Below are 137,570 nucleotides of genomic sequence, written 5' to 3'. Positions count from 1 at the left end.
AATGATGACTCGTTGGTTGTTGCTCATGCTTTAAACTTGTTATTAATTTGTATAAAAAGCAAAGCTAAATTTGAAATAGATTAAAATTTGTATGCATATAACTCTAATGAGATTTCGTTTTTAATTAACATGCAGCTAAAAATGTTCCCGTTTATATCTATAGAAATTAAATCTGAACATCTCAAAAAAAACATGACCTAAAAAGTTTAGTAACTTTTGTTCATTTTTTCACGAAAAACTGTATACCCCGTTACAGTTAAAAAATTATGAGCTTTCTATTTACTAAGATCTGATAATAATTATTCAGTATAATAACATGGAGGTCCTTGTTTTTAAAAAATTCTATTACTTATTACCTAAAATTTTCCTATAGTTTGAAAGTAAACTAAATCACTTGAATGAAAAGAAAAAAAGTTTAGACAACAAAATATAAAAACTTTTTGTTACCTCGACCAAAAAAGTAATTCTAATTTCCCATTCATCCAGTCTTATTATACGCCTTAAAGAAATAAATAAAGAAAGCACTCTACAGATTTTCACCAATGATTCATGGTACGAATAGACTGAAAAAAACATGACAAATCTATAACGATATCTGCGTGGAATCGACTCGAAAACGTCCGTTCCGTGCATAAATGGATAAAGAAAACAATGTATGGTGGAATTGATTCGCTGAAAAAGTTTATAAAAGTATGCAATACTTTATCCGACGCCATCTACTGTTGTAACTAACTTTTGTTTTTTATAGGATAAATGTTTTGTTTCGTTTGGTGAACTTTTTATTTCTTAACAGTTTATAAAGTGTCACTTATAATAGTGGCTACTATTATGTATTCTGTGATAGTGGTATAAAAAGATCGCGCCATTATATAATATGTTGATCTGTCAAAATGACATTAATTTTATGAAAAGTTCGATATTTTTTTTATAATAAATATGTATTTATAGTTATACACAATTGGGTACATAGGTGTATTTTATAAGTGGAATTGATTTAAATTATTTATGCAAGTATACGATTGTTAACAATATTATTCACTAACTTTCTCAATAGCAAATTATTTGCTTTAATTTTTCATATTAAATAATCCAAATTATTTGCTTTTATTTTTCATATACCTAAGGTTATTCATAGAACTGCTTTCTGCTTTGAAATAGTATTAAATAATATATCACAGTTTCCTTATCAGTATTTATGAAGATAACAAAAATAATAGAGCTAAATCAAAATTTAAGCTATAATTAATAATTCCCAAAGCTTCAAAAGATATTATCGTTAGGAATGGTAAGGCAAGAAATGTATGCAGCTTACTTGCATCCGAGCTTATCGCATCTATCAACGTCCGAAGGCTTTCACGGAAGGCTTTGTTCGCACCGTGGGCGGCTACCCCCTCAGTTTACAACTTTACCCGCTCCGGCATCCGCCCAACTTCTTTGTACGTTTCAATACCGATACGTAGTCATTATATTATAATTAAACAGTCAATCACTGGGATATTCTAGGAATTAGCTATCGGGATTGTTGCGAATGCTTTGTACTGGTAAATACAAACAGGCAGTCGTTATTAAAAGTAATAAAAATTTAATTTTGTTTATTAAAATAGAACTTAATCGTTGTGTTTTGTTGTGATTGAGGTACTGTATATTGTCTATACTATCTCTATATTATATTATGTAGTATCATTAGTATTTTTTTTGTAAATACGCAGTAAAACAAAAATTATTACCAAAAGCACAGTTACAAAACTTGCCACGTTAATTGAATGTTCACACAAGAAATATAAAACTCCTCGTGAAGTTGGCAAGTTATCAGATATTTTTTATTGGCGTAGGGTGCATCAGGCATCTGTGTGGAGCGGTTGCATCGATCAACGTCGTATAGCGGCTATACTAATGGAGGTTGCGACCAAACTTGCACGTACACACTTGTCTTGTACCTGCAGTGTTCCAGCTAACGAGGCCGCGTTCATTGTGACGTTTATAACTTTGTTAGGTAGTAGGGAAAGATCGAACTATCAGTGTTTTGGGTAATACACACGTAATAGCAAAAATAGGGAAGAATATAGTACATAATCTAGTAGCTTTTTTCAGCTGACGAGGCCGCGTTCATTGTAACGTTTATAAATTTGCTATACGAATATGTAGAGTATACTATAATACACAAAGCAAAGAGTGTGGTTGGAAATACAAGATATTACAAGAGTAAGGGTGCATTCTGCCTTGAATATGTTAAAGCTCAGCCTACAATCACGCTGCTGATTTTCAGCAAAAACTTCAGTGAAAATGCAGCACGATTATTATACATTTAAAACAATTATTTAAATAGACAATTGTGTAAATAGACGATTATTGTAAGTAGACAATAACAATGTGTGTCCACTTACTGTCCTTACAGCCTTATTTTTCTGTTCTTTTACATTTTTCGATTTAATTTAGCGCGATTTAAAAAAAAAACAATCTGTTATATAAACCGACGTAAGATCTTGTTTTCCAGGAAGATGGGTGATGAGAATCATACAATTTTCTTAGAATAAATAATACCTACGGTAAGTAAATAGATGAGAAAATAATACAAGACACGATAGTTGTCAACTTAACACGTTCACTGCGTAAAAAATAACAATGACTTTCAGCCGGTGCGGTGGCAGTCCAAAAAAGCACCCACTTGACTTTCTTAATGTGCGTGGCAGGCCCTTTCGACACGACAGCTCTGAGAAGTATTAAAGCTCTATTATCTTAGCCAAACCATAGGGTATCTATGATTTTTTTACAGTTTTGAAATCTTGATGAATCACTTGTCTTTACATTGATCCCGCCCCTGGATTATCTAAACAGAAATTGAGAAATTAGCAATCGAAATTGTCAGGCCGACAAGGCCTGATCCCGCACCAAAGTGTAATTTTTATAGTGATGGGATAGTGAAAGAAAATAAAATATCGATTCATTAATTATATTTAAATCTTATAAGCACTAAGCCAAACATAGTAGGTAATTAAAAACAAAATTAAATAAAATTCTTTTTATTTAATTAACTTTAACTATTTAATGATTCTTACCACGATATTATTCGTAATCGAGTTATCATGGTCCTGACATAACATGAAGTTTTGTTCCACTCGGACTGATGTAAATATCATTTCTAGAATCAGGGTAGTCATATTTTTTCTTTTAGGGAAAATTTCTTCGTCACTTATGTCGTCGCCGAGAATACTTTGGCGTTTATAATTTGCTGGGCGGATTATTTTATTTTCTAAAATTGTGATTTTGCGGTTGGATGGCTTTAGTTCTTGCTTTTGAAATATTTTCCTGTATTTAATTCGTTTAGTCTCTTCGTAATAGTCTTCAGAATCACTATTACTTACATTTTCTAGCGTTATTTTTTTTACGATGCGCCATTTTGAAGTCGATGAGCGCGCGTCCTTCTTTTGACTGCACAACACTACTGGCGACTCAACGCGTACGCATCTGCACAGTGCGGCAGCAGGTCGCTACCGGTCACCCACCGAAACAGGCCCGCTCCCGCACTGAGGTAACATTTTTAAAGTCCTGTGCGGCGGAGGTCGAAAACGACCTGTCGCGTAAGTAAACTGCCTATATTACTACATTTCTTGTCACAATTCGAAAACTATATTTGTCTCTATCATGCTCGTAAAAATGCCCAGAAAACCTGTTCCGCACAAGCGAGAAAGACCTGTTTTTGCCGCGCGCACAGTGATTTGGCACAGCACCAGGCCGATTGTGGGTGACCCGCAGTGAACGTGTTAATAAACTTGACCTATATAAAATAAGTAAAGATTGTCTTAATGTATTTTATTTACTATCTATTAAAGTTTACAGCATTCAGGCTGTATTAAGAAGTACACAGCCACTGTTATTTTACTGTACTGTGTGCATCAATATGCAATAGAGCCATCTTGCCTGTGTTATTGTTAGAACGTTAGATATTTATCTACAGGAATTTCTTAACTACAGTTACCAATGAATTTTCTATATGCCACTAGAATCTATACTAATATTATAGAGATTAGTGCGTCCAACCAAACAAACATATTTTGTTTGGTTGGACGCGCTAATATCAGGAACTAGGGGTGGATAAGAAAAATTCAGTGTTAGATAGCCCATTTGTTAAGGAAGGCAATTAGGTTTTAAATCATCACGCCAATACCGATAGCAGTGGGTAAAACGGCAGGAAGCAGCTTGTAACTTATAACAAAAAAAAAATCAATGCTGATTCCATCACCAACTCTACAATTCATTAGGTCCACTTATTTCTCCTCTCTCAAAATTAAAACTAACTATACAAAATCTAGAAATGTATTAGCAGCTAAAAGCGTTTCTCCGATAAGGACATAGACGGATGGCTGGCGTTCGTCAAAGGGATCTGGCGCCCGGGCGTTCCATCCTTCCACGTCGAGCCACCGTTTATATCCCGAGTTGCAGTCTTTTTACCGCCGAGTGAAAATAATTGATCAGCACTGGACTTAATGACAATAACGTGAACATGGTGAAAGAAGTTTACGTGCGAGTTAAGCCTTTAAAAGCTTACGTTAATAATACTTGATTGATGAAGTACAACTTCGTTTTTGTTGTTTTGCTTTGTGAATTAGCATTTAAGTAAAAGTTTAGTTTCCTTTTATCTGGAACTGATTTCATGATTTTTATTAAATTATGATTATATTAAAAAGGGCATTTTCAATAAAATCACTCAATTTTCAACAGTATATACTTAAATGGTAAAGGAAATATTGGAATGAGATGAAAAATAAAAATGCAATGCAACACGTTTAAGCAAAAATATGCAGAATTTTTTCCAAATTCGAATGAGTCCACTACAACCATAAATAAAGTCAAATCTCACGTTCAATACGTTCATTAACGGCACATCACTAGTACTAAAAAACGAAATTTCGGCCTTCCAGGCTGGTGCACTAGCTAAAATCCAATTAGCTACGTATATCAGCGTGTACCGTATAGATCGGAACGCATCCGAATTATTCGTCTGGCTCCTCGTTTACACTTATCCAATTAGTCTGAGATCCTCAGCGTAAACAGCAAACACAAATAGTACAACTAATAATACAGACCCAAGCCAAATTGCATTGCGATTTCGATCCGATAAGTCAATACGTAGATGATACAATAGATTTAAGAGTAAAATGTACTCCGTATAACAAAGACGTTGTTTATGAAGTATAATCGATTTAAGATACATTTTATAAATCAATCAGAGATAAGAATTAAGATAAATGATTTGTGTTATGTAAGTGTTATATAAATGCCGAGGCTTTGCTTTTGTTATTTGTAACAGGATCGTAATTACAGTCATAAAAAAGTGCAGTACCAATTCAAAATTTCACAACAAAACTAATTGATATAAACATTGTGTTATTGGTATCATCTAAGTCATGATGCATTTACTTTTTACACAGAGAATATAATAAATGCTATCGAAACTATTGTTCACGACGCAAAATACAGTTACCGCTATATTATGTAAGTAACAAACAGAACGATTTCTTGGCATCGATTTTATGCTTACAGAGCCCCGATACTCTGGGCAGACACTAGATCAGAGCTAGGTCGGAGGCTAGGCCTTTTGAGATACGCGGCTATTGTAGTCATTGTCTTTAGAACAATGGGTGTTTCAACACCTCACAATAGCTCCAGTTAGCTTTGTGAAAAATTAACGCGCAATCTGCGTACGATGAAACCTTCAAAGGATCCCGTGAAACATGCTTTTAGTGCATTTTAAATGGTGGACGTAATTACCAAATGAGTATTTGATATAAAGTTTGTGTATTGTGAATTTATTTGCAAAGGTATAGGATTAAAATAATATGGTTAGATATTTTTCATTTCAATATCACGAAAGCAACAAAGATTCGTAGCAATAGACTTCCATCAACAAAGAAGATGGCGGGTAATGCGGTTTCAGTAGTTACCTAATTATTTCAGCGGAAAATCGAACATTTTTTTTATAGTAAATGTGCTTTCTTATTTCTATTGCAGTCTGACTCTCGAAGAAATATAATAAAGTTCAATACTATATGTACTATGAAAATGTATAAATACTATTATATTATATTTTACTCTATGGTATGAATTACCTACCTTATAAGTTGCTATAGTAATTTCAAAAGCTTCATTATTTATCAAATGAAACTTGAAATTTTAAAATGTTATTAAATAATAATAATATAATAATATAAAATAAAGCTTAATCCTAATAAATAAACAATTAAAAGCATAAAATTCAAATAGATTAATATCCCTACAAGATTCGGGTCGTGGGAACTCTAAGAACTTCGAGCATCATAACGCGGATCCATTTCACTTAGCTGTAGTGCACGCATTTAGCCAGTATCCTTGAAATATGCAAAGCACACTCACGACTAAGGCTACAGCGGACTGTAGGTAATAGTGCATAAAATGTTTCTAGAAAAATCTAGACTCTCATATATTACAGATGAAGCACTTTGCCTCTTATACAGAATGAATGATGGCTGTGTTGTCGGTAAATTTAATTTATTATGTACTATGTAGATAGATCGTGAAGGTAATGTTTAAAAGCATTTTTTATGTGGTTATCAACATCTGGACATTAGGTGTAAACTGTAATGAGATTTTAAAATAATTCAAGTATAACACACAAGACAAGAAGTTATAATCGCTAATTTTACTTGTATTGTAATATTAAATACGTAGTAAGTCTATCGAAATAAAAAGCTTTTTTTAATTGTAACTAAAACGGGCACATCTTGGACTGTAGTTAAACTGGCATTAGAATTTAGACTCATAACTATAAATAACGATATACTTAAACTAAAACTTTAACTAAACATAATATACATATTTATAAACTCTCACGTTATTACTCCCTTGAAAAACAGTTATTCAGCAACACTAATAATGTAACTGACACAAGTTTTGTTACGTGAATAGAAAATTCAAGTAAATAAAATAGATTAGTCTAATAAATTGCTAATGTTTTTATTAAACACTTTGATGATTTATTACTCATATTTCATTTAAGATTTTGAGCATTCTCATGCTTAACGAAACTAGTTAATGATGATTTATTTTTATTACAAATGCATACAGTTTATTAATATTTTTTCTTGAAAATTATTAATGACAACACATTAGTAAGAAATTATCATTGGAATAATCCTACTAATATTATAAAGGCTGGTTTGTAAGTATAGATGTATGGATGTATGGATGTTTGTTACTCTTTCACGTAAAAACTACTGAATGGATTTGAATGAAACTTTACCACAATATAGCTTATACATCAGAATAACACATAGGATAGGTTCTATCCCAGAAATCCCACGGGAACGGAAACTATGCGGGTTTTCCTTTGAAAACGCGGGCGAAGGCGCGGGCGGAAATCTAGTAAACAATATTATGTCCGTTCGTTATCCTCAGGTATGGAAAATCAATTTCAGATCTATTAAACTAACAGATATTAATCTAATAAGATCTATTAATTTAACAGTACTTTATCAGTGAAAGTATTTTTATAAACTTCAATCTTTCAAGGAAGCGTAAAAGTTATCTTAAAAGTTACACTTCTTCTTTCTGACAGGAAATTTATCGTAGTATAACAATATCTAGCAACCTGATATTTAGCACGATTATCTAAGCTGCATTGTACCTACCAACGCGAACGTTTACATCTCTCGAAATAAAAACAAAATTAATTGCGATAGTTCTTTAAAAATTTGGATGAGATTTGATATTAAATATTGATAAAATATTTTTAATTAATCTAATACATATATACGTATATACAGCATGAAAGCTAAGAATATAACTTCTTGAAGCTATATGTCTGTTTTCATGACAAAAGCACTCGTGACTTGTGATAATTTAGCGACATTGATTGGTGGAGTATTCGAGAAGGTCACAGGCCGCTTAAAACTTGTTACAGGGATGTTTATCCAATCATATAGATTAGATAAACATCCCTGTAACAATCTTTTGACTTGACGAATGAATAAAAATTAATTAGGTTCTATAAAGGCACATGATTTAAAACAAAAAAGAAGAGAAGAATGAAGATGATTTAGAACAACTACTTGTTCTGCGATGATTTAGTGCATATTTTACAGTTTTTGATATATGGCTATCCCATGTAATGTTCCCTGTGAATGTTCCCCTATTGTCCCTTAAGTTTATATCATGATAGTATTTAATCTGTGTATTTAATTACCGTCAGTCCATGACATGAAAGGACTCAAGACGTTCATTGTGATGTCGTGAAAACATGCGTCAGATATTCACTTCATAATGTATTTCACTTAAGATACTTTGTATTACCAACAAACAATGTGTAATGGATGTAAGAGTTTAGTAGTTCTAAATTTAAAACTTATATAAAAAATGTACTAATACAGAGAGCCTATTACAGTATTAAGGAACATATGGACGATAAAAACCCATGGAGGGTTGTTGCGTAAAAACCACAGGAGAGTTCTTTGGCATATTATGATAATATTGTATATATTATTATGTATTTTGTAAAATTAAATTGGAAAACTGACATGATTAAAAAGAGCAACTATGGAGTTTCTTGCCGGTTTTTCTCGGTAGATACTGCTTTCCGAATCGGTGGTAAATGTTAAAATATGTATAATGACGTTTCAAAAGTGCTTCTAAAAGTAATTGAATAAATAAATATTTGAGTTTGAGTTTGAGTTTAACCTTTGTTAATCATAGATCCAATGTACTTACATCGATTATATTTAGTTTGAATAGATTTTTACGGCTTTTTAGCGCGATTTACTCACAAAAAATGCGATACAGATTGCAAATTTTGGATTTAGATATGACAGAGTAATGTATAATATTTACATTGCCCTGCAATTATTGTATAATGGAATAGGCTAGTCTCACAAAGCAATTAAAATAAAGAAACTTGCTCAGTGTGGACGTTGCTCGTCCAAGGGAAATGACAGCACATATTATATGTCCTTGCTTCGCGAGACTGCTCGCTCTGTGGGGACCAGCCTCTTCAATTATAATTTAATATTTAATTACAAAACACTTTTTCTATGAGATTATATAGAAAATATTTATTTGGTAGAGCAAACAAAATTATTATCTTGCAGAGACTTTCCTTTTTTAAGGATATATTTTTGAACTTAGTATATCAATTGACCAGATTTTATAGATCTATCCGCGAATGTCTCTCCAAAAATATCGATTTTCCAATACGAATCTGAGATAGTATATTAGAACTTGTATTTTCTTCTATTGTAATATCCCTTGGCACCCCTATTGACATCTAAATAGTTAGGAAGCTATTATAATATACAATCAACTAATTATTATATTCTTCTATTAATTTTAAAATATGTATTGATTTATGATTAGGTACGTTCATACGTTCGTTTAGAATGAAAAATAATTTTATGCAAATCCATACTTAATATTATAAATGCGAAAGTAACTCTGTCTGTCTGTCTGTCTGTTACTCAATCACGCCTAAACTACTGAACCAATTTTCATGAAATTTGGTATGGAGATATTTTGATACCCGAGAAAGGACATAGGCTACTTTTTATCCCGGGAAAATGACGCAATCCCGGAAATCCCACGGGAACCGGAACTATGCGGGTTTTTCTTTAACTGCGCGGGCGAAGCCGCGGGCGGAAACCTAGTTAATTATAAATCTTACGTTACAATATATATTAGAGCAACAGCATTGTTATTATAATATTATGTTACTTGATAAACCAAGTAATTACCATTAAAATGTAAGCAAAAAATATAATTATCGTTCGAAAACAAATTGAAATCTAATAAATGAAGGGATTTCAATCACGCATAGGCGCTTAATTACTGCACCATACGAGCTGAAAAAAATTAAAGCACGGCATACAACCATCAATAAAGACCTAACAGCAAGTTAAATTAAATTTTTCTTTACAGTTTTTTAAGTGTGCTCGACTGCGAATTTCGTACAATGGTGCTTGATATCAAACCATAATATGGAACGTTTCAATTTTTGATTGTGCCTTTTTGTATACTTAAAATTTATTTAGTGAAATGCTTTATGTAATTAATAAATTTGTAGTTATATATGCTTCCTCCAAACCCACACGAAGCCAGCTTACTGGATTAGGATCTATAGGAATCTTTTCGCTAGGTTGTTGTGTTCCTGTAGTGAGTACAATAGTACAAAACTATACCTAACTACGAACATTTTATCAGTATGTTTTTTTAAATTCTTCGCATACCAACATCAAGAACTCAACACCTACGTAGAATACAACCTTTATAATCTATATTATGAAGCAAGTACCTACCTGATTTTTAATAAATTAACCGTTAATCATATTTACTTGATCTAAATAGATGATTATTTACATTCCTGAAATATTAGCCCTCAATTAATTTACCATGTGCACGTGAACATTTTAGTTCTCTCCCAAAGTCTAGGCTATAGAGTATAGACTAGATCGCTCGTGGCATGCGTGGTGAGGCGTGGGTCGTCTCCACGATACGTCTCAGATATAAAACAAATAGCGAGCGCCTGCACGGCATCGTGACGCGCCCGCACACAACACGGGAATCCTATAATAGGCCCTTAACGACCCTATTTTTCACTTAATTATATTGTGATTCTCACATAAATCGCTGACAATTATTGCCAGTACGCCTAATTAGAGGAAGATTTGTTGTGTGTGTAAGGAAATATGTGGTAGTAAAATTGTTATGCACAATCAAAGATTAAAGTTTAATTTTATTAACCCGTTTAGCTAATTATGTTTAGAATTATATAATTTATCTTATGTTGATGATGATGTTTAGAACTGAAAGAAGGGATTCCACATAACATGGTAGAGACGAACATCAATGTCGGTGCATGACTAATTCATAAAGATCACGCGGGAAAACTATTTTTTTATTTTATTTTTGGTATTTCTATATGAATATTTTTCAGTTTTTCACATACGCACACACATACACACACAACCTGTAAATTTTGGTGTTTAGTTTAGTCCAATGATACGTTCAAAGTCCAATCTACTGTGGTATAAAGATAAACAAAACAACAATGATTATCTATAACCAGTACTCAGAGTTGACCTCTTATAAGCGACTCCGAAGCAAATCTCTGTGATGAAGCTTCGTGTAAATATTAGAATATTCTCTCTGCAAACAACAGAGGCTAATAAAATGATCGGGATACACAAAGGCATTCAGGATTGCACTCAAAAACTCGCATGTTTTACGCGGTTTGTAAAAAGCCACAAAATTGTATTATAACTTGAAAGCATAGAAAGCCTACAAAGGGTTCGCTAGAAAGATCACAATCAGTTTTATAAGGCTCGATACTCGGTTATTTAAATGCATTTATTGTGTGTCTGTGTTTGTATAATATTTATAAGGCTTTGGTAAGATTATCTATAATTGGAAGATAAACAATTATAACCTTTCACCGCTGTTAGAATTGTTTTCCGGTTTGCCTCCACACAAACTTTTTTCTGATGAACTAAAACTTATAACAGTGAGTGTTCTTATCAGCAAAAAAAAATGTTTTTTTTCAACTAAGGGAGAAGTTTTGCTTTATAACTACCCTCACAACTCTACCTCATTAACCATGTATTAAAACAACTCCGCCTACTTTTTTTAAATAAGTAGGTAACAATTATTACGCTGAAAGAATACACTAACGCCATCTAGTTCCAAAAATTGAAATTTCTTAACAACTAATTACCTATTCTTATTATTGTTGTAGGTAGATGTAGAGTCACAGATTGGAACAATATAAGTTTCTAAAAATCACCTCTTAATAAAAGAAGGATGGTATAGACCAAAGTATACCTAATAATACCCCATATTACACTTTATTTAACAAACAACTCTCTCATCACTATCGCACATTCTTCAGACATTGTGTAGACCTTATGTATAAAATTATGAATGCGCACGCGACGCACAAGTAAGGAAAGGAGGGCGGGGCGATCGCCCGCGGCCGGCGTGATCCACCCACGCGAACGAAGCGACAACTTACGACCGCAGCAAAAATAACAGAATAATGTTAATATCCAATAAAATGCAACGAGTCATTGTTCCATTTTAATTGCAACCACAGCACTTGTATCTATTGGCTGTTTTACCCACCATTGCATTAAGTGAATTGAGCATTATTTGTGAAATTGATAACAAAATATTGGCTGAAATTTTTGTGCGATAAACCGTCACAGATTTTGGTTATACCACCACGTATGTACCACTACCAAAACAACAAACAGCTCATAAAAATAAAATAATTTAATAAACATAAGCAATTCCGAGATTCTCATTAAACCTCTCCATTGTGTAAAACACAAGAGTAACACGATTAGCACAAGTGTACACGGCCGCAATAACTTCGTAGAGAAAATAGTGAAAGAAAAACGCAAAGCAAGTGGATAAACAAACACAACTAAAACAAGCCAGTTACAAGTCTATACAAATATTCCGCGGCCAAAGGTCGTTTGTGTTTAATCGCCCCGCATCCGCGCCAACGGCGGACCCATTACTAGCTTTTAAGTCGTTTTGTAAAAATTATCCTAACTTACGACGCCATATTTTTGGTGATACGCGTGGAATAAAGACCAGAAAATTCCATGTTTGATTTACGCGATATGGGCGAGAATGCTTTGCATTGACTATTGTAATTTGCATCATTGATTATTGTATCTTTTTTAGTCGGCCAGTTTTCAGGTCCATTTGTTTTGTTTTAAAAATACAGACTATATTACGACATGGATTGCATTAAGTGAAAGCCTTATTAACGAAATTCATTATAAAAATAGTCAAAAGTATAATATTAATACCAATCTATATACTGAACTGAACAGAATGAAAAAGGTTTCGAAAGCTCACTTCACAGGTTCAACAAATTGTGAAAAACTTTACACTATGCAATATCTTAATAATAACAATACAAAGAACAACAAAATCATCATCAAACGTGATAAATATTATAGTTAATAAATTGTTTGCGATGTAAATTGCATCCTATCCTACTAATATTATAAATGCGAAAGTTTGTGAGGATATATGTTTGCTTGTTACTCTTTCACGCAAATACTACTGAACAGATTACAATGAAATTTAGCACACATATAGACGGTAACTTGGATACAATAACAAAAACACATAGGATAGGTTTTATCCCGGAGATCCCACGGGAACAAGAACTATGCGGGTTTTTCTTTGAAAACGCGGGGTAAGCCGCGGGCGGAAAGCTAGTTTTCACTATAATGCAGACTTCAATAAAATTGGTTCGGAGTTCCGTTAAAGGTTATCTTTTTCTATGATGGGTTTAAGAACACAGTGCGTTGAAAATGAGAACTTCGATACCGTTATGTCGGATGTTGGAAACAATTCAGATGGTATTTTGTGGTTAATATAAATTATTAAGTTACTTTCTCATGACGATGAAGATGTTGAGAAAAAGCTTTTACGACAAATTCAAGTTTTCATTAAATACCTACTTACATTAATTTAGCAGAATAGGAAATGATACATATATCCCCTATAAATCTTTTGATCTAATTACAATACTATAAAGTTATATGAGAGCTATTAAACTTACATAAGACTTTGCTTCTAGATACATCGAACAAAAACCAAAATGAATGCAAACTGTAACGTAAGTCTAAGAAATAATTTTTTTCTCTGTTTGTCTGTGGTCCGGCTTCCAGGCATAAGCCTGACTATTTTGATGACTTTTTTTTCATAATATAGCTATTCTCAGCAACATAAAGGCTAAAATATCTTTTAAAGAATTCAATTTGAATCTACGCACGTTCGAAAAAAGTCACGGGTATATGCAGTTTGATTTAGCAGGTTTAAACCATCACCTCTATACGAGCAAACACAATGAGGACAAGAGCTCGACTCTCAGAAGCAAAAAATTTCAAACTTCTCGAGATTCGTAATATCTGACTTTTCACATTGAAGTTCTTGTTTTTGAAAAATGGCGGTTCGAAAATTATTAATAACTGAGAAATACTAGATTATTGTATTTAATTTGTGTAATAATTATAACTAGATACCTAGTACCTAGATAGGATTTAAATAAAACTGCCCTATACAATCATAATCATAATCACTTAATTTTCTTTTATTTAGGATTCATTTATTGAGATAAGTCGAAAATCTAGTCTATTATCTTCTAATTTATAAAAAAAACAGTTAACAACAACGAATTTAAGATATCTATTTAGAAAATTATATGTATTTCACCCAAAAGAAGTTAATCCACAACCTCTTCAAAATGAAATTCTACTATCAACAAACATGTTAACGCATAAACCAAAAGCATCGAAAAGCGCACGATGGTCGTGCAAAACAAACTCAGCCTGAAGCCCTGGGCGTGGTCATGCGCTGGTACGGCACGCGCGTACCCGAGGATTACAGCATTAGAGCATTACTACATTATTGTATAACTATAATAGTATAAGGGTGCTTTTCGACCAGAGATGTGCGAGGATGCATTGCGAGGAATGTTTGTAAAAAACCAATAGTATTTGTTCCACCAAGCGGTGCATACCGCTGCCAGGTAAATAAAACCACAGGATTGGTTCTTTAAAAACACATCGCTCGCTACGCAGCCTCGCATATCTCTGGTGGAAACGCAGTCTACGGGTGCTTTTCCACTGCACTGAAATGTGTCGTGCGTCTAGCTGTGCTGTGAAATTTGTGTGAGGGTTTCCACCAAAGCTGTGATAGAACAATATGTGGTGCAAGGATTCCTTACAAGCTCAATATCTTCTAGTATAATATCTTCTATTGTACAAAATTATAGAACTAATAAAGCGATACTATTGGTTCTTTACAAACACATCCGTCGTTACATCCTTTTCATCCACATCCTCGCATCCTCGCACATCTCTGGTGGAAACGCAGCCTTAGAGCATTGCTGCATCTTTGTATAACTATAATAGCAAGGAACATTGAACAACGGTATTGTGATCGAAGTAATCAAACGTTATCACAAAATAACAGCTCGGTGTAACATCTTGTGCGTTTGCGCTGGCTTTGTATCTTAGTGCTATGTCCATAATGTGTTTAACTTGTGATTTACTCTTAATTTCGTTCAATTGCTCCATATTTAAATTTTTATTTATTTAATTATTTAATTTAGCAGTAATTTACTTATTTTGGAGAATATTGAAATGGAAATGGACATTGCACCTACAGTATCTACTATATTGTCACAGTATATATACAGTATATTAGATTTTAAAGACCTGTATCATTTATACATATATTAATGAATATCTTACAATATAACTTTAGATATTTTTAAAACTCAAAATAAGTGAAAAACCTGCACATGGTAGATCTTTTATATGATTATATTTTTATAATAACGACAGCTGCACAAATAACGTAAGTCATTTGTATTTGTCATAATTGATTTCTATAAATGTTATTTTCCAATTAAAATAAGTTAAATGCGTTTTCAAATAACATTAAAAATGATTACTCCTTGTCTATGTTGATAAAACTGGCTGTCAATTCTAACTAATTATTCAATTCACACAAACGCGTTGCGTGCTCTGCCACAAGTAATGATAATAAGATCGATTTATTTGCGTTAATAAAATTAAAGCTCATTATAATTGTAGGCGCATATTAGTCCCGTTCGGGAATTAAGTGCAATCACTAATCTAGATGCAGGTGCCACCCACCTGCGTCTCTGCCTCCCGTTTAGTTAATGCGTCTAGTTAAAATAGCATCACTACACATGCAAAATTAACTTAACACCGGCACCGCTTATTGTAACATTACATTGCATGTTTGACAGCTTTATCACATTGTTTAATCGTAGGAAAATATTGCAACACCTAGATAATTCGTAATAAATTGTTGTTTACGGTTTACTGTCATAATGGAAACGCTAGTTACAATTTGGATTAGTTTTTTTGTTTAAATGCGGCGAGACACGGTTGTTACACTGTTACGTAGTAATTGAATTGTTAACGTCATTTTAAAATGAGTGGTAATATATGTTTCGGTTTCTTGGAAAATATTTGGCGAATAAACTGTTTCGTTTTATGTGACACAAGAATTGTAGAAAGTTCTATGATTGCAACAAAGTTTTCTAGCTAAATAAAAAATGCAAAATTGAAAAGAATGTGCATTCATTATATTTAAAATATCGATGAAGACGTTACCACCCGAGTCATGCGCAGAACGAATTAAATCACTCACCAGCTGAAAAGAATCGTTTCTTAGCACGAATCGACAACAATGCCTGTTATTATAAAAGAGCGGTGATAAAGAACATGTAATTTGTTCAGTAATTAATGCGAAACTGTGTGACGGGGCGTGAGTAAGCTTTTCATTCGCATGTAGAGTGCCGTGTTTACAGATATTACCCGTTCTGAAGTACATCGATGGCGCGATAACGATGTAAAAGTTCTTAGTGTAATTAATTGTGACTAATTTTATGCCGTAAACACGGTCGGAAGCAAACGTTAAATTTGCTTCGATAAGCAGAATATAGGGGGGAGTCGTAACCAAATAACCGGCCACCAAAATCCCATCTGGAGTGCGGCCGCAAGCTGACAAGGGAATAAATTGCATTGTCAGCTATCACGCGCTCTTTTACTGAACATACGAAAACATGTGTCAAAATTTCTCCATCAACCCATTTTTAGTCTGTGTTTTTAATTACTTGCATATGGCAAGTTGACGCTTGACTTTACAAGAGCTTGTAATTTTTTTGTTGAACTATGAATTAATAATGAAGATAAGGTTAACAGTTGTAGCGTGGTGTCAATTGCCGAATCGCCGTGGGCATGGTACATTATCATTTCGCTTCAGTTCAACTTATCGATATCCCTTATATCTTTGAATAACATCGATATAATAATCGATACGGGTCCCAGCAATTTCTTTTCTTTTTATTTTCATAGAAGGTCAATGCCAGAACCTTTCAATTGTACGCTCAGTCGCTCACGCGCTATCCACCATTTCAAATCATGGCCTTATTGTTATTTTAAGTAGGTATTTGAACAAGAAACCTGAAGTATTAAACGTCATCATAACAAAGAATACTCAGGTACCTTCAGGTGCTATTAATAATAATTATAATTCTCTATCCTTAGATAACGTCATTAAAACATGTACGATAATATCGAACTTACGAACGAACAACTTAAATTGGCTCTTGTTTTTGCTATTACTTCAAGCTAGCTGTTTGTCCATGTAGATGACATTTCATATGAGAGTTTATTAACCGGGCTCGAATATAATTGAAGAAACATAACTCAAACATTATCATTGAGATCAAAACGTCAACAAGTTAAGGCCCTGTACTCAATAAAGCGACGCACGCACCATCAGTTAGGGTGGTAACAGACAACTGGCGGCATTAGTTACTGCGACTGACGTTCCAATAGTCCTATTTGAGGTCTACTGCAAGCGTGTAACTGCCTTTACACCGTCGCGTGGCGGCCCTATCAGATCCTTCATATACGTGAATACGCAAGCAATTAATTACGCCACTGCATTGGTTTAAGAAGTAAATAATCTTACTGCCAACAACACTACTTATAACTAATTAAAATGCACTAGCATATTATTAGGGTAGTGGTTAAACGATTTTCGCTGACAAAGCTTAACGTCTCTCGGAGTTTTGAGTAAAATTGCATAGTGCTTGATACCAAGTCAAATCAAAAATAACTTAGCATAGAATCACAAAAAGGTTGCACGTACTGAATGCGCGGGCAGGGCAGCGTCCTGATTTAATAAAATAGAAGCGAATAGACGATGGGATGCGATGCTTCTCGGAGTATGCTTAACGGATATTGGTGCATATTTGATGTACATTGAACGCTCAAAAGTATCCGCTAAAGGAAATCTCTGTCATTACTTTCTCTATAATTTGCAATCTTTTTCTTTATCTTATCTTCATATTCCGTGCAAATCGCTGTATATCGAGGATTGATGTCGAGAAAGTTTAGTGTTGATAAACATCTAACGTATGGTATGTTGGAGATCCGATGACATTTTAATGTGTTATTATAATTACAATTCAAGGTCGAGATTATCATCTAAATTAGTGCAATATTTATATGTATTAATTTCCTTTTTTTAGTAACACATGTTTTTTTATTCCGGTCTTGGTTGGATACTACATAATATAAACTATATATTTACTACACAAAATATAATTATATAATATATATTAAAATTGTGTAAGGTAAGTGTGGCATTAAGATAATATCTATTTGTTTTTCTGTTAAAGACAAATATTTAAATAAATTAATAGTGAATAAAACTATAAATTGAAATGCATGTTAAACATTACATGTCCACAATTTTTATCTATCTAAATAGTGAATAAAAAATATCACAGAATTTAATTAACATGTATAAATTAGAAAGGATCTCCGTAAAAATGTTTTTATTTATAATCTGTATTTAAGATCTAAGAATTTGATACTATTGGCGTCGTATTTTACTTTTTATGAATTGAATATTTATAAAGATCAAACAAATACTTATTCAATATCTATTGAAATCAATAGAAACGGAAGCAATGCAGTTTGTTTTATAGCAACTAAATACTGATATAACCGACACATAACCGGACAGATTTAATCAGCAATATGCTTTTCGAGTAATCCTCAATGTAAACTGCCTTAGTCAATATAAAAAATAGCGCAAACGAGGAATCATTGTATTTATATAATAACACTCGAATATGTATAACTTTACTCTAAACATTATTTAATGTATTTTTATTATAAATTCGAACGCTATTAGTACCAACCCGAATTATGGCCGTTGATGGGTTTTAACTTTTAATACATAATTGCATATAAATCCTACTAATATTATAAATGCGAAAGTTTGTAAGGATGTATGGATGTTTGTTACTCTTTCACGTAAAAACTACAGAACCGATTACAATGAAATTTAGCACATATATAGAGGGTCACTTGGATTAACACATAGGATAGTTTTTATCCCGGAAATCCCACGGGAACTGGAACTATGCGGGTTTTCCTTTGCAAACGCGGGCGAAGCCGCGGGCGGAAATCTAGTATTTTCATAATATCCAATTCTAATATTTGAATTTCACTTAAAACAACGAATTAAAAGTGAAATCATTAATTTTCAAAATGACTCTACATTCTTACTACCCCAATTCTTTCTTACATTAACCACATACGCTAACAATAAACAAATTAAGCAAATTACGCCTTCAATACTAAAAAAAATAATACGCAAATAAACCAGAAATGTATGCATTCAACGCAATAGCCCCACGCTAGTACTGGCTAGGCGCAGGGGTCGCGCGTGTGCCCGCACTGCTCGTTTTGCGATGCGTCGTGACCGCAAGCGCGCGCTCGTCACGCGCCCGCCTGCGCAACCGCACTATTTTATCGCATTAATTATTTGGAAAAGGATCCCCGTAGCCAACATTCCTGAACCGCCTTGTCAGTTATGGGAACGTCGTGGCGGGTTAAAGATTATGAGTAAACGGCCGGCATTATCTTCCTAGTGCATGCATGGATTCAATAGTTTAGCGTTTAATTAGAATTGTGTGCTTTGACGTAATTACGTAGAGTGTTTTGAAAACTGAAGTTAATTTTCTAAATACTTGATGACAATGTTGGCATTCATATTTTCATACATACAGTTATTTATATTCTTCACTACATAGTATAAAACAAAGTCGCTTTCTCTTTATGTCCCTTTGTATGCTTAAATCTTTAAAACTATGCAATGGATTTTGATGCGGTTTTTTTTTAATAGATAGAGTGATTCAAAAGGAAGGTATCGTCGTCGTCGTCGTGTCAGCCGTGAGACGTCCACTGCTGGACAAAGGCCTCCCTCATGGTTTTCCACAAGGTATATAGGAGGAAGGTATATAGGTAATTTATTAGGTTTTAGATAAATCGGTAAGCTAGTGTCAAATAAAAAGTAGATAGTCATAGAGCTTCCGACGAAAGAATCTGATAAAATACCGGTAATGTATATGGGTATAATATAATTCCCATAAAACAGATAAAGTAATGTTAACACAATAAAAGGATAACAATCAGCGTTTAAATTAATAAAACGATGATATCACAGAGAATCTTAATGCGTATTTTGCGTGAAATGTGCGTGTAATTGAAGATACGTGAAATAAATTATCACTTGTAAACACGATTCATTTAATAACTTTTAAACATCATTTTAATTTATAAAGATACAAACATAAGGTTTATTTTTGGTTAGTAATAAAACTAATGTGTATTTAACATGTAAAACTAGCCTCATCAAATTATGGGGTTCAATAGGTCATTAGTTGTTTGCTTTGTGAAAATAATTATATTATTCAAATTAAAAAAGTTATATTTTGGAATAAACATTGTTCTGTTCCTGACAATTTTGTACCAGTTCCCTTCGAAATATAGATTTTTCCAATTCTTGTAAACGCACGTTCCTTATTTATTAATGTTTTCTAATTTTCGACTGCCAGTTTATATACTCGACAGTCATTTTTAATTATTTAGAAAATATAAATAATTATAACAGAAGCTATAAGAAAGATAGCAAACGGAAGATAAAAAACAGGCTTACGAGTGACGATGCAATTTGACAAAATTACTAAAAAATATTCATTAATTTTTATAAATTGAATTTATCTAAGCTTGTTTTATTTTCTGTAGAGCGTTTTAAAATATAAATATAATTTAAGAATACAAAATTAAGTAAATACATACTGGCTTAAAAAAGATATAGCTAGTTAACTTTCAACGCACAAAAAATGATCAAGGAAACCTGGCATTTGCAATATGTAGCATTATAAATAAATACAATTATTATTTATTAATTACCCATGCACTAAGAATAAATATTGCTAACTGATATTGTTCGTACGGAATACACTGTACAACAACGCTCACAATGTTAGTGCAAATAATTTATTGTATACGCATCATTAGCGATATTGTTACAAAAGAGAAAAAATAATCATGTCTTTGACGTAACGTTCACGAATTAATTGTACCTTGAAATGTAGATATAGAATCTAGTTTCCGTATTTTCTAAGAAAATAAAAATAAATGAGTTTAACAATTATTTTTTTCTTTGCACTGATACTATTTCGAAATAAATATGATTTTCATACCTATACTTATCTATCCAACAATGAAAAAGGAGCTATTTCAAATTTCAATGTAAACACAACTTAGAAAGTATCATCCAACCCACGGTTTTGTAACCAAAACGACAAAGGTCCTTAATTCGTAGCGGATTGAAACGCATCATTTGAAATTAATGTGAATTAATATTATAATAAATTGAACTACGGCGTAGTTGCGTAGCACGTAGGTCTACGTCCGGCCATTGAACCTTGCCCGCCGCCAAATTTGTAAGCATTTGAACTAAGTTCATCGTACTTATCAACGCACTTCAAGGCGCGTCTAGTCTACCGTGTTACATCAGGCTTTACATTGTTAACTTCTACTATTTAACCATTTTTTGCAAAAACCATAAAAGGTTTGTTTATTGTTTTTAAGTATCAAAACAAAGAAAGGTTCTTGAGAAGTCCTAGTTAATTCAGAAAGAAAATTGAATTATTTCCTGAGAACTCAAGTTTCGAACAACCTTCAAGTTAGTTATGTTAGCTATGTTTTTCTCATTTAATGAAAGGTTACACGTGAATAGTAAACTTAAATTAATAGAACAAGTTCTTTGTTTAGATACGAATATGATCATAAATTAGAATTTAGAACGTAAAGTATATGGTTTATAGAATAATAACTTGAATTATAATAATTTAAGATAATCTAATGTTTACAAAAACAAAAATAGCCATCTTTACGGAAAACGAAGTGAAAAAAATGCAACAGTTACTTAAATAACTACAATAGCACGAGTGAAATGTGAGTTGTGACTTACACAGCTCAGAGGAATGTCCGACAAGCGTTTGTTATTAACAGCCATAACTCGTTAACCATCATATCCATTTTAGCATAATATTTCCATGAGACATCCAGAATTTCGAAATTATCGATTATTCGGCTTCGTTCGTCCATTTTTATCAGGCCGGGCCCTGAGCGTGATAGATTATTCTGCGGCTTCCTTTTTTCGCTTTAGAGAGCGTCGACCGTCGGCCAGGGTGGGGGTGGCAGACGAGCCGTTGCACCAACCAGCGTCATTGCCCTGTCAACTGAACAATACTAAGCAGACGACGTTACACCGACAGCATAGGTGCTTTTCAAACGAAGTCAACGAACTATTTCGTACAATATTTCGGTGCAACTTTTTCAAGTTGTCACGTGAACGATAATGGGTTTATACGCCTGCAGGTCAGCTTGATAAATTAAAAAATATAAAAGTATTGTGAGTACCTTTAAAAAAAGTAGATACTCGGAGCAAATGGGTATCGTAACAAGCTGATGTCAATTTCTCTTTACATACAATCAATATTAAAGCTACTTTTTACCAAAACATTAAATTACAACAACTGGAATATAACTATCCTAAAAAGTTTTGGCGCATTCAAGAACGAGTGATATCACATTAAAGATTCTTCACCCACCACAAAAGAAAATCCTCTTTGATACAATGTCGGCATCTAATTAATTAGCCTCTCTACTCCACATCACTGGACTGTGTATAGGTGTGAATATCAAAATCTAACGCCAAGTCAACACGTACACATATAAACGGCGAGTAAAGTTTAACTCGAGCGAGTAAGTACGAACTTCTAAATTCGAGCGTATTGACGAGAGTTCCGCAAAGTCAAGCAAAACTGGGATCGATAAAACTTCCTTCACGAACCTTTTACTCCGTAAAACTATTATTTTTTTAAATGCTCGATTATATAATTATTCATTACAATTTATTCAACATAATCGATAGACGATAACTCACATGGTAAACTTATTACTGTCCTACGTAGAAGCATATTGCGTATTAAGTGTTTATTTCTCGCTTCTTCATGCTCTTGGCAATAAATGGCATTTCACGAATATCAAGTTTCTGTTTACATGTTGTTTTATTGCGCTCGTACGTTACGATAATATCTAAGATCCTTAAAAGTATGTAAAACAATTAAGGTGAACTACAATAATTATAAACCGAAGTCACTAAATTGATGAATGAATAATGTGCAAAACCGCGGTGAGCACTTGTCTGAAAGATCTCTCAATTACCATAAATTACCTATGGTAATAACTAAATAGATAATTTTATAAGTATTATTACAATTTATTACATTCTCGTATAAATTGCTGAAAAGAAAACGCATTCTTCATGTTTTTGCGGCGCATTTCGTTTAGAATCCATTTAAGAATGGTATGATTGATAAATTACATACAAATGCTTTACGAGCCCATATAGAGATAAATACAAACCGACAAACTATTAAATACATTGTGACGAGCAATTAATTAAGGCTTTATGTTAATGTATTTAACGAGTCACAGCTGCGGGAAGCAATGAGGCACGACAGCACTCATAATAATATAGTCTAGACTAGTGCATGCGTCACCCTAGGTTCTCACGCAACCAGCTTTGAAAATAACCGCCTTTTTGCATTATTTATGCACTGCCTCCGAGTTTTCATATAAGCGAACGCTATATCGGAATCAATAATCTTAATTGTATTATTCTCATTTTGGAATAATGAAGCAATTATACAAACTAACGCAAAACAACTTTTTTTGCATTGGGAACAAAAAGATATGGTAGTTAGTTTTCTAATTAATCATCGCTATAAAATACAAATTAAAAACGTATGTTTTTTTGATTTCATTAGTGGGTATAAAAGTATTTTTTCAATACTAGTAGCTGTAGTAAATAAAATTTGCATATTATATATACCTACCTGTTACCTACCTGTATAGATAGGTACATTTTAATTATACATACATGTCACATTATTAAAACTTTTTTCATAATTTAGAATAAAATGTGTTAACATTACATTAATATAATATAAAAAATCATTATCTTCTCTGGCAAAGAAATATATTGAACTACACATACCTATTTATCCACAATGACTCTAAACAAACTTCGAATCCTCAATTAAGTTTAAATCTAATTCCTGCTATACCTGCCATACTTGCAGCAAACTATAGACAAAACGAGTGCGTCATAACAAATTTCTCGGGCTCTAGCTTACTTCAAACCCACGGGAAAAGGAGGAGGGAGGCGCCCCCCCTCGTTCCCACGCAACGACCTTTGTGACTCGCCAATGCACTTTGACAGACTTTACTAATTCAATAGATGGACGCTGCGCTGCTTGCCCCGATCCTTTGTATCATGTTCTAATTAGAATCCCTGTTTTATTAAAATAATTCATACTTCGTTATAATTACCTGGGATTATCGCTGGTGGAAACGTTCCGTAATTGAATAAACATTTATAAAGTATCGCGTTCAAATTTACGATGTAGATATATGTATTTAATTAATCTTATTTTTTAGTTTTTTTAAACATAGTCTCAATATTTTGTATATCTTCGGACCAATAGACGTTCAACAATATAACAAAGGATTTTAAATACAATCATATTTCTACTGGCAGGTTTTGTTCACCAAAAAAAAATGATTGATGTACCTGTATACCATTCTTGTATATAAAATTGAAAGTATTGTCTTTTACATCGCAAAGCAAGCGTGGCAATTAAATAATAAACAGAACGGCAAAAAGAGACCGTAATTCCTGGAAAACAAATCAAAACGTCGCAGCACAAACCAGCAGCTTAGTCACGTTTCCCAACACATGTACATAGTAGGTGGGTAGACGTACACGATTTTCGTCACCGCAGTGCGAAATTTAAAAGCATCGAGGCACTAAACCATAAATGAAGGCTTGAACGACAGGCGGCAGGAGTGGGCCGGGGGTGGCTGACTTGTTTTGGTCTGTTTGGCCCTACGACGGCTGCACAAAGACGTCGACCGATCCGCACACTAATTCAACGGAGATCGATAGTGCACCCGGCCAGAACGCCCTTTTACGCCCATCTTGTTAACGATCATTTCATTAATCATGTGTAATTAATAACCTTAATATTCGGCCGATGCATTTTGTACGTAATAAATTAACACCAAGACTAGTTTTGCATATACTTACATATTCATTTATATATGCTATCTACCTAGATAAAGAACTTTACTCTTTTAGTTTTTTGGAATCGTTGCACATTTACGAAACATAATCCAAACAAAGCAAATGAAAGTGTTCCACTGCAGCAGATTCATTTGAGTAGAGAACTTTTGAACGACCTTCGAGGGTGATGTTACAAGTTTCAGTTACAGTTATGGATGGCGCCACCCCACCCCGACCCACCCGCCTTAGGAAATTTGCATGATTAGACGCGCCGCGAAATGCATACTCGAGAAAAGTGAAGAATACTTATCGTATTATCAAAGTAAGTTGAAAAAGATAAAGCGGATAGATTTTAATGAGTAATCCTATAAAAATCCCCCGTGCCGCCTTTCTCCTCTAGGTTTTAACTTAATGAAACCTTTAGTGGTAATTACTTATTAATTATTAAACTACTTAGTTACTTTTTTTAAACTCAAAATGTGTACAATAATAGAAAACAGTTAGTTACATTACAAACATTTTATCATCTAGAACGTTAATTCACGTCAGTAATATATCTATCTTAGATATAATTTTATGTACTACTGGAAGTAGAACAAAGGTTTAATCATATAAAGTCGCAACTAAAGCCAAGTGAAATCAATACTGCTTAAGGTAAGCCAATAGTCTTGGCAGCAAAGTAATCTGGAATCCAATCACGATACGTTCCAAAATTGGAATCCACAACAAAGGGACGTCAAAGAAACTAGCAAGTGCACGCGTGCAAGCCGACATAAAGAGCGACGGTGCAGGGCCGAGGAGCCTCGTGCGTCCATTACACCCCCTCCCCACCCGGGGGGTGCCAAAAGTGAGTGGGGGGTCTCACCCACCCCAAAGATGCATCGAGTTTCTGGACGAAACCACACAGCCCGCTATAATGAGTTAGTGCCTTTATAAATTCGAACACCGTTAGATTTTGCTTAGACGTTAGACCGTTAAATTATATACAGTTTGTCATGTACCACTGAGCTTTCATACTCAATAATACATTCGGTTGAACTAGCTACCTGCACAATGTAGTCACGATGTACCCGTGCACTGATAAATCGCATTATGGCCCACGTGCGGGGAATACATTTTTAATCTTGTTTCCTTTATATTATCCGGCTTAGAAAAGCTGCAGAGTAACCTCAAAAAGCGTTAGCAAACGAACGGCGGCATCTTTTACACAGCTCGGATATAAAAAGATTGCAAGGCAAATGTTTTAAGTTGTATATGAGTGCTGCGACTTTGAAACGGCTATGATGTTGATAAGACCGTTCGTAAAAATATTCATGATGAAGGTATGTTCGTACCTGTTGGCGGCTGTTGGACTATTTCTAAAGCATTTTAGAAAATGTTGGAATCGGCGTTGATAAGTTAATTAATTTTATATTTTAATTGCATCGAATGTTGTTTGTTATAGGTATATAGTTGTTCAGAATTGTACTTCTTTTCAGGTAAGTATAAACAAATCTTGGACAATGTACCTATAACATAACGTACCTATACTGTAAGTAATAGATATAAATATACATAATGGACATATAATTAAAAAGATAGGTACCTAACTTTGCAGATGTAATTAAAGTGTGAAATTAAATACAGGTTATTTTTATCTTGATACCAGCCCAACACGACTGAAGCTTCTCTAATAACCAACCCAAATTAATTACGTAGATCTTTTGTAACGGAGAAACTGCAGCGCCCTTTATCTTGTGGACTTTGAACTTTTAGAAATATATTGAAAGTTTCTTTGAAGTCGACAGAAACGTGGGCGCTGAATTTATAATAAACTGCTTTCTCAAATAAGAAATGCGTATACTTACTTCCTTTTACCTGCCTAATCGGTTATCTTGTAAATTTATGAAAGAATTTTACACAATAGCTAAGATAGCTTATAAAATACAGTGTTGGTAACAAATTAAAGCCAAAAAGGGTCATTTCCTTGTATGTTTATACACAAAATTGAAAAAATGGAAGGAAATGTTACCTACGTTTCCTTTTATTTGCTGCGCTGTCAAATCCTACTAATATTATTATTTTATAATTGCTAACCATACTAATTGCTTAGTGACGTTACATTTACAGACCGAAAATACTACACCTACATATTTTAAATTAAAATTTTGTTCGTGCAGTTCCAAAAAACGTGCACATTTTTGTCAACCAGCGCTACCCAAAACAAAAAAGGAACAGTGAGGTAACGTTAATAACGCCAACGCTGGCATCCATACCTCTTTTCATTCGGTATGAGCCATGCACGCTGTGTCAAAGCACGTAATTAGTATTTAGGAAGGTGGTAAGAAAGGCGAGGTCGTGGGCCAGACGTCGGGTATCGATCCAGCGACCTGCCCCACGCTCACCACCCCGGGCGGGAGTAGGGAGCCACGCACATCGAGCCATCAATTGACACACTTAAGGCAATACTACTTCGCACACACTTTTTAGCCTGTCCCAATCAAAACCCCATCTCCCAACCATATACCTACATCACAACTAATACCTAATCTACCTAGAACGTTCTCGAAACTCCTCTTACTTAAATTATTTATTTTATCTGTGCTATTTCGTATAGCAGGTACAAAGCTGGCAGAAATAGCTGAAAGTTACAGAAAGCTCGACCCAGTTGGCTTTGAGCCCGCCTGTAGGTCGTAACAACACAATACATGTATAAGTGCATTATTTAACCTTGAATTGCAAAGATATCTTCACGTCTTGAGTAAAGAACGTTTTACTAAAATTACGTTTTCTTTGAGATAAAGAAACTAGAAAGCTGTAAAAAGATTTTTTTGCATACTTAAGTAAATAATTTTAAAACCATTCGCATTTTAATAACTCAGCCCCCGGAATCACAGACACAATAGAAAATCTATTGTGTCGTGGTCCGATTGGGCCGCTCGGTGCCCAATGGTTTATGTCATCAAATTCACATAAAACTGAAAAATACTAACATCTAAAGAAGCGTTAAATACTTGATAAGTAACATTTTGCACGCCTCATAAGCGAAGCGTTGAGGTGGGTACTACTGTCACTTCGCGCAAAACATCTGATTTTTTCAAACTTAAAATGTCTTTATGTATCATACATTGCACTTGTAAGATAATGCATACACACACATATTAAGAAAAAACACTATTTTTAACATTCATGATCTTATTCATGATATTTTTGATGTCATTTTTGTTATTTAAACTAGTTAAAAAACAGTTTAAAAAAGTTCTGTCTTGGACGTCCGTGTGTCTGTATGTGCGGAGGATTTTCTTGTTAACACGATAGCGACCGAAATACTTTACTAATCGAGTCTTTTTTTTCTCTTACGCTTGAGTATGCTCAGGAATAGAACCCTTTCATTTTTCAGGGTCTGATTCGATGTGGTTTAATTGTTATTAAATAAACAAAAAAAAAATATCGACTGTTCTCCATAATTTTAGTATATTTATATAAGTATATTCTTTTTTTTTATATATATTTATAGTGTACTCAAAATTCACCATTATAAACTCGATTCTTTATACTATAAGCCAAGGTTTAAAAAAATAAGTTGGTAGTCAGTCCCTTAAACCTGTGCAGTTTCACATCTAGGTGGGGCCACAAGAAAAATAGCTCAATTATTACGGTACCGATTTCTTTACTTTTCCAACTGTTTTATTTTATTTATTTTTTTTTATATATATAGTGTACTCTTTATAAATAATCAATTTTATTGTAAAGGATGAGATTATGAGGCGTGCACTTTTGGATTTTCCAAACTATTTATAATTACGATTATCCTAATATTTTAAATAAGTGCTCCTTACATTTTTAATAACTCTATAAAGCACACATTACAAAAACGCAATCCCACGTCAATGCATCGTTAAAAATATAAAGTAGGTAATGTTCCCTGCAACAGAGCTCAGTGCAATAAAGACAATTTCCACCAAAGGAATTAGGGTTGAAAATAAGCGAAGCACGCAGATTGTCCGGAACGACGTCGTCGCTGCACTTCGGGAGCTGGAGGTGGGTTCAACATTAGAAGGGGTGGTGAGGTGGTGTAAAATCACCCCGAATCATTTATACCCCGAACTGCCTGTAGAATTAGTGATACTAAATTCTTGGTAATTTCAGCTTGGCGACGTTCATTGCACGCTAGATATCACGACGTAAACTGAATATCATTGTAGAGTAGACATGTATACAGCTCAATATGGACTTTTCGCATGAGAATTATTTAATAAGTAACATAACATTTGACAGCTATTTTCCCACAATGAATCACGTAAACTAAAACGATGCTACCACATGCTACTTTTAACTCTATATAATATTATGTGTACCTAATTGACAAAGGAAGTTGGAAAACAATACATCGTGAAATTTCAATTTGAAATATAACTTATATTTTAGCACTTCATATTTCTTTTGCAAATAACTGCAATATACGGCGAATATTGTGCGCAGCTCAGCAATTTACGTTGAAACTAGTACCTACAGGATTATGGCATTGTTTCATCTACATGAATATCGGCACGAAACTCACAGCCTCCCTTCCTATACAGAGATTATGAGGCCACGTGGTGATACGATGTAGCTATTTGTGTCAGGAGCTTGCATCCGTGACCTACTTTACAACCCCCTTCCCGGTCTCCGACGACACTGCTGTATATTTTGGTCTAGGTTATGTCATTTCCCCGCAAACTTAATAGCGCATTTTATGAAATATCATGTTTTTAACATGGACTTATTATTACCTCGATAGCGGAATACCCGACATTTGCCAATGTTTGTTTGCAGCAATAACTTAGAATAACATTATAAAATATCAAATACCCTCTCACGTGAAAATTTTACGTGTAAGTAATTGTTATAATGCAAGATGTATAATAAAAAATTACCATAATACAATCTTTTGTAATTCTTATTTTAAACACAAAGTTATAATTATCAACCGCAACAAACGAAGCAAATATCAGCCAATGTAAAAGTACTTGCATGCGTTTCGGTTGAAACCCCATTAAGCGTCGATTTTTCCCCGAGATTATCAAATGTGCGCGGTAGCCGCTCAAATTAGCATGGGTAATGAACGGTTCGGTACGCCAGTGTCACGATCGCCTCTAATTGCGATATCTAATTAGATATAAACGTAATACTATAATAATCGCATGCGAGCTTACTATGAAATCCCAACGGCAAATTAAACGCATTCACTCATCGTAACATTTACGATATTATTAATGACTACCCCTGAACGAATCGCTGATTAGTAAGCGCTAGTTATCTCCATTTCTAACAATTTTGATCGTTTCATTTCGTATCTTAAGAAAATCGACTTAATCAACACTTAACAGAATATAACGGGAGTAATGTTAAGATTTCACTTCTTCTTTCAAGATACACTACATTCAAAACAATTAATAATTATGATACTTAGGTATAAAATACCTACTAAATACCTAATTTAGTCATTAATTATAGTAAACTAATGTTTTTAGTGGGTTATTTCATACTAGCTTCCGCCCGCGACTCCGTCCGCGCGTATGTCGTTCTTCGCGTGGATGGTTTATTTCTCCATTTTGAGACCTCTGACAATAACATCTTATAAATATCTATTGGACCCAATTCCCAAATACGGTTAGGCCTATAATAATACGCAACGTGTGTTCGCGGTTCTACGGAACAACGTCTATGGATAAAACTGAAAAATTAAGATTAATTTTTTTCTACGTATTTTTCCAGGATAAAAAGTATCCTATTTTACGCTCAGGATAATAAGGTATAATTATACCAAGTTTCATCGAAATCGAACCGCTAGTTTTCACGTGATGCCTTCACATACAGACAGACAGACAGACAGACAGACAAAAATTTTTTTAATCACATATTTGGGTTTGGTATCGATCCAGTAACACCCCCTGGTATTTATTTTTTCAATATTTTCAATGTACAGAATTGACCCTTCTACAGATTTATTATATGTATAGAATAGATTTGATACACTTTTAGGTAGTACCTACGTTAATTTGATGATATGTTAGTTATTTTTTAAATGTGTCTGGCAAGATGTAAGAACCATGACAACTGTCCGGCTCTTGAGTTAACATATTTTTATACGTCTCCAAGTAACATATATAAAATTTAGTTTTTAAACTATAATGAAAGTTAGGTACAATTTTATACACCTTTACTACCTGTTTCCTGCCAAAGTAACCACAACCCAGACTTGATAATCGCTAGTCGTTCTTATCTGTATCGGAGACATATACAGAGAAACTTTCAACTTTCCTAAAGAAAGGAAAGTCTGGCCGGCGTGGGCTCTTGATCTAAAAATAATTAAAGTGCATACTTAATTTACGTATAGGTCGTCTTCATTTATCTTTTGCATCCAAAGATTGTGTTATCAAATATAAAATAAAGTTTACATGTGTAAAATTTAAATCTTTATTACTGTACATAATTTACATAATATTTTCTTGTGTCTAGCACAATTCTGGTAAACTAAAATATAACTCTAATCGAATTAACATTTTGAAAGTCAACATAACACTTACATGTATAACAAATTGTCAGATCAACTCACTAAATTATTATACCTCTATACTAAACTAGTCTTTTAACTTATAGTCTACATCAAATGGTCCATGCAATTTGCTCAATACTGATTCTATATCCATATTCTGTATGCTAGCTGGGTTTATTAAATATTGACTGTCCGATTTTGTCCGTTTCACACTAGGACTCTCCTCAGAAACTCCACTCTGCACTCTTTTCCTCTTCTTAACCTCTGCTTTACTACTTATATTTTCCACTTCTAAAACAATCTCAGTAACGGAATTTTCATTGTGATACTTAGGACTGGCCGGTTTTAACGGCGTATCCAAACTAGTCAATGTAGAATCAAATATTTCATAACATCTCTCTCTGGGATCTTTGATTGGTGTATACAACCTTTCTATATTAGATATTGAGGAAACAGCCGATTCCAATTCTTTTGAATCAATTTCCTTAATTTCTACTGGATCTTGATCTAACAGAACACTGAATTGTGTGGCCCTCAAACGAATGGATACTCCATCATCTATACATACTTCCATAGAAAATTTGTCTTTCAATTTAACTACATCTGGATTAGGCTTATATTTTGTTTCATCAAAGTTGTATGTGAAATAATTGTTAGTATTTTCATTTGTTTCTTTTATATCAAAATCAATATCATCATTCTCGTCGTCATCGTCTTCTTTCTCGTCATCTTTCTGTATTTCAGGTTTTAGTGTTCCATCTTTAACATTTACTTCAATTTTATCCGATTCTCTTACAACTTCTTTTTGGTTTATGTTATCTTCGACTGTGTCGTTACTAGTGGACTGAACGGCACCATCCTGTATCGGTGGCGTATCTAATAAATCTCGTTCTATTATTTTTGCAGTTTCAAGATCAGATTCTCTTTTAACTAAATCGCTTTGCAAACTTCCTAAAGGTCGGTTAGGAATATCAATATTAGCACTTTTGATAGTTTCAATTTTTTCAATATATTCTTGAATTTTTGATATCGTATCCTCATTTTCTGTAACAGAACCTTCGTCAGCGGATTTTTGTTTAATATCTTGGGATCCATCATCAGACCATCGCAGAGCTTGATGCTCACTATCTGAATCATGTGTGACACATATTTTAACATTTTTACTCTGAGTTTCAGGTACTAACGGCAAATCCGGAGAAGTATTGCTCGAAGTAGATGAGTGAAATGTTTTATTACAGTGAAGTTTTCTGGGTGTTGAAGACTTCCTTCTTGATTTTGTAGGAACATCTGCTAGTGTAGGTGAAATGTTATGACTTTTCTCTTTAATATTAATTATTTTTCTGGCTGATATTGTTAGTTCACTAGAATTTTTTCTATTTTTAGTACTTTTAATTGGAGGTCTTGGCTTAATTTTCATGAAATTTTTAGGATTTTCTTTCTTAAAAGGTGACTTATGCTTCTGAAGATTAGTCTTTGTTGGTCTAGATTTTACAGTCTTAGTTTTAGTCAGTGTAGCATCTTTCTCTCGCGACATGTTACATTTATTTGTTTTCTTCTCTTCTTCGTCTGATACGTCACCAGCTCTCGTCGAATTATTTACAATTGGAGAATTATAATAAGACACATTTTTGGTGCACTTTCGAACAGGTCGTCTTGATTTTGCACATTTCACATCAGAGTCTTTAGGTGATACTTTTTGAATGTCACTGGGTTTAGAAACCTTAGGTTTAGACTTTGATTCAGTAATCTTGCACTCGGCAACTTCTGGAATGGGAACATATTCTTGATCGTCGGGTTTGTAGTAAGAGCCTCCACTGGAATAATCAGTGGGCCGAGAAGAATATGACGTCGGTGTTGCTTGAGTAGGGTTTGGCGTATCAAAAAATCGAGGAGTTGGTATATTCATAATTTTTATTTCCGATATTGGTTCATCTGGTAAATCTGGACCTAGAAATTTAGGCGTTTCCATTTGTATATCATATAGTGCCTGTTTGTAAGGTGTTTCAAATAAATCTGATATATTAAGTTTGGCCCCAATAACATTTTGTAAAGACAATCTTTCATTTTCTGGTGTATCTATTTCATTTTCCATTTCAATTGGCTTCGGTTTGTCAACAACTTCAGGTTCACTTGTAATAGGATGCTTCACAGCAGATATTATATTAATTGATGGTTTGATTTTCTTGTCTACTTTTAGATCACTTATTGGAGGTTCTTCCACAATTTCTGCAGACTTAGTTTTCCTTTTGGATTTTTTAGCTTTTGTAGCTTCTGCTTTACTGTCATTACTTTCATTTTCTTTGGTTGACTTGTTATCTGCCTTTTTCTTTTTCCTACTAGTTTTTGGAACAGAAGTTGGGTAAGTATTTTCAGAAGAAGGTACAAGCGCTCGCAATTCTTCATCCCAGTTGCGTTTCTTAATTCCTTTCTGTTCTTTGTTTAATTGAGAATTGTTATGTGCATTTGGATTATCATTTCTATCTGTATGATTATCATTTGTATCTGTTACCATGTTCACTGTAGGATGAATAGGTGAGTCACTTAAAACAACAACAGAGTCATCACTTGTATTCTTTTCAGGTATTGTTTCATTTAGTATTCTTCTTGGCGTGGTGAAATCTAAAACACGTACATGTGATGAGCGTCTCGGTGTAGATGACGATTTCCTTAACGGTGGTAATACGTGAGGGGTGCTCGTCTTACTGGGAGCTGTATTATCCTTTGGTAAAGAAGCATGGGTCACAGAATCAACAGTTTTTACAAGACCTACATCTTTCATCTGAGTAGGTTTTTGATCTTTTGGAACTGATGTATTGTCTGAAGGCACTTCAATAAAGAGTGGTCTGCGTTTTGGAGAAATTGTAGAAACTTCAATTGTTGGTTCAATTTTATTATTTGCATCATTCTGCAAATTATTTGCAGTAGATGAAGTTGGCCTAGTAATAATATTATATGGTCCTATAAAATAAAAAAAATATTGTAATATTTACTTGTGTCATAATAACATGTATTAATTATTATAGTCGAGCCAATTTAATAGGCAACACTTGACGTCTATCAATTTTATCTTCGAAGAGAGGTAACCTGCTTAAAAACATCGATTAAAGTTGTGATTAAAGTGTATTAATCAATACGGATTTGAAACATTTGTCAATCGAATTTATTAATTTATGATGATTTTTATTCACAAGTAATCAATGCATTCGATTCTAGATGTCAGATTTCGATTTTTAGAGTAACGTCTCTAGTATTTAAAAAGAAAAAATGTTTATTGACACAAAATTGTAGCGACGTCAGTTCTTCAATTCAGAAATTGTTTATTATGTTTAGGATGGTTTATCAGTAAAATGAAATCTTAAAATAACTTGTATCGGTCATTATTATTATAAATATGTAATCGTAATTGAAAAAAGTTAAGCAAATGTGCAGTTCTAACAAAACGAAATATCATTTTATTCTATGTCGTCGTTACTAGGTTACGTTGTTGAATTTTGTTGAACTGTCAAATGTTGCCTATTAAAATGGCTCTACTATAAAATATGGTATTATATCTACCTGAAGTTGGAACTATGATCAATGTAGGCATTGCCATTATTTCATCCTTAGAGTAATTGGAGCCCCTCCTTATGTCTCTCTGTCTTAGGCCAGGTGGCCCATTAATCATTAAAGTATGCCCCGATTGAGGAGTTGTTGATGTAACATTTCCCTTCAAAATTGGCATAACATTGCATTGTTTATCTATTTTCACATCTGACAATATTCTAATTTTATTGCCTATAACTTTATAATTATTCCCCAAGTGTGTTTGCGAGTTGTCTCCTGTGATATTTTGGCACTGTACAATGGGACTAGCAAGATTGTTAGCTGGCTGGTATTCTATTAGTCTTGGTGGACCTTTAATATTGCTTATTAAAGTTTCTTTGGCAGTTTGCATTGCCCTGTGAATGAAAGAATGGTATTATTTTCTGTGTTTAAAAAAAACATGTATAAAATGTAAATAATACGAATAAAAATATACACACAGGGGCATGACCATATCTGTTGTACTTGAATCAGGTACCTTGGTGACTCTATCTTGATTGTTACCTAAAATAATAAATAATAACTATTAATCTAAAGCTTTCACATTATTTCTTGATACAAACAAAATCTATGTATTTAATACTTAATAACTCAGGCCCCGGAACCACACAATAGAAAATCTATTGTGTTTTGGACCGATTGGGCCGCTTGGGGCTCAATGGGTTAAGAGCCCCTCACATTAGGGTTTTAGCAGCGCAACAGTGTCATAAGCATATCCCTTCATATTTACGGGGAAATATTTCAAAAACAAGGCTGGAATAAACAATGCACATAATTTTTTCCAGATTTCTTAGGGTTCTGTTGTAATTGTCTCATCTTGAGTCCCACAACAACGCACATGGATTTAAAAATAAATCGTATGGTATATCCTACGATTTATTTTGCACTTGCACATTTTACAATAGTATTATATTGACTGGCTCATAGCAGATTCGATGATTTCACAGTGTAAACAAAAACGCGGTGGCCGTGTTTCTGTTTACTGTTGAGATGTGAAATTTTGACATCTCCACAGTCACGCAACTGCCGCTGCTAAGTCGCCTAAATGTAAAGGCTCTCCAATTAATGTACAATATTTCAATAAAAAAAATTATTAATGAATTAGGGCCGATTTTTCATTCCCGAGATAAAAGATCTAATAACTACTCATCGAATAGATTTATTCAATTGTTTATCGGCTCATAACTCATAACGGCTCGTCTATTTTTCAATCGCGATTTATTTTATGAATAACTATCTGACCAAATATTTCCATATTGGCAGCTCTGCTCTCGGAGTGGCGAAACAAACATATTAAATTAGTCAGGTTAGAGCGGGATAGAGTCAACTCTTGCAATTTGTCAACAACCGTCATTATGACTCACGTCAGGAGTGCATTTTAAGTTTATCTTGTGTTCTATGATTGTTGATTATTGTTTTGATTCGAGTAAAGTGTTTTGATTAAATTTGTGTTTAAATTTATATATTTTACGATGGAAACGACATACAGGCAGCGTTCGGCAAATTTTCAATGGCATGTTCATCAATACTACCAAAAACATCAATTTCAATATGATTTTAGTTGATAATAATTATATAGACAGAGGCTTAATTGTTAATAATTCTATGCTCTATGTTATTACATACGAAAATATCCCAAATTTGACGCGTCAGTTGTCAAATCAAACGCCTATTCGTCGAATAGCGCGCTATCTGGCCGTTAGAGCGGCAAATAGATTTATTCCTCAAATAACGTAGTTATTCGATAGATAAGTCCTATTCGTCTATTGAAAAATTGAATATTTTGTTAACTGAAGAATAAAGTCTATCTAGCTCTTTATCTGGGCATTGAAAAATCGGCCCTTATAAGTACTTAAACAAGTAATGAATCATGACTATTGTATTTATCTTACCAAAAATACCATTTGCAAAATCTTGAAAGTTTTCTTCATTTGAAATTCTATTGGATATAATATTATCGTATAACTTTTCATTTGTAACACTTTTGTTACACACAACATTCAAAATGTTGTTGAATTCTTCAATCTTTTGTTTAGAATCTATGCAACTTGCTTTTGTCATCTGAAAAAAATATATCATTTTAAAAAAATATGAAAAAATGTATACCTAGCCTACTATATTGAAAATACTTCCTTAGTCTCCTATACGTCAATAATATATAATACAAACAACTAAAAATCATTTGTACCTAAAGGCCTTTTAAACTAAAACTTTTTATCATTCATCATTCGTTCAGGATACATCACCCATTTTTGCAAGTGACTACTATCAAGCTAATTTTCCGTTTGTAGCTTTATTTTGATGAGACGCCCAATAATTTCGTGTACGAAAGTCTCGATTGTGGTAGCTAACAGAGATAACAAGAATAAAATTTTTTTATTTGATGGTTCTCAAATATTTATTACTAACTGAATGAATTTTTTTTTTGTTCAATCTCAAGATAATTACCTAAATTATTCGAAAAAATATTTGTCCTACAAAATCTATGGTTGGTTCAAAGAGTCCCCCTTTCCAAAGTGTATCGATAACGAGGTCATCATAAATGATTACTAACAAGCTGATTTTTTTGTTTTCACTTAGTTAATGTTTATATAATTCAACAGACATATTGTCCTACAAATTGCGTAATAAATATTTGAGAACCATCAAATCAAAAAATTTTATCCTTGTTATCTCTGTTAGCTACCACAATCGAGAGTTTCGTACACGAAATTATTCGGTGTCTCATCAAAATAAAGCTACAAACGGAAAATCAGCTTGATAGTAGTCACTTGCAAAAAGGGGCGATGTATCCTGAACTATCTTCAATTTTACAAGTATTCATGTTTAGTTGTATTTATTAACCTACCACCGATTCAGACTTTAATATTTATAAAGATGAGAATCAACATAATAAGTACTACTTACTTGTGGTATTTGGTTAACAGATAGACAATTATGACTTATGGTGCTTAAATCATAAGTAGCTTGTTTGATAGAAGTGCTACTCAAATTATTTTTATCCTGTTTTGCATCCTGGCCATCTTTCTGATCTATGCTTATTGAAATACTGTTTTTCAACTCTACTTCTGGTTTTGAGCCACATTTTGAATTTCCTGTAATCATTAAACATGTTCAAGAAATATTATGAAAAATTATACAACAATTTTGAGGTTATTTTCTTTGCATTGTTATAATTTTTTTACAAATCAGACAACAGTGATATTATTACTGGTTCTGTTATCATAATTTCTCTATTCTTTTGTTACAATGGAAAAATTAAAATCAAAGCTTGTGTATTGAAATGATAATAAAAGGTATTTGGAACATGAACAAAATACTTGTTATCTCATATTGATAGAATCATCTAGAACAATAATATCTGAAAAGAAATTAGGATAGATAGGTATAAAAGTTATCTTCACAAAAAGTAATTATTAAAATTAAGTTTTCTCATACCAGGTAAATCTTCCAAAGAGGTTGCCTCCACAGAGTTATCATAAGTGGAATGTTCTTTGTTTATCGACTGTGTAGCAAGTGTTGTTGTTGATGTTTTGCCGTTACAAACACATGTTTTCAAATTCAGTTGATTACATACTTCATATGTTCCCTTTGGCACACTGGATTTCTGGAAACTGGAGTATAATTTGATGAGAATAAATTTTATTTAGATATTAACTTTCTATGATAAGACATGGCATGTATTGGTATAGGTATATTGGATAAAAGATAATATTAAGGCGAGCAAATTCTTTTCATGTCCAGAATATATGAATGAATTGAATGAATAAGATTAGGTTACACGGCTAAGGGAATTCTCAAGTTTTATTTTTGAGTTGAAGACCTTTTCATTGAACTATACACACTAAATTACAGTATGAATGTTATATAAATTTAAACATTACCTGGGTTTTTCAAGATCATCTGCATATAATTTATGGTGGTCAATGAGGCTGATAAGAAATTTAACTATTTCAAATAGATTTGTACATTGAAGTAACTTTTTGCGCAACAAATGTGGCTTACATGTTTCCACTGAAAAGAGAACAATAATTATACAATAACAAAGATATTTTTGATAATTCCAATAAGTACTATTATATTATAATGTTATGTGGTGATAAATGGTTTTAAGAAAAATACGCTACAGATACAAACCATGTATTTTAACTGCTCTATAATCAGCCAAAATAGTCCGGAGCGATGTCATAAATATTCTGTCATATTCATTCCGGAAGGCATCTAAATATGGACTGGCTTGAAGAAATTCATCATATGCTGTCATTAATTCTTCTTCGGCAAGATATCCTGTTGAAGAATCGACGATAAATAGAAGAATATTAAATGCCTGATGCCTCAACCGTTATGAATGGACGTTAACACACTCCCGCCAAATAATAAGTTCTTACCTAGGACTAATTTTGCTAAATCCTGCGGTGGGAACGGTGGAATAGCCATTATGAATTCACTTTGAAAAAACCACGACGTTATATTTTATCCATACAGGCGAACACACATAAAACATTTGACCATTTTTTCAAATTAAACAAAAATAAACACGAAACACAAAACAAAACACGCTCCACTGTTCGCTTCCATTGACATTCGAATTTCGACTTTCGAGCTTTATGTTTTGACGTAAGTTTTTGGCAGTTGACATTATGGAATAGGGAAGCTTTCTGCTTTTGCTCAGTGAGTGAGTGTCTAGGGCTGTACTATTTGTGCTACAAAATATTTCTGCATCTCCTTTCAAGTAAATAAACTACAGACTGCAGTGCATATCTTGAACTGATACATAATCTCAAATCATTTTTTATCGTTAAATCAGTCTTGTTCTATAATAACTAGTTTTTGTTTTGAGGATAAACTTCTTCAACGCGTTGAGAGAAGGTGGAGAGTAAAATTTAAAGGGCGACGTAGACGACATATTAGTGTCTTTGTCTTAATTCTGTCTAGGCCCTTTCTGCAACGCGACATTTTTTTTACGAACAGCTAATGTTTTCTAGTTGTATCGGCAATCGGCATCTAATTGAGTTAACATAATTCATTCTCCTGTTGCGAGAACAAAAAGAGGCATTAACTCGTTCAATGATATTCTATTTAACAAGCATGAGTGAGAGCATGAGTGATGTTGACTATTCACTATAATTATATTATATCTTATACTATTTAAGTAATACCTATGGGCGTATTCAGAAAGAAAGCTTGAAACTTATAAGCGCTTATAAGCGCTTATCGGCGCTTGTCAGCGCTGGTAACCCGCGCAGGAAAATATATGAACATGACAAGCGCCGATAAGCGCTTATAAGTTTCAAGCTTTCTTTCTGAATACGCCCTATGTAATTATTTCAAAATAATATTTATCTTAAAGTTTATTAATACCATAGAATAATACCATTCGTTCTGATTCGTTCATTTTCGTTCAATGATCGTTCATCTAACATGGCGGTTATTAATTTTCTCCAACAACTGTGAACAATTTTGTTGTTGCGATTTTTTTATGTAGGTACCTACATCTATTAAACCTATATTTTTATTATTATTTCAATATAAATTATTATTTTCATATCTCCACATTGTTAAGTTTGTATCTGTGAAACGTATTAAAGTACCTAGTTGAGATTCGTAATCAAGTAAAATGAGTTCTACATCTACTGCACTATTCGCCTGTTCCCGTTGTTTCTCGAGGCATCCTTTCGAAGAATTGTCTCCTGGTGAACAACTGTGCAAGGTAAATATTCCAGTGGAATGTCGATAAAACCTTTAATATTGCAAAGCATTAACTAGTTTTGTTTTGCGTTGCAATACTGTCTACGTCAGTGCTGACGCGATTGTGTTTGGATATTTCAGGAATGCCGTGGCTCGTTCCCGGTGGTGAAGTGCACATATTGCCGCTCGGAGTTTCAACAAACAAGGTCAGTGTCATTCGCCAAATCATGTGACGCTAAGCTTTATAATTTCATCGTTAATTAATGCACTTGCATAGTTTACCTCTGCTTAGAAAGTTATAATGATGACATGCATTTTACTCATTATCAATTGAAACTTTGCATCCACAATAATAATTTGAAGACAATGTAAATTGACAGCACAAATTGTATGAGCTAAATTTTTACAGTAAATCTAATACATCTTCAATATGTAAGAAATGTGAGGCTAACGTCAAGGCCTATGGCAAACCAACAGCATGTGAATATTGCAACATTATCGCTGCATTCATTGGTAAGTTATGGTTCACTACATATTGGGGGTGCATGTATTTGAAAATAATTTAGAATTAAGTTCAATCAAAGAAAAATGTGTAAGTGAACATGAATTACAGCTGCTTAAAAAACTTTCTAAAAATTACAAAACATCGGAACTTGACAAATAAATAATTATTTATGGCAAATCTAGTCATAACACAAGAACCCATTATTAAGAATTTTTGTAAGATCCTAATTTCAATAAATACCTATCATATACACATAAATAAGTGAGTCATGTATTGAAAGTGTAAAATTTGACCTAGATTTGGTTTAGTTAACTTAAACTTTTATAAGCAGTGAATGAATGAAAAATTCTTTATACTACCCTATAAATTAATAGTAACAGTGATTGTTTCATAAAACAAATGTTTTGATATGATGGTGTTTGCAGGAAACAAATGCCAACGCTGCGCAAATTCTGAGCGCAAGTATGGTCCCGCAGTGACTTGTGAGCAATGTAAGCAAAGATGTGCATTTGACAGGCATGATGACAGTAAAAAGGTAAATAATTCTGTTATTAGCATACCATAATCATTTTTAACTTTCTTGAAAAAAATGACTATGTAATGTCTACATTTTGTATTAAGCCTTTGCAGATCTTAAGCTCATTTATAATAATCTATATCTATCTATCTAAACTATTATTATAAACATCTATATTTTCATTTTAGGTGGACGGGAAGTTGCTCTGCTGGCTCTGCACGCAATCACTGAAGCGAGCATTGGCCAGAACGAAACAGCACTTGTCTTCAGTGGATAAACATAAACATAGGGCACACAAGTCAGTTGAACATTATTTTATTAAATTAAATTTTAAATAAATTTGTCACCCAACTTTGCTCCTACACCCTATTTATTAGTAAACCCATTATCGTCCAATCTCGTTAGTATGAGGCTTACACAAACATTAAGAATATAATAAATTATAAATATTACTAAAACAATATAACTTGATAGTGAGGCGGGATCAAACCCCTCGTCTTCTGCTATACCGGGGCACACCTGACCTACTCGATTACCCGTGATCCCAAAATGATTGATCATACAAATATTTTAGACATTTGTAATAATGACCATGTTTCTTAATTTTTTTAATATTCAGAAGGTATGCATTGCCCACAGATCAAAAAGCAGTCACAAGGAGAAACGCAAGTCGGACATGATAAAAGCAAATGCAAATGATTCCTCACTCAATGATGCGCCATTGGAAAAGAAATCAAAACTAAACCCCTTGCAAGGTTTGTTCTCAGGTATAAGTAGTTTTGGTTTTTATTATTTTGCTTATTACTAACTAACCAATTATGATTTTAAAATATTTAATAATTAACTATAATTTAATAACAACAATTTATCATAGATTCTAAAAAAATAGGAATATAGTTGATAATCCTATTCCACCACCCTTTAAATTTTACATATCCTCACAGGAACATTCTACCTATTTATATATCTTATTTATATTTATTATTCCACATTCATGCAATAGATTTGTGATTTCCACGATAACACTGCAACTGACATGAATGCAGAGGTATTTTCAACTTACAATCTCGATCTTTATGTCTGCAACATTTTTGCTATTGATATATTTATCATTTGCATTTGCCTAACAATAGCGTAGATTTTCTTTTATTATTATGTATCCTAAATCTATACTATGTAATTATGTATTTAGAAAATATTATAAAGAAAAACTTACTTATAAAATGTTATTAATTATTTTTGCTTGTACTAGGCGAATTAGACCCAAATAGTTCTGATCATGTGGTGGCCATGACACAACTGAAGGAAACCATCGCTAGCTTACAGAAGAAAGTTCAACAGAAGGATATGGAGCTACTCTCAAAGGATAAATTGGTATGTATGTTTGGGCTAATAAACTTTCATAATATTGTGAAAAAAAAAATGGGGTCACAAATAAAATCAATCCAAAGCATCTGTTAAATATTTTAAGGATTAAAACACTGAAGACTAGCACACCCTTTTTATTTATAAATACTAGTAGTATTGTTTATCCATTGAGTGACTGATATTTGAAATGTATATTTCACTGTTGCGAAAAAATAGAAAAAAATCTTGTTGTTTTCCATCACAATAGACGTATAATAAGATTCAACCATAAATAATGAATGTCTTTCAGATAACGGAACTGAAAGCGCAGCACCACAACGACACCACAGACCTGCGCAATGAAATGAAGAACAAGGAACGTTTGAACGAGACGCGCTTCAATCTCATGAACACGAAGATACAGAATTTGTTAAAGGAAGTGGCGACTCTCAGCAAATCCGCCAAAAAGAACAACAAGAATACTAAATCAGCTTTGGTTAACGCTGAGAACAGCGGCAGCGGCACAGACAGCCCCAGCACTACCTAGATCAATCTTATTTATTCGTTTTTAGCCATAATTTTGGAAAGTTTTTTCCTATCTTATTTTTTTACCCTACAAATGGTTTCATTTGTAGCCTTTATACCGTTAAGCAGAACTAGGTATCAATTTTAACTTGAATTTAGATTTCGTAAGTGCGTGTGCGCATTCTTTTTGTTTGACGTCAAACATGCTAGAGGTAAGTGCAAACTGATGCTGGTCGGAAGTGTATGCGTGAAAGGGACACAGGATGTGTAACCAAAATTCGTATTTGTATATTTTTTTACGCTTTTTTTATAAAGTAGGAAACTAAATTGTAGTTTGATATCAGAATTAATGTGATTCAGTAATTTATTTCTTGTTATTTTGTAACGATTATGGTGAATGAATGTAATGTTATTGAATTAAATCTACGAAGATAATAAAGCGATCATATCATTTTTCCGTTTAGTTGTCGCTGTTAAGTGTAGTCTCAATGATGACGATGTAGCCTTTATTCGAAATAATATAGATACACAATTGTACAAAAGTAGCTTTGACAAGAAAATAATACCAAAAAATATATAGTAGTGTTATATGTAATCTCATATTGCCTTACTTTCATATATGTAACGATCAAACATTTTCATTCACAGAATTATTAATGTAGATAATTGAGACGTATTATGCGTTAATAAAAGAAATATAATATTAAATTCACAAATCAACTATAAATCGTGAATCTTTTTCGACTAAAATAGAAAAGTCCTCTATTTTATTCGAACTTTCTTTTGACATTTATATAATAATAGGACATTATTTCAATCGTAAAATCGCACTCCGGATTAGGTAATAATCATTATCTTTGCGGCCTCGCTCTACTAATATGAATCGATATAATTAGTAAATCAACATCCCTTATTCCATTGTCTCGTGATATGCAATTAGAACAATATTGTAAATCAAAATAAATGTTTAAAAATATATCGTTGTTTTATTTTCATTAATTACCGACTAATAAGACTGTGAAACATTTAGTTCATTTATTATTAAACAGAAAACTAGAGTAAAGACGAATTCTTCAAAGATGATTTCTAAAACTAATATTTTTTCACATATTGTTTGTCAATATGTTGGTATCAGAAATTAACTAACATACTTTAGAATTTTATCACACTGTAATAATAATCTTTAATTAAAAGGATATCAATTGATATGATAACACGATACAATAATTCAGTTGCTGCTTGTATAACTATAAAGAATGGTGAGTTTTTACCGAAGTTTTTTTTTTTAATTAGTTCCTTCGATCAAAGTTGTACATAATAATATGGCCTAGGATAAATAAGCCCACCCAATAGATTGGTTAGTTTTCTGAAAGAAACAGCTATAATTAACTCTGGTGTATTGAAAATTTTGAAAATAAAACAGTGAAAATTTAATAAGCTATTTTAAAAATTCTTACTGTACATATCTTGGATTTTTTTGTTTGCCTGAAAAAAATAACTAGGTATTAATGAATGAATGAATTTCTATTTAATAATTAGGTATTAAATAGGAATTCATCATCATAATATCTATTCCGCTTTTCAGATATTATTTTATACAATATTATGCCTCATACCATGTACGTGGGCCATGGAAAGGCGGATGATAGAACCACCAATAAGGGTGGACCTCTCATCGCCCGGAGACGTTCAATTTTTCAGTACTTCTGATGTTAAAACCAGTTGGATAACTATGCCGATCGACCATTTTGATCCGCAAAATAAGGATACTTATCAAATGGTATGTATCCTTTGGAACAGTTTAGTTACCTAATCATTTTACCAAGGTACCTATATAATTATATTTTTAAACATAAGGTAAAAATTTGAGAAAGTACAGTCTATGGAATGTACATCACATCAATGTACATTCCATAGTCCATTATCTAAATCTAATCAATATTATGATTACCTAATAAGAATTCTTTCAAAATACACTATTAAACTAGATTAGTCAATTTAATTTATGATTTATATAATTTACTAGCTTTCCGCCCGCGGCTTCGCCCGCGTTTTCAAAGAAAAACTCGTTCCCGTAGGATTTCCGGGATAAAACCTATCCTATGTCCTTTCTCGGGTATCAAAATATCTCTTTACCAAATTTCATGCAAATTGGTTCAGTAGTTAAGGCGTGATTGAGTAACAGACAGACAGACAGAGTTACTTTTAGTATGGATTGGACCATGCATACATTTAATAACTTGTACTTAGCGTTTCATGTTCAACGATGAATTCTTCGGAGGTGACGGATATCCAATCTTCATTCTTGTGGGAGGAGAATGGGACATCGTTGAAGGCTGGCTGCGAGCCGGTAACATGTATGAGGCGGCGCGTGAGAATAAGGGCTACCAGTTTTATACGGAACATAGATATTATGGAGAATCTTTGCCATATCAGTAAGTTTTAGGGTAGTTTTCGCCTGTGTGTTTTTTCAATATGGCTTACAACGTAGGTATTTACAAAGTAATTATGTACATATTAAAAATAACTTTTTCAAAGAGTTCTTTATCCCTGCTGTATGCTTAATTTTCTAATCTAATTAAAATTGCAATTAAAATTAGAACCAACAAAAAAAAATTCTATCAAAATGTTTGAAAAATTAATTTTACAGGAACTTCACGACACAGAATTTACGTTTCTTAAACGTAGATCAAGCGCTAGCTGACCTCGCATATTTCATAAGTGAAATGAAGAGCCACCCTAGATTTGCTAACAGTAAAGTGGTGTTGTATGGAGGCTCGTACGCGGCGAACATGGTGATTTGGTTCAAGCAGAAGTACCCACATCTGGTGGTCGGTGGTGTAGGCTCCAGTGGACCTATTCTAGCTAAAGTTGATTTTACAGGTAAACATTTATTATTAGGAAAGTATTTATTTATAAAAGACTAGTGGTCCGCCCCGGCTTCGCTCGTGGTACATATTTCGCAATAAAAGGTAGCCTATGTCCTTCCTGAGAGCAGTGGTGGCTCAGTGGTGAGACCTCGGACTTCGAATCGATAAGTCCGGGGTTCGAGACCAGGCGAGCGCGCAGGAATTAAATTGATTTTTCTGCGCATGTTGTAACATCACCACTGCTCGAACGGTGAAGGAAAACATCGTGAGGAAACCGACATGTCGAAGAATTAAAAAGTTCGACGACATGTGTCATCCGCCAACACGCACTTGGCCAGCGCGGTGGATTATGGCCTGTACCCTCATAGGAGGCCCGTGTCCCAGCAGTGGGAACGTATATGGGCTGATGATGATGTCCTTTCTCGGGTATCAAAATATCTCCATACCAAATTTCATGCAAATTGGTTCAGTAGTTTAGGCGTGATTGAGTAACAGACAGACAGACAGACAGACAGAGTTACTTTCGCATTTATAATATTAGTATGGATTGTTTGTTTATATAGTTAGCATGTTTTTTCTCAGTCTTGCTACCTCGTTTTTAAATGTTTCAATAAAGTTCTCTTTAAAAAAATGGCGCCAGGACTCGGCTTAAAACTTTATATCACAGTTATGTTTAACTTCGAATTTAACGAAATAAATAATGTTTAAAATTGGTCCAGGCGAATTTGTATAATTGAAGAATACATAAAAATATTCCGATGCATAAAGAATATTTTGAGAAATATTCAAATTAAATATCTTCTCCAGGTTATTTGGAAGTTGTCCATCAAGCATTTTTATCGGAAGGCGGTGAGCAATGCATTGCGACAATAAGGCAAGGTATAGCTGACACAATAGCAGCTATGAATACAGAGGCTGGAAGACGGGAGCTAGAGAGAAATCTTAGGTATACCGTATAACTTTTTTATGATTGAGAAGTTTTAAATTTTTATTACAGGTCTATCTGTTGCTCTGACACAAAAGGAATAAAAACCAAATTTACCTAGTTACTCGGTTAAGAAGTAGATTTCATAATTTTTGTGAGGAAAATTATTCATCTCTTCATCCATAGCTATAAGATTAAACATTTTAATATTCTTTCGACTAAGAGCGTGACGGCCTACGCATAGACAAGCATAATGTTGGTAATTGTCCAATTTTCAATAACTAAATTCCAACACATTACTAATTATAACTCATTTTGTACCAGAGACATATTTCCAAAGATTCAGTTAATTTAAATTTGTTATATGAATAAATTTAAATACTTTAGCTTAATAAATATAACGACTCGCGCGTATAATTCATTAGACTGAAAGATTTTTAACAATTTATTTGAAATTGACGTCTTGACGATTTTCATTAATTGTTTATAATAGATATAACAGGATATAACATTTTTACTTCCAGATTGTGTGCACCGTTAGACTACAATAATGAATACGAGTTGGGATTCCTTTCGGGACTCATCAGTTGGACATTTTCGACCTCCGTCCAGCAAGCCCGGCCAGGCTCACTTCGAACTATATGCGATAATTTCGCAACTGAAGCTTACGGTAATAATACCTTTTATGTTTGAAAATCTTCTCTTCATGCAATTTACTAAATAAGATGAACTTCTCTGAAATCGGTTAGAATAGAAAATTTGGAATTTATTAAATCCACTTTGTAATTGATTGTTCTAAACAATTACAAAGTGGATTTAATAATATTATTTATACTCTCAATAGCAAAGAATTCAAATTTTAGGAACCAATCCAATGGAGAAAATCGGTGGCTACATTGCCACTATACGCAATCTAGGTGAAGATGATTGTTGGAACATAAATTACGAGAATTACATCGAAGGCTATAGAAACAGAAATACTAATTGTAAGTTAACTAGTACTTAAATGTCAAAAAGATAACGTCGACGATGTTAACAAAAACAAATATTTTTTGATATTGAGAAATCCTGAGTTATTACATTATTCCTCTTTTTCCATATATTTCTTAATTTGCAAATGCCTAACTATTTCTTGTGTTAGAATAAACGTTTCGTAACATTTCAGCCCGTGCATGGTACTATCAAACGTGCACAGAGTACGGGTACTACCAGACTGCGCCGCGCATTGGCACCGTGTTCGATCAACTGCGCTGGTTATCTGTGGCCTTTTATGTAGATGTTTGTAAACAGGCTTATGATCCAAGGTGAGCATTATATGGGTTATATAAAGCAGAATATCAACGTCTTAAATTAACACGCCTAATTCAATAGAAACTAATGATAGTTTTATCACACTATCACGAAAACGCGTGCTGCAAACCGCAAAACTTCAGTGAGCCGTGCTGGCTGGCTGTTAAGAATATTGAAATTAAAAATAAATCGCATTTAACAACGACGTCGTAACGTTTAACTGTGCCTTGGTCATTTTAAGATATAATATGTAGTAATGTATAACGACGAATGTGGAGTCGTTTTAGAAAACATTAGTTTCATAATCCTCAAGGTATTTTAGATTCGATACAAATTGGCTTTATTGTCGCCACGCCTTATTGTATTATGAAGCGTTAAATAGATTAAGTTCTTCGAGCAAGTATTGGAGAATTTATAATACTGCCTTGGACAAGATTTGTATGAACGGTGATAAAAATAACACCTCGACGTAGCATTGTGCATATTTTTTTTCTGTTATGGTTAATTTTTGTTATATGTATTTCAACCTATTTTTTAAATTCTAGTTTCGACGAAGCATTCGTATACGCGGCTGCAGATCGCGTCAATCGTGTTTATGGGGGTTTAGAACCCAAAGTGAACAATACAGTCAATATTCATGGTATTATTGACCCGTGGCACGCTCTCGGAGTGTATGAAGAGGACTTGTCTGAGACTTCGCCTACTTATACTGTGCCGAGGTAGTTACATAAGCGTTTTAACGATTGAAAGGTAATATAATTGGAAAAGTGCATTATTTCAAGTTGACTAGAACGATAACCGACTACTTGGTGGATATGAAAATATAAAAAGAAAATAGAAGTACGACCGTATTAATTAGCCTAAACGTATTATTATTTATTAAATCAAATATTATAGCTGTTTTATTTCATAGAGGTGTCCCTAACATATTATGGTGCTCTTCATTGTCGTCGAATTTCAACCGACGCGAGAATTAGAATTAATTAGCAAAATTTTTATTAATTTATAATTATTTGCAGGGCATCCCATTGCTTCGACATGCAACGTTGGTTAAGAACAGATACAATTAGAATGACAAACGCGCAACAGGCCGCGCGAAGACTGATTGCTAGTTGGCTGAAGTGATTCATTGTTTCATATTATGAAGTATAGAATAATAAATATTTGTATTGCTAAATGTTTTTTTTTTTTAATTTATTCTATTTATACTGTTTGTAATTAACATAAAATGATAAACTACCTTATTATAATTTTTTATTTAACCAAGCTAACGTAGAATGATATCATTGTGTAATGGTGTAGGTACATTTTTTAATGATAGATAAACATGCATAGGAAAAGTACGCACTATAATTCAATAATAATTAATTTAAGAATGGATTTGAACATTAGAAAACTTTTTGCTTTGGATTGTTTAGTTGTTTATTTTATTTCAATGGAGTGAAATATAGGTAAGGAGTAAAGGTTATCAAATAAAAATACACATATCGAATCCCAATCATTGAGAATACACTTTTTATTTTCAAATTTCACATCGTGACAAATTTTATTTCCATAGAGAGTTAGTCATCAAAGTCGAACGGGTCGAAACAGATCGAAAAATACAATCACATCAATCGCTACCCGAACTAGGAATAATCGAAACGCTAAACGTCTAAATTCATAAAGTTCAATCGCGACTTCATCTAAACGTCGGCGGCGTCGTAAATGCAAACGCGCCCCGAACGGGTCGGTGTGTTTTCGAAACGGCTCTTTTCCACTTTCGATCCTCTTCGGAAACACAACACAAATGGCGCCGCGCGCGAGGCGAGCTGAATTACACTAAAAACATTATCAAACTACACGACGCTACACACTTACGAGCTTATGAACACTTACGCTAAGTGTCGCGTCGCCCGCAGCGCCGCGTTGCAGCGGGGGGGTCCACTGTGACGCGCTCGGGGCCGGCGCCGCCCAACCGATACAAAAGCTCAATATGAAACATTCGAGATTACTGGCAGTTCACCATTCGAGGCGGGCGGGGTACGAGACACGATTTCATAAATAACACAGTTGACGCGCAGGGTGGGGGGAGGGGTTGCGCCCGAATGGTCGAACTGCCGCCCTGGTCCCGAACTAACTCAAAGTCAGAAATGCCGGCACCGTTACGCCTACGCACTACGCTAGGGAATACTTAGTAGATAGGGCTCGCGCGAGTCAGTCCTCGACGAGCGGCTTGGGGCTCTCCCAGGGGAAGCCGGCGCGCCCGAAGTGCCCGTACGTGCTCGTCTTCTGGTAGATCGGCGCGCGCAGGTTCAGCTCTCTGCACAACAACAATTTACATTTTACGTTACCGTAAAAAACCCCATTTTAGAGGCTAGAGCACGTCGAAAAAGTACTAAGGTTCTCCATTTATTATTAGGTATGTTTACGTTTTACATAAATGAGCTTAAATCTTTTACAATATAAGACAGCGACATCACTGTTTTTGCTTGGTAAAGGTAAAGTTAAGACGCGTAAGTTATGCACGGTCAGTCAATCTCGCCTCGAGTTCATTATCATTAATCGATAGTCTCGAAAGTTTTCGATCTTAAAGGGCAACATACACACGACATAATATTATGATGAATTATTACGTAACTAAATATTTGTCCATTAATGAGAATTAAGTCAATTTTTAACTAATTAAATCTTTCTTATTCATAATATAATCTTTTATTGAATTCTATTATGCCCATTCAATTTTTACTCAATATCATATTTTTTTCTAAAAACTTGAAACAAATCAACTCACCTTACAATTTTGCCCGGTCTCAAATCGAAGTTCTTTTGTACAATAGAGAGGAGTTCCTGCTGTGTCTTGTGTGATGTGCCATAGTCGAAGACTGTGATGGATAGGGGCTCGGCGACTCCGATAGCGTAGGCGACCTGTAAATAAGAATAAACATTAATACTTCTAAGTTCTATTACAAAGAGAAAAGATTACTTTTATTAGATTGTCAAGCTGTTAGAACTACTGAATCGATTTTGAAAAAATTGCACGAACAGAAATCAATCAAAACCATCATGGATAATGACATTATAGATGATTATTTTAAAAAAAAAGAATAAAATTATCGGTAGCAAAAGGAAAATAATATATTTCTTTATGAGCATTTTATACTCTATAATTTTTCAGATCAAGCAAATTGTTTATTTAATTTGTAACATAACAAGTTAAATCTATTTTCTATTCTTTATAAATTAATATTTATAAAGCATTTGAATGCCATAAAACCAAAAATATCAATTTCAACATAATTCACTGTTCACGCGCTGCACGCAACAATATCATAATCTCGATTCAAACATCGAAACAACATAGCCGACCTCCAACGGCGGCACATCATTGTCTTCAGTGGCAGCACAAACCCGCACGCAACCGCGGCACGAGTCCGTCAACAACGGCAGCACAAGTTCGCATTTTAACGGCGGCACAAACCCGCACGCAACGGCGGCACTGGTCCGCATCGAGCGGCAGCACAAACCCGCACGCAACGGCGGCATCACAAATCCGTACACAACGGCAGCACAAACCCGCACACAACGGCAGCACAACTCCGCCTTGGCGGCGGCGGCACAACGCCCGCTCACCTGCACCATGCAGCGGCGGCACAGGCCCGCCTTGACGAGCGACTTGGCGACCCAGCGCGCGGCGTACGCGGCCGAGCGGTCCACTTTGGTGAAGTCCTTGCCGGAGAACGCGCCGCCGCCGTGCGCGCCCCAACCGCCGTACGTGTCCACGATGATCTTGCGCCCCGTTAGACCCGCGTCCGACTGCCGAGACAACAGACATATTGTTAATTATTATTATACTATACATACCTAGTTCTTCTATCTTACTACTGCTTAAGTAAAGTAAAAATAAAATCTTCAAAATTTATTAAAGAAACTTATTACTATAAATGCGGTAACTCTGTCAGTCTTTTTTGTGTGTTCAAAAATTGGAGACAATAAATCTTTCTTACATTCACAAATATTTATTATACTTATACTAATAGTTGTTTAGGGAACTTGATAGATAACAGATAATATTTTTTCACTACAATACAAATACAACTTAACCTTATTTTGGTATACGACAAACAATATAACAAATTTTACCTGAGGTCCACCAATAATGAATAGACCACATGGGTTGATGTGAACAACTGTTCTTTCATCGAAGTATTGTGCCGGGATCACTTCCTTGATAACTTTGTCTCTGATTTCTTTGCGCAGTGTCTCCAATGCAATCTATAAAAAAAAAATTCAATCACACTAAATTTAAAAACTTCTTATATAAAATTCTAATTTGCTGAACTAAACTAATGAGTAATTAAAGAAATTATCAATGCAAATAATTATTCATATAATTTTTTCTTTTTAATTGATAGAATATATTATGATAAGGATCTTGCCACTTAATATAATAATAAAAGGATATTGCCTTCTATAGTATAATATATGTTACTTTACATAAATTAAAAAAAAATTAGCTTACATTATATGCAATAAATTATTAAATTGATTATTAACACAGCGGCAAGATATATAGAAAACAACATATTTGTTTACCTTTTCAGAATGCTGTAATGAAACAACAACAGTGTGGACTCTTTGAGGAACTGTAGCACCGCCAGCGAAAACATACTCGCAGGTCACCTACAAAAACATTATACATGATAATGATGTACATAAATTAACAATGTAATAAAAAGTAAACACTGACTTAATAAAATTGTAATGTACACCTATAGGTATTGATAAGGGAAATAACATTCTTGTAACAATACCAAGTCAAGGTTAACTACTGACAACAATACTCAGAAGTAAAATTACAAAGAAAGTACCTGTGTTTTTGAATCCGGACGCGCCCACCAAAATTCACCGTTTCGTCGGAGTTCGGCTATTTTCTGATTTAGTCTATGTGCAAGTACTACGGTCAATGGCATACATTCTTCTGTTTCATCTGTAGCATAGCCGAACATCAATCCCTGTTACAAACATTGTATTCTAAAATAAAATACTTAATAGTATGCCTTTAAATGCTAAACGCTTCAAACTAAATGAATCGCTATGATTGGTTAATTACAAACACATTCCTCACTACACATCCTCACTCATTATTGGTGGAATAGCTCCTTAAAGGTTGATAAACTATCGCTAGTGATATGTATAAGTATTCAATTTAAGAATATTGAACATGTTTCTCAATCAATGAGACGAGACTGATACTGATTGAGTGTTTCAAGGACATATTCTGCATCATCTTATGTTTCATTTAAAATTCATGTTATAACATTTCTAATGACTTCCTGAAAATGTGTCATAGGTTAAAATATCTAGGTCTGGTAATATTTTCAGTTTTAACATTGAAATAAGGTTCTTAAGTGCTTATAAAATTATTGATTAGTGAAACATGTTAAGTATTAAATTTATTCAACAACATACTAAGGATTTTTACACTTTTCACATTTAAAAAATATGTTGTGTACTTTGTAACAAAGGTAGAATAATACAAAGTTTGTTATGCAAATAATTAATGTCTTGGCTATAAAATGGTTTTAATTTATTGTGTTCCATTGATAATGATAAGCTTATTTTTAGTTCAAGGCAACCCAGATTTGAGATGAGGATTAAAGAATAGATATAGATGAATTCATGGACAAAGCATATTGTAAGGAATATTAATTATATTATGTACTATCAATACTAATTTATGCATAGGTAGTCGCTACACTATTTTTCAAATAGATTGAATTATATAATTGGTATACAAGTAATTAATTTACCATTATTACTAAAGATTAATTTAAATGATAATCAGATACACATATGAATAAGTTAACCCTGTGTAACTTTATAAGGAAAACACCTAGAAATCGCGTTAATAATTCTTTATTATGATTAATTGTGGTGCAATAACTATGACCCATGAAAATTCCAAGAGTGATAAGATGATTTTCCCAAGAATTATGAAAACATGATTTCTAGCATAGTTAGTATAATATTTGTATGTAAATTAGATTAAACAGCCTATTCAACAGTCTGATAAGAATATAATAGTTTATTCTCAAAACTGTGGTAAAGCATATAAATGCTTTTTATTAACACTGTACAAATACCTTTGATGTATTGGAATATTATGTCATACCTGGTCGCCTGCACCAACTTCTTCATCATTCCGGTTCTCATGCACCCCAGCGGCTATGTTTGGTGACTGTTGGTCCAGAGCCAGCATCACACTGCACGTCTTGTAATCAAACCCTGACCCAACATGCATTTACTAATAAATATTGAATTTATGACAATTGTTCTTAACATAATATCTTTCCTAGAATAGTACATGTTATGAATGATGTTGGCCTGCCATGACAATCAATTGGACATGCAAATTTTCTGCAAATATTTTGATAGTATCCCGATTTTCGTGCATTTGCCCAAGTTTATACCTGATCTCCTGCCCCAATATCCAATTCATCTCTATCTTGATAGACCCCCTCGGCTATGTTGGGACTCTGTTCTTCTATTGCCACTAACAAATTTAGTGTTCGCCAATCAAAACCTAGTGTGCACGAAAACATTATTTAGACTAGCTCCTGAGAGGTCAAACAAGAATTTGGAATAGAATTCAGTGCTATTCATTTGCTGGCAGTCCGCCAAAATATTAAGGTTGTTTACTAATATATTTACCTTTGGAAGATTCATCGTATCCAATGTGTTTCACGGTATCTCTCACAACCTTTTGATAATCGACGTTAGCCTTCGAGGTAATTTCGCCGCACAATAATACCATGCCCGTTTTTGTTACTGTTTCTGTTAATCAATATTAAGAAATGTGTAAAAATATTAATTTAAACGAATATTATTTTAATTTAAAATAATTATAGGTAATATGAACTAACCACATGCAACTTTTGCGTCAGGGTCCTGGGATAGATGTGCATCGAGGATAGCATCACTTATTTGATCGCACATTTTGTCTGAAACATAATACTAATTTACATCTTTGTGCTTTAATGTTATTTACGAACAAGATTGATAGTACTGCTCCAACCACGTGTTTTGATTATGGCCAACATAACAAGACCCATTTTATGTGATGTAACTGAATGTTATTCTTGCACCACAAATTAAACTCATTTATCACACACATGGAGTTTTCACACACACAAATTAAACTGAAAAATGTTTGCATTTTTACACTAAATCTGCGCACATGTCTTTGGTCGGCCATTTTTTGTATTTTATCTCAATTCCTGTACTCTTTACTGAACTAACCTGGATGACCCTCGCCCACTGATTCTGATGTGAATAGGAACACTGATCCATCTTCCATATCATAACTGTGTCCGTTTGTTTTCGCGTAGCCGTTCATTTTTGAGGTTTCCGGCATTCTGAATTTAGAGTTAGCCCACCAAAATAACACGACTAAACCCTCTCGTAATAATACTGTGGAAAAGAGGCCCGGCGCGAGCTCACGCCGATATTTATAAGGTCGGAGTGGCGCTGTAGTGTCTCAAATATTGACCAATCAGCGATAATCTTTTGCGTCACTGCTTCATGAAATCCTATTTGCTATTGGTGTAAATATTTTGTTTTGATTCTGTATAACCTAAAAAAAAGTTACCATGTGTAATCTGTGATTAAAAGAAAATTGGCGCGAATTTTAAAAGTAAAAATATTTAATATAATAATTATTTTTCCCAAGATGGAAAGCATATGAAAATAATTTAATGGCAACAAAACACTAGTAAATAAATATTTAGACACGCATTAAAATAAATTAATAAATAATGAATTTTTCGTTCTGAATTTAATGTTTTTTTCTATGAAATTATGCATTAATGTTCATTAATAATATTTGTAGGTATCATATCACCGATATTGTTTAGTATTTTTATTAAATCAATAATTTCAGTTTTAAATTTGAATAGTGAAATAACTTTGAACATTGAATAAAGAAAAATATGAGAACGAAGTAAGTACAATGTGTAAGAAACAACACTTTAATTCTTTAATGTAAAATCAGTTTTTTTTAAAGTTATTTTGTGAAAATATAAGAAAACTTTTTGTACCTAATTTAATTAGGTAAATTGTATATTGTAGGTATTTCATATATTATATTTTTAAAAGCTGTAATATTTAAAATATTTGTTACAAGTAGAAATATAACGAACCCTTCTTAGCACACAGTATTCACTAGAAGACACTTAACACACTACACTGATGAATTTTATGAATAAACGTTTTCCTTTGAGATGCGCTTGCGTACTGACTCCGAAGCTGAAAATTCTATGTACTTAAAGATAACGACTTCGCACAAAACATGCAGTTTAATGGTGAGTTAACATTGTAGTATAAGAGCGTGATTAATAATTATATGTAACTAAAACAAATAAGTAGATAATGTTAACTCTTTGTTAAATAAATCCATTGGCGGCTAATCTCTTCCGGTATTACCGGTGTCTCTTATCTTTTAATATGTTTCGTCTATTAACTTCCTAATGTAACAGTGTCAAAATTTTCTCGTCTTTTATATTTTTTTAGGTAACTAACTATAGAATTGAATTTAGTTAAAATTTTACCATTAATCACGTGATTTTTTTTTGGTATTTTTTGAACCCCCCCTCCCCCTTGGTGATACGTGGTGAGGTTTAAGACTACCCCTCCCCCTTCCCCCCCATATCACGTGTATTTTTTCGTACCTGCAAAGAATCAATTTTTTATTTATAAAAAAATACTGGTATAAGTATCATCTAATTTTATTATAGTAAATTAAAGACTACGATAATAAACGTTCAGAGGTAGACAGAAAGATTGCAGTTTGTTTTTGAATGACATAAAAATAATGAAAGATATGCGAAAAAGTTGTACGCGTTTGACTAAAAATAAATACATGTAACGCCGCTTTTCGGTTGAGTATCGCGCGCTTGTCGAAAAATAAATACACGTGATGTATTACTTTACCCCCCCTCCCCCTTGTGATATTTCGTGATGTTTTGATGGACTCCTCCCCCCCTTTCGAGCCTCACGTGATTAATGGACAGCCCCTGAGTTAAACTTGGTCTTAGATACAAATATATTACATATAATCTCAATGACGAAATTTTCGATCATTCTTTTTCAAGGTATTACACAATATATCCAACTTTCTAGTTCCTCCTAATATTTTAGACAAAAATTTTGTAAAAATATATGTGTGTATAGATGTATGTAACTACTTATGTAGTTATGTATAAAACCACTGAACAGATTTCAGAATAAGACAAAATATAGGTAAATACAATCTATGTATATTTTATATGTACTTACCTTCATAAAATAAGAACGTAGCATTGACTTTCTATTGATAAACTATAAACAGAGTTTTTTGTATCAAAGATTAATAAATAGTTACGTCGTACTTAGGTACGTCGTCTACGTACCTACCTAGTTACGTACTGTACGTCGAACATGTGTACATAAATGATAGGTATGTACTTAGTTATGTATGTTAATGTGTAAAAAAATGTCGTTACTAAATGTATTATTCAGCTTCTGTACTATATAAAATAAAGAGGAACGGTTAATGTGAAAGTTCATTGATAATTATTATGACAATCTCTTGTTAAATACTTTAATCGAATCAATAACAATTCAGCATAAACCAGATAATATTTTATGTTTACTAAATATTGATATCTGAAGTAATCTTAAAAGATATGTACTTAGCTGTTACATTTTTATAATATGACTTGCTTCAAAACGAAAATAGTTTCTACGAAAGTGAGAAGCATCACGGATTCACGGAGCCGGGAGCATGGGTGGATTGATCGTTATACTTTTTCATGCAAACTCAACTGATCGATTCTATAAGAAATTTGGTATAGAGATTTTGCATTATAGATACATAATCTAGATTCTAGATTAACATCATGGACACTTTATCTAGCTCAAAAAAACCCGGCAAATTCAAAAGATGACGATTCTTTACCTTACCGCAGCCTGTGACGTGACTCTATAAAACGATGGGTAGGTACGTGAAATAATAATTATTTATTTAGTCACTTCTCAAAATTCGCAATAGTTTATGTTGATTACATAATTTTTTATCTGTTGCTAAATTTCATGAAGCGTTTGCGCAGAAACATAATATTTTGGCTTAAAAACCGTTATTATGTAAGTACATTTTTGTATTGGAAAATTTTGTATGTACTTACATAATATGTGAAAATTTATTTGTTTTTATTATTTCCTATACTTATTGATATTTTGATACTTTTTATTGCAGATTCAGTTATTTTAATGGACATTATACTAACTAGTAGTAGAACATGAGTAGAACATATTGCCAAAAAGCAGTGGGGAACGGCGCGAAGCGAGTTTGATTTTCAAATTTTCATGTATAATTTCATTTATTAAAAATATTTGTGCACGGTAAGATATATTTATTGTGACGTAAGGAGTATAAATTGATATTGATTTACTTGATTAATAATTATTATAATTATTAAGTGGATTATGGTTTATGACACTAATATATATAGGTACCTAGTATTCCGTTAATCTAATTAATTGCATGGCATGTAGACTAGAACGTGTAATTGACATACTTAATTGATAGGTATGACAATATAAATATCTTTAACCTATAGTCTATAGATATCCCACAATAAGTGAGTATAGTAGGTAGTTAAGTCATATCTAGATAATATTATATCTATGTAAGTTTTAAAAGTCATAGTATTCACTAGTATTTTCTAGTGTTTGATTTTACGCGAGTAAGTATTACATTTAGAAATTAAGGATTTTCGGATAATAAATCGTTTTAAAAATCCGTTAAAAATCTTTAATTTCTAAGTGATATAGGTACTATATAATTATTCCCGTCCGACTAGGGCCCTTCCGGCCTCCTCCACTCAAGCGACAGCCCAAGCCGAGGTTCGAGATCCCCGTCAATCCCCTTGCCCATGTCGCTATGCGGGGTGAACCTTCAGTTCACCCCCGCGTCCGCGTAAAAATGTAGAAGCCCTTCTGGCTAACATTGAGAGACACCACACAAAAAAATATATATAGTTGTGGTCATATAATTAAGAACGATTTGAAGTACTAGAAATTTTTATTTAAATAATATCATACACAGAGCTGATGTGCACCTTCTGAGAAGCAACTAGTTATGTCATAAAATAGCCACATTAATAGACCAACTATGTGTAAGAATAAATAATAAAATCGCAAACAATTTTTTTTTTTCAAAAATAATTTATTTTACCAAAGCAACACATTCAAATAACAGTGAAGCTGGACAAATAATTAAGAACGATTAATTTATCTGCTCGGGAATTGTTTTGTATGACACTTTCATTTAAAAATTTACAATAATACGTAGCGCGAAAAATTTATAAAGCAAGTTAATACATTTTTAACTAAAAATAATATTTAATAGCATGTCCACGGCTTTTTATTACTGCTTTACACCGGCGAGGTATTGACTCTATGTATTTGAAACCTTTTTCTATTCTTCGAACCACAGATTCTTTATTGGGTTTAGGTCAGATTGGGTTTAGGTTAGGTCAGCTGGCCAGTCCAAAACAGAAACTGACGGCGCTGTTAGAAATTCCTTTACAGTGTGTGCAGTGTGCTGGGTCATTGTCATGCTGGAATGTCCAAATAACCGGTAGAACTTCTTCAGCATAAGGTTGCATTGTTTCTTCCAGTATATTTTTATATTGGAATTGATCCATGTTACCTTCTATCAACTTTACAGGTTCAACACCATGTCCAGAAAAGCACCCCCAAATTTTCACATTTCCACCACCTTGCTTTAATGTAACTTTCGTGTAGGTACTTAGGGTCGAATTCTGTATTTGGAGGACGTCGAAGATAACGTTTTCCGTCGGAACATACTTTGTTTATTTTCGTTTCGTCAGACATAAAACATATTTCCAATTTCGCACAGTCCAGTGTTCATATTTTCTTGCAAATCTAAGCCGGGCTTGCCTGTGACAAAGTTTCAACATGGGTACTTTTCTTGCTATCCGACAATGCAATTTTTCTTCTACCAAACGTCTTCGAATAGTGCGTGCTGAGATTGCTGAAGGGTTATTTTCCCCGAAATATTCTTTTCTCAGCTCATCCATACGGACGATGTTTCGGTCATCTCGAGGAGTTGTTTTTCTCTGTCTTGGCATACGTGAGACATCCGAAGTTGTTTTACGTATCAAAATGTCTTATGGCGTGGAAAACCATAGTTTTTGAACATTGCAGATGATAAGTTATATTTTTATAAGACTAATTCTTCCCGCGAAGAATTATTATAACTTCCCTAGTAGATTTATCAAAACTTTTATTTTTTTAATAAGAAGTAATCACTTTTAATCTTTTGCATCACTTAATGGCGCCAAAATTATACAAACAGTAACCTACAACCACAAATCGAGTCGAGTGTTCACTACTTATTTCAATTTGAATAAAAGTATAAACTATTTAGCGTTCTTAATTACGTGACCAGCCCGTAAATAGGAATACTATGTTTAGAAGTAGTGTAAAAAGTTTGTGTATTAATTTTCAGGCTAATCACGTGTATTAATGAATACAGTGATTAATTGGAAAATAATTTCTATATCGAGCAAAATAAAAATAATTACATGAAATTAAGGAAGATTTTTTCAGACTAAGATGCATAACATCTTAGTCTGAAAAAATCTTCCCTTTGTTTCAGCGTTCTTAATTATATGACCACCACTGTATATAATTATTATCAATATTTCCTCTTTTTGATCATATATACTGATAAGAAAGTCACAAACACTGATGACTGAATACTTAATATTAAGTAGTAGCTAAAAAGCAATATGACGTCAGTTCACGGAATGACTTGCTTTTGCTAGTAAATTGATTCACAATATTTTATAGTAGGTACATAAAGTGATTGCAGAAAATTTATTTACTGCAATTGCCAGCAACCGGAACATGTAGGTAGGACTATAGTATAGATTAATATAAAATATTTTTTACATGCTAAGTCATGCTGCCTTCAACATGTTTTAAATAATAAAATTAAACACTTAGTTATATTTATTTGTATCTACTTTTATAAGTGTATAACCTAATAAATGACGGGACACAATCGGATTTTTTTAATCACAGCCATTTAATTTTCTTTAAAGAGGGATGCTGCAGACTTTTAATGTGCTTTTTAACACTAGTGTTCTCACAACTAAATACCAAAGGTATCAAATAAAAAAAAAACAACACTTTAATTACCTACTTATCGAACAAGGATTAAAAGTTATGACTGGGCATATCTATACATATAATAAATCTGTAGAAGGGTCAATTCTGTACATTGAAAATATTGAAAAAATAACTACTTAACTAACTAACAGTGTTACTGCATCGATACCAAACCCAAATATGTGATTAAAAAATTTTGTCGATCTGTCTGTATGTGAAGACATCACGTGAAAACTAATGGTTCGATTTCGATGAAACTTAGTATAATTATACCTTATTACCCTGGGCGTAAAATAGGATACTTTTTATCCTGGAAAAATACGTAGAAAAAAATTAATCTTAATTTTTCAGTTTTATCGTTGCGTATTATTATAGGCCTAGCCGTATTTGGGTCCAATAGATATTTATAAGATGTCATTGTCAGAGTTACTCAAAATAAACCATCCACGCGAAGACCGACATCCGCGCGGACGTAGTCGCGGGCGGAAGCTAGTCTATACAAATATTATAAAGAGGAAAGGTTTGATTTTTTGTTTGTTTGTTTGTTTGTATGAATTGAATAGGCTCCGAAACTACTTGGCAGATTTGAAAAATTCTTTCACCATTCGAAAGCTACATTATCCACGAGTAACATAGGCTAGGTTTTATCCCTGAAATCCCACGGGAACGGGAACTATGCGGGTTTTTCTTTGAAAACGCGGGCGAAGCCGCGGGCGGAAAGCTAGTATTATATATAGTTTATTACGGCTTGTCGTTGTTGTTGTATTTGATATAGAAACTGAGTTTATATAATAACTATTCTGTATATTATTCTACATTTATAAGGCTCTAAAAACGTTTTCTCTTTCTATCTTTATATCCAGTGATTCTAAGCTGTCATTATTATCATCGCAAACTCACTCATAATACTCAATAAATTTATCGTTAAAACTGATTATCACGTGTTCTAATTAAATTATTATATGTGTCGATTTTGCTACTCCATTGGGAAGTAAAGATATCATATTGCCACCGCGTTGTATGATAAACTTTAACTTTTTGTTAACAACCTTGATAAAAAATATCGATTTTTAATTATTGACAATATTGATTCTCACTCAAACGTCAATAACATGACGAAATATAAATAAAGGTTTCCATTGTTTTAAATTTCATTAGTTTTGTTCTTTATTACATTATGTGTGTCAAAGCGTAAAGTTCTAATCGTGAGAAGCGTATAAAATTTAATTAAACTGTTACTGATCTAATAACTTCTAAATGTTCACAAGTTATAGCTACAAGACTTGTTCGTCATACGGACTCATATAAATATGACAAGCTGTAGTACTGCGGTTTCCTCGGCGAAAATAAGTTTTTTCTTTAAATCTTAATGTTCCTTTAGGAATATCAGCATAACTTTGTGAGCTGGTTTTAGTAACTTGTTCGAATTGAAATTATTTTTGTATTGGATAGCATCATACAGCACGCTTCGATAGGAGCGTAGCAGCACAGATAATATACTTAAACTGAAAAATGATGCAAAAGCGAGAAATAATATTCCTTCTTACAGATTCCATCCAAGTTGTTTATAATTAACTATAACGATAGTAATGATTTTAAATAATACTGTATATTATCATTAATAACTATTATGTAAGTAGGTATTAATATTTTTTAACAGACAAATTTAATTTCAATCTTGAATTTTAAATCGGTGATTTTCTTAATGCTTTCGCAAAATTAATATTATATTGAGCTTAAAGCTGATAGAACTTAGAAGGTTGCTTAAATTCTGAACCTTTTTCATGTACCCTAGTGCTGTAAAATTATTATTAAACCCACATTCCTGGCAACATATCTATTTGCATAATTTTATAGTTCAGGATACGAATTGACCTCTGCTCTGAGATTACAATTAATCTTAAAATAATATTATGATAACTTTTAGCAAAAGCAAAATACTCTAAAAAACAAAGCAATAAAAAGAAAACATTGATTTAAGATTATGACGACATTACGTAAGCATTTAGAGATAGGATGTTGTTTGAAATTATTAATTTTAAGAATCGTTGTTTTTCTCTTGTAGTGTGATATAAAATATGCATTACCTAACTTCAATTTGGTACATGTCCCTCCGTAAAGTACCTATAGGTAAACTAAATTTAATCGTTGTGTGGGGAACACAAACTTTATGTGTGTCACAAATGTTTTAGTTCCTAAGCTATCATCAAAATTATAATTTTAATTAATTTTTCTGATATTATTTTTGTTATTAATGGTTTATTTCGAGCAATATGTACGGTATTTATCAAAATTTTTAAGAAAGTTCTTAAAGCGTGAACACTATGATCTCATTTTGATTACTGTTTGAATTAAAAATATGTTAAAATAAATATTTTAATATTTCTATATGTACCTAGATTAATAGGTTTTCCTAAAATAAAAAAATGTGCGCGTGTACACACGTAAGAAGTTAAACTTCTTTATGACCTTATTTTTCAAAAAATAATTTACTATAGGTATGCAACTTTACAGAAGTAAGTACGTTGAATCACGCGTGGTAATGATAAGAAAAAGATGGCGCGTAACGAAAAAATGTCACGCGTAACGAAAAAATGTTGCACATAATTTTTTTCCAACCCCGATAAAGAAGTTTCACTTCAAAAACATAACTACAAATATATTTTTTTAATTAAATCCCTAAATCCCCTCTAATAAACAGCGTAGGTAGTCGAAACGACGAAGGTTAGTAGGTAATAGTATTAAACGTCGAAAAATAAGGCTAGTGTTCTAGGGTTAATACTTTCTATATATTTGCAATAAACTAAACCCCCTTTTCGGTGATTGTTAATGACTTCAGCAATATTGCAAGCGAACCTCCATTTTTTTAAATACATTTTTTTTAATTTCCTTTTATTATTTTTGATTATTATCTTCTTAATATATATAAATCTCGTGTCACAATGTTTGTCCTCAATGGACTCCTAAACCAGTTAACCGATCATAATAAAATTCGCACACCATGTACAATTCGATCCAACTTGAGAGATAGGATAGTTTTTATGAAAAAAAACGTAAACATGTAGGTACCACGGGCGAAGCCGGGGCGAACCGCTAGTTATTTTGTATTTTTTTTAAATATTTACGAACTAAGTAAGTACTAACTGTAACTTTAGTTATTTTTGCAAGCCGTATTTATTCAAAAGCATAATATTCTGAATCAAATGACACCTCAAAGCCCAATCATACTTTTCGGCAACTCCTGAAAAATAAAATGGACCAAAAATACACTTGTTGACTAGATGTACGTGTTGTTGAGTCTTTATCACAGTATCTAAGCATAATATCTATTTTTCTGACTCACGCAATCTATGTTTACTTTGAAGTTATTATTATTTATTAAATATATTACCAAGCTGATATATAATAAATATTAAGAGAAATGAATGTATGATCGGTGTATACCTATATTATGTATAGGTACATATTTATGCCGTTAATATTTTAGTCCAAATTATTGTTTCATAAGTATGTACTTAAGCCACTGTTTTAATATACGTAGCGAATTGCACAAAAATAAGATTATTTTAAGGTTATCAATAAACACAAAAGATGTTAATATGCTTAATTAACCAATCTTTATTTATGTAAACTACTTAAAGGTTAAATTATTTACTTTATTAAATGACTAAATTAATATGAATAATAATTTAAAGATCATTGTTTAAAAATCACTTAAAATTAACTATTATGTAGTTACATAGAGTTAAAATAAATAGTAACGACGTAACACCTAGTATTACCCATATGTTTTCAAGATTTATCTAGGTGATGTTTTTAAGCTGTAAAAGCTTTTTAATAAAATTTGGATGCAAATCTTCAAATTACATTGGCTTATAAGCACGTATAGTTCATCAAAATCGCAGCCACGTCTTTTGTTTTTTTATTATGTATAAGCTTCTTTTTGTAGCTCTCTAGGACTCTACATAATGTATTACATTACACTATATTATGTTTGTATTGTATGAAACGAAAAAACAGCGCTAGATGGTTTAACTAGGTACTTCAGTTGCAAATTATACCTAAATAAGGAAGTCAAGTAAAAAATAAGTCCGGTGCTTTATCACTATGACTTTTGACTGAATATTTGTCGAACTTTCTGGTATGTTGATATTACATACAGATAATCTGATCTTACAAGCATTGGTGTCTTCAAACATAATGTCTTTTCAAATTCTAATAGGGATCAGGGTCATTTCCGTTTTGTTATAGGTATTGAATGTTTTACGTTACATATTTTTATCTTCTTAGATCATCATGTAACTATACAAATGGCATTGTGCATTAAATTTTACATACCTATATTATTCTAGATACCTACAATTTAAATGTTCCAGAAAATTCAGGAAAAAAAAAATAAAACGAATTGAAAACCTCTATAAAAGTGTAAGTACATGATGAATTTATAATTTTTAATTGTTACTTAACATTATACAACTTTTTATCAATATTATCTCCGTAACTTATCAAGCATATGTACGTAAGTAGGATATATAACTAGGTATTTTTTAAATAATTGTTACAACAATAAATTACTTGATCGCTTATTTATCAAGAAATAAATTCCGCATTTAAATGTAAATAAAAAATGTTAATTTATTTGTCACGCTTTGATGATCAATCAACCTATAATAGGTAGGTAATTAATTTACGAATAACTAAATATCCACACTCAATGTCACTTTCTTTAACCTTTCACATCTTATTTTGAAATTTAAACTCTGTGCATAACAATACATAATTTAAAACACATATTCATTGAATTTAAAATTTAAATCCGTTACAAAGTTCGAATCATTACAAAAGTAAAGACAATTGTCTAACAACTTTTCAAGACCTTATCCATGCCTATTTAATTATATTGTAGGTACCTAGTTCAGATGTCGTTCTTAAAATTTTTTATATTCTTTCAGAAGAAATGTTGGTAAATAATATGATGTTTATTAAAAATATTTTAATATTATTGTAGGTAATATAAGATAATTGATAAAAGATTAAGGTTGCAATGTACCATAAAAATATTAAATTTAGGCATAGCATTACAAAGTGACCAAGTCAAAATCCATTCAGGCCTTTTACAGATTAATTACACCGTACACGTTATAAACATGTTATAAACAGACGAACAAAACAAAAGTGGTGTGTAAAATGTAAATCACAAAAGTATGCAAATTCGTGTTCAAAACTACGGACTTATTTGCTATAATACCTAACCTATAAATAAAATTATTGTAGTATAGCGTTAGCTATAGATCAAAAAACTTCGTATCTAATCTAAATATAGATCCCTACATCTATACATATAATAAATCTGTAGAAGGGTCAATTCTGTACATTGAAAATATTAAAAAAATAAATAGCAGGGGGTGTTACTGGATCGATCCCAACCCAAATATGTGATTAAAAAAATTTTTGTCTGTCTGTCTGTCTGTCTGTCTGTCTGTCTGTCTGTATGTGAAGACATCACGTGAAAACTACCGGTTCGATTTCGATGAAACTTGGTATAATTATACCTTATTATCCTGGGCGTAAAATAGGATACTTTTTATCCTGGAAAAATACGTAGAAAAAAATTAATCTTAATTTTTCAGTTTTATCCATAGACGTTGTTCCGTAGAACCGCGAACACACGTTGCGTATCATTATAGGCCTAGCCGTATTTGGGTCTAATAGATATATTTTATGTCATTTTCAGAGTTACTCAAAATGGAGAAAATATAAACCATCCACGCGACGACCGACATCCGCGCGGACGGAGTCGCGGGCGGAAGCTAGTAATAGCTATAACTAATAGAAATGTTGGTTCGAATTCTGAACATCAAAGTCATTTAGTAAGGGAAGTTATCATCATTAACCCATATATTTTTTTCCCAGTCCCAATGCTGGGAATGTTTCACTAATATATTTAAACCAAAATCCTCAATGAACCTTCTGAAATACATGGCTTGTCTGTGCGTCTGTCTAGGATATGTTTATATGACGACAGAAATGCCTCCTATTTAAAGTACCTACTTCGCCTTATTAATTTATTACGCAATAGGTACGCTGCAAAAGTGATTTAAGAGACATGGTCATTCCTGTTATCTCACTAATGAATGATTAGTGATCCCTGAGGTCACGACATGCAAACAGACACGTGTCCGTTATTGTGGCTGAATTATCGTAAGAAATATAAGTATGATAATTTGAATTAGTTCTGATAAAAATTGTTATATAAATAAGTACTTAGGTACGTATATACTTATTTCGTGAACCCACTCTGAGATTGTCGAGAGCATGATACTCAGTCTTTTTCCTTAAAATCATTGTGATGTAAAGAATTATTAAAGAGAATAAATTATTACGATAATATATCATTTTATAAACATAAAACATACATAATTGTAATGTTTTCAGGAACTATATAGGTACTATACCTATAGGAATATCCAAGTCCAAGGTGATTCATTTGAATCGTAGAATTAATTCATGAACGAAGAGAATTACCTAGTCGCTTTTTAGCCAAAAAGTGCCACATAAAATAGGTAAATTCGGACAATAGGTACATCGCAATTGGTATAAAATCAGTGGTCATCTCTTTAAATTTTAAACTGTACCTGTACCTACCTATATTATGTTCTTAGGGTCACCACACCTTAGGGGCCATACATTAATCACGTGATGTTTTTTTGGTATTTTTTGACCCCCCCTCCCCTTTGGTGATACGTGGTGAGGTTTAAGACTACCCCTCCCCCCTCCCCCCTATATCACGTGTATTTTTTCGTACCTGCAAAGAATCCATTTTTTATTTATAAAAAAATACTGGTATAAGTATCATCTAATTTTATTTTTAAGACTACTATAGTAAACGTTCAGAGGTAGACAGGAAGACTGCAGTTTGTTTTTGAATGACATAAAAATAATGAAAGAAATGCGAAAAAGTTGTACGCGTTTGACTAAAAATAAATAGATGTAACGCCGGTTGAGTATCGCGCGTTTGCCGAAAAAATAAATACACGTGATATATTACTTTACCCCCCCTCCCCCTTGTGATATTTCGTGATGTTTTGATGGACCCCTCCCCCCCTTTCGAGCCTCACGTGATTAATGGACAACCCCTTAGGGTTTATTTCACCATTAATTGCTGATAATGTCCCTCATCTCTCATTCTATATCCTAACCACGTTTTAGTATACATATTTTCTTATGTTATTTACCATTTTAACTGATAGATACACTAAACAAAACATAATATTATCAAAAAGCTATGTATTATACGGGTACCTAGTTTTATAATTCAACTTAGGTTTTCACTTTTTCCTACCTCTCCAAATATTCTTGTTCTTTTTAGTTAAAAAGGAAATAATAAAATTAGCGAACTATACAGATAAATTTAAAGTTAATTTAATTAAATGTTTTTACTTTTCAAATTTAAATTTAAATGATGTCTGAGAATGATAGAGTATCTACGAAGTGACGCACGTGGAATGCCACGAGTTTCTAATTTATTTTAAAAACAGTAGCATTATCTTTTTTGATCTTGAAAATATCTCAAAAAGAAACACAAACAATAGAATTATCTTAATTCGTTTTGCGATGAGAGCATATTTTTACATCAGAGATGACACAAAAAAATACCTACTTGTTTTAGTTTCCTGAAACTCCAAATGAACTTATTATTTTCAATTTGTGAGCCAAATCTGAAGTAGATATTGTAGGTACCTCACATAACCTCACCTTATGAATTGCCGATTTATCAAACCTAATAAAAAACTATCATTTATTTTTACCTGATTTATTGCAGGCTCTCTATTATGGGATATAGCAACAACCATTGCACCTGATGTTTTTTTTATTACGAATATAAAAAAGACAAACATTTAACTAAACAAAAGCAGAGTAAATATACCTACATAATTAATATAATGGAACCTATAATAATTATTGATTCAGATTCATCAATAATGATCTTAATTTGTTGAGCGCCTTTTATAACAATTTTCAATAGCAAAGAGTAGCGATATTCATTATTATTTTAATCAGGCGTTAACATTTAGCATGTGTCGTTCGCGGTAGAGATGCTGAATTCTGACAGAAAGAATATTATAAAGACTGTCTTCTTGGAAATTTTGTACACTTCCTTTGCTTTCATTACTTACCTACATATTTAATGATTTTTTAATTTCTTCATAGAAAAATGGTTGCAGTATAATCAGTAATGTATCTACTTAATGGTAGACTTTGTTTATCTGATTATTTTATGTCTCCAATTAAAATTGACATGAGTTGCACTACCTAAATTATATACCTAAAAATATGTTTCCTACTTCGGCTTTTTGAATCGTAGCTGTACTTCTTACCTTAGAACTTATTTTCATATTTTGGTCGGTACTCACAAGTCACAGGGGAAATACTTACACATTATTTAATTGAACCGTGGTTAGTGCTTGATTATATTTACTTATTAGTTTTTAATATTTTTATTGGTATTTGTCTTCTATGATATTTTTATCATGTGAAGTCTTCATTCCTCCGTCGTTAGGTTCGTTAGATAGAAGGAAGCATCTATTTAAATCAATTTGCGATCGCGTAAAATACACAACAGAATAAAAAATAACACCTAATTCATTAAAATGTGATAAGCGAATTTTTCACTCAGTCATTAGGTATTCCAATCACGGCATATTTAGTGATTAATTTCAGATAACAATTGATTGTCGAGTAGATAATTTGTAAACACTGCTGTTTAGGACAATCGTTGTCGTAGTTGTAAGAAAATATATTGAGACAATCAACAAAGCTGTTATGGTTTGCTCTCGTGCTCTTCGTATCCAAACGGTTGGCTGATGTGCTTGAGAAAACAATAGAGTATCAGTAATCAACGATTTCATGGACAAAGTGATTAACATATCGTTACGTCATTATGTTATTTCAATATACCAGAGGTGTAGTGTTTGATAATGTCTGCATATTGTAGAGCGGAAGTGATTTTGAGCTTTCTATGGATTTTTGCTACAGTTGGTGTAGTAAGTCTTATAATATGTCGCTAATATCATATTTATTTAAATAAGTCTAATAAAATTCTTTCTTCGTAATTGTAGATAGCAAAACTCCAATGCGTTACAAGTTTAAATATTTGTAGATATTTACTTTTAAGCAAATAGTATCCATCTATTAATTCTGATGAACATTTAAATGAATTAGTAGTTACTTGACAAAAACATTAACATTATTGAAGATTTTCCTATCAGCCATTATCAACATTGAAAAATTGCATTGTTATTATTGAAACTTTAGGCGCTGATAAAAGAACAAACAAATAAAACGTACTTTCAACTTTGCAATGTTGTGAAATTGTGAAATAACAATTTTCGTTAATAATTTAGACATACAGAAATAGATAGTTTTGTTTTGTAGGTTGAAGCTTACTTCAGCGATGGCCTCAACCCTGTAAGAGTGGACCTGAGTGTTTGGCATCAGCGCAACCCTCGAGTGGCGCTGCGAACTAACGACCAGCTCGCTTGTGAAAAACCTAATATTTACATATGCGAGGTACTTAGGAAATGCATAACATTGTTTCATAAGAATATTTTAGAGATATTTCGCCTACACAATAATATTATGACAGACAATGAAATAGAAAGGGTGTGGTTTCAACTTTCAGAATACCTACCTATAGGAAGGAAGAATCAGACATACTTAATATTATTAGTAGGTAATATTAATTAGGTACATTCTGAAATCAACTAGATCTATCATCTGTTATAATATAATATTTATCTACTGTTATAACGTAAATTTAATTTACGAATAATTCTTTAATTTGTTGAATTTCGCGTTACAATGAAATTTTCACCAACACCTCAAGCTCTACTTAAATCATCGTAATAAGTAATAATTATGTATTTACTACATTTTTCATAGGAACCACCAAACACAATATCATCAGAAATCGGCAAAACGTGTAACTTCCGTAATGTACAATACCATGAGCAAGTATACAGATGGGTTGCTGGCAGGGGCTGTCTGCTCTATACACCAGACTTCCTATTCGTGAATGGCAGTAATCCTATCAATTTGAATGCGGGATGCGTTTATGGGAATCTGTTCGCTCCTTGCTTGGAAGTTGTAAGTAGATACTATTAGTAACCTAATATTAATTAATTTCTAGCTATAGGTTACCTTACTTGAACATACTCAGGTATGTTAGGATTCGCACAGATTCTAGGCATCGCCACATGGTTGACGTTCCATGTACCCGGACTAAGCGGTTCGGATCGACATTCTTTATTCGAACCGCTAGGGACTGGAACATGCTTCCTGAATCTGTGTTCCCCGATGAGTACAATATGGGGGTCTTATGGGGGTATTCAAGAGGAGAGTGAATAGGTACATTCTAGGGAAGCACGCTCCATCTTAGGCCACATCCACAGATCACAGAAATGGCACATCACAGAGATCACAGCTTACCATCAGGCGAGATCGTGGCCAAGCGCGCCCCTATCGCAGCATAAAAAAAAGGTTAAGGTTATTTATCCCGGGTCTGTACCTGAGTTATGACTCTTTTTTTAATTTTATATTAATTACGTAGTCGAATAATTAACAAAATTTTTGCCTACCTACTTATATGTTAATTTATGTTTTTATTTTAATAAAACTTTGTCTACCAAAATAAATAATTAAGCGAATAGAGAAAATCTAATCGAATTTCGATACCATTTCAGAAATTATCAAATCATTAGTTATACAATTTCAAATATTATAAGGTACCTACCTACACTAGGTATACACTTACATACATTATATTAAAATACTGACATGTAAAATTATTATTTAATAACTACGCTACATATTAAAAATTATTTCCCAGTTGAAATGTACAAAAACATCAAAAAGTTTATTAAGTTTAAAATGGTTATATGATTAGCTTCATGATAACATGTAGATTTAAACTTATAATTAAGATACCCTGGATACTATATTCTGATTTTAATCTAATGTCTCATACGTGTTCATTTAAAAAACATTTACATAAAATTTTATACGCCACATTCTTAAAACGGTGGAAAAATTATATATTTTATTTTGCAAACAAAAGAAAAAATGCACGTCACAAAACATTTTAGGTACGACTATATTTCTGTAAACTGAAAGAAAAGTATGTACCTATCTACTTAAATACTTAAATATATAGGTACCTAGTTTGAAAGTGTTATGTTACGAGATACCTGTGTTGTTTTAAATTAATTTTCAAATAAGTAATGGTAAACATTATACCTACAATACATAATGCGTAACAATATCAAAATGGAGCAACTTTGTATAGTAATTTTACGAGTTTCAATAATAACTAAAAACTAAAAGTTTCCGTCGACTGAAACTTCAGATTTAGGTTTCATAGGACAATAGCTATTCCACAAAAAATTGTCGCCTTTAAAAAATTGTCGCAGTTTTACCAAATCGTCACGAGATTTCACCCTAAACTGATTTTGTCGAGCACCCGAAAAAAATTATTTCTTATTTTATTATTATTTAACAGGTAAAAGACGATGGTACTTGTGGATGTTTTCCTTTCGACCCTTCGTTAGAAGAAGTAGCGAATACGGTGCGAAATGCACTCATACCCTCTGCACATGGGCGCTGGGAGAAATGTTTTTATGAGGCTAGTGACTGTTGCAGCCACTTCATGGAGGAGAGTGGCTTTGCTGATTTTGGTAAGTTTGTCTTTATGTTGATTCTTAATTGTTTTTAAGTGGGCTAGAACATGTGTTAAGATTACATACTTCGTTCGAATTTATTTAAATTGAATCGAAAGAATATGATTATTTTTTTATGGGTTTACTTTAGAAATACGTCTTCACAACTATGGGTAATCGCATCAGGACTTAAATAATAATTAATAATTAATTTCTTAATAATCTAAGCATCGGGATGATGGATCTTAATATCAGCTGATTTGTATAACCCTAATTTCTTTTATAAAATTTAAATCCATTTAAAAAATTGGTCATGTTTTTAACATTTAGCAAATGAAGAATGTCCGACCACATTCGACGGTTGGACGTGTTGGCAGCCAGCTACTAAAGGCACCACCGCTAGTGCAGTTTGTTCAGAATTCGCGTATTCTAACTCTGGACCTTCCTGTCATCGTAAGTGTAACTTTGATTTAAGTAATAATTATTTTTTTATTAGGGTAAACGCAGCTATCAACGACCCATCGAAAATCTGAAGGTATTACCGACCTATAAAAGTAATTCGAAATTTAAACGTTTCCAGAACTATTCTAGCTATAGGTAGGCAAAGTTATACACGAATGTATTACTTGAGCATCGTATACTTTAACGTTAGAGTGAGTAACTGAGCAAAAAAGAGTTAAAATGCGTAAGTTGCTGCGGGGTAGCGTGGAAGCAGGACGTGTCGTACTGTTCCGTTGTTCCTTCGGGTAAGTACTGTGAGTATATTTTTAAGACATTTACAAACAAATGACATCTATACTTTAATTTATATTACTAAATGTCAATGCATTTAAGTGTCAATTTTTCATTTCTTACAACATTTTATTAATAAAAAGTAATTTGAAACGATAAAACTTAAAATTAAAATGGGACGGTGTTAGCTTCACCAGTTTAAGCCGCGGCAGGTATCAACGACCCGTAAGTCGGCAATGGCAGCAACGTAACTTTTTGTTTTATTTTCTTTTATGTTATTATATCACATTAACACAAGTGGTTTTATGGACCAGTTTAAATCTAAGCTATGAGTCTTCATAAAAATCTATTAGCGACTAAACTTTTTTGTCTAGTGTTGTGTCTTTTAGCGTTGTCAATTTATACAAAGTTATGATATTTTCGAGGATCCCTATCGAATAGTTACAGAAGTAAATCATTGTTTTTTTTTTTGTTTAAACAATATGCATTTGTTCATATTTTGTATGACATTAATCAATTATAATCTATTTTATAGTCTGATGATCAAATGAATTAAAATAACCATTTTTTTATGGGTCGGTAATACAATTTAGGTTTATACTTACATACTTTTATACCGACCCATGTGGGTCGGCAATAGCAACTATAGGAAGCTATTACCGATCGAATATAGATTGTTTAGTTTCTCATCTACAAATTCAAATTCAAATTGCTTTATTTGCAGAATGTAGAATAAAGATGTTTGTATATACAGATAATATTGATCCTTAAACATTCTGCTCGTAATTGAGCGTGCAAATATATTTTTATTACTTTTATGACATAATAGGTGCCTATTAAAAATTATATTTTTAGGTTAAATTTAAAAAATTTAAAAAAATTATATTTTTAGGTTTTTAGGTTAAATTAACATAAAACATATAATTAGGTATATTTTTTCCAGAAATGTGGAGCCACGAAAGCGGCGAAAAGTATTCAGTAAAACACAACTCGCCGAAGCAATCAATCAAATAGCATAACGAAATATCCTAGAGTTTGAAATCCTTAATTTAATATATGTACATATATTAATAGTATTATGTTGATTAATTTAAAAGTTTATAATTATAAATTTATAAAGAATAGAAAATTATAATAGTTTATAATTATTTAGTTCATTACTAAAAAGTACTCATTTGTTTTATTAAAAATAACTACAATTAAAAAATACGAATATATTTGCATTTTTATTTCATTTTATTAAGATCGGTAATCATCATCATCACTAGCTTCTATACATTCCATTGCTGGAAAAAGGCTTCCTCTCACATACGATCGGGAATAGCTGCATAAAAATCGTTAATAGCTTCACAGCCGTTTTTATGGGTCGGTAATAGCAACAATCGACTAAGTCACATTGTAAATTATTTTTTACAAGATAATCCTTTATTAGAATGTATTTGCTTCAATAAATACATTTTTTATACATAACACTAGCATATAAAATGAAATTATAAATCTTTAGAAGAACCAGTATACTTAAAAAATATGGTTGATTTTGAAATTGCCTTAGAGGGGTCGTTAATACCTGCGTTTACCTTATGTAGTGAAAAGAATATACCGTTAAAACATTAAAAATCTGACGAACCAACTGTTACTTAGAAAGACATAATCAAAATCGCAATTTGTTTGTAACACGATTTCTATCTCTAAAAAATATTGTCCACACATCCCGAAGTAGTGTTTCGAACATTTAGAGCCAGAAAAAGTCACGAGCTCTTTGTCCAAATAATAACTTAATCATGTTTTTTCCATACATTTTACCCATAGTCCAATAAATCGAACTTGATCTTCAGATTTCAGTACGAAGAAATGCTTCCAAAACGGTACATGGGAGTTACAAACCGACTACACCACGTGCAGTATAACCCCTCGTCTCTTAAGCCGGTACCGTTTTTATATCGGAATGCTGTCCTTTTCCGTAATTTTCTGTATACCGGCCATATTTATCTTCTTCTTCTATAAGAGATTGAGGATCACGAGGGTCGTGATGCACAGGAATCTGCTGATCGCGATCGTGATACGGAATCTGCTGGTTATTATTGGGCGGAGTGAGGTGAGTTTGAAAACGATATCTTAATATCAGCTGTGTTTAGATGTTTACGTTCACACTTTTAGAGACATACCATTTTCTATTGTTAACCTATTTTTTTCTGACATATCATCTATGTATTAGAAATCTATATCAGAACTCTAGAATCTGCTAGGATATAATCATTGGTAGCTTTCCTAATCTATACTAATATTATAAAGCTGAAGAGTTTGTTTGAACGCGCTAATCTCAGGAAGTAGGTACTGTTCCAATTTGAAAAATTATTTTTGTGTTAGATAGCCAATCTATCGAGGAAGGCTATAGGATATAATAGGAGTCCATACTAAGCTTTCGCTTGTGTTATGAAAACCAGATCGCTGATAAACATACATAATCGTCTGTCTCCATCCTTTAAAATAATTTATCCATTATCCTCATACAGATTTACATGGAAGAACTAAAAGGTTCCGGCAGTACAGCCATGTCCCGGAACTCGGTACTATGCCGTATTCTATCCACGGGCGAAAGAGTAGCTGCTGGCGCGGTGTTTGCCGCCATGTTGTTGGAAGGATTGTACTTACATCGGTTAATTGTAGCTGTGTTTAGAAGGAGAATGGAATTGGCATATCTGTATGTAGTGGCTGCAGGTATGGTTTATACACCAAGCTAGACATATATTAAGCTGCTATGTTCAGAAGTATGTGTTGCTATAGATATAGAAGTTTGTTAGGTTGGCATTGACTCGTAACTTGGTAGGATAGCGCCACGGGCTTGCTTGTGGCCATGTTGTTAGAAGGACTGATGGAACTGGCGAACCTGTTGACTGTAAGTTGTGTATCGTATAATGCTACTGTGTTTAGAAGTATGTGATGCTATAGGAGTTGGTTGGATCAAGAGTATCTCATAACTTGGTAGTACAGCATAATGAGTGTGTTTAAACTTTGAGGCCATGTTGTTGGAAGGATTGTACTTACTAGCTGTGTTTAGAAGGAGAATGGAACTGTCATATTTGTATGTGGTTGCTGCGGGTAAGTTGGATTGGGTATTATGCTGCTGTGTTGGGAAGTACGTGGTAGGAAGGAAGTTGAAAGGGTCAGCAGTGTCTCGTAACTTGGTGGTATAGTAAGGTGGTATAGAAGGAGAATAAAAGTGAAGTCCCATGTCCCCTAGTGGGGTAAAGGGCAGATGCATTATACATCTGTTTCACTGATCGATTTTCTTTAGGGACAAGTAGGTGATCAGCCTTCTGTGTCGTACCAGACCGAGACATTTTTTTTTCTTCGTCTCCACCGGGAGTCGAACCCAGGACACCTCGGTGTTACGCTCACACGTCAACCACTGTACCAAGGAGACGGTCATAGAAGGAGAATGGAACTAGCGTATGTGTAGGTATGTGGCTGCTGCAGCTGGTACGTGGAAAATATGGAAAGGTGTATTATGCTGCTATGTTTAGAAGCACGTCTTGCCATGAGAGTTGGTTGCGTCATTAGAGTCTCGTAACTTGGTGGGATTCGCAGCCATGTTGCTCGAATCACTTATTAATACCACCCCATTATGTCCGTGCATATGATGCTATGTGACAGCATGCAGTGTGCCGATGCTATGTGACAGCATGCAGTGTGCCGATGCTATGTGACAGCATGCAGTGTGCAGCATGCATGCGCGCTATCTTTTCTGTGTTGATGCTAGTACCTATATTATGTTACCTGCTGTTGATTTTGTATTATTATTGTTTATTTTTAATTTTCTGTTGTTTTTACACAAACTTGATTCAACTTATATAAACGGTAAATTCTTTCAGCATTAAATAATTTTTGCAAAATTTTTCTATATATCATCTTTCTATTCAGTGATCGCGATTCTCCCAGCAGTGGTATGGGCTATAATCATGGCACTGTACAACGACCACTCATGCTGGGTCGTATATACCGTGGACCATGTGCAATGGATATTAGACGGACCCAGGATTATGATCCTGGTCGTCAATACTGTGCTGTTCTTTGACGTGCTGAGAGTTCTGCTCACTAAGATCAGGAACACGGAGAATGCTAATCAGCTGTAAGTAATTTTTCGATACTATACCACATGGATATGGCCTTTATTTAAATAACACAACATAGGGGAGACCGGGTACAAAAGTAACGGTGGGTCGGAAGTAACAAATGCTCTCTAGATTTATCCAATGGGCGAACATCGCTTAGCTTCTGTCAGGTGATAGCCGAGAACGCCCCCCTTAATTGTATTCATTCGCCGCGTGCGCCACGCGCTGTTAGGCTGTGTGACAGGAAGCAACGTGTTTTCACGAATCAAAAGTACGATTTTCGACATTTTTTTATTAAACGTTTACGTAGTCTTAAAATAATGATAGAAATCTGAATGTTTGCATATCCATTCTTGATTAGAGTAATTGTATATTGCTCATAATCATTTTTATGTAGCACGTTCCGTTTTAAAGTTTTGTTGCACATCTTGGCAAAAATATAGCCGGGTACAAAAGTAACATAGCCCTATGGGTACAAAAGTAACATGTTATTTTTGTCCCATTATGATTAATATGTATATTTTTATGTACATCTTTACTTCAACAGAGTGCCGCGACAGCGCATTAGAACTACTGATCGAGTTAAACGGACTGACACGACTGAAGAGCATTTTGAAAGATAGTGCAACAATTAGAGGCCTTGCAAAAAATATAATATTTGCCATGTAACACTATATAGATTTATAAAAGCCGGTAATACTAGTGCAGCTACCTTGCGTTGATCGAGATTTACTTATAACAAGTAAAGTAATCTACGTGACTATTTAATCGAGTGCTCTGCAGTTTATTTTCGGTTATCTCCATCAACGAGCATAATGTGATTCATAATTTTTTTGATAACCTTGCTGAGGTATTGGGAAAGGTACCAATTTGAGCAAAAAGATATTTGGAATATGGACGAGACAGGGGTGACCACTATCCATAAACCTAACAAAATTTTAGATTAAAAAGGGATTAAACAAGTAGGTGCTATAACCTTATCGGAGCCTGGAAAATTAGTAACTGTTGCTGTTACTAAAATTAGTAACTGCCATTAATGCTATAGGAGAACACATCCCGCTTTTTTCGTATTGCCGAGGGTCCTGTTGGTTGTGCTGGAGCTGGGAATGCTAGTGGATGGATGCAGGATGTAGAATTTTTAATTATAAAAGAATGATTCCCTTAATTAATCTCATTACTTAAACAAATAATTTATCGATTTGTTTTGTACTATATTAATAAGTATTAATTTTAAAATACAAATGTTGATATGTGTTATTAATGCAAAGTCTTTAAAAAAATAATTTATTGATTTACCATCATATTATTGTATTAATTACCAACCTATTTATCTTGTTACTTTCGACCCACGACGTGTTACTTTCGACCTGCTAACGGGGTCGAAAGTAACAACTGACAATTTTTTTTTAAAGTTCGTTTATTAATATAAATCACTACATAATGTAATAAATTGAGTCGCTAGTGTAAAGAATATAAACTAAATTTATATATGGTTATATTAATTTAATGATAACAGTAACACTCAGTGAGAAATCAAGGCAAAAGTACAAAGTGTTACTTTTGTACCCGGTCTCCCCTATATATTTTCCTGGACAGAGGAGTCGGAAAGCGACTTTATTCCTCTTGCAGACTGTTTATTTTTTATTTTCCATTTACTTGATAGATCGATTTCTTTGATAACTACTTCTAGCTTACTACCTACTATTTACCTCCTGGTTAATACTATTTTCTGATATACTCGAAAAAAATTATGGGTCAATAATCCTAACTGAAACTAAATGTCTCTAAAAAAAATCTAAAAAATAACCCAATACCTTTATAAATTTCTCATATATAAAAAAAATATTGCTTTTTTTCAGGAGCACAGTAAAAGCAACACTATTCCTCATGCCAGTATTCGGTACACAGTTTATCTTCACGGCTATAAGACCCACGACTAGCAACTGTCTCTGGGAGCAAGTGTACTACTTCATAGCGTACACTGTGGAGGGCTTACAGGGATTCGTCGTTGCGTTGATCTATTGCTACGCTAATAGAGAGGTAACTATTTAGATGCCCATTTGGAAAAGAGATATCGTCTATTGTCTCCTTAATAAATTTTGTCTGAATATAATCAACCAATATATAAACCGGCCAAGTGCGGGTCAGCCTCGCGCATTGTGGGTTCCGAACCTGTTTTTATTATATTTTGTAACTTCAAATTCATGTACAGTACAGAAATACAAATGGACAACGAAGTGATCCTATAACTGATTAGTTTTTTTTATATGTGGTTCGGAACCCTAACAATACATTATAGTGTAAAATAAATTATCCTTTTTTAGGTCCTCGGACTCATCAAAGCAACTTACAAGAAGACAGAAAGTGCAGTAGTATCACGTATTAGAGGCTCTGAATACCCTCGTACAAGTGTTGACCCTAAATCCGATAGACGCTTTACATACACTACTGGGATGTCAAAAAACAATGAAGATAAAGACCCATACACCTACATGAAGCCAAAACTACATGTGGCTGAAATAATATCCATACAAGCTAGCGAAAGATTGGCAGAAATACTAGACCCAGTGTATGAAACAGTGGACAATGGTCTAGTTAATAGTGGCTATGATTTCCTGGATAGATCGGAATACGAAAATGACTACAACTTCACAAATGCCTCTAGCGTTTCTATTGGTTGTCAAGATTGGTTAAAACGCATTTCGCCAAATAGCAGTATTTACAATAGATCTGCTATAGAAACAACGAAACCTATAAAAGAAAATGATAATGAAGCTAAAAATGTCAAAGAATCAGAGTACGAAAATGATCCAAAAGCAAATGATCCCAATTTTAATACGGATCCTCAAATAGAGGATGTATACGAAATTCCATCTTTCAATGATTATGAAAACCATGACATGTTGAACGAAATCATACAGTACATAGAAAGCAATGAAAGAAACCTCGCATTGAATTCTGAGTTACTAGCGCCGAACAGAAAACCGGAGGATAAAATTGTTTTTGTTGATCAATAAATATTTTGCCATAATTAATCGCCGGCTCCATCGTCTTCTATTGTTTAAGCAAATCAGATGTACCATTTGATATTTTTTTAATAAACAGTACTTAATATTTTGACATGGTGTTTTATTTACACTTTGCCTAGGTCAAGAAATTTTAACTCTTTTAACTCCATCACAAATGCTCTAAGAAACATGACACTATTTTTGAAAAATCTTTAACCAATTTGATGTCCTATTTTGAATTTCATACCCTAAAAACCTTTCTTTACCTATGTCAAAACTTGGTTAAAACTTTTCCAGTTTTATACACTATACTTTTTGGAACTTTAAACACACATTGTACACTATAAAATTGTATTAAAACTGCATGTAGGTGTTTAAAAGGTAACTATATCATGTGTAATTATGAAACATACGAGTATGTTCGAAAGTCTAACATTAGCTTAATAGATGTTACAACTCGTTCAAATCCAGATCCTTTCAAAGGCGCTTACAAAAGTGAACGCAATATCTTTCGTGTGCTCAGTCGAACGCCGGATCTTAAGTGATTACCAAAAAGTCGATCAAATTTTTGGTTAATAGAAATGATACTAAAAGTGGTAGTTCTTGTATTGTTTTCTTGGCGGGTGTTGGGATTCCCCGATGGAGCCCCGATTGACGCGTGTGTAAAGGACCGGGCTAATCAGCCGAATCATGGACAACATAGAACACAACCGTTGGCCACTTTACCTTATCGACTGATGGCTTCTTCTTTAGCGTATGCTCCTGATTCTCATGTAACAGGTACATTTTATATAGATATAAGAACGAAAATTTAAAGTTAAATTTTTAAGGCAAAGAAGCCAATGCTAAAGTTGAAAATGCGCCTGGACTACGTAATTTAAGCAGATTATTATTATTTTTTATTTCATTATACACTACCTAGTTTTAAGGATTATAAGAAAAGAAAAAAAAGTTATTCCAGCTTTTCTTTATATAATCTATAGGTAGGTAACTAGTTACCTCAGCCATAGACTTACGTCACAGAATACATAATAGTAGCTAAACGCTATACCTACCTACGTATAGAAACTGCTGAAAAATTATGGTTGGATTGACAAACTTAAAGGGTAGGTACTTCCTGTGAAGATAGAATATTGAAATTTGGTAAAAAACATTTTAAAAATAGTTAAATTGACAACATTTAGCAAATTAATACTAACTAACGAATATTTATTATTTTGGAAGTTGTTAGATTTTTTTTTTGGACAGAGAACAGAGTTTACGCGAATGTATTAAGAATTAAACCTAGCTGATATGTACCGGATAATGTTTTGATTATTTGCAAAAAAGTAGGTATCAAATATTGAAGTTAAAACTAAAAAGTTAAAGCAAGTCAAACAGTATATGGTAATTCTCGGTTTGATTAGGTTCGTAGTCTAGAAAGAGAGATTGTAAGTAGCATGCTTTTTAGTTTTTCTTCCAAAGAACTACGTAATAAGAAATTAGATAGTTGTAGTGAGAAGGTGTAGATCATATTCAGAATTATAAAAAAATAAGTATGTGAATTTAAAATAAAAATAACTAACTAATATGATGACTGATGAGGCATAAAATGCCAACTTTTCGTGGCACTCAGTGGAAAAGCTCTATAATATTTTCTAGTGTTTGAGTCTTCCCGTGACCACGCTCGCTGTAAAGTGTTCGAAACGTCGGGAAAATAATATAATGAATAAAACGCGTTTAAAATCCGTTAAAAAGTCTTTAATTTCTAAAAGCTCTGTAATTTATATTAAATAACCGAGCCGAGCGGTTGCACCCGCGGACGAAACATATCTTAATATGTTTTCACATAATATTATGCTATTTATACCGTAATCATCTGCAAATTTTGTTTATAGAATTAATCATGTTAAGTTCATTGATAAACTTTGTTTTCGTTCTAATAGTGCGTAAGTTACGCAAGCGATGTTATTGTAGGTCACACACATATGGCAAAGTTGTTTACAACTGGTTTAAACTTTAGTTGTCTTGCATGTGTAGTGTGTACCGATAGGCGATATGATTGATATGGATGTTGCAATATTTAATATGTATTAACTGCCTCGTTAGATTGCGGTTGCTTCATCGTGTGATACCTATTTGTAGGTGTAAGTATCGTAGATGAAATATTCTCCGAATTAAATTGTAATAATCTCAAGGGCAGCGGGCGAAATGCCGAATAAATTAATCATATAATTAGAATTTCAAAATCGATTTTTACAAAGTAGCTGTAATAGTACAGGATACATCGCCCATTTATGCAAGTGACTACTATCAAGCTGATTTTCCGTTTGTAGCTTTATTTTGATGAGACACCGAATAATTTCGTGTACGAAACTCTCGATTGTGGTAGCTAACAGAGATAACAAGGATAAAATTTTTTGATTTGATGGTTCTCAAATATTTATTACGCAATTTGTAGGACAATATGTCTGTTGAATTATATAAACATTAACTAAGTGAAAACAAAAAAATCAGCTTGTTAGTAATCATTTATGATGACCTCGTTATCGATACACTTTGGAAAGGGTCCCCCTTTGAACAAACTATAGATTTTGAAGGACAAATATTTTTTCGAATAATTTAGGTTAACAATCTTGAGATTGAACAAAAAAAAATTCAGTTAGCAATAAATATTTGAGAACCATCAAATCAAAAATTTTTATCCTTGTTATCTCTGTTAGCTACCACAATCGAGACTTTCGTACCTACACGAAATTATTGGGCGTCTCATCAAAATAAAGCTACAAACGGAAAATTAGCTTGATAGTAACTAGCCACTTGCAAAAATGGGCGATGTATCCTGAACTATAAATATGTATTTATCAGTCAGTACGTAGGTAATTTAATTTTAACAGTTACCTACATATTACATAATACGGCTAATGAACCCTATAATCTATAGATTCTTAGCCGAATTTCATATAAACTTTAAAAATGAAAACATATCAGACGTGGGACGTTAAAATAAAGCGCGCTACTAATAGCGTTTAAAAAAACCATAACTCAATAAAACAAATTCTAGATCTTACATACACTTACATATTGAATTTAAGATAATAAAGGATTTTGAACTCATTTATTACTAAATTCTTATGTCCACAAAAGTTCAACTTACTGGTTTTTTGTCAAATAAACCAATCTATTAATAAATCTATTTCCCAGTCACGATAGCCGGAGCAGATACGTTCAAAGGGTTCTTCCTCCAAGCCCGTTCAGTGGAGACCCACAACTGGCTCGGTGCTTGGGAACAAACACCCAACACAACTGTACACCCAGAATGTTCTTCCATAACACACGCTGATCCAAGGGACAAGTACAGGGCTACGCTTGTATGGAGAGCCCCGATACATAGTCATGGAAGAGTTTATTTTACGTAAGTTGAAACATTTTATGAAGATAAAATAATTTCGTAATTTTCGGGTTAACTAAAGTATTGAAACGTCTTGTTTCATAGACTATAAGCCTATATGAATTATAATGTTGACAAACATTGCTTCACCCTTGTAAATTACGATCATTATAAATCGATAAATGAATGCTAATTAACCTTCAATTCACGCAGAAAATTGAATACATCACAAGATTTAGTTCAACTACGATAAAGAAGCCGGTATTTATGTGATTAAAGGTCAATACGAACATATTTGGGGCCATTACTCAGATTTCTAGAACTAAATCGTCAGGCCGTCTAAGGCAATCCTTTCACTACGAGCTGTATAATATGTTGTAACGTATGTAATGACCTCTGCAGCATGTGATGTGCACGCATTACAAATATATTGCAATCTAAAAAGCTAAAAATGGAATAAGTATAGTGCATTGAGATAAATGTATAAATTATCTTCATATGACATATACCTACAGAATATTTTTTAGTTTGGCCTAGTTCACAAAAAATTGCATTATATATCGTATCACGAATCATACGTGAGACAGCATGGAGCCTCATCATAACTCATAACTTGAAAATCTTTAGAAAATTAAAAATTAGCCCAAGATTTTCCAATTTTCGCGTTTAAAATGTTATCTGTATCTTAGATAATATAATAATTAATCTTAATAGTTCTGTATCGTTTAAATAACTAATATTGCATTTTCTATCGTATTCCCATCACTGAAGGTTAATTTAAAACATTTTTTTATATGATAGAACTTAATTAGCTAATTTATTATTATTGTTTAAATAATATTGATGCAGTATGAAGTAATTTTTGTTTCAGAGGCACAGTGCTTAAGAACTATGGAACATTTTGGTCAAATCTCGTAGCGGAGGCCCCTCAAGATCCCGCTGAACTTCAAATAATTGGATAAAGCAAAACATTTTATTGTTTTTCCAAAACAAACTTAGTACGAAGGAATTATTATTAGCTTTGCACTTCATTACATGTAAGATTGCATGTTATTAAGGGCCGATTTTTCAATCCTTGGTTAAAATGTATCCGTCTAATAAAGTATTACAGGAACATATTAAAATGTCACCTGTAAACTGTCAAATACGGGCAATTAGAATACATTTTTGAAATGGTAGTTTAATACGTTATTCGACGAATAATTAGTTTTAACCAAGGATTGAAAAAATCAGCCCTTAATTACACAACGTATGTAAATATAGAATAAGTTTACAAGGTGTAAAATAAAACAAATTTTAAGAATAAATATTTTATTGAGTTAAATAAAGCATTTCATTTATCATAACATGAGAAATTAAAATAAGAATCGCTTTTAAAATAAAAAAATAAAATAAAAATAAAGACGTGTTCGAACAAAAAGGCACAAACAAGGTTACAATTTTGCGCATAGTATTGTTAAAGCTCATAATATCTAGTCTTGGTTAATGAAGCAATATTATATAATTACGTTAAGCGTAATCAAAACACTTTTCACAGATTGAAGCAAGAATTACAATTAGAGTTAATAAAACTCGACAATCAAGCATTTCAGTTTTAACTGCAACTGATTTATGACCAAATCTTTGCTTCACTCTTCGTGTACTTGATATGCTAAAACCACTTCTAATGCAGGATATATTAGGTCGCTTTTTGCTTCATGACTGGCCGCTTGATGCCCATGAGATCACATATTTCATTCCTGATAGGTCTCAGCTCGTTCACATCTCTCTCCCAGTCTGTATCCGCAAGGATTGCCATCACCTGTAAATAAAAGTTTATGAATTCCCTGTAGGTATTATGACTGAAGTATTTAGGTTACATTTATTTCAAAGAATTTTACAATTTACATGTACAATAATTCTACAGGTTAAACTTGCTTCAAAATCAAATAACAACAATTTTTTCGAGGAGCATCGAAGCGATCAAATGCGAAAGGTATCGCGCTGCGTTTTTGGATATTATTTTAATGAGGACAATGTCGAAAATAGTTTGACAATGAAAAATGTACTGCGTTGCGCTCCGTCATATCTACGCCGGACCTTAGTGTTGTATTTATGGGATGTTTTAAGTGTATTATTGGTTAAGAGTGTACAGTAAATGTGAGCAAGAGTGAGAGAGCCTTGTAGAGAGAATGGAAATGTAGGGAAGGAACTGTGGGTGATGTGCGGAAGGGCGAGGTACGGATGTAGAGGAAAGAGTACGGACGTAGAGGACAGAGTACGGATGTAGAGCGATGTGTACGGATGTAGAGTGAGGTTTACAGATGTAGAACGATGTGTATTGACGAAAAGCGATGTATAAAGATGTAGGCGAGGAGTACGAATGTAAAGCCAAGTGCATGAATGTAGAGCGATGTGTACTGATGTAGAGCGTAGGAATGTTGTTAGGTTTTCAGATCTTGAGCGATCTGTGTGGATGAAGAGCGATTATTTTTTATCTAGGACAACGGATGTAGAGCGATGTGTACGAATTTAGAGCAAGGTTTAAGAATATAGAGCTCATAGTACGAATGTAGAGCTCAGTGTACGGGTGTAGAGCTCGGTTTACTGATATAGAGCTCAAGTGTAGATATAGAACGCACACACACCTGATCAAGCGTATCAGCAGGCAGATCATACTTGCGCCCTAGAGCGACTGACATGTAGAGCGGCTAGGCAAGTAGAGCGGGAGGACGAGTGTAGAGTACATAGAGCTTGAGTACTTATGTAGAGCGCACATACCTGGTCAAGCGTATCAGCAGGCAGGTCGCACTAGCGCCGTAGAGCGAGTGACATGTAGAGCGGCTAGGCAAGTAGAGCGGGAGTACGAATGTAGAGTACAGAGAGCTTGAGTAGGTACTTATGTGTACATCACACATACCTGGTCAAGCGTATCAGCAGGTAAGTCACACACGTCGCCGTAGAGCGAGTGACATGTAGAGCGGCTAGGCAAGTAGAGCGGGAGTACGAATGTAGAGTACATATAGCTTGAGTACTTATGTGTACAGCACACATACCTGGTCGAGCGTATCAGCAGGCAGGTCACACACGTCGCCGTAGAGCGATAGCGCCTCGTAGAGCCTCGCGGCTGCACAGCGACGCACGTAGCGCTCGCCGTAGCACAGCTGCACGGCTAGCTGGCCTAACGCACGCGAGCAGACTGCACCACCCACCTGGATAAGAGATAATTATGTTTATTTTTGCTCATTAGTGGAATTGTGTGGTCAAATCTTGAGAGTAGTTGAGAAATAAAAAAATCTCTGCTTTGAAAAAACGGTAACATAGCTATGCGATACATGTAAAGTACACCCTAAAACTCATATCCGTAAAAATCTTTCTTGATATAATTATATAAATCTCGTGTCACACTGTTTGTCCTCAATGGACTCCTAAACCACTTAACCGATTATAATAAAATTCGCACACCATGTACAGTTCGATCCAACTTGAGAGATTGGATAGTTTAAATCTCAAATCGTTTTAGAGAAAGCGGGCGAAGCCGCGGGCGGTAAGCTAGTGCCATTATAAAATTTAATTACTTAAATTCGAAATTATCATGGAAAGTTTAGCAACAAGAGAGAAAACAGCATTGATATGAGCAAAGAAACCATTTGTTTGATAAGTAAGTAGCAACAAACATTTTTTTTAAATAGGCTGATTATAAAATACAAAATTGCACACGTTAATATTTATTTATGTACAAGGTACTCACTTGAATCAATTGACACAGCACATTGATAGAATCCAATAGCTTGTAGATATTCTTCCCTCCTCTCAGTTCAAGCTGCAAGTACTTGAGGACGTCCATCGCGAATGTGGATTCTTTGTTCTCGAGTATTGGTGATATGGCACCTGCGGAAAAATATATTGTTATGATTTTTTTTTATGTAATTCTTATGTGTAACGCATTACGCGGTTATGTATTTGAACAACAATAAAATATTTGTATTTTTAAATTTGTTGGAGCAGAAGAACTCTACCTAGTACAAAACTACTGAACTTCTACTTAGTAAAAATCTTAATATATTAGATACATACAGAAAACAACTTCACAAAGTAAGCTACGTTACGTTATTTACGTAAATAACAATTGTATTTATTGAGACCTTTTTTTGGTCAAATGCAGTTGAAAATTTTCTTATGAGTGAATTTCAATATCTATAACGTTAAATCAATACTGTTGAATATTTCATCTAATACCAACATACATTGTCTTTTTTTTTTCAAGTGGGGAAATCATTCATTATGTCTTACCTGAACTCAACAACCGATCAAGGAAGTTGAACATCGGCCCAGTGATACGTTTCACGTGTAAATTATCCGCAAACACTTGTATAATCGTATCGCATATACTCTTCAGTGTCTCTTGGTCGTCGTGGAGCGAATTCAGATATGAGAATAGCGATTGGGTTGTGTGTTTCACCTGAAAAATGTGTTTTTTTCAGTTAATTGAATATTTAGCAGTAGATGTAGTGCAGTTTTTTTGTAAACTATTAAAGTGTGTATGGCAAACTGGTAATTTGGGTAAAATTTATACTGTGTGGTCGTATAACTATATGGCAAACTGGTAATTTGGGTAAAATTTATACTGTGTGGTCGTATAACTATATGGCAAACTGGTAATTTGGGTAAAATTTATACTGTGTGGTCGTATAACTATATGGAAAACTGGTAAATCGCGTTAAATTTATACTGTGTGGTCGTATAACCTTATGGAAAACTGGTAATTTGGGTAAAATTTATACTGTGTGGTCGTATAACAATATGGCAACCTGGTCAATCATGTTAAATTTATACTGTGTGGTCGTATAACTATATGGCAACCTGGTAAATAGCGTTAAATTTATACTGTATGGCCGTTGGCACTCTGGCATTTCGAGTTAAACGTGTTCATATAAATTTTATATTCCAAACTGTGTTCTACGTATTGATATAAATAATAATTAGCTACTCACGAGACTCTCCGTAAGCTCGCCCGCACTCACAACCAGCCCCTTGACCACGTGGTATCTATACTCCGGGAAGGCCAGCAACCGCACGAACCGCGGCATCGTATGCCCGGGGAACAACCACAGCACCACGTGGCAACTCTCACTGGCCCCAGACCCGGGAACTGTTCCCGGGACTGTGCCACGTGCTTCCTCCGCTATGGGCTCCACTTCTACTTCGTCCGCTGGGAAGATACGCTTGAGCGCTTCGTGTTCCGGGATGTAGGGGATTGGTGGATCGCTGGGGAGAAGGTTTTAATTGTACATAATAATGTTTTTGCATAATGTTTCACGTATCAGGCGTACGTTATAAGGCGGAATGTGTACTTGAAACATATGCATGGAATCGTATGAAATAAACGATAATTATATAATTATTTGCAAATTAGTCTCGTTCAATACTAAAAATATTCAACAGTGTAACATGTACAGCATTATATCTATACTAATACTAATAATATTTTAAAGCTGAAGAGTTTGTTTATTTGTTTGTTTGAACGCACTTATCTCGGGGACTACTGGTCCGATTTCAAAAATTCTTTCGGTGTTAGATAGCCCATTTATCGAGGAAGGATATAGACTATATATCATCACGCCTTAGCGTGATGATTATAGTGTCATGATTGTGGCGGGCACTAGACACGCGCGCGTGCGGTCGACATTGACATATACATATGGAGACGACACCGCCTACATCACTTATGTTCCGCTCAACATACGCCATATGGCGTAACTGCACGCTCATTTTTTATTTGTTTTAAAGTGAAACGCATCAAATATGCCTTCGTGTGTGTTACGATATTGCACAAATAATACAAATAATACGGAAAAGTGCAAAGGAATAACTTTCATCGGTAAGTACCTAACTAGATAATAATTTTTAAAACTTAATTAGAGCAAAAAAATGGCGCACAGATTTTGTTCGTGGTGTCTCCTCCATACGTAGTAATATTATCTCAATGGCGGTCGATCTTCTCCACCGCCTGCTGCGATACTCCGCACTAGATACACGTGCGGCACTCACTTGTAGAGCAGCGCGGTGAAGATGCGGCCCGCGTGCGCGCGCGTGCGGTCGATCTTCTCCACCGCCTGCTGCGATACTCCGCACTAGATACACGTGCGGCACTCACTTGTAGAGCAGCGCGGTGAAGATGCGGCCCGCGTGCGCGCGCGTGCGGTCGATCTTCTCCACCGCCTGCTGCGACACTCCGCACTAGATACACGTGCGGCACTCACTTGTAGAGCAGCGCGGTGAAGATGCGGCCCGCGTGCGCGCGCGTGCGGTCGATCTTCTCCACCGCCTGCTGCGATACTCCGCACAGCGTCGCCCGCACAGCATCCGCACTCACTAGCCTCTGCGTGCCGGCTGCACTTGTGGCATTGGCTGCGTCTTCCGCGTCTGCTTCCGCGCACAGCCGGCAGAGTGTTGCTAGACCTAATTAAAAAAAATAATATTGAGTTCACAAAAACAAATATATGTACAGAACAATTTAAAATTTCATTCATTTAAAATTCGGATCTATCTTTTTAGTTCTTCAACAACTAAAACTTCTTCAACAATCTTATCGAAAATAGGTTTTTTCCTTGAAAGAATTTCCAGAATTAAACAAAGAATATAACAAAAAAAGCATGAAACGAAACTAAGACAGCGCGCGGCATACCGCCGCCAACTGAACCAAATACACTGAACTCACCAGTCATGCTCGCCTCCCGCACCCAGGCACCTACATCGCCCCGCATATCCACAGTATACTCCTCCAGCGCCGCTAACAGCGCCGCATACACAGTGGGCAGCAGTGTGCCCAGTGTGCGCACAGGCAACGCTCGGCACACCGCAGTTAGCCCGAGTACTGCATCACGGCGCGCTTCTGCCCACTGTGTGGTGCCCGGAGTGGGCCCACTGCACGCTGCTAGTGCATGCACGACTAGGGACTGGTGTTCCGCAAGCGCGAATGGAGGTAATGAACCTAAAATGATTAACACAAGTCAATATATAATTATTAATAGACTAAATTTAGCTTCCGACGTGCATACAAAAAGTATCTCATGTCGCTTCAGCTTCTTCCCCCGTAAGCCACACTGTTTCTTTCTTTGTATCCCTCTTATTATTCATTCCATATTGTACTTGTATAAACATTATTAATTTATTTACTCTTCTGTCCTGATCTTCTTGTGTTTTTCTTATGACCTGTTCTTCACACGTATGTATGTGTGTGTATGTATATACCAACTTTCTTTCATCCCTGCATTTTATCTTTGTAAATAATACTATATTAATTTATAATATTATATTATATCTATTTATATTGCCTATTAAATTATTTTTTATTTATTTCTGGTTAGTTTTTTCTTTTTTTTTTCCTTTTTTTGGTTCCATCTGCCTTCTGGGTTCTGGCAGAATCAACAGCGTCATGAGTCAGTCGACTCATGACATATGCTGAGCCAGGACCCTTTCACAGCCATAACACTTATTAGCAACCTATTTACTTATTTATTTATTATGTATTAAATTGTCATATGTGTTTCGTGTCTTTTATTTGTATTTTTTCTATGTTTAATTATTGTGATTATCAGCTGTTGTTATAATGTGTTATTTTTGTGAATAAATGTTTGTCTATTGTCTATTTTGTCTAATATTACCCACATTTAGTGTTATTAAAAAACATAAGAATATAATTTAATTTCAAAAAATTAAATTCAAAATGTCAAAAAATTGTTTGGCAAATTTAAAAAAGAGCATGTGTGCCAAGCACACATGTCAAAAGTGAAACTTCTTTTGCATTATTAAAGTGTGCCGTCAGCACATTACAGCTTACTTATTAGGTCATGCATCATATAACATTAATATGTATTGTGTCACTAATTGTACTTCAGTCTTAAATTGGCTCAAATATAAAGAGGTTGTCAATCCGGTGTTTAATTTCCGCTATCCTAAATATATAAAGCCGCTACAATTTGGTGACCCCGACAACAACACCCGACAACAACACCTGACAAACAACAACGCCTGACAACACGACAACCTGTCAACGTATTTCGTGACCCCGGACTTTACACGAAGCCATAAGAAAAAATAAAAATGACAACTGAAAATAGAGCTCCGTCAGCAAGCACAGCATCCGAGAGAACAGCTACATCATCAGAATTTTGGTGCGAACAAGCCCATATTCGCAAACTACAAGAGCAAGTAGCTCAGTTATCAAGACAAATAATTGAATTGCAGAATATGGAAACAACTCGTCACAGAAAACGAAATAATAATATTCATAATCGCTATCGTCCTATATCCCGTGGACGTAACATGATACGGCGTGAGCCGCGGAGCGCCGACAGTCTTTGTTATTACCACGCGCGATTTTATTATAGAGCTAACAAATGTATAGAGCCGTGTGCTTGGAATAAAAAAACTAAACAGCAGGAAAACTAAAAAGAGTGCAATCGCAGGCGGAGATTTGCACTATTAAGCCATCGCACCGCCTTAACATTACCGATAGAACATCGGGACTAAAATTTTTAATTGATACGGGAGCGAATATATCAGTGATACCTGTGACTAAAACTCTGCATAAGCGACCAAAGTGCGATAATTACGAGTTATACGCTGCTAACGGAAGCGTTATAAGGACTTATGGTGTAAAGACACTTACATTAGATTTAAAATTACGTAGACCTTACCGGTGGACTTTTATTATAGCTGAAGTGAAACAAGCAATATTAGGTGCTGATTTTTTGGGACATTACAAACTTTTAGTAGACATTCATCGTCAAAAATTAATTGATACAGTTACAAACTTATGTGTAATCGGTTCAGTAACTTTGAGTCAACATATACCAGTGAACACAATCGACTTTAATCATAAATATAGTGATCTGTTATCGCAATTTCCGAACATAACTAAGCCAATGCGTTTCATAGAGACTCCACGACATTCTATAGTCCATCACATCGAAACAAGCGGCCCACCCGTATTTTCGCGACCGCGACCTCTACCGCCTGACAAATACAATAAAGTTCGCGCAGAATTTCAGCGAATGCAAGAGATGGGGATTTGTCAACCTTCAAAAAGTTGCTGGGCCAGTCCTTTACATGTGGTAATGAAAAAGAACGGAGATATTAGACCCTGTGGAGATTATCGACGCTTAAATGCTATAACTAAGCCGGACCGATATCCCATACCGCGTATACAAGACTGTACATACCTATTGGCAGGAAAAACTATATTTTCAAGGCTAGATTTGCAACGTGCCTATCATAATATTGGTGTCGCCGAATCAGATATTGAGAAAACAGCCATAACTACACCCTTTGGTTTATATGAATTCAAAAGAATGACTTTTGGTCTAAAAAATGCAGCGCAGACATTCCAACGATTTTTAAACAATGTTGTGTTCCGTGACCTTCACTTTCCAACTAATTCCGAAAATAGTAATGGCGAGAAAAGCGAGGAAAACGATCCATTTTTATTTTCCTACATCGATGACGTCATCATTGCATCATCAGGACACCAGAGCCATACAAAACACTTACGAATGGTTTTCGAACGTTTGAATGAATTTGGAATCACTATCAACTTATCAAAATGTGAATTCGGCAAAACGGAATTAAGTTTTTTGGGATTTAACATTTCACAACAAGGATTAAAACCATTGGAAGATAAGGTCAAGGTCATAAAAGAATACCCAAAACCACAGACAGTCGAAGAATTAAGACGATTTCTAGGAATGCTAAATTTCTATAGACGTCATTTACCTCATGCTGCAGAAATACAGTCAAAGCTTAATCAATATATTCATAACTCCGGCAAGAAAGATAAAACTCCGATACTATGGACTGATGAAGCATCAACAGCCTTTGAGCAATGTAAGGAAAACCTTCAAAGTGCCGTTACATTGTCATTTCCCGCAGCAAACGCTTCTATTGCTATCATGACCGATTGTTCTAGCACATGTGCCGGTGCAGTACTTCAACAGAGAGAAGGAAACTCATGGAAGCCTCTCGGATTTTTTTCACAAAAATTAAGCGAAGCGCAACAGCGCTATAGTACATTCGATCGAGAGTTGCTAGCTATATACATGGCTATAAAACATTTTAGATATATTTTTATTTTTTATTTTTTTTATTTTATTTATAAAAGGTACCTTACAGCTGTTGATAAGATAAATTATACTAATTACATATAAAAACGCCAATTACAAGGCACACCGATAATAGTAAAATTGTGTGACAAAAAACGGCAAATTACAAAGGTACAATAATTGTTTCCTTTTACTTTAACAAACTTAACTTAACTTTAACAAAAAAATTCTTGATGAAACACAAAACATAAATGAATTAAATGTGACTTCTCGTGAACAAGCAATATCAACAATATAACATTAAAGCCGAGAAAAACAGAAATGAAATTGAGCCTGTTATGGTAGGTGACAATGTGAGAGAATGAGTGGACGTGTAAATGAGTGTGTGTGTTAGGGTCTGCGTGTGTGTGTGTGTGTGTGTGAGTGTGTGTGTGTGTATTACTTATTTAAGTTATTTATAATCTGAAGAATTGCACTTTTAAATCTAGGGCGTGATAAACAAAATATATCAGCTGAGCAAAATTTATTATTATATACTTCAGGGAGTCTGAAATATGGAGAATTTTTAAGATAGTTTGTAGACGTTGACGGCACTAAGAACAAATTTTTTTGTCGAGTGCCTTGACTGGGAACCCGAAAATTTAAAGGATTCAAAATAGAGATACAGTCAAATTTATTATTTAGAATATCAAACAAGAACATTACGTCGATTAGATCTCTTCTATCCGATAACGCGTTAATATTATAATGTAGACAAGCCTGCTCATAGCTTACAGGGAAATGTTTGGATTTAAAATTTAATTTCTTAAAAAATATTTTTTGTATCTTTTCTAGCCTATTGATATAACATTTGTAGATTGGTCGCCATATTACACATGCAAACTCAAGGATACTCCGAACATATGCAAAGTATAAGACCTTTAAACATCGTATATCGTCAAAAGGTTCAGCTGTGCGCAAAACAAAACCTAAATTAGCAAATGCCTTATTTGTGACGTAGTCAATGTGGTCGTTGTACGTGAGTTTCTCGTCCAGTATCACGCCTAAATCTCTTACTGTATTAGTGGATGGAATTTTTTCATTGCAGATTGAATATTCAAAGTTTATAATATTTTTTTTATTCCTAGAGAAAGTTATTTTTTGACATTTATTTATATTAACTGATATCTTATTTATGTTATAGTAATTTGTTAATCTATTAAGGTCGTTTTGAAGTGAAAGACAATCATCTAAACTAGCTATTTTGGTAAATATCTTTTTATCGTCCGCATATAAAAGGAATTTAGAACTATGAAAGCATTTATCTATATCATAAAGATAGATATTATACAGCAAAGGTCCCATGTGTGAACCCTGCGGCACACCTGACGGGATATCTACAAAGTTAGACCTATAACCACCAACTACAACGGCTTGACAACGATTTCTTATATAAGAATCTAACCATCTCAGTAGGTTTCCTTTGATATTTACATCTGAAAGCTTGCCTATTAGAACATCGTAATTTACTCTGTCAAATGCCTTCTCAAAGTCTGTATAAATTACATCAACTTGTACGTTGTCATTCATATTAGTGTTAAGATAGTGGGTGAAATCCAATAAATTTGTTAAGACATTACGTGATTTTATAAAACCGTGTTGATTATATGGAATGTAATTCAGAGCATGTGTGTAAATACTTTTGTAGACGAGTTTTTCAAGCAATTTTGAGAATATGTTAAGCAATGAAATACCCCTATAGTTTGTTATTTCTAATCTAGAATTCTTTTTATGAATCGGTACAATTAAGGCTTCTTTCCAACGTTTCGGGAAAACTCCTTCGGTGACTGAACGTTTAAATAATATTTTTAAAGGTAAAAGAAGACCGGACTGACATTTCTTTACGAATATAGCTGGTATACCATCTGAACCAGCGCCTTTTTTAACATCTAAATCCTTCAGTAGTTTTTTTATTTCTCCATCATTACAAGGTATAGTGTGTAAGCAGTCAGTTACATCAGAATCATAGGCATTAGGCGTTACGCTGGAGGAGATAGTCCTTTGAAACACGCTATGAAAATATTCGTTGAAAGCATTACAAATATCACTACCGTTTGTGAGAACGCGTCCATTATAATTCATGTTGGATGGTAAATTAGAATTCTTGCGTTTGCTGTTAATATACGTCCAAAATTCCTTTGGATCCTTAATGATGCTGTCTTGACAACGTGATAAATAGTTAGAATGACATTCGTCCTGTAAGTTTTTAACTCTTTTTCTCAGTAGAGAAAAGGATGCGTAGTCATTAGGGTTTTTGAAAATTTTCCATCGACTGTGAAATTTAGATTTCTCTTTAATTGCATTAATGAGAGCCGGCGTATACCACTTAGGGTAATGGCGTCGAGAAGATATCTTTATGCATGGGACAAAAGTATCGATTAGGGTATTTATCTTGCTGTAAAATATGTCCACGCATTCGTCCAAAGAACCTGTTGATAAAAGTTCATACCAATTTATTTTGTTCAATTCAGAATTTATGGCATCATAGTCTGCTCTATAAAATTTTCTCAGCTTAGGAAACACAGGTCGCAATTCTTTAAAACATATATCTTTTACACAAATAATCAATGGGCTATGAAATTTATCGATATTTACGAGTGCATCGGAACATGCCGTGCAGTCGACAGAAACATTCGAGAAGACAAGATCAAGAGTATTGCCACAGTGGTTCTGTGTGACGTTAAACTGCTGGGCCCCCAATAAATTTATAGTATCGAGCAGATCTAATGCAGATTCTAGTAAATTTGAATTACAGTATTTGTTAATTTTATACGTGTTGTTAGTCGACCATAAAATAAAAGGTAGATTAAAATCGCCCATAATAAGAAATAGGTCATTCGGATGCCGATCGTAAATATTACGTAAAGCTTGATTAAATATTTTTAAGGTATTATGTGCGTCTGAGTTAGGGGGTAGATAAAGTGCAATAACGTGCAAATTCTTTGCATCCTGTGACCTAAATTTAAAAACATTCCCTGGTATCGTTAACCAAACACTTTCAAGGTCATCAGGAACGTTATGCAAGTTATGACTCAAAAATGTTTTCTTTATACATATCATAACACCCCCGCCTTTCTTTTTGGTTATTCTGTCGCATCTAAATACATCGTAACGCCTATCACAGAGTTCCGTATCCAATATTCCGTTACATAACCAACTTTCAGTAATAATAATTATATCGTAATTATTTTTTTCAACATTTTTATAGAAGATTGGTAATTTTGTGCGTAATCCGCGTGCATTTTGGTAGTAAATATTTAAAGTATTGTATGTTGTCATTATTTAAAAAGAAAGAAATGTATATGTATATTTAACTATAGGTATTATTTAAAAATACAGGATATAATTTCGTCTGAGAAAAAATTATCGAGAAAATATTTTATAACATAAGTAATTACTCATATTATAATTGCGATTACGCATCAAATAATATATTCTATTAATGCATGACAAACAAGCAAATTCATTATACACAAAGAACATTCGACACAAAAAAATATTGTAACTGAGGGTATGTAGAAAAATTTTGTTCGATATCGTTACTGTGCGTTCACTTTTTAAAGAAATCAGGGGTGATAAACATATTATCACAAGAACGTTCATTGAAATGTCTAAGATAATATAAAATGATTTAAAAAGTGCATTCATCTGTAAATAAAGGGTGTATAGTGTATGTGAAAAATATGTAATGAATATGTAGAATGTATATGTAAATAAACTAATGTGATCTGGCTCATAATATAGAAGGCTCTTTAATAAAGACTCGATCCGAGCAATAAGCAAAAGAACTATTTTAAAGTCTCTAAAAAAAGGTTTAGGTCTTCTTCCGATGTTATAGATTTTGCTGGGGACTTTTCACTGGCGCGTAAGTAAATTACGCAATTTTTAACCCACACGAATTTTATATTACGCTCTTTTGCACGTTGTTTACAGGTATTTAACAAGATTTTGTTCGCGATAGTAAGATGTTCATTGATGAAAATCTTTACAGAGTTACCACCAAATCCAAGGTCGTGCGACGTTATTCCTTTGTTCTTGTTGCATTTTTTAAAATTGGCTATTAAAACATCCTTGCTCATTTTATTAATTAATTTCGCCACGATTTTTTTAGAAGCTCCGTGTTTACCCTGTAAAGGTTGAATTCTGGTAATAAAATCTAAGTCCTCTTTTTTTATGGTCGAAGGCAGACCATTAACCGTGTATACTGATCACAAGCCTTTAATTCATACATTCAAAAATAATACAATCAGCAAAAATGATACGCCGCGAAGATTACGTCATCTCGATTTCATACTGCAATTTTGTACATCGATCGAGCATATAAGCGGATCAGAAAATGTAGTGGCTGACGCTTTATCAAGGATAGCTACAATAGATATGCCATCGCCCATCGATTATGAAAAACTAGCTAAAGCACAAGAAAATGACGAGGAACTCAAATTATTACTACAATCGAAAAATCTAAACTTTAAAAAGATAATTTTACCACCTAGTAACATGCCAGTGTATTGTGATGTAACTATGCAGAACGCAAGACCATATTTGCCCGAAGAATTTCGTATATCGGCTTACAACGCCATACATGGAATTAGTCATCCTAGCATACGTACGACACGAAGACTCTTGCGAGACAGATTTATATGGACATCTATAAACAAAGATGTTACCAATTGGACACGTGCATGTATAGAGTGTCAACGTTCTAAAGTGCATAGGCATACTATTTCGCCTACTGGAACTTTTACGAAAAGCGACCGATTTGAGCATTTACATATCGATATCGTCGGTCCTTTACAATATTGCAATGGTTATCGATACATTCTAACCATGATCGACAGAAGTACTTCATGGCCAGAAGCTTTTCCCATAAAAGATATTACAGCAGAGACTGTAGCTGAAATTGTCTATACAGGATGGATTTGTCGGTTTGGATGTCCTATACGGATAACTACCGATCAAGGACGACAATTCGAGTCAAGCTTATTTACAAATTTATCAAAGCGAATGGGTATTAAAAAGATAAGGACTTGTGCATATCACCCGCAAGCGAACGGTGCTATAGAAAGATGGCACAGAGTATTAAAAACAGCTCTTATGTGTAGAGGTAATACAGTCGACTGGGTTGGACAATTACCATCTGTTTTGTTTGGACTAAGGGCGAGTCTACGAGACGACACTCAGACAAGTGCCGCCGAAATGGTTTATGGCGAAGCAATAAGATTACCCGGAGATTTTTTCCAGCTGCAAAAGCCTAATATTTCCGAGACTGAAACATTCCTTAGCCAACTGCGTGAGAAAATACACAACATATCATCAGTTCCTAAAAGAGAGTCCAGTAAACGCAATATATTTGTTCACCCAGAATTGCAAAAATGCACACACGTATTTGTACGTTGTGACAAAATGGTTAAATCGCTGACACCTCCATATCAAGGACCTTACAAAGTTTTGGAAAGAAATGATAAATATTTCAAAATATTACAAGCAGACAAAGAGAACATAATTAGTATTGATCGACTTAAACCAGCCTTTATAATAAACATTGATGACAATTATTATAGTCCGAATACGGTAGCCCAAGCGCCTAATGTAAACAACTTGCCGACTGTAACACGATCAGGTCGCATTGTTAAACCTGTCGTAAGATTTAAATTGTAATTAGAAGTACATGTTTATTTTATTAATGCATTATGTTTATATTAACTTTTCAATTTTATTTTTACATTTATTTCTATTGTTTTATTTACATTTTTAACTGTATAATGTTGTTTTTTGCTATACACTTTTATATATATACATTTTATTATTCCTTTTGCGATTTATACCTTTTGCGATTTTTTTAGACAATTTTGTGATTAGAAATTGAAAGTTCATGCTTATTCATGTATAAAGATTATTTTTTATGTTTGTGATGATTATTATATTATACAAGTACCTACTTAATATTAATTATTGTTAAAAAAATTTTTTTCAATGTATAATTTTTTTCCAAATTTAGGGGAAAGCTATGTGCCGTCAGCACATTACAGCTTACTTATTAGGTCATGCATCATATAACATTAATATGTATTGTGTCACTAATTGTACTTCAGTCTTAAATTGGCTCAAATATAAAGAGGTTGTCAATCCGGTGTTTAATTTCCGCTATCCTAAATATATAAAGCCGCTACATAAAGATAGCAAAATCGTCGCCTAACTCCTCGACGTGACACATGTATGGTTATCACATGACGTCACCTTGAAATTTTACTTTTAACGCGCCTAAAGTAGTTTCACTTCAAAAATTATACAGATGTTATACTTCCTAGATGTTCCTTCTAATATTTAACAAGAAAAACAATAATCTCACCGATAGCTCTTGCATATCCCATCCTCAGCACCAAACCGTTGACACCAGTGTTGGACAGCTGTTCGCAATACTTCTCAATCAGCTGCTTGCGTTTATCCTTAGCTGTCACGCCGTCATACACCAATGTATCGTCTTGGAGATACTCTTCAAACACTAGTGGTAGTGCTTCTATGGCCTTTTCGCGGATCGCTTGAACTTCGTGGCCGAGACACTCCTCGATCAGGTTTAACCATTCATCTGTTTATAAATGTAAATATTATTTATATGAACAACTAGACCGGTTAAAGTTCGAGTCGCATTGTAAAAAAAAAAACATTAATTGAAATTAGCACCTTATTGCGTTACTGTAGTGTTCAAAGTAACATTTATTATTCATTATCAAACTCTGCCTACTATAAACGAGGGCAGAGTTTTTCTTCGGACAGTTATAAGGGTGATTGTGAATGCAGTTTTTTTGAATGATTTTTAAGCTATGCATAGCTTCTATCGCGGGCCTTGAGCGCGGGGATCGAATCCGTAATTCCGTAACGAAAAAACCTCACGCTCCCCACTCCGACGGGCACGGAGGTGTGGCTTGAAGGCATGCTATGCAATAGCTTTACCGCGGCAGTCCCCGAGTGCCACACGGCTTTTTTTTATAAATTTAGACACACTACCGCACGTGCCTATTATAGACGAAGGCATAGTTTTTTAAAGATTTTCTTTTTATAACTTTTTCCATACCGATGGTGGAGTGCGTGTGGTAGGGCGCGTGCGCGGCGGCGAGGCGCGCGACGCAGTGGCAGCACGCCTGGCGCATGAGCTCGCCGCCGAGCCCGCGGAACTGCTGGCGCGCGTGCAGCCGCCCCACCAGCGCGCGCACCGCCGCCCACACGCCCGCAACCACCAGCGACGACGCTGCGCTACCTGGTGTACACGTGGAGTATACGCAATAGTTAAGAGCTCATATTCTCAAAATGCACGTGCACGTGCTTCGTGCATGTTCGTGTAATACTGTACCTACATCAAATCTAGCGTAGTTACAGAATAGCACAAACGGCACAGTAAATGAACGATGGCACACAAAATGTTTAATAAATAACAGTCACAAATAATATATACAAAGTGCCAGAGCTTTTTTTCAAAAAGCAGCAAAACCGCTGACATCACACAATCTTTTACATAAAGCAATATTTTTATCTTATTTAATATAACAATTTACAATAAATAATATCATAATTATTGCATTACAAAAAATAACAATACCATACAATAACAAAAAATATAAACAATCTTACCATCAGGCAATTTAATTTCAGACAGAGCGAAGATAACTTCTCCGATAGCCAATATTGCGCCGTGTCGTACATTTAAATCTATCGACTCTGTTTTCTTTATCAATACCGGCAGAACTTCAGTTGCCATATAATCGGGAACCTGTTAATAAAAATACATTTATAGAATACGAGACAACATAACACAATAGTAATTTTTATTTGCGCCTTCTTACATCCGTAATTTCGTTAAGGTGGATGTTCCGACCGTCCCTCCATACATTTTTGATTACCTCTAAACACTTAACACAGACACTATTTCTTTAAAACTAATCATTTTATCACTTCTCTATAATGAAATGTGTGCGCGTTCGACCTTTTTAATCAATAATTTACAATATTTACTTAGAAAAACAACAGTAAAATACCGGAAAAATTTGACACTTCTACAGTAGTGTGCGTGACTTTTGCCAAGCGAAACACGACATAAAGCACGACATCTAGCGCATAGACTATATACTTATTACAGATCTAGCGCGTCAATGTCTAAACGAAAGGCGATGTTTAGACATAAGACGCGCTAGATGTCGTGCATTCGCGTTCGTTATCTTATATACATAATGAGCATAATTCTAATAAATCAAAGTTCTGTGTAAAAATTAAGTAATTTCATTTCCAATCGTTCAAAGAAAATAACAATAAAATAAAATAAAACTAATGACCTTAGAAACTATGTTTATTTTTGTAAACAATTTATTACTCATTATTGTTCGTCCGTCGTAGGTCTGTAAACTGTATTGTACACTGAAGGTAAATGGTACTGTAGGTACTTTAGTTCGGCGTCGTCGTCGGCTTGATATAAATTACATTCTTGATTTCATTGACACGCGCTATGATTTGCGCGCGGAATTTCTTGTGTTGTGAATTTATTTTTGTATGTTAAGCATTTTAATTGATTCAAATTGCAATGTTTCTCTAGTATGCATTTGAGACTATATTGTAAATTGTAATAATTGATCGTGGGTATAGTAATTAATTATTCTAATAACGCAATTAGTAATATATGTATTTTCGGTGGGATTCAAAACAAAAAATTGGCCCGTGATTTTTATGAAATTTCACCACATTGCAAATCACATCAATCATAGTTCATACACATGTATGACGAAAGTGATTAGTATTGTGGCTAACATTGACTCATCAGTTCATCACTGAAACCAGTGATAAATCAGTACCTATATCATATTGTGTTTGAATATTTTTAAACAATGATATAAGTATACAATTATTATAAATCGGTAAACTATCAAAGTAATCACAAACTTGCAAACATTGGTAAAATGTCCAGTAGTTTATGAGCCTATTCATTACAATCAAACAAACAAACAAAGTTTTCCTCTTTATAATATTAGTGTAGACAAACACTATGAATACGATCACGAATGCAAATTCGGGGATTTTCTAATTATTGCTAAATAATAATTGAATTCGTTTTGAAATACTCTATAATTTTTAGTGTATAAATATTAAATAGACATTTATAATGTGGTGCTCATTTTTTTTGTACTGCTAACGCTATTGTAGGTACCTATTTTCGTTGTTTTATTTCAAGTGAACACGGCCATACAATTTTGTCACGAGCCGCCTATGATTGTAGGTACTTTTGTTAGGCTCCTTCGTCGTCCGCGTCGCGTCGGCTCGAAAGTTCTTGATTTCATTGTCAGGCGCTATGATTTGCGCGCGGATTTTCTTGTGTTGTGAATTTATTTTTGTATTATTATTATTTTTTATTTTTTTTTTTTATTTTATTGATTTAAATAAAATATTTCACTAGTATGCATTTGAGACTATATTGTATTATGTATAATTTATCGTAGGTATAGTTATTCTTATAACGCAGTTATATTTTCGGTGGGACAATTTGACCCGTGATTTTTCTGAAATATCACCACGTTGCAAATCACATCAATCATACACACGTATGACGAAAGTATAGTGGCTAACATTGACTCATCAGTTCATCACTGAAACCAGTGATAAATCAGTATATCATATTTTATTGTGTTTGAATATTTTTTAAACAACGATATATACAATATTATTATAAATCGGTAAACTACCAAAGTACTTCCGAATTTTCAGACAGACAAACAAGTAGTTTGAACACGCAGTTTTCTTATACTAGTAGCAAAAATCAAAACCATAGTATTATGTTTACCTACTATATTTTACTAAAAGTCGAGTGCGTCGAAATCGTAAATAATAATATAATGTTTTTCACCTTCCTGGTTATTTTCCCATAGTAAATAGTGTTTTAGGTTTGTTGTTGTAGGTAGGAATAATAATAATTATTCTTACTTGATGTTTATGAAATGTATATTGAAATAATTTACTTTTACAAATCATTAGTGATATTAGTTTTGAGTGAAAATGCTTGGATCAGCATAATATTATATGGTACTTCAAATACATGTTTTGATAAAAAAACAATAGTGTAATAAAATAAAACTGCGTTTTATTGTAATCAATGTTGACAGTTTTAAATTCCAAAATTATTGATCAATAAAATAGTTTACACCAACAAATATAACTTTTATTTTTATAACCATCGTTCATAATATAAACCGTAGCAGGTGGCGTTTTGAAGTTCTGTCTACTCATACAGAAAAATGGAAAACTTGTTTTTTTTGTAAACAATTTATTACTCATTATTGTTGTTTGGCTGTGTGTTTGGCAACTCGAAGCGTGGTCGTCCGTCGTAGGTACTTTTGTTCGGCGTCGCGTCGTCGCTCGTCCGCGTCGGCTTGATATAAAACATTCTTGATTTCATTGACACGCGCTATGATTTGCGCGCGGAATTTCTTGTGTTGTGAATTTATTTTTGTATGCTATGCATTTTAATTGAATCAAATTGCAATATTTCTCTAGTATGCATTTGAGACTATATTGTAATAATTGATCGTGGGTAGGTATAGTAATTAATTATTCTAATAACGCAATTATATTTTCGGTGGGATTCAAAACAAAAAATTGGCCCGTGATTTTTATGAAATTTCACCACATTGCAAATTATATATTATACAATTACAATTACAATTATTATAAATCGGTAAACTATCAAAGTAATCACAAACTTGCAAAATATGCTTTTCCGAATTTTCAGACAGACACACAATTTTATTAGTTTGTTTTAGCAAAGTAGGTACCTATACCTATTATACGCTTACGTCGCGCGTCGCGTCGCGTCGTCGAAAACGGTGCGCCCAGAAACAAACATACCTACCTAATTCAGTTACAATCCTTTTTTTGTTCCGTAATATATTGTATTCTAATACGATTTTTTTTATTCGTCGGCCAGTTCTACTAGGTATAAAAAGATAAAATTGAAATATAATTATTGTAGCGACAGCCATATGTTACTATGTTTTCGTAAATATGTTTTTCACCTTCCTGGTTATTTTCACATAATCTTATATATATATAAATGAATCGCAAAATGTGTTGGTAAGCGCATAACTCGAGAACGGCTGAACCGATTTCGATAATTCTTTTTTTATTATATTCCTTGAAGTACGAGGATGGTTCTTATGTAGAGAAAACGTAAACATGTACCACGGGCGAAGCCGGGGCGGACCGCTAGTCTAATATAAAAATGAATCGCAAAATGTGTTGGTAAGCGCATAACTCGAGAACGGCTGAACCGATTTCGATAATTCTTTTTTTATTATATTCCTTGAAGTACGAGGATGGTTCTTACTTCTTATGGAGAGAAAACGTAAACATGTACCACGGGCGAAGCCGGGGCGGACCGCTAGTAATTAATAATAAAATAATAAATAGTGTATTAGATTTGTTATTGTATCTTGTATACCTACGAATAATTATTCTTACGTCTTGTTGGGAAATGTTCAAATACCTACCTATTGAAATAATTTACTGTTACAAATCATTAGTGTTATTAGGTAGTTTTGAGTGAATAGGCATGGATCAGAAATTCAGAATATAATATGCTACTAACTACTCAAATACATACACGCCAAACTTGTTTTACATTCACGCCATCTAGAGTTCAATCTTTATCATTTTTGTATACGTCTGTGTGTGTAAACGACCCTGTATGCAATGACAGATGTTAAAACGCATGGTTTTACCGAATTGGGTGGATTTTAAGGCAATGATATGACATATTTAAATAAAATATAATATTCAGTAATCGCCATGACTATTCCTACGACCTTAATCTTTTCCAATTACGCAAAAACTCAAATAAACTAGAAATGTAGAATTCAGCGCCATCTAGCGGGACATTGGCTGGGAACAGATCGTAGCAATCACCTTAAAGCTATTCTTTTCCATGACAAATAAACGGTAAATTGTACATAAAAATAAAATTAAATATAAATAAAAGTAAATAAAGCTACGTCTCTTAAAATTAACTTGACATTACTGACATGACATAAATAAAAGAAGTAAATTTTTTTCTAAAAAGTTTTAAAAAGAGGATAGTATAGAGGAAAAATTAGAAATAAGTTTATAGCCCCGCCCCGTCAAAAAAGAACACATGAGTAAAGGATACATCGCCCATTTTTGCAAGTGACTACTATCAAGCTGATTTTCCGTTTGTAGCTTTATTTTGATGAGACACCGAATAATTTCGTGTACGAAACTCTCGATTGTGGTAGCTAACAGAGATAACAAGGATAAAATTTTTTGATTTGATGGTTCTCAAATATTTATTACGCAATTTGTAGGACAATATGTCTGTTGAATTATATAAACATTAACTAAGTGAAAACAAAAAAATCAGCTTGTTAGTTATCATTTATCATGACCTCGTTATCGATACACTTTGGAAAGGGGGACTCTTTGAACAAACCATAGATTTTGTAGGACAAATATTTTTTCGAATAATTTAGGTAATTATCTTGAGATTGAACCAAAAAAAAAATTCAGTTAGTAATAAATATTTGAGAACCATCAAATCAAAAATTTTTATCCTTGTTATCTCTGTTAGCTACCACAATCGAGACTTTCGTACACGAAATTATTGGGCGTCTCATCAAAATAAAGCTACAAACGGAAAATTAGCTTGATAGCCGTAGTCACTTGCAAAAATGGGCGATGTATACTGAACTAATATTTAAATTTCGCAATTTTATTTTTTGGCCATGTGGGGTCAATGCAAGCTTAACCCCAAGGTTGCTTTCAAGTACATTTTTCGCGATATCTCCGAAACTTTGCGTTCTACAATTAAATTATTGTAACATAATTTGTAGCAAATTACATTTCCTACAAATATGTTTGTGTAACTTTTTACCCTAAATTGAAAGTTACAAGAAAAAAACTTTTTTAAAAACTTGTTTGCTCTATAACTTTTTTTATACAATTTACAAAATATAATATTACCTCAGACCAATCTTGTAGACGGTCTTTTATGATTTTTATATATAAATACATATATTTTTTTTTATTTCATTTATTTGAAATGCTGTTACAGCGCTCCAAACTTGACCAACCGACCGGCTAAAATCATTGAAAATAAAAATAAAATAAATTTTCCGAAAGTAACAATTTTTTTATATCAGAAAACAGACATTTCAAGGAACAAAATACCCACCAACTTAAAAAAGATATTTCGACGTGAGAATGTTCAATTGAAAATATTCTCATTTTTCGACTGTATAGCAATAAAAAAATCCACTTTTAAGCTGATAGCGATCCTTATCAGAATAAAAGGATAAATTTATGATATTATTGTATTGTCGTCGGACTTTGATAATCAGTCAAATCAGTGTTCAAAATTTGAACAAAATCCGTCAGTTTTAAGTGGGTTAATAATAAATAAATAAATAAGTGCCGATTTTTCAATGCTTGGATAAAATTTATCCGTCCAATAAAGTATTACACGATACTATTAAAATGTCACGTAAACTGTCACATACGGGCAATTTGAATACGTATTTAAAATGGTAGTTTTATACATTATTCGACGAATAAGTTTTATCCAAGCATTGAAAAATCGGCCCCGTAATAAAAAAAAAATAAATAAATATTTCGGGACAATTTTCACACACGGCACGATCTGATCCCATACTAAGCTTTTCGCTTGTGTTATGGAAACCAGATGGCTGATAAAAAAAAAATCAAATATTTTTTCTATAAAAAAGTACCTTGTCAGCGAGGCGGGCGAGCGCGCGCGCGGCCAGGTCGCGCAGCGCGGGGTCCCAGTGGTCCACCTTGAGGTGCAGCAGGTGGTCCACCAGCGGCCGCGTGTACGGGCCGTGCGCGGCCACGCGCGGCGCCACGTGCAGGTAGGCCGCCGCGCGCGGGCCCACCGCGTGGAAGTCCGCCGTCGTCAGCACCTCGATGCCGTAAGGGAACATGCCGTGCCGTCCCACGTTCTCCTGGAACGCGGCCGACGCGGCGCGCCGGCAGTTTATCTGCAAGAACGTACACATTACTTTTGTGTTATTGCGGATTGGAATAAATATTTATCTACACATAAATAACTAAAAATCGAAAAAAAAAACGGAAAAAAAGATACAATTTTTTTTTTACAAAATGCCAGTCTTTAAATTCAGCCTAAATTCATGTATACAGATTAACCACATATAAACTAAACTGTGTTTAAATGTGCATGTGCAAAGTGACAAAGGACGCTTTCATAATTCACTATACAGTGTACGCTACTAACCTCCCTATCAAAACACGCTGTAGCAATCAACGCATTGGCCAGCAGCGTGGCGTGCGGTTCAAGCGCCTGCGCATCATACGCCCGTGCGAACGCCCAAGCGGCGTGGCAGGCGGAGTCCCGGGCCGCTCTGGCCCCGCCCGCACCGCCGCCCGCACGAGCTTCGTCACGACCGAGTGCACGAGCTGCGCACCGCACAGCACCGCCCAGTTGTTGGGGTGAGAGGAGACCGCGACGAGCTGTACATGCAGTAAAGTATTATAATTTATATGTTTACGATACTATAATTTCAACAGTTACAACAAATTCAGATATTTAAATAAATTAAACAACTATAAGAAAGACTATTTAAATTTTAGGGTTAGCATAATTTTACCTTTCACCTTACACAAGAACATAATATAACTTTTCAACAAAACCTTGATGAAAATTTAAATTTTTAGCTCAAAATATTTCCCCCTTCATAAACACTTATACAACTTACATTTAAGACATCTGTTGGCAAATCAAATAAATAAATAAATCCATACCTTACTCATCTAGCTTTTTTACCGATTTACAAAAAAAAAAAACCGCAGGAGGTTTACATATTCGTCTATACGTTTTTTTTTAATAATCATCACATACCAAGCTCAGCGAGTGCCATACAGCCGCCGTGCCACGCAGTATCCCGCTCGTGCTCCGCGAACAGCGTCAGCACGCACTCGCACACGTCGGCGGCGGCCAGCGCGGGCAACCGAGCTCCGATACGCCCTACGCCCTTCGCAGCTGACCAACGGACAACCGTGTCGTCATCGCGGAGAGAACAGAGGAGTAGTTCTACTACGTCTTCCACCTGAATAAATGTACAAAAAAAATAATCTTAATAAATTCAAATAAAGGAAAAAGAAACTTATGTGAAATGGGACAATGACACAGTCAATATAGTTCTAATGTGTTTTCTACATGTTCGTGAATCGTGATGCAAAAACATCCTCGTCACATCGCCAAACATGCAGAATAGTATGATGAAAACATATAGGATAATAAATATAAATAGGATAAACTAGATTTTATCAAAAGAAATTTCGACAATCTTCAATTATTTAGGATGAAAAATGACAGCATCAAACTAACTAATTTTTTTTTACTGGGGAATGTTGGACAACTGATGAAACAATTGCATAGCAAAATTGTTTTTTTCCATGCCAATACATATTAGACAATCATAAGTGCTTACTTCTTGTGGTATATCCTGATCATCATCATCAGGTGGTGACGTGACAGGCTCCGTGTCTCCAGCAGCTGCCACACCGCCGAGCGTGACAGCTAGAGATCGCGATCCTCGAGTATACCGCCAGGCCGCGACACGCGGACGGAGGAATGTTAAACCTGGGAAAGGATGATTTACTCTTCTTCGTCTTTAAAATTTACAACATATTTTATGAATTTTCTGACATTTAAAACAAAAATCAAATATCTACTTAAATGTCACAAAGGAGAACTTTTTTTCATTAGCATTAAAAATACTTTCACAAGCTTAATTTATCTCATCCTGCAGGACACATCTTTTGTGAGTTATTAGTTAGAGCAGAACTTCATAATAAATATCTTTAAAGGAATTAAAAAAAAAAAGAATTTTTCATAACTTACCAATCCTTTGAACAATTTTCACACCATATTTGCGCACCAACATAGCCTTGTGTTGTTTGTAGTTTTGATTTGTGACCCATTCCAATAGTTTAGGTGCATATGGGAGCAAATCATCTCTTTTCCCATGCTTTAAAACTGCGGCCACTGCGGCTAACACTCCATAGTGGATCATATCCTCATCTTGTAGATTGGAATTTAGATCGCAAGCCCAGTTGAAAAATGCTCCCATGTACATTTCTTTTACATCAGACCTATTTTGAAAAAGTAAGCGATAAATGTATGTTAGAAGATATATTTACAAGCTATTATTTTAAAAGTATTTAAGTAATTGAAAGTTTTATAGTGGCAACAAAAGTCAAAACATTGTGTTCATTTCCAGATTTTAAAAGATAAAGGGAGCAAATTTTCTTTTATTTCTAAATTCACTAGTTCATTGGAAATGTTGTATTAAAGTTGAAGATAATAAACATAACCATACCTTATCAGAAACTTTGATGCTAAATAAGCACTTGCTTCGGCACAAGTATCTTTACTCATGGCATATGTTTTACAGATATTGAAGATTCTTTCCATTACAGTCAATTTCTTTGATGTTCCTGCACCTATTATAAAAAATTGTTTGAAATAAATTATCCTGTGTTAGATTTATGTTAATTAAAGCCTAATATTTTTTTGAACTCAAATAAATTGCAAACAATTACATAAGAGGTAGCGCGCACAAGCAACTTTGTCTCGCAACTATTTTGTCTCTCCCACCTATGGGCTAGTATGAAAGTGCGCGCACGTAGCGACGCAACTCCCCATAGAGTTGATGGGAGAGACAAAATAGTTGCGGAGACAAAAGTTGCTCGTGTGCGCCAGCTCTAATAGGTTTAGAACATATTTAAATAAAATTGTCCTTACAAATTCATTAAATATATACTTGTTAAAACATACCTGGCTGGTCTGGAGCAAATCCATCTAAACGACTCATATGAAATGGAATTATCACAACTATTGACAGCCATAACAATAAAACAAATCTGCCTCTCCATGTTTCTTTGTCATTTGGGTCTTGCTCTTCAAGGAATGTGAGAACAGTCAGAAGATCAGACACCTAAAATTAAATGTGCACATAAATACAAAACCACTTAATTTATAATCCATTCAAGTACATTGATGAATAACTACATTTGAATAAATATAAATGTGAATGCCATAAAAGTTTATTTTTTTAGCCTGAACATAAAATAAATTTGGGATGATACAATGTTACCAAAATTATATTACATTCAAAAATACAATAGGTAGTATTTTATTTTTTGGACATCCTACCTCATGTGGAAGATGTCTCACAACCACTTTATATCCCCGAACACGTATAACTTGATACATATAATTAAAAGCAGCATGTTTCAATTCTGAAGGCGATGACTTGTCTTTAATGATTTCCATAAACTTCGCCAGCATTCTATCCAAGTGGGGGTCGAGAAGATGCGGCTGCTCATAATACTGTTTCAGTATACCATACAATTTTTCATATTCCACTTCAAAAGTAGAGGTGTTATATATATTTTTTACGTTTTCTATCATATTCATAACATCCTCGATTTCGGAGAAATGCTCCAGTGCACATCCTAAGCCAATATTATCACAGTCCTCGTCCCTATTCATATCGGCATCTAGCCCCACCATAATGAATAGTTTATTTTATTGTCAGAAAACAATAAAAAGGAGTATTAATTCGGTATTTATTAAAAAAATGACTTATATGAATAGTTGAGTAAATTATCCACACGGTTTATAATGAATATTTCACGCAGTTCATAATAGAAAATACAAAAGTAGGTAAGTATCAACAACAAAATCCAACAAACAAAATCAAAGTTTTGAGTTTTCGCCAGTTTTCGCTTTTGAGTTTTTGACACTGTCAGATAGGCTGTTTTCCAATTACAGAGCATTATGCGACTCAGTGGCGCACAATGCCAAATTATGCTGATGCTTAATTGGAACGTGAAACGCACCAGCAGGTTGCGCTAAGTTCAGTGTTGCAAAAAAAAATATTCATAGAGTTAGCAATAACCTCATTAATGTGTAAATAAAGTGGTACATAATAATTGGTTGAAAACTATTTACGGTTATTTTAAGTAATTTGGATTTTGATTATTTCATTAACATTTTTTTCAATGTTTGTACCTTCATCCATACTTATATTTATTTTTTTAATACAATTTGAATTAACTTTGATTATTTCGAAACAACTACAATGAAACGAAAGCTTTAAAAATTTTTCCAACAATTAATAATTACTAACGATAAATCGATTGCACGCATCAATTCACGCGCATTACTTTTAAGAGTGCTGGATTGTGCGAAGCGTTGCTGTAGTTGGAACACTCAACGTTAAGCATTATGCCGCATAATGCGCACTAGTGCTGTAATTGGAAAACGGGGATAGTGATATAGGATATAGCGATGAGTAATCTGTCACTCGGCCAAAGAAACAAGACAAATTCTACATTCGATACCTAGGTACCTACCTACCTACCTATCTAAGCCTACCTATTGTTTAAAATTTCAGACTTTCAGATAAATTGTTGGAAGTCGTAGAATTACTCACGTTGTACTCGGGTATCACAGAACAGTAAAAGCAAACCGTTTTGTGGGTAAAATGTAACCCATGATGATGGAATTTACATGATAGACTGTAGTAGAATTAGAACCTAATGATACGCGCAGACAGAGAGCGTTCCGCGTTCTGCGTTCTGCGTTCCGCGTTCCGCGTTCTTTGTAAAGCCCCTAGTACACAATGGCCCATGCTGATCCATTGCAGGCCATTGCCATTGTGTACACGGGGCAATGGTATATGATGGCGGGCAATGGTCTGTCGTGGCGCGCAATCGGGGAGTTGTCGGTTTTTTGGGCACACTTCAAAGGAATCGTGGCGTAGCGTGGCCTGCGGTGTTCACACAATGGGCCTTAAGGCCCCAGTACACAATGGCCCATGCTGATCCATTGCAGGCAATGCACAACTGGAGGCCACGATCAATTGCTGTTCACACAATGGCCCATGTCTCATTGCTGCCTGGCAAGCCACTTGCGATGGACGTACAGGTCTCAGATTGATATAAATCAATAAACCTGAAAGTTTCTTCATTGCTCCACGATACTGACATTTTAGGCGATCAAATACTATATTTTAATATAAAAATAAAATTCTAGTTCTAGTACGCAACAAAAAAGTGCTCTAATCCGGTCAGCGGTCGGTTACGAACCAAACAATGGCCCATTGTGTGAACACCGCAGGCCACGCTACGCCACGATTCCTTTGAAGTGTGCCCAAAAAACCGACAACTCCCCGATTGCGCGCCACGACAGACCATTGCCCGCCATCATATACCATTGCCCCGTGTACACAATGGCAATGGCCTGCAATGGATCAGCATGGGCCATTGTGTACTAGGGGCTTAATGTGAAGGATCTATAGCGCCGGCGCCGGGCGCACACAGAACGCAGTTAGACCGCGGCGGTCATTCGGAATGCTTGCCACATGCTTGCGTTCTCGCGTTCTCTGTACAGAATTACAAAGAACTCGCGTTCTCGCTATGGCTGGTCCGTCTTCTCCAATTGGTATCTTGTTTTTCTATTTCAGATTTTACATAGTCATGTAACTCATTCAAGCTATTTATTGACATTCGAAAATAAATATAAAATCTCGCTTCATCTTGAAGCAGCTCAGGGATAAGAATACTAAATTCTCCCATATCATCTCGTTTCGTGTGTACCCAATATTTTCTACTTTTTTTTGACTCCTCTAGACTCCACAAAAGCAAGGCTTCATCTTCGGAAGATGAACTTTCAAGAGACATGTTTCACGTGCGGAGAGTCACGAAATAGAACGCAAATGTCCTGAACGGCTCCTGTGTGCGCTAGAACGCAGAACGCGGAACGCAGAACGCTGTATGTCTGCGCGTAGCCTAAACTCTCTTGCAGAATAGGGAAGAAATGAAATCGAAGGGAAGCACAGAAGGGAAGATTAATGAATAATAACCCATTTACATACTAATCGATACTAAATCTATTTTACACTGTGTAGTGTGTATATATATTTATGCCTCCTCCACACTACTCGCGAAGTTCCTCGGCGAAGTACTCGGCCGAAGTTGACTGAAGTCCGCGGTGCTACACTACACACTCGTTCAACTTCGCGAGGAGCGCATACAATCATATTCAGAACGAACTTCAGGTAACTTCGTGCCCTTTGACTCGGGCGCAAAAACCGACAACAAACGGAAGTCGGCCGAGGCGAGGTGAAGTTGGACGAAGTAAGCCGAAGTGCCTCTCTACATTATTCTATTCGTCTAACCTCGTTCAACTTCGCGAGTAGTGTGGAGGAGGCATAAACACTTGTGTACAAACTGTAAACCGGTTACAGAACATCTCTACCGCGTCGTTTATGTCACTTGACATGTGACAAATGTATACTGTCAAGTGTCAAGTCGACTACAGTCATAAAATCACAATTGAATCAAATTTAACAATGTTGAATCGCATTCTTACATCTATAATTTAGATAATTATATCTGAAAATATTGATTGATATGTAACAAAAGTATATTTACTTTAAGATCGTTTAGTCAACCAGCAAAATGAACAATCGTAAGTGTTTTGAATAAGGTTCTAACATTTTAAAAATAATAACATAAATATTAATGTTCTATCTCTATTCTATATACAGAAGGCAGAAGTACTGCAAAGCGTAAGGTTAAGCCGGTGGAACCGCAATCCTTACTAGACTTTGATCTTGGAGAAGGAGAAAGTTCAGACGACTCGGACTTTCGAATAGAAGATCACCCAGAGGAAAGTGACGATTATTCTATAAATTCAGACGATGATAAGAGTAAGTGTTCAATTCTATTAATAAATCTTTTTCAGTCGTTATGTCTGCATAAGCTAAATGGAAATGTATGTCAAGAAATTACCTACAGATCAGCAGATTTTAACTAAACTTTATCTACTTGAAGTAGGATCTTAGATTATACAAATAAAAATTAAATTAATATATTATCACAGATTAGTATAAAATGATCTCATCCTTTTCAGAAGGAGGTGCCAACACTGCCAGTTCTGAAGAGGAATCTGGATCGGATATTGAAAATGAATTTAAGAATCCTGCGCCAAAACTGGGTGAAGAGATATCTGTTACTGACCTTTTGGAGAAAGCAAAAAAACAAGAGTTCAAGGTAATATTAATCTATTCTATTGTTGACAGAATCTCATGACAAATATAGTATACAGCTGAATAGTTTGTTTGTTTGAAGTGTTAATTTCAGAAACTACTGGGCCAATTTAAAAAATATTTTCACCATTAGATTAAATTGTGACATAATATATTCATATTAGCTACCTGGATGCTTTATTTAAAATTTAAGTCTCAATTGAAAAAAAAAGAATATTTTAGTAAAGTAGGTACTTACTGTATTAAATTATATTTTCAATCTAAATAATTTTATTTTCTCAGTTTCCTGACTTAGCGAGCATGCTAATATGTGCTGGTTGCTTGGGTTCGAGGAGCGACGACTTTAATGAGATTGTGGAATGTGATGGCTGTGGGGTTACAGTTCATGAAGGTTACATTATTTTTACTATAAATATGTTCATTTTTTTGTAATTTAAAGTCAATTTATTAAAAAACTAGCTGTGCCCGCGACTTCGTCCGCGTGGAATAGCGACTGCATAGTAGTTACTACTTTACATATAATTATGTAGTAAACACGTACTACCATAAACAATTCATAGAATTGTTAATAGAATTTATTACTAATCTAAGCTAAAAAACTTACGTACTTTCCGGAAATCTGGGGCATTTTCCGGGGATATCCGGAAAATGCCTGTAAAATATCTGGGAAATCCCCCGGAAAATGTGTGAAAATGTCCGGGAAATACCCAGAAAATATCCGGAAAATATCCGGAAAATGCGTGAAAATGTTCGGGAAAAGCGTGGAAAATGCCTGAAAAATCTCCGGAAAATGCCAGGGAAATGTCTGGAAAATATCCGGAAAAAGCGTGGAAAATGCCTGGAAAATCCCCGGAAAATGCCTGAGAGATGCCCAGAAAATGCCCGGAAAATATTCAAAAAATGCGTGAAAATGTCCGGAAAAGGCGTGGAAAATGCCTGGAAAATTCCCGGAAAATGTCTGGGAAATGTCTGGAAAATATCCGGAAAAAGCGTGGAAAATGCCTGGAAAATGCCTGGAAAATCTTCGGAAAATGCGTGAAAATATCCGGAAAATGCGTGAAATGGTCCGGAAAAGGCGTGGAAAATGCCTGGAAAATCCCCGGAAAATGCGTGAGGAATTGCCCGGAAAATGCCCGGAAAATATCCGGAAAATGCGTGAAAATGTCCGGAAAAAGCGTGGAAAATGCCACTTCAAATTTGCGAAGTAATTAAAGCAGACAACCAAAAAAAGAAAAAGAAAGCTAAAATCTTTCATATTAAATGTATATGGGATATTCATATTTCATATGTACTTAATGTAAAAGGGCTGATAGACGTACGAACTTTAAAGTCGCGGTTTTAAAGTTCGCGTACTTACTCGGCTCGCGGCGGTGACAGACGTGCGAGCCAAGGCGGGCTTCGAGTAAAATTTCAAGCATGTTGGATCGTCAACGAACTTACTCGACGGTTTTTAAGTACGCGTACTTGGGGTGACACACGAGCGAAAAAGGTCGTCGAGCCACAAGTTCGCGTACTTACTCGTACGTCTGTCACCCCTTTAAGGGTTTAAAGATATTTTTTTTGATATTTCTCGATTTATTTAAAAAAAAATGATTACGGCCATTATTAGTTTTTTGTTATCTGTAATACTTACAAAAAAAAAATCGCCTGTGCACACTGAACGATTACACCTTGTACATGAATGCCTTAGCAAATGTTCGCCGTGATTATTTAAATGATCATAATTTTTTTATTAATGAACCAATTGACATGAATTAAACACTAAATGACAAAAAAAATTAACTACAGTTTTGGGTTCGGGATCAATTTAATAATTACACCTGCTAATATTTTTTTACATATTTTCATTGTATAAAATCGTAACATAACTTCCTTTATGTATTGTTCTATTAACACATGGATAATAATATCTTCCCAAGGTACTAAATTTTAATAAAAAAGTTGTTTTTGTTATTTATATCTAAAAAAGAGTAGTTATATTAGACAGAAATAAACATAAAATTTTTATAAGTTATGGAAGCTGAATGTAATGCAAATGGGCAAATATAAAAGTAAAATTAGGTATTTAAAATAAATAAATGAAACAACTACCAATTACAGAAAAACTTCTTTTTCGGTTGAAAATTGCTGGATCATGAGTATAATTCTTTATCTCTTACCTTGGGCAGTCTGGAAGAGATCGCTAGTAAGCGATAAGACCGCCTTATGTACATACCGTGTTAATCCATTTGGTATGATTGTAAATATTTTACGTATATTAAATTGATAAATAATATGTACTCTGATCCCAGTACTATCTGTACCGCGAAAGCCATAACGATAATAAAACAACAGTAAAGCACGAATAAAAATCATACTTGTACAGTAGTTATGAGTGCAATATTTACGTTTCAAAATAACATTTTTTTTGGTACTAAAACGTAGGTAGATTCTCACGCACGCACGCTGATACGTGGTTGGCTGCCCCTTTTCTCATTCCCGAAAAATATCCTCTAAAATTACCCAAGATTCTTCCAATGATTGTACCATACGTTGGAAATTAACTTTAGTCAACAATTGACCACGCGCCAGGATACTTATTTCTACTACATCCTCACGCAAATCGTTAATTTTTTATGAACATTGAATCTGTAAATAAAAAAATGAAAAGATTACTTTACCTTATTTTATTAAAAAGCTACTAACAAATAAAATTCTATCAAGAACATAAGTGACCTTCTTTGGGCGTATAATATAGTCTTGTAAAAGTTATCATAAAAATAAAATTTCATCATTTTCTTATTTTGTCGTAACTTCAATTCTAATTAAAAACATGAGTCTAACTATATAATTAATTATGTATAAAGAATAAATATAAAAGCCTTTGTTCGAACGCAAGAAGGATTTTTTAAAATGTCACAATTAACTGTTAATGGTGTCTTGTTTGACATCAAATAATAAACATCTACCCTCACTTGTAAAATTTTATTTAGTATATTCACATAAAATATAAGCACCTGAAGTGGACTCTGGGAAGACATGGGTTAAAAAGTTAAATAAATAAGTACAATTAAAAACCCCACCAACATCATATTATTTAATTCTTAATTATAAATTTGCAAGAAGCGTTAAATATGTAAATTGATTTGATTTTAATGAAGTCTCATAGATGGCGCTGTTTCATATTTGTCTTTATACTACTAAGATTCATTAAACTGTTTCTCTGCCAAAATTACGTAAATGACGTAGTTTTTATAGTGTAAAGCTAGATAATAGCGTGGCTTACCCAAAAACAACATTTAAACATGAGTCTTTAGATTGTACGCTGTGTAATACACGGAATACGTTAGAAAAATAAAGGTTCACAGCTCCTCCCCCGGAGGTGATAGCATGATAATGTGTATATAAAAGCCTCACCCGACCTGTTAGTAATATTCATGCAAAATTTGAAGTCAATCTATGCGGTACTTTTCGAGATTAGCTCGGACAAACATACAGACAAACAGACAAACAGACAAACCGACAAACAGACAAACAGACAAAAATTCTAAAAACTATGTTTTTGGCTTCTATATCGATTATAGATCATGGATTATGTATTCTTTTAAAAAAATATTCAATGTACAGTTTTGACTTTCCTACGATTTTATTATATTAAAAAATAAAAATATGACATTAAACAATAATTTATAATTAATTTGTAACTCAAAAAGTAACATGTAATAAAATTTTAATATTCACAGGTTGTTATGGTGTTTCTGATGTCACAAGTGAGTCCAGTACAGTCAGCTCAGCGTCAACTGAACCCTGGTTCTGTGAAGCTTGTAAAGCTGGCGTCACTGATCCTAATTGTGAACTGTGCCCTAATAAAGGTAAATGTTATCAATTTAGGGTTTGAAATAAATTGGGAAATAGTAAAATTCCATAGAGCTTTTTTAAATTTCTGTTTCTTTGTGTTCTTTCTCTGTGTTCCTGTTTCTTTTAATTGAACGTCATTCTAAATAATCATAATTAAATAATCTTATATATAAAAATGAATCGCAAAATGTGTTGGTAAGCGCATAACTCGAGAACGGCTGAACCGATTTCGATAATTATTTTTTTATTATATTTCTTGAAGTACGAGGATGGATCTTATGAAGAGAAAACGTAAACATGTACCACGGGCGAAGCCGGGGCAGACCGCTAGTATCTCATAAAAAAATGTTTCATGTGATAATTTCGACGTTGAATTTTATAGGTGGCATATTCAAGGAAACAGAAGTGGGGGCATGGGTTCATCTTGTATGTGCTCTCTACGTGCCTGGTGTGGCATTTTCAGAGGTTAGTAATTATTATTGTATATGAAAGTCTTAGTAGGTAAAGTAAATATTTTAAAACATCTCTGATGATGTGATAAATGAAATGTTACAAATTGATGTTTTTTTTTTTTATATAATACCTTTTTTAACAATGTTTACATGAATGATTTGATATAATCCTGTGCTCTTTCCAAAAAATTTGGTTAACTAGGTTAAATTGCATGAATAATAATTAATTAATATATTAGCGATTAAAGCGACGACTAAGTCACTAGCAGAAGCATGTATATTAGTCCTTCGAGCCGGAAATATAGCTAAATCCGGCTCGAAGGACCAATACACCATATCAAATAAATAAACACTTACACCTTACACTCTACACACACAGGTGGAACGTCTGTCAGGCGTGACTCTATTTGAAATGGCTTATTCTCGATGGGGCGCCAGAAGTTGTGCGCTATGTGAAGACGCGACTATGGCCCGTACAGGCGTTTGTGTGGGCTGTGACGCGGGACTGTGCAAGACTTTCTTTCATGTCACTTGGTAGGTGTTTTGTATTTTTTTTTTTGTAAAAAATTTGTGTTTAATAATGCATTAGGGTATAGTTTATTTGTGTAGAAAAATTTTTGTTGTATTACTTGTATAGATTTTGTATGTTATAGTTATTTATATAATCACAATCATAGGAAATGATATGCTGTAAAGGATAATATAATCCTCAGTTCATTCAAATAAGTCAGTATTACTTCATTAGCAAATAAATGAAACATGACTTTACAAAAGAAAAACCTTTGTACTAGTTTTGTATAATTCACAATGTACTTATATATATTTTTTTCAATTCTTAGTGGCCAGCGCGAAGGTTTATTAGCGGAGGCTCATTCAGAAGAAGTTGAACAAGCAGATCCCTTCTACGCTCACTGTAGACTGCACTCCGATAAGGCTTTGGTAAAGAAAAGAAAACGGAATTGGCTAGCTTTACAATTGAGAACAGAGAAAAGGTATATTTTTAAATAATTATATTACTGTAATGACAAGACTGGGTAAGTGTTTTGTGTTGTCTTTAAATATTTATTTATATCTCAATTTACTGTTGAAATTTATTTGTATGTCATCATTTATTAAATAATCGCTTTATTTTAATAACAATTTTAGAAAGCTAGAATTAGTAAATGATCTTAGCATCGAAGAGAAACTCCGAATCGAGAGGAAACTTGAAAAGTACAGAAGAAAATATGCACAGCAAAAAGAGAACAGGAATCCTCCATGGGGTATATAATATATTTTTATAGATTCCTTGTTTAAGAATTTCTGTTTATTTAGCTTGGGAAATAAATATTTAATTCATTAGTAATCGTAAATTTTCAAATTGTTTTCAGTACCTACACAAAAAATGGCTCGTATGTTGTATAGTAGTGCATCTGCTATGAGAAAATTTATGAAGAAGGCAGAATGTATGGGAATAGACACACATGCATTGGAATTTCAGGATGCTCAGGTATATATTAATTTATAATTGGAATTAATGCATTTAGTATAAACAATATTGTCAAGAGACTCTAATATTATTATTTGTTCCTTGGACAAAATATATAGAATTTGACATAGACGGCTGACCCCCTACTTGCCGCAAATGTATGTTACTTACGTCATTACGTTAAAATAGTATGTATACGTTATGTACTCCATCTCATATCCATGGTATTCATTTGTTGAGCAACAGGTGATCTATCGATCGGTCGATAGATATTATTTCAACATATATTATACACCTAATGTTGCAAGCAATTTTGTTTTTAAACAAATTAATACGGAGCTTTAAGGAAAACTAAAATAGTTTAAATAGAAAACATGATTATTATGTAATAATTTATGTATGACATATGAATATTTTTCTACAGATGGCAGCACTAAAAGACGTATCGCGTCGTTGGCACGTGCCTCCCGCATTTTCAGTAGAATTCGTAGGCTACTATTTAGAGAGGAACACCAGAGTTACTTCTTTAAGGCGTTCATTGGAAAGACTCACAAAGGAAAATGAAAAATTGCTGGCAGAAGATGAGAAACTTAGGGCTGAATATGATGACGTGAGTTTGGATTATTACAGCATTAAGAAAAATTTATAATTTAAGTAAATGTCAGTTTTGGTTAAAATAAATAATACTGTTGGATATTATTTGGATTTTATATATTCTATGGAATTAAAAAACTGTGACATCAATTAAGCTCAAATTTTTAGTGATAGATTGATTTTATTTATTATATTTAATTGCTTCTCGAAGAAGTCTAATTGAATAAATAAATGTTTGAGTTTGAGTTTACTGCAACAATAATGCGCACAATAAGTGGTGAAATGAAGATCTTTTTCGATACCAGGGTTTATAATGTGATCACGTGGCGTGTCACAAGCGTTATACGTATTTAAGACGTGAGAAAATAAACTCCTTTTTCTTTTTATTATTATAAGTAACATAACACATAGGCATCCACGGGGAATCAGAATGAACATGAACATTCATCAAAGCGAATTCTTCAGCTCTCTCGATCGACTACTATCCCACGTTGCAGGCGTCAAAATCAAATTCAACAGCGCTGGAAACGCTGTCCACGCACCGTGAAGCGATCCGCCGGCTCTACGCAATGTTAGCAACTCTGCGCAGTGACGTGGCAGCAAGTGCACAAGTAGCGTCGCTGTTGGACGCGCCTCTATTGCCCCCGGCGCCGGCACGCTCCACGCCCAAGGTCACGCCGCAGCAGCTGCATAAACGGTACGACATATATAACGCGATTCAATAAAGAAACGAATCTTCATTGGCGGCCAAAGCTGACACTGTCATATGGTAAGGTCAGCAAAAAAGAAAATAAAAATAACGCAAATGGATAATTATTTTATAAATTGTTTGTTGACAAACTTTTTTGTTATGGTATTTGTGTATTTATATGAATTATCATATTTACGTACATACAGAATGTAACAAAATCCCCATAATACTTGTAATGAGCCCATAAAACTGAACAACTTTTCAGAAACAATATATTTTGTCAAATTCCAATAGAACATTATTTACTTTCGCAAATACATAATTGTTATTGTAAATTTATGATAAAAACTATTATAGGGAAAGTCAAATAAATTTTAGTGATTTTACTTTTCCCTTTTTTTGCATGCCGTACGGCCGTGTGTAAGCGAGAGGGAATGATAAGCGCCGCCATTGAAGATTCGTTTCTTTATTGAACTGCGTTATACAAGATTTTATCCATTTTAATAAAATGAAAGTTATTGAAGTTATACTTCTTTTGGCGCGATGGAGAAAAATGATGAGAGTGAATTTTTACGATGCGCGCGCACACCGACACCTAAATTTAACAGCATGAAGTTAGTTCTAGGTGGTATGAAAATTGATAACTATGTTCAAGTTGTATATTCTAGTATTTCCATACGCCAAAGAAGTGTAACTTCTAACGCGTTTACATAAGTACACACACTCTTTTTTAATTATATTATTGTTTAAATTGTTAAAAAAAGATTTAAGTAGATTTTGTGGTCGGTCTTCACTCATCTACACTAATATTATAAAGAGGAAACTTTGTTTGTTTGATTGTAATGAATAGGCTCATAAACTACTGGACCGATTTTAAAAATTCTTTCACCATTCGAAAGTTACATTATCCACGAGTAATATAGGCTATATATTATCACGCTCAGACCAACAGGAGTTGAGCCACGCGGGTGAAACCGCGCGGCACAGCTAGTCTTTTTATATACCGCTCGTAACGTCTCCGCCTATGTTGATAGATTAGTGAAAGTCGACTTTGAATAATCAAGATTCAGTATTTTATGTGTTTTGTCGCTGTTGTGTTATTTTGTCCAATATATAATAATAATATTTGATTTTGGTTTTTAAAGTGAAATTTCTTTAGACGCGTTAAGAATAAACTTTCGAGGTCGCATCATGGCAATACCGTTACGTCATGGAGTGAGGTGACGGTATTGTTATTTTTTCATCTAAACTTATAATATTAAATTTAACGATTTACTTTAAAATCAACATTATTAATATCAGCAAAATAATTTTCAATGCATAACGTAATTTTCTCTCAACAACAAAGAAAACAGTAACTTGATAAATTATTTTTCAAATGTATGTAATGTATTACCATTTATTTATTTAATAAATGGTGTCATAGACATTTTCCTTACTGTAAACAAGCTTGGGTAGCAGGTCAATGTCTGTGCCAACTGCGGCTGCACTTAAGATGGGCGTTGGTTTTCCTCTTAGCGACAATCCGGACGCTCGCCATGGAAAAGTTTTATCGACGTCTCTAGAAGGTTTGTGCTTTTTTTATTATACATGTTCATTGAGAACAACGAAAAAGGTAAAATAATAATGTTAGAGTAGACATTAGAATAATATAATAACGGAAAGAAATAAATTATTCGCATCGCATTATTCGCATTTGTTTTGGGGTACATTTTTTTCAGGATTCTGGTTTCAGTGTAATTTTTACTTATCAGTTAGTTATTTGGCATATTAAACGTTTCAAATACTGAGTAAACTTTATATAGCAAGAAAAATAGTATTTTTTTTTAAACATTTAAATGGTTATCAACTATACTCGTCTAGTTGAAAAGTTCAAAATTGTGCCAAATAGAGACACAGCTTTAAAAAATCGATGGATGCATAGTCAAATTGAGGGTGTGTTTATGATCAAATTGTGTGTGGCAATATTGTAAATTTTATCGATTTTTTATTGTTGTTTGATTACAAAAATACAATACCGTTAACCATATTTCATTCCTATCTTTTCTGAAAATACGTATTTAGTCAAAATGGGCCTTTATTTTGGGATAAATAAAGCCGTATGTTGTTAGATGTTATTCATAGTCGAGTCGAAAGACTGCTCATATTTTTTAGGAATATTTTTTCTGTTTTTCACAAATTTAGGGTGCTTTTCCATATATAATGTGAACCAACAGTATCGCTTCAAACGCTTCAAACTTCATGATCTTAATGAAGTTATGATTGGTTATTATATACACACCGACACAATTAGCGAAACAGAAAAAAAGTCAGACAATGAGATAATAACGCATATATTTGACGAAAACATAAATTAGACACAAAATAACAAATTGATTAACATTTATTAACAACGACTTTGAAAAGTCTTCGTTATTTTTTATTGAAAAATAAAAAAACATTGAAATAAGTGAAATTTTTAGATGATTATGAACCATCACAAAAAATAAAAAAAGTAAGCACTAAATGATTTAACAATAAAATTAAAGCAAAATTAATAACGAGTGTTTCCCCCTCTTGCTCTGATTATGGTTTCCATTCGTCTGGGCATGCTACAGATTATGTTATCGATGATTTCTTGAGGCAACCGCTCCCACTCCTCAAGTAATGCGTTTCCAAGTTCATTCAGATTGTTGGGGGGTGGCATTCTGGATTTAACCCTTCTTTTTAGCAAGTCCCAGACATGCTCTATCGGATTCATATTGGAGGAATTTGCTGGCCACTGCATTACCGGTATACCTACGTGGCTCAGATATGCCTGTACCGATTGTGCACTATGAGCACGAGCATTATCTTGCATTAGAATAAAGTCGTCACCAATAAATGGGGCAAATGGTACAACATGTTCTTCTAAAATGTCTCTGATATATCGATCTGCTGTCATGGTCCCTCCTGTGACGCTAATTGTGCCGGTGTGTTTATTATACAAACACATTCCTCGCACATTTGTGGTGGAAAAGCACTTAAACTGGTCTATACACGTACCGCTCACTTGAACTAAACAAACCCCGAGGAATGCAAATACACGCATTACTATACAATGAACGTGTGTGGGTTGCACAGCGACGGGCCTGTGCGGCGCGGCGCGCGAGTGCGCGGTGTGCGCGCGCAGCAGCGAGCAGCACCTCATGGCGGCGTGCGACACGTGCCAGCACCACTACCACCTGCACTGCCTGCGCCCGCCGCTGCAGCGCCCGCCCAAGAAGAGCAAGCTGTACGGCTGGTGAGGCCCCTCCCGAGCAGGTCTGCGGCTGCGACACGTGCCAGCACCACTACCACCTGCACTGCCTGCGCCCGCCGCTGCAGCGCCCGCCCAAGAAGAGCAAGCTGTACGGCTGGTGAGGCCCCTCCCGAGCAGGTCTGCGGCTGCGACACGTGCCAGCACCACTACCACCTGCACTGCCTGCGCCCGCCGCTGCAGCGCCCGCCCAAGAAGAGCAAGCTGTACGGCTGGTGAGGCCCCTCCCGAGCAGGTCTGCGGCTGCGACACGTGCCAGCACCACTACCACCTGCACTGCCTGCGCCCGCCGCTGCAGCGCCCGCCCAAGAAGAGCAAGCTGTACGGCTGGTGAGGCCCCTCCCGAGCAGGTCTGCGGCTGCGACACGTGCCAGCACCACTACCACCTGCACTGCCTGCGCCCGCCGCTGCAGCGCCCGCCCAAGAAGAGCAAGCTGTACGGCTGGTGAGGCCCCTCCCGAGCAGGTCTGCGGCTGCGACACGTGCCAGCACCACTACCACCTGCACTGCCTGCGACGTGCTACTGACAACAAAATACGATGGAAAAGCAATTTTATTAAAAAAAAGAAAAAAAAGATCATAAAATTTGAACTTAATCTCACTCACAAATTCCACATCCAATCTAGATCATCATTAATTATTAAATAGTTTCAGAAATTACACACTTAAATCTAGTTAAACTTTCATAATCTATAATCTATACTATAATTTCAATAATTCTTCTTTCCAATATTTTTATCATTTTATATATTACACAGGCAATGCTCAGAGTGCGATAAAACGTCAGATTCGGAACCAGAAGTATTGGAAAAGAAAGTGCCTCGTCGCTCGCGTATTCGCTACAGCAAAGATGGCGCGATCATATCCGAGCCGCACAGTCCCGGCTCCAAACCCAGTTCCCCATCACCAAAACAGAAACAAGAAAGAACGCACAAATCGGACAAAATGAAAAACAACACATCCGAAAACGTTTATCCCATAAAAGTCACTATCAAACCGTTCGAGTTCAGTAGCGACGGCAACGAAAGTACTGAAGTTAAAAATAAAAAGGAAAAGAAAAAGAATTCAAAGAAAGATCATTCATCAACGTCGGGCGCGGAAGGCGAGACTCCGAAGAAAATACACAAGCGAAGTTTCACATCACCAATTTTAACTAACACACCACTTATGTCTATAACGCCTATAGTTGCAGATAGTCCGTATGATTCTCAAAACGAACATTCAAATGAATCTACAAACTTACCCCCGCCTAAAAAAGATATGGCGTACACACAGAACCTATCGTTTTCGGCATTGCTCAATGATTCAAAGGAGAGAGATTCCAAAGCGATCGAGAGCTCAATAGAGAACACATTGGCTAATTTGTCGTCAGATATCGCGAATTACAAAGCGAATAGAAAAAGGAGGAAGGAAAAGCACAGGTCGAGATATTCTCCCGATCTCCTGCGATCGCCGTCAAAGTCGCACAAACACAAGCGGAAGAAGAAGACGCAAGACATGGAAAATCCTGAACCGCCACATCCGAGAATTACTATAAAGGTAAGTGATTTAAAAAAATCCTTATAAGAATTATTGTGTTATAAAAAAAGTAGCGTTTTATGTTTAAATATTATTTATAAAAAATATCGATAGGTCTCGGGTTAAGATCCGGCTCGAAGGACCACTAATGTCAATTATGGCGCGTGTAAGTTTAGTACATAAATAATAATAAATCATCTTTGTATAAATAAAGGATTGGTGGTTTAGAAACAGAAATATAATATTGTTCAACTTGATTAATTATTATTTATTACGCAAGTACTAAACTTACAAGCATCAGTAAATATGACAATGGACGCACCCGTAATTTACTGCGGCCTATGCGTGTACGATTTACCTACAAAAATAATATGATGGCTTTAGTTACTTAGTTTTCTACTAACGACAAAACGTTCTTATGAAATGTTCCGGTCATAAAATATTAATTGATTTGCTTTAATATAGATCAAGCCGATTCCAAAGCCCGATGGATCGTTGGATACACAAATGTTCTACGTGCCCACAGACAGCAATGATGGCCCGCCGCCCGCTGTTGTTAAGAAGCATTCTAAGGTAAATTAGAAGTTTGTATTGCTTACACAAATGCATGTAATTTTAATTAAATCTTACAAATTAGGAAGTTTTGAAGAAAAAATATTGAGGAAATAATTTGGTCCTGAAAAATTCTAACCTATCGAGAATTGATGATAATTTAATTATTGTTACTTTTGGTTGCATTACTGATAGTACTAATAATTTTTTTTTCAAACAACAGGACTTATAACTCTCTTTTTCGCAATTAAAGATGATTACAGAAGTAAATAAAATAGTATGTGACGTCTAATGAACTGCAGTAGCAATTCGTTAAGGCTGTTTGCAGAGCTTGACCGACCGTCAGTGCGTACCGTCGGTCCTGACGATACGCATCAACAATTGTATGACTTTGACACTAATGCGCATGACAATACGCGTGCGTATGGTCTGTCTAGCTATGAACGGTTTTATGAATTTCCATACATATGACAAGCGCGACTGACGTACGCACTGATGGTCGGTCAAGCTCTGCAACCAGCCTAATGCTTCCAGTAAAAGATAATAATGTGTAGTAGTCGACAGATATTCCATTATCGGTATAATGAAATGCAATAAAATCCATTTACATATTCCTATTAAAGCAAATAATAATAAGAATGGAAAGTCAATGTCATGTTTAAAGTTTACATATACAAACAAAACTAAGTCGGAAATTAAACTTGGCATTTGTTTGCATTCTCTATTTATGTTTTATCTAGTGTATGCTTTCCAATAATATAAATTTATATGAGTTTGCAGCGAATGCAAATATGTATGTTTGTTTAATTTGTCCGTTTGTCCTTTACATTAGCAAGCGGAACCGGAAATTGCGAGTGTGCCCGTGACTCCCGCTGTTATACCGCCTGATCCTTTAGCTACTACTTCTGTAAGTATATTTTATAAGCTTATTCCTAAAACTTTATTTTTAATTAAGAAAGTAAATATCTGGTGGACCATAGTGTTTATTCAACATATTTAGCTCAATAGTTTCTAATGAATTAAACACAATGAATAGGTACTTTACTATGATGATCGATTAAATTAGAGAAGTTTTTGTTATTTTATAAGTTTTTATTGAGAAGTAGTACCACAAACAGCAAATTATACACGTCATAAGGGTATTTTTTCTTTAAACTACAATTCCATTCCATTCAGTACAACTGTGTTAATATTTTAAAACGATTTCTTACTGTTATATAAAAATAAAAATCTCTAATACAAGCTGCCAAGTAAACCAGAGGAAACTGTCGAGGAAACAGTAAGCACAAAACCGAAGGTGAATATTTTGTATTATCATATTTAGATCGCATACAATAAAGTATAGAAATCTGACTTAGTACACAGTGCATGCACTTGGCTTGCTTCCAAACAGAAAAAGGCCTTTTATTTGAGTATCTATGAATTCTTCTATTGTACTTCTTTCTGTGTAACATAGATGTGTTATTGAGAACTCAAGATTATTTTAATTAATGGGTTTAGATAAGATTCCAGAAATCATTAACCAAGATTAATAGTATTGATTGATTATAGATTACATATATAAAAGTATTATTTGTTATAATCAATCAATATTATAATTTTTATCAGTAATATTTATATTGTTATGTTGCATATTAAATGATAGACAAAAATACATATTATTTACTTTTTTTGTCTTCGATCATCAAAAACGGCACACTAACGCATACACGATACGACGCGACGTTGCAATAAAATAGCACGATTCCACCTTAATAGTGTTTTCAACTTTAAATTTCAAAATTTTCAACTAACTAACAGAGTTGCTTTCGTTATAATATGAATGGTGGTCAACTGGCTGCACCAGGCTGACACGTGACGTGGGACCGCTCAGGGCTCCGATAGGCTTACAGTTGGGATAACGCGTGACAGGCCGCGGGCAACCAGTATCGCTGTGACCACGATGCGCATTCTGTTTTTTTCGCTTGATGTTACCAGTCTTTCAACGTATCGCATAAATAAATAATAGACGGGCATTTCTCCGCAACTCGACGTCAAGCGCCTATTTTGCGTGAGAGAGGGAGGTGGGGGAAACCAGCTAAAACTGAAACCACCCGAGCTCCTCCATGAAGCCAAGCAGCTTGTGAGGGCTGCCAAAGGCTTCGGGGAGGGACCCAGGAGACCCCAGGTGTCTTGCCCTGTACTCCGCAACCCCCTTACATTCCATGATGACGTGGGCTGCCGTTTCCTCGGTCGCCATGCAAGCTCTGCATAGCGGACTGTCTGTGATCCCTAGATTGAAGAGATGTTTGTTAAAGGGGCCGTGCCCTGTGAGGGTCCCTGTTATTACGCGTAGTTGCACTCTACGTAGGTTGAGAAGCCGACGTGCAAGTCTCGATTCAATGTCCGGTAGGGCTTCTCTGGCTTGCTTGCAGTCAGATCTGCTTGACCATTCTGCTCTCTGAGCAGTGCTAGTGAGCTGGGTAATCATCATCCGGGTCCAGCTAGCAGGTATCGGTATAATGGGAAAAGGTCCCATGACCGGTGTTTCAGATGCCCAACGTATCGCATGCATGAATGAAAATCAATAAAGTATAAAACGTGTGTGCGCAGCGATCCCGCGAGAGGGGGTCGCGGCGCAGCGGCGGGGCTGCCCCCGCGCCGGCCGCCAGCCTGCCGCCGCTCACGCACTGCGACGTGTGCACACAGCCCGGCGACCAGACCGACCTCGTCAGGTGCGTATATACGACCTGCCCCCCTAGCCAAGTGGCTTTCTGTACCTCTACCATGAGTTGACATAGTTTAATCGTCTGACGTAACTACAATAGTAAACGTAAGTTCTTAACTTTCACGAGATAAATTACCGTGAATGACTATATAGTTATAAACTATATGTCAAAATTAGAACTCATGGTGCAAAAATTGTATGGTTACTACAGCGACTATACGTTATCTACTGTAGTATATTGCACCTCATGGTAGGCTTTTTAGTTCCGCTACGGCACACTAGGGGCGCTGTACGAAATTTCATACAAACCGCTTACTACAATCGCTAGCGAGTATCGTATGCGTAAACTCATGGTAGAGCTACTGTTAGCGTAGCGTTCAATAGAATAGACTACGAATGTATGAGATTGACGTAGACTGTAGATACGTTTATCTACAGCTTACGTCAATCTCATACATACGTAGTCTATTCTATTGAACGCTACGCTAACAGAAATCCACTTGGCTAGGGGGGCTGGTCACCTAAAATACAGGTAATTTTTATTACCTAGTTTAGGCACCAGTCTCACACTTATTTATATGTACTGAAAATGTGTAAACTTATATATGTAACTGATGTGAGAAAATAAACTCTTTTTTATTTTATTTTTTTTTATAATGACGTTTCATGCTGGTTGTATGAAACTAAGCTACGACTGCTACGAGCCAAGTGTCTATATTCCTTCAAATGTTATGGTATTACCACCCTGTCTTAAGTTTTTTTTGGTAATACAGTTAATCTTTACTTAAGCAATCCCGCACTGCGAATAAGTAATAATATAATAAATAATTTTTTTCGTTAAGTCTAGGTTCGGCTTACCAGCGCCGCAATATGTTACTTAATACGCTTTTTACACGGGATAACTCATTTTCTTGCAAAAGTTTCATAAAAATCGGTCAAGCTATTTTTTATGTATTTGGTTATAAACAATTTGTATTTTACCTACTTGTAACAACATAATATATACATATTATAATGCAAATAAATTGCCATTGAACTTTATGTTTAGTCTGATGTTGTAAGAACAAATTTACAATCAGCAAACAAAAGATGCGCGGAGGCGTTTCACTGAAAAGAAACTGCTTTTTTGTACTAATTGTTACGAAAACTTGTCGACGTAGGTGTGACGAGTGCCAAAAACGTTATCACTTCACGTGTCTGGAGCCGCCGCTGAACAAAAACCCAAAGAAACGGGGATACTCGTGGCATTGTGCGGACTGCGACCCTACTGTGAGTGTTTTTTATCTCTTTTAGCTCTCTTTTTATGTAGATAAATTCCCGCCAAATGATCGGCTTTTTAAAGAAAGCTGATGTTTTTCATATATTATAAAGAACTATGTAAAGAAGTAAAAGAAAAATACATATTACGTATAAGTATGTATTTTTCAAGTCTAAAGTTATTATAACAGCAGATAATATTTATCCTTTTGAATATCATATAGTAAATCAAGTCATATAGTAAACTCATTTTATATTTATAATTAAACGTATTTTACAATATCATATGAATAAAGTTAAAATACATAGTAAAAAAAATGTGTATGATGAAAATTTAAAGAATTAAAAAATCAGTAAGTACATATAAATAATAATATATTTTTCAGGATATGGAAGATAACAATTAAGAAGTCAAGAACGAAGTTAATATTAAGCTTAATTTAAGTAGTCAGTATATAATATGAAATCGGTCGGTATTTTTATCACAGCTAAGCTTCAATATATTAGAGTTAAAGCCGTTGTCTACAAGTACATTATGTATTTGAATCTCGTATTATTAACAGTGAATATTTTACATTGAGTGGATGGTTGTTTACAATGTCATGCATTTTATCTTGAAATATATAATTATGCATAAAATGGTGTTTTATTTTAATAATACCGAACATTCTTTGTTTCCTAATCATAAAAAGAAGAAATTCTAGGCAATAGGCAGCTATAATTGAAGTCGTAAAATTTGACTTAATTTATTGTGAATAAGTTGAAATTGACTTTAGTATGATAGTAGTATACTAGATGGATTAAAAAATAAACTTCGGAGACGACATAATAACCCTCGGAGTGGAACCTTGACGAAAAATGAACGTCAATAAATGAAATGTCTAAACTAGGCCTTTTAATTAATTTTCCCTTCGGGGACTTGAACCCTAATAATCGATTTGTGAGACAGTCAAGGGTCGTAAAGTTTAAAGACAAATTACAAGATTAGTAACAGTAGGTGATTTGGTATAATATTATCGTTAAAACACTGCATAAAGAGAAAAGTTTTATTTTTTAACAGTGGATGAAATACATTAACACTGTCAGATATTTTTTTTTACTGTTCAGGATTCTCGAACTAATATAACGTGTGTTGGGGATTGGGAATTAGTTTCTTTCCAATAATTGTTCACTGTAACCAATTTTTACGGCAGTAAGGTTATTTATGAAGCTATTTTGATGTAATCTATACTTATATTATAAAGCTGAAGGGTTTTTCGTTGAAAACGCGGGCGAAGCCGCGGGCAGAAATCTAATTTTAGTTTATATCTAGTACCTACGTTCGTTGTAAATTAGGATTTCTGGAACTAATAATGTACATAAAGTTATTTTCAAGTAGATAACTCGATTTTCTCGGTACTTCTCAGTAAAAGAAACTTCCCGAACCAGTTGTATATTCATAATGATTTATAATTCATAAGCCCTTGTAAAAGTTTTGCTTTAAAAACTTTAAGTTTTATTTTTGGATTGTTTATTGAAAAAAATCAGTAGGTACTATAATAAAAAATTGGTACTTGCATGTATTAAGGCGATTATAACAATAATATAATAAATAGCCAACGAGATATTTATTCTGTATGCAGGTTAAATTTTATTTATATAAACATTTTATTAAAATGATTATAAAATACGTACAATGTACAATATAGTGTCTATACACTGAAGTTAGAAAAAATATATAATAAGGTAACCTATATTAGGTATATATCGACCGCCTCCTTCGTACAGTGGATGACGCGTGAGCGTGGCACCGAGGGGTACTGGGTTCGATTCCCGTTGGAGACGAAGAAAAAAAAATGTCTCGGTCTGGTAGGACACAGAAGGCTGATCACCTACTTGTCCCTAGAGAAAATCGATCAGTGAAACATAATTATGTATAATGCATTTGCCCCTTACCCCACTACGGGGACATGGGACTTCACTTTAAAACCGATATTATAGAGCTCTTTATCTTTTATTATTCTATCGATATTGCACATTAATTTTCATAGACTGGTAATTGTCTCCCCGATGTAAGGGATAAATGCTTATAACCCATTTTAACTTGCATTCGTGATAATTGCCACTGTTCGAGGATTACCTATGTTTGATCGTAAAAATGGATTAAAAAAGTAAGTACATTTTATTACTAAAATATAGTAGAAATGTAAATGTGTGATATGACCGATCTTCACATATGACTCATGATATTATCTACACTAAAAATACTATAAGGAGGAAATGTGTTTATTTTTGTATCTATGAAAATAATTAACTCAAAAATTACTGTACGGATACAAAAAATATATTTTACTGAGTAACATAGGCTATTTTTATTGTTTCTTGGCTCAACCTACGTGAAGTCAGGTCAAGTAGCTAGTCAGACATAATTAATATAAAATTATGTTTACAATAAACAATAGAGTGTTTTAATATTAACCTAATATTATAGTCATAATCGAGGACATCGTCTCATAAATTGACTATAATCGCCTATTTTTCGTAAAATTATTAGGGAAACCCCATGTGTCCGCAATTATTTTTCCATTAGGGTATAAAATATGAACTATTAATTTTATTCATCGTATTTTTCAGGGTAAAAAAATATATCAGCTTGCCTTATAAATGAGTGCAATAATATGTTTGTAAGCAAAACACATTAGGTACTATGTATTTAGCTTTATGCTGCATTCAGATTTCAGTTCTTTCATCTACACTTAGGTACATAAGTGTTCCATCCATGAAGTAGGTAAATCACTGCCAAGCTATCATTTATCAGAGTTGCGTTTTCCTTCTTGAAATGAACGTGATATTAATGTTTCTACATACACACATCACTTCCGATAGAAGTTAACAGCTTCGTATGCATAAAGGAGTTTTCTTTTTCATTTTTGTAGTAATCTACGAAAATATTTTAACCGATGGCTACGTTTTACCACGTTCCTAAACTAATTGGCTTTGTCCATAGTTTCCGTATATTTCGCCGTATAACCCTTGCAGGAATTTTTCTATCGCATCCGCATTTTTGTTACGATACCCGTAATGTTCTCTGCTAAAAGTGTTATCGGATATTATATTTTCGTCCCATTTTATGGGTACATTTCCTGTATTAGGTACCTACTTTTAATTTTCTGGTGTTTTGAGTACCTACCTACCCAACATATACAAAGTTAATTTTTTTTAATAATTGAAGGCTTCATTTCTCCTCTCCTGTTTAAACATTTTTCCATTTTCAAATGAATAGTTTTTTATCTAGCCAGTTCTAAACTTTCAAAAACATTAAATACATCACAACGTAAATCTGTGTTGAAGCCCTCAATTCGTACTTTTGCAAGTAGAAGAAGCAACGTTAAATTCTAGTTTTCCCAGTTCCTGTATTTTGCCGATAATGCAATTTCAAACGCCACTATAACCACGTCTCTCGACGCTGAAGAATCGCGGCAACAGGAAGCTATTTAACCTTTTGACCGCCAGAGCAAAAACGCATCGCCGTGCCCTCCACGCCAAGCCACAAATTCAATGAGATAACCTTGAAAATAGTAGGGAGTCCAAAATGTTATCGATAAACATAATAATTCACGTCTGAATATTTGAATAAAGAGCTTATAACACAAAAATAATATTTATTTAACCTCATCTCCTACTGTAAAAACTTAAGACCACATTTATAGCAACTATCAACAAAAAAAATCAACCTTTTGAGATACAAAAATACATATAAAATTGCAACAAGTTACAGCACTATTCTCTATCAGTTACGCCCCATTGGCATGTATACATGCCAATGGCGCGGGCAACCATCCTTTTTTTTATAATCTCTCGCTTCTGATTAGGGATGTGTAGTTGTATATTATTATAACTTATCGAGTTTATTTATTAAGTTTATATGAACTATAGGTATTATTGTGGAGTGTTTATTTGTAAATATCAAAACAACTATTACCTTTAAATAAAGGAAATTGCATTATAACTACATATTTATTTTCCAATCATTTAGTTTAATACTTGAGTTATTACAAATACTAATGATATGTAGGTACCTATTTAGGTCAATTACCATATTTGATATGACATAGCGACAATTTGTATCATAAGAATATTCTAATAAAGGCACTGATTAGACTTATTAGGTAATAAATTTTGAAAACTGCTAAATAGGTAAGTACCTACAGATTTTTAGAGATATTTATACATTTTGGACCTAAGCGAATTTTTATCATTACATGGACAATAAATATTATGCTAGAACGCATACATTGTGTTTGTGACGATAAAATAAAAAAAAGTTGTGTGGTTTTATGAAACCACGGTAAAAGTGAAACTGTTCGAACGGTTCCGAACACTGCTTTGTGTAGCGCATGTCGCGTGCCAAGTAGGTATACCTACTCGGCAGCCGCGATACACGCGACATGCGCTACACAGACCAAAAAGTTTGAGACGATGTAATAAAAGTTTCACTTTAATAATAAAAAACCAACAATTGTATATAATCATTATGTTCATTAACAGCCTTGTATTTACCTACCTATCTATATAATTATTATGCTCATTAATAGCTACTCGATAAAATATTTTTACAACTTTCCGCACTTAACAACACGGCACGCGCTTACGACGTCACCAGTCCGACATCTATTCATGTCAATGGCGCAGAAGGGATTGCATATCGATACTGTGCTAGGGATGCGCATGATTGGCGAAAAGGAAAATATTCAAATCAACAATATCCACAATATAGACAATATGGTATTATACCAAAGAATGTAGTATTTACCTTTTTTCTCAGTGACTAAGCTTATATATTTTTTTTGTAGCTATTACAAAAATTAAGCGAATTAGAGTAATTTCGCTGAAATTTTAATGAAGTTACTTGAATATTACACTACATCACTAGTAGGCACGTATACATGTCATTGGCGCGAGAGAACATGC

The 137,570-nt window shown here is 34.1% G+C and overlaps 8 protein-coding genes across 15 annotated transcripts; 5 read left to right on the top strand and 3 right to left on the bottom strand.

The window, feature by feature from the left end:
• Positions 1-31,497: 31,497 nt before the first annotated feature.
• Positions 31,498-39,789, bottom strand: LOC123693179. Its single transcript, XM_045638167.1, has 9 exons — positions 39,571-39,789; positions 39,320-39,469; positions 39,067-39,196; positions 38,621-38,796; positions 38,090-38,277; positions 37,075-37,243; positions 35,623-35,686; positions 35,156-35,538; positions 31,498-34,558 (listed from the first exon to the last, which is right to left on the bottom strand). Exons 1-9 carry the CDS (start codon positions 39,617-39,619, stop codon positions 31,686-31,688), a joined length of 4,182 nt encoding a protein of 1,393 aa, XP_045494123.1. The 5' UTR covers positions 39,620-39,789; the 3' UTR covers positions 31,498-31,685.
• A 793-nt stretch (positions 39,790-40,582) lies between these two features.
• Positions 40,583-44,740, top strand: LOC123693150 (protein FAM76A). Of its 4 annotated transcripts, none has more exons than XM_045638121.1 (8): positions 40,583-40,892; positions 41,012-41,076; positions 41,280-41,383; positions 41,801-41,910; positions 42,081-42,190; positions 42,541-42,647; positions 43,145-43,266; positions 43,550-44,740. In XM_045638121.1, exons 1-8 carry the CDS (start codon positions 40,800-40,802, stop codon positions 43,784-43,786), a joined length of 948 nt encoding a protein of 315 aa, XP_045494077.1. In that variant the 5' UTR covers positions 40,583-40,799; the 3' UTR covers positions 43,787-44,740. The 4 variants fall into 4 exon arrangements, with proteins under 4 accessions (XP_045494077.1, XP_045494075.1, XP_045494076.1 ...); XM_045638119.1 differs by having other exon boundaries at positions 40,585-40,892; positions 42,541-42,659; XM_045638120.1 differs by having other exon boundaries at positions 40,585-40,892; positions 42,532-42,647.
• An 82-nt stretch (positions 44,741-44,822) lies between these two features.
• Positions 44,823-50,026, top strand: LOC123693149 (putative serine protease K12H4.7). Its single transcript, XM_045638117.1, has 10 exons — positions 44,823-45,023; positions 45,350-45,544; positions 46,015-46,199; positions 46,415-46,647; positions 47,442-47,580; positions 48,084-48,229; positions 48,423-48,545; positions 48,725-48,863; positions 49,395-49,568; positions 49,869-50,026. Exons 1-10 carry the CDS (start codon positions 45,021-45,023, stop codon positions 49,972-49,974), a joined length of 1,443 nt encoding a protein of 480 aa, XP_045494073.1. The 5' UTR covers positions 44,823-45,020; the 3' UTR covers positions 49,975-50,026.
• Positions 50,027-50,336: 310 nt separating this feature from the next.
• Positions 50,337-57,133, bottom strand: LOC123693169 (S-adenosylmethionine synthase). 2 transcript variants are annotated; one of them, XM_045638142.1, is made up of 11 exons: positions 57,030-57,133; positions 56,131-56,464; positions 55,755-55,832; positions 55,543-55,665; positions 55,302-55,414; positions 53,700-53,843; positions 53,425-53,511; positions 52,972-53,103; positions 52,462-52,644; positions 51,623-51,756; positions 50,337-51,151 (listed from the first exon to the last, which is right to left on the bottom strand). In XM_045638142.1, exons 2-11 carry the CDS (start codon positions 56,243-56,245, stop codon positions 51,046-51,048), a joined length of 1,215 nt encoding a protein of 404 aa, XP_045494098.1. In that variant the 5' UTR covers positions 56,246-56,464; positions 57,030-57,133; the 3' UTR covers positions 50,337-51,045. The 2 variants fall into 2 exon arrangements, with proteins under 2 accessions (XP_045494098.1, XP_045494097.1); XM_045638141.1 differs by lacking the exon at positions 55,302-55,414 and adding an exon at positions 55,004-55,116 and having other exon boundaries at positions 57,030-57,131.
• A 13,812-nt stretch (positions 57,134-70,945) lies between these two features.
• On the top strand, positions 70,946-81,745 carry LOC123693472 (calcitonin gene-related peptide type 1 receptor-like). Its single transcript, XM_045638604.1, has 10 exons — positions 70,946-71,111; positions 71,503-71,637; positions 72,010-72,213; positions 73,625-73,799; positions 74,112-74,234; positions 76,349-76,608; positions 77,027-77,231; positions 78,435-78,642; positions 80,485-80,665; positions 80,950-81,745. Exons 1-10 carry the CDS (start codon positions 71,046-71,048, stop codon positions 81,640-81,642), a joined length of 2,250 nt encoding a protein of 749 aa, XP_045494560.1. The 5' UTR covers positions 70,946-71,045; the 3' UTR covers positions 81,643-81,745.
• A 349-nt stretch (positions 81,746-82,094) lies between these two features.
• Positions 82,095-85,967, top strand: LOC123693473 (putative defense protein 3). The gene is made up of 3 exons (XM_045638605.1): positions 82,095-82,413; positions 84,817-85,027; positions 85,875-85,967. The coding sequence occupies exons 1-3, from the start codon at positions 82,215-82,217 to the stop codon at positions 85,963-85,965; spliced, it is 501 nt and encodes a 166-aa protein (XP_045494561.1). The 5' UTR covers positions 82,095-82,214; the 3' UTR covers positions 85,966-85,967.
• Positions 85,968-86,297: 330 nt separating this feature from the next.
• On the bottom strand, positions 86,298-112,953 carry LOC123693471 (tubulin-specific chaperone D). The gene is made up of 18 exons (XM_045638603.1): positions 112,364-112,953; positions 111,986-112,145; positions 111,528-111,651; positions 111,050-111,300; positions 110,637-110,788; positions 110,045-110,252; positions 109,421-109,656; positions 108,897-109,166; positions 102,751-102,889; positions 102,197-102,379; positions 101,474-101,710; positions 91,704-91,976; positions 91,246-91,444; positions 89,977-90,250; positions 89,276-89,444; positions 88,734-88,873; positions 88,039-88,194; positions 86,298-86,804 (listed from the first exon to the last, which is right to left on the bottom strand). The coding sequence occupies exons 1-18, from the start codon at positions 112,721-112,723 to the stop codon at positions 86,682-86,684; spliced, it is 3,654 nt and encodes a 1,217-aa protein (XP_045494559.1). The 5' UTR covers positions 112,724-112,953; the 3' UTR covers positions 86,298-86,681.
• Positions 112,954-115,384: 2,431 nt separating this feature from the next.
• Positions 115,385-133,259, top strand: LOC123693160 (PHD finger protein 14). 4 transcript variants are annotated; one of them, XM_045638130.1, is made up of 21 exons: positions 115,385-115,687; positions 115,767-115,928; positions 116,132-116,271; positions 116,550-116,658; positions 119,990-120,118; positions 120,487-120,569; positions 120,936-121,090; positions 121,396-121,548; positions 121,703-121,818; positions 121,927-122,045; positions 122,449-122,634; positions 123,116-123,315; positions 124,768-124,877; positions 126,412-126,571; positions 127,345-128,125; positions 128,570-128,677; positions 129,489-129,563; positions 129,900-129,953; positions 131,249-131,370; positions 132,524-132,632; positions 133,007-133,259. In XM_045638130.1, the coding sequence occupies exons 1-21, from the start codon at positions 115,678-115,680 to the stop codon at positions 133,025-133,027; spliced, it is 3,102 nt and encodes a 1,033-aa protein (XP_045494086.1). In that variant the 5' UTR covers positions 115,385-115,677; the 3' UTR covers positions 133,028-133,259. The 4 variants fall into 4 exon arrangements, with proteins under 4 accessions (XP_045494086.1, XP_045494089.1, XP_045494087.1 ...); XM_045638133.1 differs by having other exon boundaries at positions 115,386-115,687; positions 124,828-124,877; XM_045638131.1 differs by having other exon boundaries at positions 115,386-115,687; positions 124,771-124,877.
• Positions 133,260-137,570: the final 4,311 nt, after the last annotated feature.

This window comes from Colias croceus, chromosome 7, assembly GCF_905220415.1.
Source record: "Colias croceus chromosome 7, ilColCroc2.1".
In the NCBI taxonomy this organism is placed as follows: Eukaryota; Metazoa; Arthropoda; class Insecta; order Lepidoptera; family Pieridae; genus Colias; species Colias croceus.
Note: the sequence above shows the minus strand (reverse complement) of the source record. Positions and strands in the feature narration are given on the sequence as shown.

What these genes read in the sequence shown, in the direction of transcription:
- LOC123693169 (XM_045638142.1), bottom strand. Translation starts at nt 56,245, where the DNA reads ATGCCGGAAACCTCAAAAATGAACGGCTACGCGAAAACAAACGGACAC. An exon ending in TGACGCAAAAGTTGCATGTG is followed by an intron (nt 55,666 to 55,754) that starts GTTAGTTCATAT and finishes ATTGATTAACAG; the next exon opens with AAACAGTAACAAAAACGGGC. An exon ending in AGACCGGGCAAAATTGTAAG is followed by an intron (nt 51,152 to 51,622) that starts GTGAGTTGATTT and finishes GTTGTTGTGCAG; the next exon opens with AGAGCTGAACCTGCGCGCGC.
- LOC123693473 (XM_045638605.1), top strand. Translation starts at nt 82,215, where the DNA reads ATGATACTAAAAGTGGTAGTTCTTGTATTGTTTTCTTGGCGGGTGTTG. An exon ending in TCCTGATTCTCATGTAACAG is followed by an intron (nt 82,414 to 84,816) that starts GTACATTTTATA and finishes TCTATTTCCCAG; the next exon opens with TCACGATAGCCGGAGCAGAT. An exon ending in CATGGAAGAGTTTATTTTAC is followed by an intron (nt 85,028 to 85,874) that starts GTAAGTTGAAAC and finishes TTTTTGTTTCAG; the next exon opens with AGGCACAGTGCTTAAGAACT.
- LOC123693471 (XM_045638603.1), bottom strand. Translation starts at nt 112,723, where the DNA reads ATGGTGGGGCTAGATGCCGATATGAATAGGGACGAGGACTGTGATAAT. An exon ending in TGAAATTAAATTGCCTGATG is followed by an intron (nt 102,380 to 102,750) that starts GTAAGATTGTTT and finishes CGTGTACACCAG; the next exon opens with GTAGCGCAGCGTCGTCGCTG. An exon ending in CTGCTGATACGCTCGACCAG is followed by an intron (nt 86,805 to 88,038) that starts GTATGTGTGCTG and finishes TTTTATTTACAG; the next exon opens with GTGATGGCAATCCTTGCGGA.
- LOC123693150 (XM_045638118.1), top strand. Translation starts at nt 40,800, where the DNA reads ATGAGTTCTACATCTACTGCACTATTCGCCTGTTCCCGTTGTTTCTCG. An exon ending in CTGGTGAACAACTGTGCAAG is followed by an intron (nt 40,893 to 41,011) that starts GTAAATATTCCA and finishes TGGATATTTCAG; the next exon opens with GAATGCCGTGGCTCGTTCCC. An exon ending in TCGGAGTTTCAACAAACAAG is followed by an intron (nt 41,077 to 41,279) that starts GTCAGTGTCATT and finishes AAATTTTTACAG; the next exon opens with TAAATCTAATACATCTTCAA.
- LOC123693179 (XM_045638167.1), bottom strand. Translation starts at nt 39,619, where the DNA reads ATGGCTATTCCACCGTTCCCACCGCAGGATTTAGCAAAATTAGTCCTA. An exon ending in TTTTGCAAATGGTATTTTTG is followed by an intron (nt 35,687 to 37,074) that starts GTAAGATAAATA and finishes TTATTATTTTAG; the next exon opens with GTAACAATCAAGATAGAGTC. An exon ending in ACAGATATGGTCATGCCCCT is followed by an intron (nt 35,539 to 35,622) that starts GTGTGTATATTT and finishes TTTCATTCACAG; the next exon opens with GGCAATGCAAACTGCCAAAG.
- LOC123693160 (XM_045638130.1), top strand. An exon ending in TGAACTGTGCCCTAATAAAG is followed by an intron (nt 120,119 to 120,486) that starts GTAAATGTTATC and finishes TGAATTTTATAG; the next exon opens with GTGGCATATTCAAGGAAACA. An exon ending in GACCAGACCGACCTCGTCAG is followed by an intron (nt 131,371 to 132,523) that starts GTGCGTATATAC and finishes TTGTCGACGTAG; the next exon opens with GTGTGACGAGTGCCAAAAAC.
- LOC123693472 (XM_045638604.1), top strand. Translation starts at nt 71,046, where the DNA reads ATGTCTGCATATTGTAGAGCGGAAGTGATTTTGAGCTTTCTATGGATT. An exon ending in CTCTGGACCTTCCTGTCATC is followed by an intron (nt 74,235 to 76,348) that starts GTAAGTGTAACT and finishes CTTGATCTTCAG; the next exon opens with ATTTCAGTACGAAGAAATGC. An exon ending in ACGGAGAATGCTAATCAGCT is followed by an intron (nt 78,643 to 80,484) that starts GTAAGTAATTTT and finishes GCTTTTTTTCAG; the next exon opens with GAGCACAGTAAAAGCAACAC.
- LOC123693149 (XM_045638117.1), top strand. An exon ending in TTTCGCAACTGAAGCTTACG is followed by an intron (nt 48,230 to 48,422) that starts GTAATAATACCT and finishes TTCAAATTTTAG; the next exon opens with GAACCAATCCAATGGAGAAA. An exon ending in CCTACTTATACTGTGCCGAG is followed by an intron (nt 49,569 to 49,868) that starts GTAGTTACATAA and finishes AATTATTTGCAG; the next exon opens with GGCATCCCATTGCTTCGACA.